The sequence below is a fragment of the Engystomops pustulosus genome, chromosome 3 (genome assembly GCF_040894005.1).
Source record: "Engystomops pustulosus chromosome 3, aEngPut4.maternal, whole genome shotgun sequence".
NCBI lineage: Eukaryota > Metazoa > Chordata > Amphibia > Anura > Leptodactylidae > Engystomops > Engystomops pustulosus.
In genome coordinates, this window is record NC_092413.1 from 193493127 (window position 1) to 193637305 (window position 144179).

Genomic DNA, 144179 nt, shown 5'->3' on the forward strand with positions numbered 1-144179 from the left:
GGGGGCCGTCCAGGCAATCCTCTTCTCCACAGGCCACCACTCCCCCAGGCACCAGTTCTTTTCATATGCACTAGATGCCGGCGATCATGGCATCCAGTGGGCAAGCGCTGCTGGCGTCATGCTCCCAGCACCTACTACGTGCGCACATCGGGACAATTGGTGCCTGGGGGAGTGGCGGCCTGTGGAGAAAAGGAGTGCCTGGACGGCCCCCTAATGAATAAGCCGGACTGCTTGTCCGTCGATCGGACATCAAGTATGTTAGGTGTCATATGCTATAGCGCCGATTACTAAAGTTTGATTAATGCCAGGACTTTGAAATGGGCAGCATTGGAAAGGGGCCAGGGAGTAGATTCAGTAGGTATGTTTGGATGGGGGTACTAATTTGGGGTGACAGGTCCTCTTTAAGCTTAAAGGAAATCTACCACCGGACCCAGGGTGAACTGACCTGAGCACACCTACCTCTGGGCTCTGTACGACCAATGGCGGGACATAGTTTGGTTAGGGAGACCAAGCCGATTCTGCTCTCCTCCGAGATGTAAATATGCTGGTTTTTCTATGGTACAACAAAAATAAAACACTCTGGGGGCATCACTATATGATGCACACCACCTTTTACGTTGAATCCCACCTTCTCCCACCACAGCCAGAGAGCTGGTGACCGCAGCAGTCTCTCTGCAGTTCTCTTGCATGCGCGGCTGTATCATCATTACATGCATGTAACACATACATGGGATACTACTGCCCCCAGGCTTATCTGCATACTTTGTAAACCACCTTTTTGGGGAAAAACCAGGCGGCAAGATGATAAAACATGAAGATATCCACAGACTTCTCTACCGGTGGAGATTCTGCTGGGAAATTTCCCAGGTCCATCTCTATCCATTCCATATAAGTGAATGGAGCAGTGGTCCTGTGTTCTCAACTCCATTCAGGGGAGTGTGGGACCTCTGCATCTTTTAAGGGTCCTGTGGGTAAGTGTCAAATGTTGTTTATTAAATAAATTTGTGCACACCTTACTTGGAGGGGGGCTACATGAAGCACTTCCACCCTTTGAACCTTTTTGATTTATTGGCGCTGTGTAGATGAGAGATTGTGGAAAGATTAGAACAAGCCGATCCCTAACTGTAAAATGAGGAGCGGCCACTTCTTTAGATTTGGTCTCATCCACCCATTCTGTGTCAGGTGTCAAAACACGCTATAAATTGTGAGGGTGATGAAAGGGATCTGCATGCAGGGGCAAAGTCCAACCCTTTCACATGTGACGAGGCTAAGTCAGGCTACGGCGTTAGATGTAACGCTCCGGTAAGGTCGTGTGTTGGTGGGACAATATTACAGGGTTGGGCAGTAAATGTTTCCAGGTCAACCACATAAACACCAATAAGTAATACCGCTACTTGTTTACAGAGTAAAGACTTCAAAAGGAAATTTCCACACATTTTTCTTAGAAAAAGAATTCACAGCAGACACTCGATGTAATAGACGACTTACCTGACTCATGCAGCAAGACTGTGACCCTGGATAATATCACGTGAAATCCTCCTCCATAGCAGAGTCGTGCTGGATGGAAACCTTGGCTTCACATAAGAGGGGATGACTTAAGATTAATTAGAGCATAAGATGGTGATTGGCTAATGAGAGAATGGGTCCTATTCCTGCTAATTCTGCCCCCCCCCCCCCCCCCCGCCCCCGCCCCCGCCTCCGCCTGACCACTCTGTTTCTATGGAGGTCCTTTAGTGCTTCATCAAAAAACTTTATTAGGGGAAGTACAAAACCCTAATTACTTACCCTGGTAAAAATTGGGTAAAGCCGCCAGGATCGTTGGGTCATTTGACCACACTAGCAGCAGGACTCAAGACTTTCTGTGACATCTCTGGTCCTGTCGGCTTCTGGTGGATGGAGAAGGCCGTTCAGTCATTACTGCCCCCTATGTCATAACTACTCCCACTTGTACAGTATTGACTGCACAGCTTCCTCCTCCACTGGAAGCCAGCAGGACATGGGATGTCACAGGAAGTCTTGAGTCCTGCTGCTGGTGGGTCACACAACCCAAAGGCTTTACCAGGGTAAGCACTATATGGGGAGCACTAGTAGACTGTGGTAAAGTTTAGCGATAGTGGTCAACCCCTTTAATTTATTGGGAAAAATTGGACAACTTTCGATTAGGGTAGGGTTTAGACTTCAGACTCCCCCCACAGATGGGGGTGACCCACAGCAAACAATAGCATTTACAAATGACAGACCAATTCTCGGTTTTGTCTAGACTGTCAGACATATTTTAAAGGGAACCCGTCACCACTATTTTCACAAATACAGGTAGTGACAGGTTCCTATAGAGCTCTAGTACGTATCTGACACCCTGCTTGTAGCTAAAAATGATTCCCCTGAGATTCCCATATATTCAACTTTATAGTTTTACCTGGTAACTAAGCATAGATACAGCGAGTCCAGGTGGGCGTGGCCTCCTCGGGCTGAATCCAGCAGCTTCTCTCCATCCCTATTGCTGTATGCTGCTATAATGTCATGTGACCAGGGTGACATCATCGCCGGTCCTATAGCTTTTGTAGCATTAGGAACTGTACACTGAGCATATATGTCATGAAATCACAGCATCCTGCATGGAGAGGAGTAGAAGTCCATGGAGGCTGCTGTCAGGGCCGGCTCCAGGTTTTAGTGGGCCCCTTTGTGGGCCGCCCTCCAGTGGCCACACTGCCCCCCCCCTCCCCTGCGGACACACTGACTACCCCCCCTTCCACCTGCGGACACACTGAACCCCCCCCCCCCCTGCTGACACACTGACCCCCTCCCTCCCCCCTCTCCCTGCAGACACACTGACCCCCTCCCTCCCCCCTCTCCCTGCAGACACACTGACCCCCTCCCTCCGGGAAAGAAAAAATGAAAAAGAATTCACCTTTCCTGCTTCCCCCGAAGCAGCGCCTGCAGCTGTCTTCGGCCTGGGCCTCCCATACGCGCCGGCTCTGAAGCCGGCACACGTGATCCGATGACATCATCATGTGCGCCGGTTTCAGAGCCGTCAAATACCCTGCGGAGCGCCGCATCGTGGGAACCGGGACAGATGAGTTTTAGATTCTGCCTCTATGCTGCGCTCCCGACCAGCGCAGCATAGAGGCAGAAACGCGATCGGTCCGATGGTGATCAATTGTACCAGTGTCTTATAGCGACACTGGTACAATTGATCCGGGGGCCCGAGTGGGCCCCTCCAGTACCCCGGCACATGCCCGGGTTGGCCGGGTGCTGGCGCCGGGCCTGGCTGCTGTGATTGTTTTATGTGGTGAGATGTGTACATGGGGTTTAGTTTGCTAATATTAAGTAGCTTAAGGACCTTTGATGATGTCACCATAGTCACATTACATTAGGCCACACCCCCTGGACTCGCTCCAAAGCTGCATAGATAACAGGCAAGATTAGAACTCTGATTTTATGGGGATCTGAGGGAAACTACTTTTAGCTACAAGAAGGGTGTCAGATAGTTACTAGAGCTCTATAGGAACCTGTCACTACCTGTATTTGTGAAAATAGTGGTGACGGGTTCCTTTCAGGAGTGTATGGGGGAGCTCAGCAGTAAGTGTTTTTCTTCCCTGCACTTTTACCATGGGTCAAAAGGTTATGTCCTCACACTGCTACATGCCCTCAGGAAATGTCGGTGTCCTTGCTGGTCTTGGAATGTAGGATGGTGGGATGCAGAGAGAGACTGCAGCGAGCAGACAGCAGAAGCTATTCATGAGAAGAATCTGCCCTGCCCGACACCGAGCCAGAAAATTTACGGTCGGATTTTGGGGCAAGTAAAATTGTGTAGATCTGGACTGATAGAGACAGGTTGGAATTATATCTGTGAAATGCTGTATTTTTGTTAATAACAGTGAATTAGAGAATGTGTTATTTTGTTATCCTGACTATATTTCAGAGTCTTGTATTCGTGTGAATAACCCTTTTAAGGCTGCTTTCACACAGCGGTATGCTCGCCTGGCCATAAAGTAAGTGTGTGCGTGTGATACTGTGGCCGGGCGTCATAGCCACCTTTGGGGACATGTACATCTCCACAATAGCTGTGTGAATGGCATTTTGCTTGCCACCGCTTCCTCCCCCACCATGTTTTTCCTACAATGCCATTTCCATTATTCCTCCATTAAGTGACTGTTGTTGAGGAAGGATTTATTACCTCTCTGGACACACACAAAAAACAAAACATTTATTTATGTGACTAGCCTGCAAGACAATAGCTCACTTCAGGCTTGAATAGGACCTTAGTCTTTGCCATATGTGATCCGCTCCGTTTCGGTCTTTTGAGCCTCAGTCGGGAGAGAGATAAAACTCCATATAAACATAACACAAAGCTTTCGAAACGCGAGTCTGTCACATACAAGACAACCCTGAGATCTTTGCACATCAACAGAATTATGCATAAATCTTTATTAAAGGAACATGACAAGTGTGATTCACAGTGATATAAATGGCGTAGAAATGGCCTGAATGCAACATTAGAAACCGTGACAGGGAGATACAGTATGAAAAGTGGAAGGTTTGGGACAAATTCACACACCGCAGATTAGTTGAATCTGATTGCAAGAGCAAAATCCACTTTAATAATGGGACTTTAGCAAAAAAATTTTGCAAAAAAATAACCTGCCGTATCCGAATTTGCCCCATATGATGACCTTCTTAAAAACAGAACATCTAAAAGGCATCTGGATCTCATGGAAAATTAAATAGACTTGTATATTCAGACATGCTCATCAATATAAATTATAATTTATTACAATGAGCAACCTCTCACATTGCTTAGGAGTAGAAGAGAAGCTAATGCCATCGATCTCATTACAAAAAAAACAAACCCTTATAAGTTAGCACGAGTCCATCTTATCGTGAGATTCTAGACGCTCACCGCTGAGAACGCTACGCACACAATTACAATCCCAAGAACATTAAGTGCTTTTACTTGCAGTTCCGACCATCACCACTAAGTGGGGCTGTGTCCTTATATAGGACTAGTCACTGACCGCTATCAGCTTATTGGAGTCTTCACAAACTAGGAACAGTGATATGTTTAATACACATTTGGCCGACCTGTTGGCCACCAGAAACATTAAATTAACAAAAAAATTTACATATATGGCAGTGCTTCCGACTTGGGTCACATGGCTTCTTTTTCGGCATTTCTTCACGTGGTAGTCAGTAGAAGTGATCATACAACTGGGAGAACCCTACACATAAGCTATGATCGAGGAGATCGACGTGAGGTGTGAACCATATACATTAGCAAGATTAACCCCAGGCCGAACGTCTTCTTAGCTTTTGATAATCCCAAGGAATCAAAGTTTTAGACTCCCTGGAACCAAATTCATGCAGATTTTAATCTATTCTGGTAAAAACGCTCAGGATTTAACACAGGTTGTAGATGACCACATAGTCCCTTTTAACAAAGATTCCCTCAGGCTTGGCTTTCTGGTATGGATAGAAGGGGCTGTGTGTAGTAAATGTTTTGAGCCAGAGGACCTCAATCATAATCCAATCAAAATACATGATGTGAACATGCCCTTTCCTATGTTAAAAGGAGAGACTTCATTTATTGGGGCGGGGGATTTCCAAAAAATTTGATTTGTAACTGGCTAAATTCATCATCCATCCAAAGTGTATAGAGGTGCCCGAATCCTCCACCAGATGTTGGGGTAGAGAATGTGCAGACTTTTTATTCAGGTCAGCGATGTTTTGTAGCTGTTCATTCCCTTCCTTTTTGAGAAACACATACATGCCTGGCTAAAGATCTAGTGTGTGTTGGTCTACTGTGGGGTGGCAGGAACACATTCCTTGGGTTTTCCAAGAATTTACTATAGATAACATCAATAGCAGATTGGTGGGTGTCCGACTCCTGGCAACCCATTGTAGGAAACGCTGACCACCTTCACACCAGTTGTGGCCATACCTAGTTACTATACTTCTCTACCTTCACTTGAATAGATCTGAAACTGTTGCACCACTGGTCAATAAGGGTCTAAAGTGTCAGACCCCCAACCAATCTGCTATCAAGGGATACATCCTCTAGTAAATTCTCTAAAAATCCCTTTTATTTAGGAGGGAATGAATGGATTCAACCAGCTATTGCATAGATTCAATCTAAGGTATAAATGGACACAGACAATGTAGAAATACTAATGAAATTGATACCATGCCGTACTAGTATTTTACAACCCTACAGCCCATATTGTAGAACACTTTACGTGGACATCTGTCTTCAGAAACTTTTACAAAAAGTCACATACAAAAGGAAATTTCCCCTCGCTGCTAATTGCTGTCTTTGGCCAACATGTGGGTTTCTTTAAGGGTTATAAAAAAAAGGAAAGAATGTGTTTTGGTCTATTAAACATACCACTGTTATTAGTTCATTAGTTGACCTTCGAGAATCTGAGAAGCTACATAGAAAAAAAAAAAAAAATTGAAAAAACACACAGTTAACAATGCTTTAATGTCTCCCTAGTGTGAATAAAACGTATAGCATTGTTGACACAGTGCGGTCACATTCTCACTACATTAAAATAAGAGGCGCTCTCCTACACGAGGAGGAAGCGTTACCGAAGCTCCGAGCCGTGTGCTACAAAAACATTAAATAAAAAGTGATTTCATTTTTATAATGTTCAGGATTTCGTACAAGACAGATTAACAAATGTGAAACCAGTTTCTCCAGTAGTATAAAAGTCCATGCCCAGCTACCACTTCTCAATTATATGGCTCATGTAGTCTTCTGTAGGCCAGCGGACTTGGTCCTCTGCCTCTTCCTTGGCGAAAGCCTCGTTGGAGCGTTGGAGAAGTCTTTCTTCCCGATTCTTCTTTCGTTGCTCCATGCGCTCTACCTGCCTCTTGAATTGATATCGCTGCTGGAAGAGGTCCTTTGCATAGTCGTACAGCTGCATGTCTAGATCGTTCAGCTCCTCGATCCTTTGGATAGTGCCATTGTCCAGGTCAACTCCACCTGCCCGAGTGTTGTTGTATTGCATGAAAGGTCTGATGAACTTCAGATTAAAAGTCCTCTCAAAGAGATATTGAGTCTTTCGCTGGAACTCCGTGAGGCCAAAGAAGGCCATGTCCTTTAAGTTCTTTTTGGCGCTTTCCAGAAGAAGTTGAGCTCGCTTCTTCTCAGTAATGAAGGACATATTATAGCATCCTACAAGGCTGAGGTCGGCCAACATTCTCACCTGGCGATTGTTAGCCAAATTATAAGGACAATCCATAAACTCCTGCAAAGTACACCCTGACCAGTCTGTGCCTTCATAGCAGGAGGGTAGTTCTTCGGGTGTTGGTGTCCTTCCATCACACATGTGAAGCGAAGTCTTCCAGGTTGCTCCACGTTGAACATGTCTCCACTCGCTAAGGTACCTCGAGACGGGATCTCTCAACAAGGTAATGTAATAAAATTTCCTGAAAAAGAGAATTCAGAATATTAATTTACAGCGGGTCAAGCTAGACTAAACCTTGTAATACTTATGTAGTAATTGTAAGATATTCCGACGTGAAACTATGGAGGACAACAACGGGTAAAAGCAGAAACAGACTACATCTTGCTAATGAGGATTTCACCCAAATTAATTTGCTCGCCGCCATTTGTTGTAAGCGGTAAACTTGTAAAAACTCCCAGGATGCTTTGTGTGAACACACGACACCCTCCATATGCTGCTCCGAGCCATTGTCTCCCTAGCTGGCACTACAATTAAATCTTGGTTTGTCTCCCAGTTTGTATGGCTGGTGTGTAGCTGTGATTAAATGAGCCATGATACTCCCTCTGCCTTTGAAGTGGAAAGGTGAGGAGGCGCATTTTACACTGGATTTTGCAGAACTAACACAGTTATACAACAATCTTAAGTAGTGGAGTGTGGTTTATTGTGCATCCACTCAGTGTGATGAATGCATGAAGGTGTGCGGAGCCCGGGCGGCTGAAACAGCTCATTTATCAGCATCCAGCAGAGGAAGTATAAGAGGAGGAGGAGGGGAGGTTTACAGAGGAGACATGGAGGAAATTAACAAGCGCTTTCAGTATTACCGATACAGGCTGATACATACAGTACGCTATAGGTGTGCAAATCCATACCACAAGCCACATGAGAAAATGATGATTTTGTACTATACAATCCATATTTTCAGCTTAAATTGTGGTTTTTTTAATGTGAAGAAGAGAAAACCTGTGATAACTACTAGGACCCCCTGGGGGTTTATGTTCCCTTGGCAAATATGCAGCAAAAGCAAAACTCAACTAAAATGTATGAATAAGTAATAGAGTGCGAGTGACCACGACTACTTGTAATGTATAGGACTAGTGGATATGGAGTACAGAGAAATGTGAATGGGAGAGTGGGGATAAAGAGGACACAGGGACCCCCGTTCTTGTGATCAAAGGGGCTCCCAGTGTTCAGAGACCCCAGTGGTTTATTAACAATCCTGTGGAGGGTTACCTATAGGGTTTGTCCATAACAGAGACTATTTTCTCCTAGAGGGTTCCCAATATGGACCAGTACCAACCCAACCTCCGCCCACCCCCAACATTGTATAAGGCTTATGTGGACTGTTTATTTCAGAATCAGCATCGCAAAGAGACCGTGGCTGCGTCTTCTTCACTTTCTACCAGACTCAACATCTCGTTTACTTGAGACACATGCATGGACCCAACCTCACAACGTCACGGTCTTTTGAAGCAGGAGCCGACGGGTTGGACACTCCCCAACTTTTCCATCTAGAATACAGTTTTATGGCCGATTGGCCATGAGCGAGCTCGGCCCAAGAAACTCTATGTACTTGTGGAATTTCTGCAAACAGAGTCTCGAATCACTGGACTGAACCCAGCAGGGCCGTTCTGTCCCATGATAAGAAGGTTCAATCTAGTAATTTCTGCAAGTGCGCAGTACAAGCGTCTCAAACTTAACTTGCTTGTGGACAACCGGCTCCTTGCAAACAAGCCTTGTGGGAACGTATATCCGGCCTCACAATTTACGGCCAGATATACGTCCCCATAGATGCCTATGGCTTCCGGCCACAGAAGGGTAAGCACAGCGCAACTCCGTACCATCAGCGGGAAAAAGACAGAGTATGCCCCATCTTTTCCCGTAAATATGGCCAGGTGCCAGGCGTCCCTATTGAGAGGGAAGGGGTGAGCAGCAATCATCTCTCCTCCTCTCCAGCCGAACGTGTGAATCCTTCAGGCAGGTTCACATTTGCATCACAGAACTTTTTGTTCAGTAAGTTTAGATAGGTACCTGACAGACCGCTGTTAGTCAATGGGGATCCGCTGGATAGGCATTTAATTAATGTATTTTCCAGAAAAAACTGTGTTTGCCAGTGTTCAGCACAGAAGCCGCTTTTCTCTCGGTCATATCTATCTGGATTACGTATTGGACTGTTGTGCTACAGATAATGCCAATCGGCCACAGGCACAATTGGATAATAAATTTGGGGCACGTTTCATAGGTCATTTCTTTGACGAATGTCTCATACAAGACTTCTATTATACTGCAATGCCTCTTTGGTAATATAATCAGTAGCAGAACAATACATACACATGGCATGTTACTATTCAGCCCTTCCACAACTCCCCATGCCTGACGCTTCTCTGGAGCCGTGGAAATTAGATTCCCAGAATAGGTCAAAAGTTGACCTTTTACATCATCAGGTTTCTAGGTATACACCCCCCCAAGTGAGCTGATGCATTTAGTTCCACCTATGGTATCTATGGCATCAAACGGGCCTGTCCACAGCATAGCGATCCGTATAATTGGTCAGGATTAGCTATACTGAGCTATTCAACAGCTGAATGGCTTCTATATATCAATGACAGCATATGCTAACAGCCAAGGCGGCAGTCAACTGCAAGGACTTCACGACAAAAATGTCACTTCTCTTGGGGGTCTGTCAATTTCATTTGTCAATCAAGTCACTTCTCTCCGCTCAGCCATAGCAAAGTGGAATTGATGCCGTGGTATATACATATTGGGACCTACTGACCTCATAAAATATACAGTGCTGACAGTGAGACGCTTATTCCAAATGGCTCACAGTGGGGAATCTCCTCATAAAAATGGAGATTTCCATCATCAGCCATTGCTCCATTAGTAGAGAAGTTGAAGGTTCCTCAAAGGGGAACATATAGTGACAATTAAGGATATTGGAAACCAAATTATAAATTTGTAGGATATTTTGAATATTATCAAAGTGCCCCAATAAGACCAGATTTGTCACTTGTTCAAAAAGAAACGAAAAAAAAAATCAATAGCATTCATGAGATCCCATTGACTAGAAGGTTGAGTCCATAAATTTGAGATCATCATAATATATGGATATGCCTGGCCTTCCAGAAAGGAAGAGAAACACTCCTTAATCCTTTAGGATGTTTCCACCAAGCAATATATACCATTACATCTTGAAGGAAGCTCTACACGACCAATAGTAAATCAACCAACCACCATAACCACGAAGCCGTGTAACGGATATGAGGTTTGGAAAGTTATAAAGCCGCTCCGTTCACTAGTTCCAGGATTCGGTCTTGTTATCAGCCTTCGTCCTCCGACCACAAGTATGTACTTGGTCTGTGTTCAGTTTCATCCAGTCACCACTCATCAGCTCATGGAGATCAGCTTAGCAGGCATTCATTATTGATGCCAGAGGCTTCGGTGGCCTGGTTTAGGAGGCCGACAGAGCTGCATCTCATCTGCTGTCTGTAACAGAGTAATCCTGAATCATATTTTAAGGGTAATATTTCGGCAGAAGCCTGCATGCCCCTATAGTACAGCATCAAAAGAGACTCTTATGTCAACGTAGTCGCTTCTCTTTTGGGAACGGAGGTAACTGAAAAACAGCTGTGGCCACAGATTTCACAAACTATCAAGATTGTCCATTCTTCCCACATCTATACAATAACCCGGAGGAAAAACATCTTATGGTGACCACTCAAGACAACTATTGGCCGAACCCAACATTTCAGTGGGATCTGCAGACCACCTAATGCTCAACAAAGAGTCTTGAATGCTTGACTTTGATTTCAAGTTGGACCCCTTGTTCTCAAAAAACAAACCACTCCTATTGGGATCTCACAGTATCCTTTCCCCCCCCTTCTTTATTACTTCTAGGTTACTTTATTTGACCTATCAAATGCAACAGGAATTTCCTCCCCTCCTTAATGGGAGTAACAGCCATTCGAGAATGGGTGCATATCCGTCTGTAGGGCAAGTCAAAATCAAAGAGTGTGAAGTCTGCTAGAACCTAAACTACACATAGATTTCTTCATTCACATGCACTGGACTGTTACAGATTTTTGTTGAGGAAGCCCAAAAAATAAAAGTTTAAGAACATAGAAGTTTTACTACTACAAAAAATGTTTTTATGCGGTAACAAGATCTTTCGTTGGGGAACTCAACACCTTCTGGCCACTAAGAAATCTTGGCTCGTCCAGCCTGATATGTGCAGTTTTCTCAAGCTCTGCCAGGGGTACGGCCAATTAAGTGGTGCCTACATTTTCCCAGGATTTCGGTGCCAGTTGGAACTACTCCTAGAGAACACCTGTCGTCCACCACCATGATAAAAAAGAAAACCGCAAATTGTTCTACACATGGCAGACAACAGCTGCAAGGTGACCCGGGAGAGATGCAAGGTCATGGTAATGACAGGGACTCCTGCAGAGATTCTGAACTTGGCAGAGACATTTGTATTTGAAACCAGCCGAACCAATCTGCTCAGCTGGAAGAGGAGTAGAGACAACTACCCCATGTCCTTTGTGTGTTTTTTTAAAAGAACAAATTATAACCAGTAGGGTGTAACTAGGCCCAAGCCTCATGGCATAGAAACAACAGCAACAATCTGTCAGCGAGATCTCACCAACCTCACACTGAAATACAGATCCCTCTACTGGCTGATGATATAATACTTTAATAAGGTTTTGTTCACTTAAACAAAAAGCGATTGTGTGAACAACAAAAGCAGAAGTTGGGTCAAAAACTACCTTAACCCAACAGGATATCTGGATCACTGATTAGAGAAAACCTTCACCCAACTTCTGCTCCTGCTGTGTCCAACCAGTAGATTGGACTATCTACTGTAAGTTGTCTAAGCTGGTCCAGGTCCATCAGGTCAGGAGGAAGATAGAACTTCTCCAAAAACAGAGGGGGTTTCCAAAAACAGGCTGGTAGCAGGTTATTATGCTGGTATTGGAACCACTAGCATGTATTGTGTGAATAAACAGGGTTAACCAATGTTCAATTTCGTTTCTTCACCATATCCGAGTAGCAAGAAGAGACAAAAAGAGTGAAAGACATCCCACGGATGCTATACTAATGTATTCAATAACATAAATATTACTATTAACCCCTTCACGCTCCGCGGCGGATATATCCGCCACGGAGCGCAGTGACTTAGCGCTCAGTGGCGGATATATCCGCCACGGCGCTTATGCCGGCTCGGCTCTGGATCAGAGCCGAACCGGCATCGGGAAACACGGGGTGCCGGCTGTAACTAATAGCCGGCACCCCAGTGTAACACCCGCGATCGGAGTTGTCTCCGATCGCGGGTGCCTAACCCTTTAGATGCCGCGGTCAGCGCGACCGCTGCATCTAACAAGTATCTGGGGGGTCTTTCCCCCACGATCGGCCCCCCCGAACCGTTTTCGGGGGGCGCCGATCGTTGCTATAGTAACTCTGGGGTCCGATCTGGACCCCAGACTTACTTGCAAGAATTGCCAGTAAGATGGCGTCTGTGACGTCATCTTACTGGCAAAGTGCCAGCCTATGCAAGTACATCAGTATTGCAGAATATTATCATGAACAAGCAATCAGATGATTGCTTGTTCATATCCCATGGTATAAAAGTGAAAAAGTAAAAAAAAAAGTTATTCAATAAAAAAATAAAGTCATAAATCACTAAAAATGCCCCAAACCCCCAAAACATATAAAGAGACATATAACTCAAAAAAAAAGTCTAAATCATAACACAAACCCCACATATATAGTATCACCGCGTCCGTAACAACCCGTAGAATAAAAGTAAATCATTATTGAACCCCCACGATAAACGCCGTAAAAAAAAACTGTTATAAACCCTCCAAAAATTATGATTTTTACCTTTTCAATCCCACAAAAAATGCTATAAAATGCGACCAAAAAACCATATGTACTGCGACATGATACTGGTGCAAAGTACAACATGTCCCGCAAAAAACAAGCCATCAACCAGCTCCGTAGCCAAAAACGTAACAAAGTTATGCCACTTGGAAGACGGCAATACAAAAATTATAGATTTTTCCCCACATTAGGGTTTTGTTTGACAAATTTAGTAAAACGTAAGAAAATATATTCATGTCTGGTATCCCCGTAATCGTATCAACCCATAGAATAAAGATAACATGACTATTAGTCTATACGGTGAACACCAAAAAAAAAAAAAAGTCAAAAATCCAGTACAGAATTGATGCTTTTCTACTCCTGCCCTCAAAAAAAGTTCCTAAATTTTCAACAATAGGTGATACCAACCCCAAAATGGTAACAATGGAAAAAGCATCTCATCCCGCAAAAAAAAATGCCGTCACATTGCCCCAATAACGAAAAAGCGAAAATTTTATAGCCTTCAAAAGGGGCCAATGAGGAAACTAAAATCCTGGCAGCTGCAGCGCCCTCCTTCCCAACTGCGCCTTGCTGTGCGCCCATAAAACAAGTCACAGCCACATGTGGGGGGTCTTTGTACTCAGGAGAAATTGCAGAACAAATTGTATGGTGGGTTTTCTCTTTTTATATTTTGGAAATGTGTAAATTTTAGTGCTAAATGAACGTATAAGGGAACAGTATGACCATTCTAAATTTCACCTCCATTTTGATTCAATTACTATGAAGATCTCAAGGGGTTAACAATCTTTGTAAAAGCTGTTTCTGATAGCTTGAGGGGTGCAGATTTGAAAATGGGTAGATTATATAGGGGGTTTTGATGCTAAATATGTAAAATTTCATTCAAAACTGTATTTATCCCCAAAATAGTCAATTCTGAAAATCCGGAAAAGCGATATTCTATTTGTAAGCCGCGTGACATCAAAATAAATTATCCAGACATTTCAGAAATTATGAAAATGTAAAGTAGACAAATGGGAAATGTTATTCAGCAACTTATTTAGGTGGTAAATCTATCTGCCTGAAAACGCAATGATTTAGAATTTCGAAAATGGCAAATTTTTCAAAAAATTTATCATATTTTCTTTTTTTTGTAAATAAACGCAAAACTTATCTGCCAAAATTTACCACTAAAATGAAGTACAACATGTGGGGAAAAAACAATCTCAGAATCGTTTTGATAAGTAACAGTGTTCAAAAGTTATAACCATATAAAGCGACGCAGGTCAGAATCCAAAAAAATCGGGCTGAGCCTTAAGCTGTAAAATGGCTGCGTCCTTAAGGGGTTAATAAATGGCTCCAAATAGTGCTGAGTAAGGGATAAAATAAAAACTCTGGGGAGATTTATCAGAATTGTCAGTACAGAACGGTTCTAGTTCTCCATGTCAACCAATCAGAGCTCTGATTGGTTGCCATGGGCATATAGAACAGTTCTACTCTCAGGACACTTAAAAAAAATATCTACCCCTCTGTTTTTGTAACGGCTCCAAAGAATCTTCTTTCAACTTCCAAACAACCTGATACAACTCCAAACTGCGCTGACAGAGATGAAGCATTTGCAAGAATCAATATATAGTTTTGGTACAATTACTAAACATTTTAGGTTGTGCTCACCCTGCATTCAAAGCAGAATTCAATTTTAGGTTGTGCTCACCCTGCATTCAAAGCACAATTCAAGCCCAGAGGGGCGGAGCTTCTACTGAGCACATTTGTGTTTAGACTTAAAATCGGAAACGAGCCGGTAAACCATACCAGACACGTGATGCTCATTCCCGATCACAAGCGATTAGGTCTAAACACATCTTTAAAATCGGAAGAGGCTTTCGAATTGCCTTAACACAATTCAAACACATGTGACCGCGGCCTGACTGATGTCGTTGCAACCATCTACACAAGTCGATCGAATCATATGAATCTCCAAAACTAAATAATTTATTTTTTTTTTAATCCAGACCATCACAACATTTTGACAATTTGTTTCTCATTCACGTGTGAGCGGTACCATGCGGCCTATGAAAAAAAATGGAACAAGTGACTAGTTCAGAAGTTGTGATCACAGTAGGTGCTAATTATCTTATTAGACTTCGCAACCTCATTCACTTCTAACTATAAGTAAGAACAGATGGAAAAGCAAAAAATATTGGAACGTACTACGTGTGTAGCCATCGTAAGAAATAACAAATGGAGGGTAAGAGGTCAGTCGTCTTAAGGTAATTACCCCTCAAGTGTGAGAATTTACAACTGATGTTGAGGATCTGGGAATACCACCAGCTCTTAACCAGTTATTTTAAGAACCTATTGTTGTTGAGGAGTAGAGATCTTCATGAGTATGACATGGAAGTTGAGGCATGTCAGATCTACTCCAACATATCTACCAGCAATGAGCATAACCACTACCAGTTCTCAAGTTCACTTCACCAGTGGAACGGGTAATGGATGGTCATTTATTAGGAGGGTGAAAAATTTCAAACTGTTCTGGTTTTAGGTAAAAAAAAAAAAAAAAAAAAAGTGTACTGATTGTATGGCCAGGGTCAACCAAAATATGGACATGATCATTAACCAGAAGATCTCTCGTTGCCAGGTTTTACAACCATCAACTTAGTTTGTGTGTATTCCATGTGTATGGCCACCACCTGCATAAGTCTCCATGTGCTACAAGGTCACAGTTAAAGAAAATCTATAAAATCAAGATCAGACATGATGAAACCAAGGACACTTACTCATAGAACCCTTACCCCTCCTGTGCTGTAGCTTCACAGGCTGTTAAAGTGTGTAGGAGCACTTCCAACTCCCTTCATCAGGTAAGGGGGGGCGGGGTTGAGGAAGCAGTGATGATTGGATGACAGCCTGTGAAGCTTTAGCACGGAGAGGCTCTGATAACGCCCCCCAGAGCCTTACAGGTTCATTAACAAGTTGATTTTAGAAGGAATGAGGCCATGGATAACAGATACAAGAAGAAGATTACCACAGTCACGGTGCCTAAAGCTATGTAAGTGTCCCTGGTTTGTCATGGTTAAATTTGATGGTAGATTTCCTTTAAGCTATGAAACAATCACATTAATTCTGTTACATTTGGGTGGGTAGGCTACAGAACTTCATATTTAGCCTTAATAATAATGTGATATGGATATCATGGATGGGACGTACTTGACTTAGACCCTATGAACCAGAATGGTGACTGTCTGTAATGGTGCTATAAAAGAGGTAATATCTGACTTTTTGCAGTCCAGCTACTGACACAACAGCCGGTTTTGACTACAGAGTGGGAAGCCAGAGCGACCGGGATGAGAGGTCGCAATGTGAAAGCTTTTCCAGTGAAACCATTCTCCCTCAAGATTGTTGGGCAAAAATATGTTTGAGTATAAACAGCCTTACACACTTGTCATTGGAGAGGATAAGAAGCTGTACACACACACATACATTGTTTTAATTAGGCGATTATATAAAAAAAACTTACAAAATTCTCACCACTTATCCCCTCTGCAATTCTTAATTTCGATGAGCTATCGGGCAGGGAGTAGCTCCGTCTTCCATAAACAGCACACAGTGAAGCTCACGTTCCTCCAGCTTAATCTCAAACATAAATATATCTAGTCTGAACACAACACACATCGCATTACGTCATCTAAACTATGCTGGTCGAAAGAATCGTGTCTATCCAAGCTTGAAAAGTAGAATATTATTTGTTTTGCTGACTCTCCGACACCTGGAGATTAAGAACCAGGCAGTAGATGTGCATTCAGGTACATACTTGAAAGGACTTTGAAATGTCATTCTCGCCCCCACCGTTGCAGAGGTATCAGCCTAGATATCTGACCATTATAATACTCTACTCCAGAGAGGAGGAGCTGGAGCAGAGGAGGGGGTGTGTTATAATAATCTTCTACTTGTCAGAGATAACACATGCCTCCTCCCAGCACCAACTAGCTAACAGTAAAGATTACAATGGTCAGATACTGGGACTGATATCTCAACTGTGGGGGCTAGAGAAAATTCTGTGTAGCAGCTCTTCATGAGTGCGAGGGGGTAAAAGGTCCTCTTCAACTTTTGGTTTGTTTGCACATAAATCCAACTGTTCATGCAGTCAATTCTTCCACAAAAATAAAAAAAAAACGTATACCCTAAATCACCGATTCGTACAGGTCAAATCGAAAATGTAAGTATTTTCCGAGACTTGGAAGAAAATTCCCAGAGAGACGTTCACACCCGTAGCCCTAATTATGGATTTAGCAAGAGCCAGATGTCAAACATAGCTGTGAGATTAGATTATTTCTGGGAAGAAATTGTGTCCAAAAAACATGGGAAGCCAGAGCCAGTTGGCTGGATGGCCTGGGATGAGACGAGCCGGGTGTGGGACATGACAATACACAGATCTGGACGGGGCTCAGTGCAGATTTGCATTTGATGACAGGGTGGAGATGGAACATAAACTATACAAATAAAGTGGTTCAGGATACGATGGAAGCTGGCGAGATACAAACAGAGTCCTCTCACTCCAAGATATTGCATAGCATAGGAGCCAGATAATCGGGATAAGACATGCAAAAGATAATACAACAGTGCAGCCAAGATTCCTCTGCAGCTGTTGATAAACACATTGGACGCTCATGTCCAATCAGAATAATGTGATTTGCAGGAAATGACAGGCCAATACATCCAGCAGGAGAGCAAAGACCTAAACAAGCCAGGACTTTGCACAGAATAGTATTTGCATATGTAATTGCGTGCATGCAAAGATGTCCCATGATATCCCCCCGATCATCGGGTGAAAGAACGTTCTTCATCAGGTTTATAGAGGGGAGTTTCCAGTTACGACAGACGGGTAAGAAACATTTCCCCAGGAACTAAATGCCAAATTTGTGTAGACAACATAATAGAGAATATTTAGCTACTACCCTGCCAGGGCCTTCCACCTTGCTGATATCATAGTATTACTGCTTGGCTGGCACTAACATTAGTGAAAAAACGTATGTAACCACACATGCTAATATATGAGAAAGTAGGCTGGAGGATCAGACCCTAGTTCCTCCATATATAATAGATGAGACACTACACTTCCCACTTTTCTATGAATAAACAATAACAGGTTAGGAAGTAAGAAAAAAATCCTGAAGAATTTTTAAAAACAAAAACCTGTGGATTCTGATACAATAGGACAAAGTTATTTTTGGATTGAGACATTTGTAGCTGCCTGATGCTTCAGTCTTTAAAAAGAACAAGTGTGAAGGACAAGGACAATTCATCCTGACCAGTTACTTACGTGTTGCGGTTTAAAACGCAACTCCTATGCAACAGGGAGGATCACGCGTTTCAGTGGAAATGCATATTAGACCGGGAATGAGTTTAGCATGTAAAACATTTTATAAACACCTTGTGCTTGTTAGTGACCTTATGAGTTCCAGTGTAAAACGCATATTCGATCAGGCGCAGTCCCTACCTATGACTTCTGAATTGCTCAAAACCCAACTGAAACGCAATGTGTGAACGCAGCCCAAGGGTGATGTCACACATGGCGTTTTTAAGCATGCGTTTTCAGTCCGTTAACAACCGCAGGTGTTTTTGACCGTTTTTCCCAATTACCTTAATAGATAATCAGGTTGTAAGCAGCCAAATGCATGGTTAACGCCCCAAAAAATGGCAATGTTTAAAAATGCATGCGTTTTAAAAACGGACTGAAAACACATGTTAAAAAACGAACCAAAAAAGCCATGTGTGGCATCACCCTAAGGATGCGGTCACATGTGCAGCTTGCGTTATGTTTACAAATGCAACCCTAGCGTATGTGCTAGAGTTGCAGAAGGTGGACTAGCACCCAGGATCCATTGGGGGCCCCTTCAGGTATCTCTTTTCTATTTTAGGAGCCTAGTAAGATAAATACCATATTATAATGGGCCCATCAGCTTCACATCTACAATACGATTAGGAAATTAGAGCGCACAATAAAACTACAATATACGAGATCTAGGACATAAAAAAAACAAAAAAAAAAAAACAAAAAAAAAAAAAAAAAAAAACACATTCTAGTACACTGTATATCCTGAGAGGGCTGCAAAAATGTTCTACAACTATATAGAAAACTAAAAATATTCTTCTAGATAGATTCGGGACGGTTGACTAGTAATAAGGCATACGCTGTATATACGAAGTAAACATGGCTCCTCCATGAGGCGAGCCGCTCATATACCAGAGAAATATTTATATCCGAGACATGGAGTCTGCACTAATGCTCACAATGTGGTTGTAGCCTTAAATATTTAAAACTCCCGTCTCCGGACAAATGGGCATCTTAAAAGACTAAACAAACATATCATGACATCTCCTCACAGAAACAGACAAAAGGGAAAGCACTCTCTGCCATAACTCCTGGCACGGGCCATGAGCGGAGGTAGCCGTCTGAATGTGTCGCAGCATGCAGACCATCAATTAGCAGTCTCAGGAATTCCAAGTATGAGCGCCTCATCCATCATAGGATCTTAGGCCCCGTAATCAGATTATATGGAAGCACCTTCCCCACGTGAGCCGCATACAGACATGGCTGAGCCCCCATCACAATACCTGCAGCACAGAGGAGGAGTGCGAGCCATCGTAGGCCTCAGATTGCTTCACTAATCTGAGGTAAATTTTGTAAGGAACATAGTCATTATCCAGAAGTAATAGGCTCATCATCCACCACAGCTATTGGCAGACCCATCTATAGAGTATTAATTATATTTTATCCGCCGTGTTCCTCATTACGCAGCTCGTCACGATTTATCACACTTATTATGAAATGCCCGTCCTATACGTATGTGCGAAAGAATAAGCTGCGCGCCTATGCATCAGTTCTGCCGATATATATGAACTCTAAACCAGCTACGCCGAGTTTGCACAATAATTTACACAAAATTCCGTTTTTATTTTTATACAATTTTCAGGCCCTTTGCCCTCCCCTAAAAATTACAAAATTTCCATTTTTTGACAGAAAGTTTTTTTCTGACACTATTTTTTTTTTGTCAAAGCTCGAGGTTTGTAAAATGTTAATAAAAAGAACACACCTCAAAGAATTTGGCGCATCTCTGGGAGAATAGGTTTGAAGAATAAGTTAAAAGGGAATCTGCCAGCAGTTTTGACCATGCACAGCTGTAGATCTGTGTAACCAGAACTCTGTATGTGCTGATGGTAGCAGCAGGACTGTGAAAAATGCAGTTATATTTCATGATTGTAGCTGGATTAGGAACACTCTGGAGCAGTGGAGTGTGAAATCTCGTAACTGTACAAATGCACAGCCCCTCCCACTGATACAGCAGCTTCTCTTTGAACACTACAGCAGTAACTCTGGAAGGGTTGTGATGTTTAGATATCTCACGCAGCAGTGCACCAGAGTGCTTCAAGTCCAGCTACAATACCGATTCATTTTTCACCATCCTGCTGCTACTAACACACAAAAGGCCACATACTTCCTATTGTCAAAACTACTGACTGGTTCCCTTTAAGCCCAATTTATGACAAATTATAATGCATTTGATGGACAGCAAACTAAATCCTAAATCGTCAAGACTAAAAAGTCACCATTTTCTTCTCTCTGTACATTACAAAACTGTATACAGTATTAAGAGGTAATCATAATGCATGAAACCCATTTATTAACTTGACAGGAGTTAACAGCTCAGCGGTATATATTTCCGTTAATACATTTCAGTGGGAATTCGAGAATTTTCCATCTGCATATCCATCAATAGAGAACAAACAGGTTAAAGAATGACCTGGGACTGTAGAGCGCGGTCTGGTTATATCATTATATAATATTACACTCAGTCATAAAAAGACTGATAAAGCCGTTTACAAGTCAAGGTGAAATATCTCAGCAGTAAGATAACAATCTATAGATCAGGCCTCTTGCATAAAGGGCAATAACTATATAATGTATATCAATCCAGCATTAACATTCCTGCCCGAAGCATTGGGGGGCACAGGAGCCGCCGCAGTCCATGGCACAGCCCACTATGCGCAGTACAACAAAGCACGCATACATTTGCCTACATAATGAGCTCCCCATTAACTAGATTTTTACATATAATAAATTTTTTTTTTTTTTTAAAACTGTGCCCTATTGCAAATGCACCCAGTGTTCCCCTGCTGGAGGATGAGGGGTTACTGATGAGCAGAGATAAAATTAGCGGCTGTAATTAGCATCCTGACACCCCCCCTGCAGCTACCTTCTACCACATACAGCTGTGTTTACAGGAAAATCCAGACTAGCCCAGCTCTGGCACCAAAAAGATTAAAGTCGTTACTACGCGATTTGCTGCTAATTAAAATAAAATATTTTGACTAATTACCAGCACTTAAGTGTTAATTTTTTTTTTTTTTTTTTTAAACCAACTAAATATAGGAATTGTGGATATGGTCGTATCCAGTAAACAAGAGTGGAAGGGGGCGATGGTGTGCGGCGCTAATTGCTGCTTCGTTACTACATTTCCTCTACATATTACATGAAATATAATTAGGACTTTGTACAAGAGGGAGTCAGGTGGTCTTGGCATACAGAAAGTGGTACTGGATCCCTAAAGTGATGTGACAGCTTAACCAGCTGGACGAGAGATGACCACTGCATGCGACTGCGCAGGACAGAGGCTGCACCTTTCCTGTGCATTGGGCGTATATTTATCTCTGTGCACCATAATAATAAATAATTCCTTTATTTATATAGTGCACACAGATTATGCAGCGCTGCACAGAGCTTGCCAAATTAGTCTTTGTCCCCAATGGGGCTCACAATCTAATCAACCTACCAATATGTTTTGGAGTGTGGGAGGAAACCAGAGGACCCAGAGAAAACCCACGCAAACACAGAGAGAACATACAAACTCTTTATGCTGCTCATGCTTTGAATGATCTGCACGGTAGTAGCTTCAGACCCACATGATCTGGTCATACCTAGCTTTTCATGCTTGTACAAAGCAATCTAGACCCAGTTCCTTTAGGCACAGCTAGGTTATGCTCTTTATAAATGGATGTAAGAGATAACATTGGGGGAACCCTGGTGCATGCGCAGTAGTGAGCAGAAGCTGGGGATGTACTGGCATAAAACCTCATGTGATCTGTAATGAAATGTTTAATTCCCCTGCAGCACCTCCGCAGGGGAAATGAGGCACAACATGGCACCCACTGAATCAATGGGTAGTCTATATAATAAATAGATGTGTCTGTCCTCCAGAGACAGAGGCACGACTGTAGCTTCTTCCAACCCAATTCGGAAAAACTTTGAACAAGTTAGGCTGTGCCAAGTGCCGTGCCACCGACTGATCGCTATGCTGTGGACTGCACTCTCTGCATAATATTGTGTTTTCCCCGATACGCAACAGAGATGACAGTACAATCAATATAATGCACCAAGTTCAGTCCCCAGCATAGGGATCAGTCCATGCCATGGCACAGCACTTCTTGTTTTATTGAGGACTGAAAATTGTAAATCCAGCCTTCCTCAAAACCAAAACGATGGAAAAGGGAGTTCCGTTACGATGGGAAGTCTAGATTTAGGTCTCATGAATTCAAAGACTTTATTGCAGTATGCAAATGACCTAAAGCAATCGTTACCGAATTGAGATATGGTTTCCAAAGTTCTGACCACATTTGGCCTTAGAATATAAACCCCATTCATTGTAACAACAAGGGTCTGGGTCCACAGTCGTATGCACTTGGTGACCTGGCAATACTACCTTCACTTGGAAGATTATGCTCTCAGCATGTTCTGGTCCACCGAAAGACTAAGACGACTAAATAATCCTTTGCCCCTGGTGGTGCCGTAGACTTCAAATGATACCATGTCCATGTTGATTCCGGTGCCGCTGAACCGATATATTGCCATTTACTATTCTCTTTAGTAAGAGGGATGTCTACATGTCACTAGAAACACCCAGTCTTAATCTATTTCCAAATTTCCATTCAATGTTCCACTGAATGATCCCAAGACTGTTTACATCATAAAACTGTGTGAACCTCATTTCATAAGACAAGAGCGTGAAGGACCAAGCGGCCGAAGGACCAAGCGGCTGATCATGCAAAAGAGTTCCAAAACTTCCGGTAAGATTTCCCTCAACTTTTTCCCCCAAGATTTCTTCCAAACTTGAATTCAAAATTTTAAAAAAGTAATGTCCGGTGAAAGAATGTCACATAATTCTCATTTAAGTATAACCTTTGTTGTTATATAGTCCGAAAAACTTCACCTTCCCCATGCCAGGGCAGCTGGGCCATTACACATACTGTATAAAAAGCCCAAATTACAGTGATTTTAATCCAAGTACCTGGGCGCCTTCACAGGATAATAAGCAATTCTATTCAGTGCGGTTCTTGCCTCTTAGATTACTAGAACACTTCATGACTCTTACAATAGAACGTTATATTGAGTGGATGTCATTTCTTTTCCCCTGTAAAGATCTCCACCACAATGCAAATAACACACATTTCTAAAGAAAGTGCAATTTTAAGTATGGAAACGCAAATGTAAAGAACGATGTTTTTTTATACAGTGCCTCATAGTGAACTCTTTCCAGTCTATTTATTGCCTCTATTATGGTCTTACAAAGACCCCCACGTGCTACAGATTTTCTATTACGTTCCAAAAACATGACCTTGTATTGTGCACGTGTTGCCCATCACTCCCGCCATGAATGAAAATGTATACCGGCAGTCGGTCAAGTTTTTCTAGATATAAAAGAAATTAAATAAAAATGTTTAAAGAAAAATGTAATTTTACACAAAAAGAGAACCGGAGGATTAAATTGTTGAATTACAGAGATTACGTAAAATTGAACCGGTCCGCTCAATTTAACCAACATCATTACCAAGGCTTCTTACAATTCTCAAGTGATGCCGCCAACATCTGAAGAAGAGCTTTCATTCTAGATGTAAATTAGGTGGCTAAAGTCAAAATGAAGTGGTCAAGCTCCCTCTACTCAGATGGACTACCCCGAGCATCTACGGAACAACCCAATGAGGAGGTCCCATACATGCACCGAGTGAACCAAGTTCTGGCGAATCCATCGGTCTTCTGCACATGCGCAATAAAAGAGGAAAAAAAAAAAAAAAAGTACTCCGGCTTATGGTGACAGACTAAATGAAGAATTATCATAAAAAGATACAAAACCAAGTGCTTTCCATTGGAGTAGAACGTCAAGTGAAAACTTGAATGAAATTTCATAGAATCATGCAATGGACCAAACGCAATTGTTTTTTTTATTGCAGCTATAGTCTCGCCCTCTTCAGCCTGACAATGAATGTGGTTTGGGTTCCTCTGGATCATCTTTCCAGTCTCTGCTGCCCACAACCCAATGTACTTTGTGACCTCATCCGACTACCTGCGCTGGGGAGATTTTGTCCTGGACCTCCTGAAAACCAAATCACTCAACTTAACACTTATGGTACTGTCAACTGGGTCAGATATGACACTATGTACAATCTGCTCAGCTCCTCCTGCTCTATAACATGACCCCTGCAGACAGGACACTATGTACAATCTGCTCAGCTCCTCCTGCTCTATAACATAACCCCTGCAGTCAGGACACTGTGTGCCTCCTACTCTAAAAATTTCTCTATGATAATGTAGGGCATCTAGGTTTCACTGGACTTTTTTTTTAGCCTGCCAAACAAATTTGGGAAATTCAGACATTTTTGGAAATCTTTCCACCACTATATTAGAACAAGGGCGTTGCACCAGATAACGTCATCATAGGTTTATGTTGCATTGACATTTCTGCATACTCTTTATCTATTGTTTTGTGACTTCTGCATTGCATGAACAGCAGGTTTGCACATTTCTACCACCGTTCCTGTACTTCCGTTTAAAAAGTAATGACAAAAAGTCCAGAAAAAAATCCCCATATGAACTTACAGAAACTTCCGCAGCCCAAACCAGTATAACCAACTTTACTTCTCGATTTTGCTTGTTTATTGGCAGACGGCCAGGCTACCTGTGAACATGTGGGGTTTTCTGCTTTGTAGGGAATAAGGTCACAGATGTGATCCAGGAGATGAAAGGGGGGGGGGGGGGGAGGTTTTATTTTTAATTCTGTAAAATTAAAATTCTACAGGATTCTCTAAGGAAATCTACCATCAAAATTAAGAATGTAAAAATCAAAAATGACAAATATTCGTAGATCCAAGCACTAGGACTGTAGTAATCTTATATTTGTTGTTCATGGCCTGACTACTTTTTAAATTATGCTAATTGACCCGGAGGAGCTACCATAGCCCCTCTGATCTCTCTTTACAGGCTGCTGTAAATTTTATGTGGTTTGTTAAAAATGAGCATAATATTTAAGGATCCAGTTTATGAATCGTTATATACAAATCAAACCTGCGAACCGCAACAGCCACCCACATGGCTAGTGCCACGTACAGTCAGTCCGGGTTACATACAAGATAGGTTCTGTAGGTTTGTTCTTAAGTTGAATTTGTATGTAAGTCAGAACTGTATATTTTATCATTGTAATCCCAGCCAGAACTTTTTTGGTCTCTGTGACAATTGGATTTTAAAAATGTTGAGTTGTCATAAGAATCAGGAATAACACTAAAGCTTCATTACAGACACCTGTGATAACTGTTATAGCTGATTATTGTAGCCTAAAGCTAAAGTACAGTACATTACCAACATCCAGTGCTCCGTTTGTAACTAGGGGTCGTATGTAAGTCGAGTGTTCTTAAGTAGGGGACCCCCTGTACAAGTAAATAATCTTTCCGGTGAATAAATATATTTCTAGCTGCAATTTGCTTTTAACCCTGGGGGAGGTGGGGGAGGGGGTAGTCTATATATTTTTGGTGCAAGTCTCAGCCTACAAGAGAAAACCTGGTCACTTTACTTGCCCATAAAAATGAATTATGGCCGAATTTTCAATGAAACATTCTCTGGACAAAGAAAAACAAGGCGTGCCGTTCAGAAATCTGCGGGGTATGCAAGGAGTTTGCTCAGACGTTTCAAGCCAACATAACTCTTCTCTAAATAACCTGCTGGATTTATTTAACAGCATTCCTGCGGGCCACTCTAATGCCCCCCGCTGACCACGCCATGTGGGAGACCCTCACTGATCACATGACCAGCCATAGACATTGTACCTCAGAATCATTGGGGCTTATGGAGGAATTGTCATCCACATACGTGCCCCCCCCCCATCTAGTGGTGGGGAACCCTTTACATAGAATCATTATATTGATACAGTATGGGTGCCATGATTTTATTTTAGCCATGGATTAAAAAAAAAAAAACCTGGTCACTCCTCACACGTCAGTATAATTCTGCATTACTAGATTGTACATGAATTCTAATTCTTACCCAACAATAAGAATTGTGGGGATTCATACATGATAACATTGCTGCAGTTTTTATTAGGAAATAAAAACAGCATATAAAATGCAGAATTTTACCATCATTCATGTTTCAGTAGGGTCATCAAACCCAACATGTCTCAGGTTTTTATGAGTCCAAAGATTTTTAAGAAATAAAAATGTTAGAATTTTTTTTTTTTTTTTATAGCAATCTGAAGCTTCTTGAAAGACAGGTCTACGATCATCACAACAAATCCTTGCTATTTCACCGGAGTGGGATAAGCCCCCATATAAATTTAGATATCTATTTTCAGACAGCCATCTCTCCCCCATACAGACTACCGATTGCCAAGGCAGAAAGTGCGTGTCTAGTGAGTGGATAGAGCCGTGGCTTCTCTGGTACAATTTAATCACGACTTGATCTTTCCTTTTCTGGACAAGCACTGGTCTCTGGTCATGTGATGTCAAACAGGTGCACGGCTCATTATATCCCTGGCCATGTGATGTCACACAGGTGCACAACTTGTTATATCCCTGGTCATGTGATGACACACAGGTGCACGGCACGTTCTATCAAACCGTAATCAGAGCTGTGTGATATAACGAGCTGTGCACCTGTGTGACATCACATGACCAGGGACCGGTTTCTATCCACTGGATATAAACATAGACGATCTCTATAAAATGACAACAAGCAGAGATCTTGAAAAACAGTGTGGAATTGATACAGAAAGTATTAAAAAAAAAAAAAAATTGTATAAAACATTTGCTGAAATGGTAACACCCCTTTCAGGACCCATTCCTCCGGCAGTTTCAGCTCCGCTACTTTCTGATGTTCTAGGGCAGTGGTGGCGAACCTATGGCACGGGTGCCAGAGGTGGCACTCAGAGCCCTTTCTGTGGGCACTCAAGCCATCACTGCAGGACAGAGTTCACCAAACAGGACCAAATCCACCAAATCTTCCTACAGTCCCAGGCAACTTAAGAGATGCTGCAGTCAGTGCTATTTTAAAGTGACACTTCATTGGCTGTTTGGAACTGCTGGACCCACCATTCTTCCTGTACTGAGAGACCCTGGAGAGAAGCTTTCTGCCCTCTATCAACTGTATTGGTAGCCTTGGCCGGCCGATACAATTGAAATATATGGAAGAACAGGAAGCAATAAGTTACTGCTTAAAATGCCACGTTGGCACTTCATGGTAAATAAGTGGATTTTGATTGTAGTTTGGGCACTCAGTCTCTAAAAGGTTCGCCATCACTGGTCTAGGGTGCGAAAAAGATCAACGTGACCATAGACATCAGGGATTGGCTACAGCGGTCATGTGATACAGCACTGCAGGCAGACTGGTGGCAGCAATAGGAAGGCAGGGGTAGTTGCCCAAGGGAATACATCTCTTATTTTTTTAGGTTTCTGATGATCTTGGTCCCCCCTCCTCTCAATTTCGAAATAATTTATCGGTGGGAATGAGGAAGGCATCCAGAACATTAAAACACATAAAAGGCTGCTGGGGGCATTAGAGGCAATATTTTTCCATAGAGGCTCCCGATTTGTACTGAAAGCAGGACATAGACAGAGGTTTCCATTGCTGGGGTACAAATACCCATTGTAAGACATCAGCCGAAAAGAGGGCCTTCCACGTACAGTGCAGGCGATTCAGGGAGCGCTCGCTTCTATAAACAATCAATTATTCTGCAATAAACAATAGGACAGTCATAAAAGAACTTCCTGAGAGGTTTTATTGTGAGTGTTAAAGCCATTATGCAGCAATATTCCATTAAGTACACAAATTGTTTTATGAGGAACACAACCCGCTCCAGGACCAGCCTGTACTAATGACACGGGCACGGCTAACAAACACTACAGCACTATTCCCAAAACTTTGATATGTAACACTTTCCTAGATAAAGGGACATTGAAAAAAAATGTTGTGTTAAGGGAGGACCATAGTCACAATTATAACGCAACTCCAACACACAAGCAAATTACACCCATTTATTATAGTCATGTGTTGACGCACATACTAGGAGCACAAGATTTGTGACTAGCGAAAGAGTCATAATCCTAGAAGAAGAAAAAACATCAGAAGATGCAAAATCAATGCAAATATTACCCAGATCAAAATTCAGAGCCACTGCTGCGCAAAACACGCCACGTCCACGCAGCTTATTACTGATCTCTACAAGGGGGCAGTCAGAGGAGTAAGCCACGACAGAGGAGTTTGACTTCATTCACACAAACCATATATAAAGGCAATATTAATAAATCATAATAATTCCTTAATATACAGCGCTACACAGTAATTTTAACAAATTTAATGTTAAGATTAACACCAAAATCCTTCATAGAGTGTAAAGACAAAATCATTGGAGACACCCCATGTTGAAGCGTCCATCTTTTGCAACTCAAAATGAAGGGGGCTGCGTAGGGGGGCTCTATAGTCTCTGAACGGGTGTTTAATAAAGCAATACTGCCGAAAGCTACCCGTAGAAAAACCTGTCCAATATCGGGTCACAGGGAAACAACATGTAGGCATACGCTGGCCCACAGAGACCTGGAAACCACTGCCATGTGTGTGATCCATTGAAATACATGAGGCCATGTGGAAACAGCCCAAATATACGTTTATGTAGCCTAACCGCAAAACCATCGGCCAGGTAGTACCCCTACTCTATGGTGACAGAGTATTAGCCTGCTATATAGGAATAGGGAGTCAAAAGGGACAAAATTGGAAGATGGGTCATCACCGCTAATCTACCACTAATAGGCCTACATCGCTATCCTAGGCCAGACACATTAGTACACACATGGCCGAGGAATCAATCGCTGTAAAAGGGTCCTTTTCTATAGCAGCAATGGGAAAATGGAACAGCTGCTGTGATTGGTTACTAAAAGGCAACAGATTTAGGCCTCATGCAGATGGTTGGGTATTAGCCTTGGGCGTAACCTGGGTGAACACAGATTCGGGATGAAGAGGGACAAGTGCTCCTCACCCTGCCCCTCTCCATAGGAAGCCGGGCAGCCGCCATATTCCATTGAGATATAGGACAGACAGCGAGACACCGAGTGTGATAGACCTCTGTGGGAGCCGCTGTATGGACACATTGGGGCAGATTTATCAAGCAGTCTGAAAGTCAGAATATTTCCAATTGCCCATGGCAACCAATCACAGATCCCCTTATATTCATGAGCACTGGTGAAATGAAAGCTGAGCTGTGATTGGTTGCCATGGGCAACTGGAAATATTCTGACTTTCAGACTGCTTGATAAATCTGCCCCATTGTGCGGCCAAATCATGGCACCCAATACGGCCATGTGCATGAGGCCTTACTGTATAATTCTGGAAACCCCAACAATGTGAGTAGGGATTTTACGAAATCACACTGGTGAAAGTCAATACAGGAGTCCTCTATTACAAGTAAGGCATGTACACACTAACATACAGTCAACTCTCTACTTGAGCGTCTTCAGAGGGTTAACCCCATTACACAGTAGGGAGGCCTCTGAAATACGCCAAGTCACAGAGAACAGACGCCATTCTCAACATTTCCACTCAAGCAGCGAAATATTCTCATTCCAATAAGCTGAATATTTTAGAAACCTCCACTAAGCCCCTAGTAGAAGCCTCGCTGAATATAATGAGGCCTAATCACTACTAAATAGGTCTCTGCCCATTTATTACAATGTATGGCATTTTATTATAAGACCCAGCGTTCCGGGTCCATTCAATCTGTACGTTGCGGTGGATAATAGCAGAGGCCGGTGATAACAGAGCGCTGCATTGTGCATTCCTCCTGGGTCTGAGGTGTGACAGGCCCGCATAATGGTTAATGGACTGGAGGCTTTTCAGAACAACTCCGTGCATTAGTAAAGGAACAAAGCAACGAGATGATCAGAGCACAGAGCGTGACGGGGAAGAGGGCCGGTCCGGGGGTCAAACTACCAACCTTTCTCCGCATTCACAAGACACAAACCACACGACGCAGCATTTCCACCCACATAGTAAAAATGTGGTGAATAATGTACAGGGTAACCTACACAAAGATCAACAAGTGTCAAAGGTCCGGCTACAATGACGTTGTCACATTTACCTTGAAAATAAATGACAATTGTTCTTTCATGGTAAGAGACAACTCTGTCATTTCACCTAATAAGGACCTCAATGTTATACTTCTCCATTACCCCTGGGAATACTCTCCACCAATGGTCCGCAGGTTTTCACTTTGGGATGTTAAACATAAAAGTATAGCAGCGCTATATTTGGGATCACTAACTGCACCCGGGACCTGTCTATGCAGGTTCTGAACTGACAACATAAAAGTTTGTGTTGTTGTTGTAGTAGTGAACTGCCGGGACATGCAGGGGCGACGCTAATGGGAGGAAACAGAGAAGGTTTCTAAAATCCATAACTCCTCCGCTCATCACCACGCATCATATCCTGGTACTCTGGAAGGGTTCAGAGGGGTCTGCTTTGTGTCAGCATATTTCCTCTGCAATTAAGCGGAGGCTAATTAATTGCAGATCATAGGCTCGATTTCCAGTCATTACCATTGCTGAACTGGTGACCTTCACAGGTGACCCCGGAGAGAAGTCATCCATTCATTTCATTACTTAGGTTAGTGCAGAGGTCACAGGGAGAATGCAGACATTCCTGCGGGTTTATCACATGCTGCACCACGGGGCGCTGCAAACCATATACTAGGAGTGTCCAATTATATACCAAAACACAAAAATTATCGAAGGTTAAATTACGGTAAATATATATATATATATATATATATATATATATATATTACAGTGGCTAATGCGGATGATAAACATGGTGCATCTTGTACTATTCAAGGACTTTGCATCAAAAATCTAAATTTTGGCCCATTTATAGAGCTGCAACCAATTTCCTGCACACTACAACCCTTTTCAAAAAATTCTTTTGACATTTTCTTTTTACAGGTAGCTCCCGATGATGTTATATCACAAGGCTTCTGGGAAGCCTGGCATTGAGCGTTATAGGGATCTTTGCAATAGGGAGCACTGGAAAAAAGTTTCTCCTTTTTACACACAGAAAAATTTGTCGGAATATCATTTCCCCAGGAATAGATTAGTCCTTTTTCATGGTTTATTTTTGTAGGATTTTACAGATTACACTACCATTGTGCTGGCATATATATGCGTAATTATAAGTGAAAACAGGAAGTGGAGGTAAAAAAAAATAAAATAAAAAAAAGAGGAAGTCTTAATTTTATACTTTGCCTTTAGGATCTTCTCCAAGACTTTGGCAAAATATAATAGAGAATATAAAATACGTGTCAGACGACACCCAACCTTCTACTGCAAACTTGCCTGCTCCTCAGGATTCGGGCAACCGTAACCCCCACCCCCCCATTCCAACTATAAACATAGAGAGAGCAATGCTTACAGAAGCGTTACATGGCAGCATAAGATGCTTTAAATTTGTGTAGAAGAGAAATAATCAAAAGGAAGCCATGTTTAGCTATATTGTAAACCAACAAGGTTGGTATAAGACAGGGGGGAAAAGAAACAATGCTACGGTGTGTGACTAAGGTCTTCCAAGTAGTGCAAACAGACATGACCACAGGCTGGTACAAGTGACTGCAGGGAGAAGGATCCCAATAGGGTAGCCATGAATCTTAAAGGTTTGTCAGGGATCAGAAAAACTTTCTTCCAGAAACAGTGCCACACCTTCCCAGAGGTGGTGCCAGATACTGGACCACTTTAGGCTCATTCTCAGACGTTTGCTAATTTCTCAAACGCTTTCTTCACTCGCCAAATTGCATATTTGGGACATCCATTTTTCACAGATCCTCTAGAACTATAGTCTAGGAGCGATCCCAGAAAAACTGTTTAGCCTAGAACAGGTCCTGCCCCTTATATTAGGGCACCGTGAATTTCGTGCCACAGGCTTTCACGGTCGTGGCTATAAGACATTAGTCAAAATAACCAAGCTATAAACACCAGACAACCTTTGGACAGGTATGGTGCCGTTTGCAGAAAATAAGTTGCCATGTTTTTGTTATCCTGAACAACCCCTTTAACTGGGCTATGCAAAACAAGAGAAGGATGCCGTATATCAGACTGCTCTTAAACTTTGAGTCCACAAAGATGCCCATTTGTATCACCACCTTAGCCACCAGTTCTTGCTCATATTGGTTTTTGACAAAATTGTGGCTTCTCTTCTTGGCTTCTGGAAGTTACGAGATGAGAAGTAGTGGTGGGGAGATGAGTTCCTAATTGATAGCCCCCTTTATTACCTCTGTATATCCCTTCCTGCAGAACACAGCAGGAAATAGACTATTTGGACGGCGTTGTGTTTACCAAACATCTGCAGATCTCGAGCGGAAAGACGAAAACTGTGGTGGGGAGATAATCTTCCATCATGGCCTCCGACAAGATAATACAGAATCTTTAATGAGACATGACTCAATTAATGACTGCTGATCGGGACTAATGACCAAACAGATGGTTTCCTCTAAACACAGCCATGGTAATTAACCTGCCGCTAATTTTCTTCTCCAAGAGCCGGAGACAAAAAAAACCCATAACAAAGAGCCGGAAAAACTAGGAGGACGTCAAGGCCATAACGTGACAAAAACCATTCAATCCAGCGATTTTCTCTTTTTGCCAACAGAATATTTTTAGTACATCACCCCCATTATTCCAAAAATATACAAGTGAACACTGCAGGAAGATAATGTAAATATCAGATCTCAAAAATAACATCACTTGATCCTATAGGTTTTGTTAGCCAAGTCCGCTCTGCACCTGTCCTAGTCGGCGCACGTGCCTCAGCAGAAGCCAGGGATTCTGGGAAATGTCAAACAGAAATCCGCACCGAGAGTGTCACTTTTCATTAGCCGAAAATTCCAGGACACACCCTCCTAAAAATAAAAAGCAGCTTAATCTGCGGCGGGGGGCGGGGGGTGGGATGGGGACAGCGCAGACGGTTCAATAAAAGCCTCAGACTCCCAGGGGTCCCGGCTTTATATGACAGCTGTATACAGGGTGTGGAATTTAGGCTTTGGGTTCAGAGGCTCACGGGGGACATATTTAGATGACCTCCCCCCCACTAGTGTAGCTGACTGATAACATGAGATCATTCAGAATAATACATCTGACAATTCTTTGTTCCTCTCTGCAGATCATATCCATCTTGGACCCGATTTAAAGGACTTATTATACATAGACTCCTTTTCAAAGAGGTTTTGCCAAAATGTAACACAGAAATGTGTTGGAATGCCAAGAAAAAAAAAATTGTACTTTTATTATAGCCAAATGAGGTCAATGCACCTACAGTGGTATAGGTCAGTGAATGAGCAAGTAGGTTTGTATATGGTGGACTTGTAGCCCCGATTCACCATCTTTGCTTCCATATCAGGGGACCGTTATCCTGAGTATTTCAAGCGTTTCGGTGGATAAAATGTTACACATGAATTTTTACCTTGCATCCTTCCTTTCGATTCTCAGTGGGTTATTTTGGTCTATACGTCACACAGACAAGACAAAAAACGGACACATCTTTTATTTTTACTTGACCCAAAAAGTCACTTTGTAGAAGACACCCCATTACGCTCACACATACATCCCCACCGGTTGTGTCTTACATAAGCGCAGAGTTAACAATATGGTCACGCAGCTGAGATTTTTTCAGTTACGGTGCACCGTCTTTTCAGCCTACCCATCAAACCATACGGGAGGGTAGAGGGAGACAATATGTCAGGAGAAAGCACTAAGCTATGGAGAAGAATGCAAGAGAAACTTACTCACGGCTGCTCCTTTCATAGCTCGGCCTCACGCTGTGAAGGGCAAACTGAAGGTCGTGTGCTATCGGTGACAAACTCTCTTTAATTCTCACATTCATTCATTGAAAAGCTCCGCTAAGCCATGCACAGAGCCGCCAGTGATCTTTATTCTCAGAGCTGGACCAATTTAATGCCGCAGTCCCAGCAGGGTATCCGAAACGGCAACTTGGAGACAGAATCACCACCACATAGTATACTAGTAACGTAATGTACATAAATAGAAAATCATGCAAATCCCGGGGCCACAAGACCTAACAATTTATGGAGAGAGATGAACTCTTCTGCCCTCCGAGGAGGCGTCTCTTCCTGCAGCTCTTAAAAACGTCAAACCAACTTCCAGAGCAGCTCCAATATATAAAAGTTATAAAAGTTCTGAAGCTGGAGGGCGCCTCTAACTGGATGAAATATTTCGACAAGGTCTCGGACTGTCAGAGAATGGAAAGGGAAAAGTTACCATAGAATGTCTACGTAGGTGGGGGGTGAGGGGGTGGACCCAACAACTTTTTCCCCAAATAAAACGGACGGTTAAAAGACATGGCACGTAGGACTAGTGTCATCAATTATTGAGTAGCAGGACATCATGTGGACATCATGTCGGCATAGGATGAAATATTAAAGCCTATTTTCTAAGTCTTGTACATGTTGTGGATTGTAAGATGCAACATTTTTGAAAAATTCCTTTTAAATTCCATCAAGTGATCCAAGTAATGTGACGATCCATCACAGCGTTTTCCAACTTATCTGCAATGTTCGGAAATAGAGGATAAGCCATGGCCGAAACAAGAAAAACCTGATACCACTTCAGTAAAGTAACTCACCTGTGCTCTTCTTCATCTTGATCCCGGCATTGTGCTCCACTAGTCCTTACACGCCGGGATCACCTAGAAAAGAGACAAGCGTGGGGACGAGATGTCCGGCGCTCCAAGCTGCTTATTGCACATCCCTGCACCACGGAGGCCAAAATCACACGAGAAGCGGTGACCGGGTTGTGCAAATTAGCAGCCCGCACCTCATCCCAGACTCCGTACGGCTAATTAGAAGTCTCTTCTCTAGGTTGATCCTGGCGTGCCAAGACTAGCGGAGGACAGCAAGATAAAGAGGAGCGCCGGTGAGCATTTCTAGGTGTTTTTTACTTTTCCAAAAGTGGTAGATTTTCTTTAAAAGGGGCTTTACCAAGTTTAACACTGGTCATTGCTAATCGGTGAAGGTCTAAACTAAATTGATCTCTTGCTTTTTTATACTGCAGTGACTGCACATGAAACCAACCACCATTTTCATGATCTCCCCAATCATCAAGTTGTTTTATATAATGTGGACAGGGGATTTCTTTCTGTGACCAGAATACACCCCCTAAATAACTCATTCACATTGCATTCTAATAATTTAGTTCTATTCTGTCCTAGAAGCTGGGCAAGGATTAGGCTCTTTTTCAGTACAGTAATGGCAAAAAGCAACTTGAGTAATATTTGAATAGTATAAAGCTAACAGCTTTCAATCGCATTGGCATCCGCAGGACACCAATACAGTGCCCAGGGTCAACATCTGCAAAGAGTTTGTATGTTCTCTCCGTGTTTGCTTGGGTTTCCTCCGCGTCCTCTATTTTCCTCTCACACTCCAAAACATACTGGTAGGTGATTAGATTGTGAGCCCCATTGGGGACAGGGACTGTTCTGGCAAACTCTGTGCAGCGCTGCGTAATCTGTGTGCGCTATATAAATAATAATAATTATTACAGTGGAAAGGAGGAGGATAAATTTCTATCATTATTGTAGCTAGGGTCCCCTGAACTAGAAGATTTACAGGACCAGGAGTGTAAATCCACCTTTGTCCACACCTTCTTGGTCCTCCTGCACTTCCAGGCTGCCAATGATGATGTGCTTTAAAAGAGGGCAGGGGGACAGCAAAAGGATCTCTTGAGTCCTGTGTGCCAACAGAGAATCCTCCAAGTGCCAACTCTGGCACCTTGACTAAGGTTTGTCACCACTGCCCTATAACATCCAATTCTATAGGATTTTTGTTTATAATTTATGCAAATTTGCTGTATTAGACATATTGTGCCCTACAATCATGGCTTCTAGAGCACTAAGTATATAACATACCTATACATCTAATCTGGATCAGCAGATTATAAGCGTTCTACCATACCGGGCCTGCAAATGTAGCAAGGCCATGTACATGAGTCCCCCCCACTACACCAAAAAAAGCTGAGATTGTAGCCTAATTTACAGTGCGATAATCAATATAATTTTAATATTGTACTATGTAGGTTACATGCATTTATCAGTATAGGTTTCAAAGTGAATATACCTTTTTTCAACCAGGTAATATGCAACTGCTCGTAAAAATAGAAATTAAAAAAAAAATTAAAATAAATTAATACCACATAAAACTGCTAGTGGCCAGGTCAGCAGATAAAGGATAATTTTGTAGGCAAAATATAATTTGATGCCTCAGGACGGCACGTTCCAGCACTATAGCGTTGCGCTGACCATGCTGGCAGCAATTCTGCACCTGTCCATCCCCAGCGTGACCGGTCAGCTCCTCCGCTATTACTGGGCTACACGTTATTAAAAAATAATAACCTTGCAGATTTCTTCCTCCTCTTTCCATAAAGTCACGGTCAGGTGATAAAACACTCAGGATTTCATGGAGTCAGGAGAAAATCCCAGGCAGCTGCTCCGATCATCCCACGTAATGCAAAGATTGTTTTTTATAAAAGCTTTATCGCCGCAAATCATTTACAAAAACAGACAAAAAAATAAAAGAATGAGACGTCGGAAATATTAATAGATTTCTTTATTTTTTTTTACCAAAGCCCCTTTAAGAGTTTTTTTTTTTTTAAATTTTGCTATTCAACAGAATGTCGTTTGTCTCATTCCTGGAGCCGGCAGCGTTTTATACCTGTCTGGCTCCAAGCAGTTCACATTTGCAGTCAGTCCGGCTATAAACAAATACAATCAGCATCTGCAAGGATCCCCCTGGGGACTTGGCTCAGTGGAAAAGACCACTGGTTCCTTCTCAAAGAGCTGCCCGAGACTCTGGACAAGTCAATATACTCTACTCCTAGTAGGTTCAAAATAGCTAAAAGAAACACCGTAAATAAGGTTCTAGAAACGGCCAACTCATAAATGTTTATAGGATGTTTTATGTGCGATCCTAGTCTTCAACGCGATTCATAGTGGAAGTGATACCTACGCGGCATGGAAGTCATTATTCTGCCTCTAGTTGGTCACATACAGAACTTCATATTACTTTTACCCCAGTAATCTAGCAGCAACCTCAGTAAATGTAGAATTCTCTTTTATGATAATGAAGCATGAGAAGAGTCACTTTTAGAGGCTGGAGGAGGAGTGCCACAACAGGCACCCTAAAGTGTACTCTATTTTATATAAAACCACAATTTTGTTATCATATTAAAGAAAAGAATCTCATCTTTCTGACTACACCAGGGTTGTTGTTCTGTTCCTGATAGAGAACCAGAGACAAAGGTAGTTGGATACATTAGGGGGAATTTATTGTGCGCCTGTGTACAATGAAGGCCACAGCACAACCCCGTCCCCTTTTGATGGTATAGATGTGGTTTAATTGCAAAATAATCGCAATTTCTGACAAATGCTCCCCAATATTTGAGAAGGCAGAAAAAGAACTCATTCCCATCCTTTTGTTAATTGCTTATATCACCTGTTCTATAGCTCAAGGTACCACAATCATCATGTATGTTGAAATATCCTCCTCCTAAATGACACCAAAACTAGGTGCTATAGAGCCCAAGATATGGGTTGTCTCAAGTAATGTTCCATCTCTGGCAAAAAAAAAAGTGACTCTTCTCAGCTAATTTGTTTATGACTTTAGAGGGGAATTTTAACATAAAAGGGAGAATGCAAAAAACAAAAAAAAAAAAAAAACAACCTCATACCCTACCTAAGGTTAATGGTATAAAAGCTGGCCCATTAAGGCCTAGTGATCATTAAAAGATGTCAGTGGTCTTCCTTCTAAGAAAAAAAAAGGAGGAATAGTCAAGGAGTCATCCCAGACTCCCATCCGGACTAGTAATAATGTATGTAATATGTGACTAAACTGTTGACTGCTCATAAATATGCAAAAATTCAACCTAAATTTAGCTTCTTCAAGCCCCTGTACATTTCTATAGGCTGTACACCTGCTATTCTTGACCCCATTGCTCTTCATGCTTCTATAAAGCCCATACTTCATATAAACCCATCAACTGATCAATACCAGGATTCAGCCGCCATGTGCAGGAGACAGATATGTTTTAGGTTGAATTTTTTTTCCTATCGATCTTTTGATTTCCAAGCCGCCTCTTCAGGTCCTTATTTTTTTTTTTTTTTTTTTTTTACAACAAAGGCGCGTTGTAAAAGACATTTCAACCCAGATCCTCCACTCCCTATTTATAAACCACTATATTAGTCAAAAGGGACAACATACATTTTTCAGAAGACCTCCTTATTATGGATCTGGTTCTTCGACCATTGTCAAGGGAAGGATGGGGATGCCTGCTGTGCATTGTGGGTTAATTCTACGCTCTATTATACTGTTACTCTTAGCATCCTCTGTTTAGTTCACGTTCTAGCCATGGGAAAGTGACCAAGATGCTTTAACCAAAAAAAGAAAAAAGTGATGCTACAAAGAAGACCACCCGTATGTAAAAGGAAGAAGAAAATGAATAGTCTTCAAAACCAGAAGGTCCATGTTTGCTCCATAGAGCGGAGTGAATCATTGCAGTGTTGGCGAGGGGTTTCATGTCCTCTAGTTGCACCCTGTTATTCGATATCAACGTGCGTTAAACAAGAATGCGGCCTGATTAACGTTACATTGCTCCGACGCGATCCTTGTTTTGGAAATACGATTAGTGCTTCCTATCAACTAAAAGAGTAAAGAGAAGGTTCTGGAATTAGACGGATCCAAATATAGAAAGTTCATTTAGTAGCCGCTATGAATGCACCTGTCTCCACCAAGTTCAAAGTCCATGGATAGACTGCAGCATTAGACAAAAAAAAAAAATCCAACACACAAAACCCTGGGATAGAGAAGCTTGGATTCCTAAAATATTTTCCACATGTGTAGAAGAAACGTGAGGGTTTCCCAGAAATACTTTGGCACAAATACTATATAATCTGTGTTTTATCGCTTTGTGGTACCAGAAGAATATCACGGGGGAGTTCCCACTAAGAACCATTAATCCGAAAAAGAAGAATGGAACAGATAGACTGGAGATATCCAAGAAACAAAAGGAGACAACAGAAGTAAACAGTTGCTGCCGGGGCTTAACTTTTTGGGGGTTACTAAAGTGCAGTCAGAAACCCAAACCATCCAAAGTCATTGACTTCTAGGTGCTGAAAACTTTATAGTCATAACAATTCAGAGACCATCCACGAATGACCCACAGTGGAAGAAGCAAAACTCTTGGAATAGTTTCTTCACGTTTCGAAATAAGATTTTAACAAATAAACGAACGCAGGGGTTTCAACAAATGTTATAATTTTCTAGGTTATAAGGTTCTGTAGGACATCATGACAGGCACCATTATCTAGCTATACCATGAAGTAGCTCATTCACCTTTCCAAGAACAATAACTCTTCAACACAGCCACCCCCTCCCCAACCAAAAGAAAAATATTTTGAGAATAACTTTTGCTCATCTTTTTCTGTAAATCCTAAAACTTCTTTACAGACTTCCATGGTAGACATTGGCCAACTATGGTGGCTTTGAATGCTCAGATGGGTGGTTCTCATGGTAGTTAATGGTTTACGAGTTGGACCAAGCTCTGTTGTGATCAAAGTGCAAGTTCCAAGACACTCTTTCCATGCGCTTTGCAAGACTTACCACAAAGCATGTGTGTTTGGGGGGTAGTTTCAAGCAGGGTGGAATTTGGAGAGGAGAGCGCTCCTAACCCATCTCATCACCATTGGGAGCCAGGATGCCAGCCCATAATATTGGCAGGAAAAAGGACCTCTCATTTTTGGCGGGTGTCTGTCTGTCTGTCACGATGTGGTCACCGTACCGTGACCTTGTATCATGCAAGTCCTTAAGGCCACCAATATATTATCCTTAGGTACCCGAGTCAATTCTACAACAATCAGCAGACTGTAGGAACCAAAGTGCAACATGGGGTCGTGTCCCCTCAAATATTTATCCAGCTACAGTGGATAAAACGGTCCAACTTGATTTTGCCCAGATAATCTTGCTAACTGGACTATAATTTGGAAAGGTGATCTTGTGGTCAGTTTGGGGGCGTGTCCAGGGAGAATCTACCACCAGGACCCACAATAAAAGGCATTTATGAAATCCTGTGGATGTCAAATACTTTAGATTTAAAAGTTTTCTCCTGCACAACCACTATACGAGGAACAGTCTCATCTGCTCCTGGTCCTGACCCATTCATAGCTTCTGGAATAGTTGAGTCAGTTTGAGGTCTGGATGCTGGAACCCCACCCACTGCCTGGTCATCAACATGGGAACGCTCCCCACAATAAACCATCCAAAGGATAGGCTAATGTGTGGTCACAAAAAACAAATTCAATGGAAGGTGCACTTTTGTATTGAAACAAAGGGGGAGAGGAGGGGGGGGGGACACACACAAACACAAGAGATACTTTAGTAACACAAAGTTATTTTGGAGGACAGCTCACTTACCTATTGGTGTAGAAATTCATCAAATCACCAGAAAACGACCCAAGTGAAGGATATAAAAAGGAAGAGAGAGAAAAAAAAAATACATGAGATAAATCTGATGTAAAAACATTCATACACTAATGAAGTCATTAAAAAAATCAATGTACTAATTGAGCAGATAGATTGCATGGTTATGGCAATGAAATGGAGATCATGTAAAAGTTGAGCGCCTTTCACAATACTGGGGGGGAGGAAGACATGCCCGGCCCTTATTATACCAGGAGAATGACTTATCACCGTTTCAGGCTTTCCTGTCGGACATGGATCAATGGTTTCCATCAATAAACACGAGATGGAGATGTGAAACACAAGAGACGGCAGCACACAGGGTTAAAAGAGAGAGAGAGACAGGTTGTCTGCAGGATGTTGTAATTAAAATGATCATGGATCATTTGACCTTGACGTAGCCTCCTCCAGGGAAGCCAAGGTCAATGTGGCACCGGGAGCAGGAATAATTATTTAAAATTTATTTGGGCACTGATCAACAAGCTTCTCAACATAATAAGGAACATAAGGGTAACATCTTAAAAAAATAAAATAACCAAACATTTTTCAAAATCTTTCATGGATCTTTAATAAGATTCAGCCCTGGGTGGCCAAAGGTCTACTCACTTAGTGCCACACGATGGAGGCAAGAATGAGAACTACCTGTAGGATCACTGTGCCACTGGGTGGACTGGTCTATGGCCAAGCTCGATTGCAGGACTCTCTGGACGCAGATATAGGCCACCCATGGTCCGCCATTCGCAACGCACACGTCATCATCAAAATGGGACTCAGACGCTCATCACATTAGAAAAGGACTGCCCAAGCCGCAAACATAGGAAGGAAGGGAAAGGCCTCGCTTCAAAATTTGCAGCTCGTGTAGTGGACTAAAATACTCAAATTTTAGGCAAATCTTAGTTTTAGGCAACTTTGCGTATACATACGGCATCTCACTGGAGAGGAGGGGTGAGCGCCGCTACCTCTACCCTCTCCATAGCGATGCACATTTGGGCATAGTTAGAATACGTTCTATCTGTACCCCGTGCAAGGTATGGTGCCATAATACCGCCATGGCACCATAGCCATCTATGGGGACGTATATCCGGCCAGTGTGAAAGAGGACTTTCATATAGTAGAAGATGGAGAGAAAAAAAAAAACTGGGAAAATTTTGAAAGACCCGAGTTTTGCTGTACCCATCACACCCCGCGGTGACAGGAAGAACACAAAACATCTGAGAGGAGGACGATAAGATGCTTTCCGAGATAAAGTCCTTTACCATTTGCATAAACCACAGCCTGACAGCTATTCACACTAGACAAGAACAAACGTGGATTTACATGAACATTCAATTACACCGCTTAACCCTTCAGCGGAACAAGGCGACAAAAGAACAGACAAATGCCGGCCTGGCCAGGTCCTCCGGCACATACATTGTATATACTTCCCATATATTACAGATTACTACCATTATACAAGTTTACAACTTTTAGAAGTCATTTATTCCACTTTTTACTACGTTTGTAGGCGACAGTAAAGTAATAGACCAATGGAAACGCAAAACGCTTGTATGTGTATCCAATAGTTTACATCAAGGTTTTTATTTGAAAATCACTTTACTGTCAACTTGTCATCTAAATATTTTTTTGGTATGTTCCTCGAATACAAGTGCCACCGACATCACACTAGAAGTATCTATGCACCTTCGGGGCTCCCATAGTTACCTGGTCCCAGGTTCGGGAAGTCCATTATTATGCTTGTTAGGTCCAGTTCACACCCAATTCTGGGTTTTCTATTACAATCTCCATTGAAGGAAACCTACTATCACCCAATAAGGTAGGTCTGATGGCAGGTTCCTGTACTCTGCCCCAGCCCTATGATTTTTATGATTAAGGTTTTACTACAGCAGAACCTTGTAAAAATGGTTCTTTAATATATGCTAATTATTTCTATAGGCTATTAGGGCGTGGAATAGCTGCAACATGGAGCGGGAGCTACGGCTTCTCCACACCCCAGTAGCCTCTTCCAAAATCCCTTCTACCAGCTTCTATTCCACAAGAAGCTAGCTCCCCTTTGGTGTTTGGGCAAGACCTTCAGTAAGGTCCAGAAATTCCAAATGCCCCATCCCAAGCCTGGTGGTATTGCATTGCTACTCCCTATTAAGAACTCAGACCTGGCTGAGCATGCAGGTGTATGAGGATGTCAAAGATTGTTGTCAGCTAACTGCTAATGGAAGAAAACCTCCGTAAAGAAAGAAACATCTTGCACCACCACCACGCAAGTTTTTTTGGAAAAGCAGAGCAGACAACACAACGTCATCTGCGGTGGAGTACAGAGCGCTGCTGCTTCTACACATCTTGACGCTGGCCTGTGGTTCACTCCACTAATTACTCCCAGGACGGTATCACGCCTCTACGCTAAGTGGGTCATGACCAAGATATGAACCCATCTTGTTTTAATTCTGACCACTTTCCGGCATAACACTGACTTGTATAATAGGAGAAGAGGCGGAGATGTATCACAGCTACTCATCACCGCTACGTCCATTTATATTTTAGCTCACTGCACCTTTCCCTTACATACTTGATGCGTTACCAGTGTTCTTCCACCACAACCCCCTCCCTACACATACATTATATACATGAGAAAGTGGAAGTAGTATAGATCGGGGTTAAAAACTCCAAAACACATGAGAATTTTAGAATTGGCTTTGTGGATTTTTTGGTCTTTAAAGCAGTTCAAGGTAGGAAGAGATGTTGGTCGGCAGAACAATTAGTCATCAACTAACTTCTAGCCAGAGCTGTTAATGGCCGAATAAGGTCGACTGCAGATGAAAAAGTGTTACAAGGGGTTGTCCGAGAGTTCCTGCAAATTAGTAGATGTACTAAGGGGGGGGGGGGGGGGGAGAACCCTATATTATATATTAAAAAACCAAAACACACACATGTACTCTCCTCCTCCGTTCCGCGCCGCAGTCCGTCTGATCTGTGCCCCAGTTTGTTTACAAGGGCACAGAAGCTCGGCCACGCCCAACCGTCCCCATCTCTCAGCAAACAAGGTGTCCTTGCATCATAAATCTGTAGGATTCATGGACTCCCCATCCTGTGCACCATCTTCAATCCATGGGTTTGGAAGAGCAAATGGAGCCCTTTCCCTAGGCTGAACACAGACTGGTGCCACGCGCAACGCTTTGTCTGCATTTGAAAACGCAAACAAAGCCGCACCCAATGGGGTGCACCGCGGCCCGATCGCAGGCGGTTCAATAGAAACGCTGATGCGATCGGGCCGCGGCGTTTTGCGTTGATTTAATGCGAAACACTGGTGGCTCTTTCCTGATCGCAGGCGTTTCCATAGAAACGCCAATGTGATCGGGCCGCCCCGGTGGGTGCGGCTTTGTCTGCGTTTGCAAACGCAGACAAAGCATTACGTGTGGTACCAGCCTCAGTCTGCAGCCAGCCTAATGTAGCCATTCAGAGGAGCCAAGAAAAGGAGAGAGTAAGGGGCAACAAAGTGAAATAAGAGCATAGAGAGCTTTAAGGGGCAACAGAGAAATGGGAGTTTACAGAGAAACTGGGCTATGTAAAGTTAAATGGGTAGGAGCCCATTGTAGGATATACTGATGAAAAATAACCCAAATTTTTCACTGCTGAGAAACGTCTCATTCATGTGCATCCATCCTCCTACTCCTATCCTCCTCCCCAGCATCTTCCATTTGGAGACATGGGCATAACAATGACATTGAAGATTCCGGCATCCGAAGGGTTGAAAATAGAAAAATCTCTTTTTTTGTGTTTGAAACATTAATGTAGAAGGCGAATCCAAACCCAACAACAAATTGCTTTCTTTTATGTATGATTAATGCTCGGCTGGACAATGCCCCAGAGCGAAAAACAATTAAGGAAAGAATTTCTAATAATTTCTATAAATAATTAACATCAATGGATATACAGTAGCTTTCTTTCCTCTGTATTTAAAAGTTAATGGGCAGTGACCGCCTGACTCTTAAAAAATCCACCATAGTTCACATAACGGAGGGGGGGGGGGGGGGGGTTATAAGACGACTTCTGTATTCACAGGATACTTTTTGCTTCTAGTCTCTAGACTTATTATAAAAGCCTCTGTAGGTTTTCTAGATAGATCAATCGATCTGGATTTTGCTTTGCTTTCTAGAACCCTCCCAGTCCTCACCTAAACCAGGACAATTTGGCCAAAGGACCATTCAAAATAGACATCTGGTTTCCAGAGTCTATGCTTTTAATTTTATTGAAACGCGTTCTCCAGGACTTTATTTTTGCTTATCCCAAGGACAGGTCATTGGTGGAAAACATTTTGTGGGTGTTCAAGACAAGGGCTTAGGCTTTCCTTGGTCAGTTGGGCGGGGCACTTCAAACATTGTCGGCCTATCTTGAGGATTGGTCATATCTTCTACACCTGGAAGATACCTTTGAAAGGTAAAGAAAAAAAAAAAACAAACAAAAACACACAATTCATGCAACGTCCCTTTAATTACTGCAATATTACTATAATATATGTTTGGTCAACATTTGAAGCTTTGGAAGTCATGTCTTGGACTGAGACACAACTTGGCCCGGGGAGGGGAATTCCAGCTAATTAGTACAGCTCCAGAGAAGTGAAGTTTACCGTAGGTAATATAAATTATTAAATTATATACAGACTGTTCCCTACTTAAGATCACCCGACTTACAGACGGACCCTAGTTATAGACGGACCCCTCTGCCCACTGTGACCTCTGGTGAAGTCTCTGGATGTTACTATAGTCCCAGGCTGCAATGATCAGCTGTAAGGTGTCTGTAATGAAGCTTTATTGATCCTTTGTCCCATTACAGCTAAATTTTTTGAAACTTTAAATTGTCACTGGGGTAAAAAAAATAAAAATAAAATTGTCTGGAACTACAGTGATAAAATATACCGCCTGTATATATATTCGAACTATTAAAACTTAATTTCCTCATATAGATTACACACACACACACACACACACACACACACACACACACACACACACACTTGTCCAATGTGACCCACTGTATGAAGTGTGACCCCTACATACCAGAAAAACAAACACACTTGTGCTACAGGATACCCAGCAGCAGAACACCAGTGATCGCAGCAGCACAAATTGAATTAAAGGGCTCTCAGGGGTACATGGAAATGATGCCCCCCGGGTCATAACCTTACTAGCAGATATGTTCTAGCCATTAAAGTGATTCGATTTAGGGCCATTGTTCATCATAGGCAATCTACATTAATAAACTGCATGTGCTGACTGCGCTGAATAGAGCCAGATGGTCCTGTTGAATTAATAATCCCGGATCACACAAGCCACAAACAGAAAGGCCCCCGGGCAATGCAACACCTTCTCCAGCTCAGGTAACTCATTGTATATGGCACAGCTCCGCAAGACAAATCAGGTTAAGTTACCCGACTAATGGCCATCCATTAGCGAGCGCCAGGTCATTTCTTCTGCATAGACATATATTGTGCCATTGTTTATAAATTGTAGGTAGAGTCGGCAGTGACCACCCATGTGCTGCTCTATACACGGACCCCCGCTGAATTACGGTAACATCTTCTCTCAATATGTAGGGGAATTCGGACTTAGAGACCTCCTACTAGTTGACAAGCCCCAATAATGGGCCATACCATTACTTAATTTTATAGACAGGTGCATCCCCAGAACTCAGTTTGTAGCCTCCCGCTTTAAGTTAGGAATGGACCAAAATATAAAAAACTGACAGAATTGTTACTTTACTTAATCCTTATCCAAGAGGTACGGTTTATGTAGACCTTGCCTGGTTAACAGGTTTTGACAATGTAAAACTGTTCCGAGTCCCAACTTCAAACCATTAAAAAAAAAAAAAAAAAAAAAAAAAAAAAAAAATTATGGCCGATACCCATTGCCTACAAATGAGTTTGGGTCCAAACTCACTCCATGTACTTTCAATATTTCCTGAACCAAATCCCAAACCGCTGAACTGAATGCACCCATGTTCACTGGAGGTCCAGCCACTCCAAATACATCAAGAGGCTCGGGCCTTATGAAGTACCTGGTGGCCACGTTGTGCTGTCTAGTGTAGATGAACTGTTGCTAGGTAATATAGAACATCTCCTTTGCAACGGACCCCCGTTCTCGTGTTCTGTGGGGGTCCAATCACTGAGACCCCCCCTGATCTTGTGTATAGGGCCCAACCTATACCATTTTAAGAGACCTACACCTTTGGTCATCGGTGCTACTCTCGTCTCCAACTATATACACCAAGAGAATTCAGAACACAACTCCATGCTATGGGCAAAAAATTCCTTAGTTTTTTGTTTTGTTTTACATTCAGCATAATATATTTTCTGGAAATTTTATTTACTACATGTAAAAGTACTGCTTTCTAGGTTTTCCCCAATATAAACAGGACATATATTATTTACCTACAGATAATACAGTAATTCATTAACTATTAACCAGTTCTAAAATGGGCATAAAAATAGATAAAAACATTTTAAAACAAAACCGCTGAGCACTCACAAAAAAAAGATGATCTGTGGAAAACTTTGACATCTTTCTGCCTTATCAAAATTCATCAGATACTGTACTTTGCTAAAGTTCGCAGAAATGCCAATAATATAATCAATAGGATATAGAGAAATGCGGATTGGCCAATTTGGTGCAGTACATGGGGGTTTTTTTTCTTTAATTTTGTCCCCTCTCAACCCTCTCTTTCAGAGTGTGATGTGTAATGAGGTATCTCGAAAGAGGCCATCAGGGAAAGTGACATGTGTGGCACCCTGCATTATTCAGAGCCGGCTCATCTACATTGTAAAGAAGTGGAGCCGCTCGGCTGGTGAATGGAGGAGGCCGGGCCTATTCTCTTCCCACTGCCGAGCCTCTTCTCAGCGCCGATTCCCCTACAGAGGTTCCTAATCTGCATTTACAAGCCCCGGAGGCCGAGAGCTGAGACGGGTGATTCATTATATCACTTAACCCGCTGGCTGTGAATTTTGGATGTAGAAAGGAATATATTTATGGTTCACCAAACAGCAAGCAGAGAGGAATAATCCTGAAATTTAGGACAGGATTCTACACCTCCAAAAAAAGAGCCCAGGGTCTTATTTTGAGCTCTTGTGGGAAGGGTCTTTGATGTCTATGAAAATCAGCAAGTGATAATGTAGTATAAATCCTTATATCCGGCATCCAATAGCCTGAAAGTTCTGACGGCTCAGAATTTTTTTTTAATAGCAAAGAACTTTTTGTTCATTAAGAATCTCTAAGGTTTAAAATTAAAAAAATGAATTTTTTGGAGGGTTCTTTAACCATATAATTCCCCCAACAAGATGGGATTTGGTAACTCTTCATTTCCCACCTCATATGGAAAAATTTTCCCATTACAACAGAGCTGTGTGAAACTGGGCCATAAAATCAGGTCTAGCCACTACAAAACTGTGGCTGAGGGGGTAGCACTTCTGCCTTGCAGCACTGGAGTCCTGGGTTTGTGTCCCACCCAGGTCAACATCTGCAAAGAGTTTGTATGTTCTCTCCGTGTTTGCATGGGTTTCCTCCGGTTTCCTCCCACACTCCAAAACATACTGGTAGGTTGATTAGATTGTGAGCCCCATGGGGAGAGGGACCAATTTGCCATGCTTTGGGCAGCGCTGCATAATCTGTAGGCACTATAAAAGAATTATTATTGGTACAACTTTGTTCCTGTTAAATTAGAAAACAATACAGCACCAGCAAGAGCTTCACAATCACTTCAAATCAAGTGATCAGAAGAGATCCTAGGGGCGACAGATATATGTTGGAAATCCCTAATAAAGTATGGGTTTCCTAAATTTGGGCCAGGGCTCAAATAAAAATACTTTAGGCAACCATGGCATTAGCACTCGCTGTCCAGACAATAATGTGTTGAGGCATCATGGGACTGATAGCAGAAATTAATGATACAAATCTAAAAATCAACGTGGACTCATAACACCACATGAGCAATATGGGCTCATAATCCACTGGGGAACCTCTGTAAATAAAAACATCCCCCCCCAAAAAAAAAATCATCATCAAGAACATCAGCTCATGGTCCAGCCAGCAACACGTCAGATTAAAGGAGAATTCAGAGGCCACTATACATAGGTTTGCCTGTTCTACCGACATTAATGACAGATTTTGGGAAAGATAAGGATTGGGCTGTGAGAGTAACATTCCCAAACGTTTCATTTCCAGAAGAAATATCTGCTGTCGGGAGTTCAATATGCAGTCAGCTGACAGCTTTATAACAAGCTTTACATTGGATTTTTGCAGAAACTGCAGTATAACTCAAGGTCCTAAAACTAAAATAATTTGGAGAAGTTGTGGTCACCTACTTTCGTTTTTTACAGTCCTGTAGAAATAATATCTAGTGAAAATCAGCAAAAACTATTTTTTTTCCATCATTTCTGTAAACACTTCCGATGTCAGTGTCTTCTGTTTAGTTATTGCTTTCTTGTATAAAAAAAAACAAAAAAAACACACGGACTTAGTAACATATTAGCAAAATCGTACACAAAAATGTTTATGCACAACAAATATTAATATCACAAGCAGAAAGTATAAAACAAGCAAAAAGGTTTTTGAGAATTCATTAGGAATAAAACACGCACCAAAAAAAAAAAAAAAAAAATCACAAGGGTAAAAAGTTCAGCAGCACTTGGGAGTGTGAAACCTACATCTCCACTGTCTGTCACATATGAAAAAGAAATACTGTACGTACAGGTCCTTTGTGTAAAATCACAGTAATGAATGCAGACTGCAAAAGTACTGATCAAACACCTATATAAAGGAGGTTACTAAGGGATCATTAACCCTGTAGTGGTCTCAGAGATGGCAAAGAGATGCTTTTTTTAAGTGGTAAATATGAACTAGAATTATTGAGTCCAACAAGAGAAGGAAGAGACCCTACTGAGGAGTCTGAGGATCTACCACCAGGATGAAGGCTTGTAAACCAAGCGCTGACATACTGGTATGTGACCCTTGTGGCAAGATCTGCTCTTTTAGCTTCTTATGTCCTGGTTTTAACACACAAAGGCTTTTAAAATTATGCAAATGAGCCGCCCATAGTTAATGGAGCCTAGAGCCCCTCATGCTAATTTGCATAATTTCTAAAGCCTTTTTTCTCTCTTAAAAACAAGGGTATAAGAAGCTTAAAGAAGAGAAGATGCTGCCAGAGGGGGCACGCACCAGTATGTCAGTGCTTGGTTTACAATCCTTCATCCTGGTGGTTGATGCCCTGTAAGGCCGATTGCCATTGAGCGAGCTTGGTCCGGGATTCCCTATTACTGGACATGCAGAGTTAAGTCCACTGATATAAGGGTTGACCTGTGAGCACACAGCGCGTTTCTGTTGGTTCTGACTCATTTGTGGGCAAAACATGTGGAGCAACTGGACAGTAATGTGGGACACAGAACCTAGCAGTTTAACCAGTATAAGACACAGACCATTAGTAGTACAGGCTTAGGACACTGAACTCATTACAAATTATTGTAGCAAAAGTCGACTTGAAACTTGAATTGTCAATAACAGAAATCAGCGTCTCAAGTGGTTTTCCTTTACCTGTCTAATCTTATCTTAAAGGGAAATCGCACCTGTACACCACCGCGCACCCTCCTTGCCAAATCCTTACTTTTCACAGCACAGTGCATATTTATGCCAAGTGACTGCACCTCCCAGCCTGGGCTCATCCTCTTATCGGTGTGAGAGCACTTCACAGATTACTTGGTGAGGAGCGTTCAGCTCTCAGCCCCGACCCATGTGCTTAAGTGGAAACTCATTTCTAGAGATAAGAGCCTGGTGCTTATCCCACAGCCGGCCCATTGAATAATCACACGGGAACGAATACATTTATTTGCTGGGAAGGAGGGGGGTTGGTGGAGTACACAGCACTTTATTAAAAGTCAAATAATATTAATGACTACGATGGAAAATTAAGGAGCTGGCCATGAAGAATAAATTGGGTTAACCCGATTTCCTTGGTACGAGTAAGCTGCAGCAATAATCTCGGTTAGCAAACGGGTTCTAGAATAGATGCAAGCTCCAAGGAGGTTCTAGAATAGATGCAAGCTCCAAGGAGGTTCTAGAATAGATGCAAGCTCCAAGGAGGTTCTAGAATAAATGCAAGCTCCAAGGAGGTTCTAGAATAAATGCAAGCTCCAAGGAGGTTCTAGAATAGATGCACGCCCCAAGGAGGTTCTAGAATAAATGCACGCCCCAAGGAGGTTCTAGAATAGATGCACGCCCCAAGGAGGTTCTAGAATAGATGCACGCCCCAAGGAGGTTCTAGAATAGATGCACGCTCCAAGGAGGTTCTAGAATAGATGCACGCTCCAAGGAGGTTCTAGAATAGATGCACGCCCCAAGGAGGTTCTAGAATAGATGCACGCTCCAAGGAGGTTCTAGAATAGATGCAAGCTCCAAGAGGTTCTAGAATAGATGCAAGCTCCAAGAGGTTCTAGAATAGATGCAAGATCCAGGAGGTTCTAAAATAGATATAAGATGGGGCGATACTTGTCACTACGATGTATTCTCTGCAACTAGACTATAGAGGGAGCCACTCAGAAGAGGGGTGCACATACATGATGAGCAGACGATGGCCGAAACCTAAGATGACGATGAGCAAGTGCACAGGGTTACTCAAAGATTCTGAAATCATCCAATTGGAAAAGGGAACATTTTACAAAAATTCTACCAATATGGACAATGTGTATTTAAAAATTAGATCATTTGATGACTGACAGGACAAGGGTTTGTAAAAACAAATTTCCAGCAGATCCGGGTTAGTTTTTGGCTGAGGATCAATGGACTTGATATATGGTCAAAGGACCCAAACGCTTTACTGGGATTCGGTTTCAAAAAGGAGAAAATTAAAAATGTTGGTTTCCCAAGAGCATATTCTTTAAAGGGGTTGGCCACATTACCTCATGTTTTCTGTAATGTGTGTGTAATAGTGGGGGGCAGGATATTAGGTAAATTACCAATACCCATCTATTAAAAGTTCTGCTCCACTTGATAAGTAAAATCTTAATTTTACCTCATCGGCCAGACATTCCTGACCATAAAATGGCAGCAGATGGAGGGTCAAGGTCATCCTATCTATCCATAAATAATTGCCCTGCCAGGACCCTTTTTTATAGACCCATTATCAATATATAGAACGTGACTTGATTTCTGGCAAATGTTCAAAGAAGTTTCACCTTGAGGTCACTATTCATACACCAGAGGTCCAAATTATGCACCCTGAAGCCTGATTGTACTACTCCAGCAGCTTCAGGGAAGATCTGCTCAGGATCCAGGTAAGTAAGACAATTCTAGGGTTTTTACATTTAAACACTGTTCAAAAACTATAGTATAGGCGGTCCCCTACTTAAGGACACAACCGACTTACAGACAAACCTTAGTTAAAGACGGATTGCTCTGCCCACTGTGACCTCTGGTGAAGCTCTCTGGATGTTACTATAGTCTCAGACTGCAATGATCAGCTGTAAGGTGTCTGTAATGAAGCTTTATTGATAATCCTTAGTCTAATTACAGAAAAAACATTTTGAAACTCCAATTGTCACTGGGGGAAAAAATAATTTGTCTGGAACTACAATTATAAAATATACAGTTTTGACTTGCATACAAATTCAATTTAAGAACAAACCTGTATATGGCTATTCGGGACACTAAAGTACCAACAGATCATAACCTGGGGGGGTTAACATCTCAATAACCACAGCAAGGTTCCCTTATCCGATTTAGTGACCAGTGTCCTAAAGAAGGGACATGGACATCTGTGAATCCATGAGGATGATCTAATCTGATCTGTACAGAGAGATTTCTCTGCATCTCAGGAATCCATTAGGTCCCATATTTTCTTCTCAGATCCACCACCATCCCTCAAGTCTGAAACCTTACGACTTTTCAGACACACGAAGGGCTCTGGAGCTCTATTTCTTGGAAGAAAACAATAGATCCCCCCACTCCCCTGTGGAGACTTCACGGCATATAAAACCTAGGTTATAAATAACATGTGACAATGCCCTTTGTCCACTGTAGGAACAATACTCTTCCAGGTCTCCATGCTGAATCTTGTTATAATACGAGAAGAATGAAGGGCCAGTTCATTTCAATGAATCTCAAAAGCATTCCTGATTTTATCCACATGAAATGCCAGCTGATTTTATACGAACTGACACCCAAGGACAAAGCCATCACCATAAAAGCTTAAAGTAAAGTAAATGCATAAAGCTTAAAAAAAATGATAAATAGCAAACGGTGACAAAATAAATCAAAGTGAAAAGCTGTATTACAAATAAAACGGAATTCTAAAAAAACTCTAAGACTGACTAGTGCTTTCCTCTAGATCCATCAATTGTATCGATAACAGAGGTTATGGTAATGGTCTTCTAAAAATAGAGTGTTATACAAAGGTGACATTAACGCCTGTACAATGGTCATAGACGCTTGTACTGGCAGTTTTACTCATTTAGAAAAAGCCTCATGTATCTAAAAACGCATAGACTTTTCCCTGTACCTGTGCAGCAATGAGGGCAGCACCGTTGTGTAGGACTGCTCATGGCTCATAAAAAAAATAATCTTGTCTTCCTTGACAAGAAAATAACTTGTGTGACAATTACCAAGAAAATTGATTGAAAATGTAATAGAGAATGGTGTACTCTATAGAAGAATGGTGGGAATGCGACTCCAAGTACACCCCATCATCACTACAACCTTGGCCGATACTAAAGCTCAATCACACAACAGTTTTCCCTTCTATATACAATCTGCTTTATCTGGATAGCATACAGACCCTTTATGGTTAATGTGCCAAATTTGCTGGTCTTGTAGTGTAGTCTGCTGGGTAAAACTGGCCCATGAACCAATTATTTTTCTTATTTTGAGACCTCTATATGCAGTCTATTTCTTTCTCAGATGAAGTTGGGTAATAAGTAGGTAACAGCAGCGGGGTGATCCGTGCCGTTTCCATCACACATGGAATTGTGTTTGGAAGGTGAGCTCTACCCTTTCCTCAAATAACAAGTAGGTTTGCCCATTAATTTTTGAAACCCATCTTTGTTCCCCCCCCCCCCCAGACGTGCAATGGACAGGTCCAAGCTGCAGCACCATGTCTGACCACCACACAATGTAGGACGCTGTTCCCGCTCCAGACACTTGAGTCTTGGGAGTTAGAGCTCCATTGATCCGATATATAGACATCCTATAAAGATCAATGTTTAATTCTTTGAAAAATAGAATAGAACAAATTTAATATTCAGTAAAACATCTGCAGGAGGGCGACTTTCCCATCGACAAGGGAACCCAGGAATTTCTATTTATGAAACTGTATAATGAGGTCAAAAAATTATTTCATAATTCTATACTAAATTGTGTCATTATAAATGGCTAGAATTGGGAATGTGATATTCATTAGAACTGCTGGACTTGTATTCTTGCTGTATTACTTTTTAGGTCCTGTGTAGGTTACTGAGCAAAGCAATCAGTTGATCATTTCTTAATCACGCATAGATTTATGATATAATATAATATAAGGTTACCGTACATTTCAGCTCCATGTAAAAAAAAACAAAAAAAAAATCTGCAGAACCCGGCCATGACTAGACACAAGACTATTTTTAGGTCCATCACCTGATCACCTGACGCAGGATTAGGCACACCGCTAGTCTGTGATGATAGACTCGTCCCTGTCTGTGTGATTCACCACAACAGATGCCGCTGTATAATATGCTGGATCGCTGCAAGACGGGAGACAGGTTCAATGTGGCGTATATCAAACTGTTAACACAAGTGCGATGGGTACAGGGTACCGAGCCAATACATACTACGCAAAATGGTAATAAACTTTGAATAAAGGATAATCCTACAAGCTACATTTTGGTAACTTGGACTACAAAGTAAGCGCATCAAATACATGCTCCTCCACGTTACAAATCGCAATATAGATTGGTGGTCACTATACAGGTTGGTATCAGTCAGTCTTGGGTTCAGATGGCCACGTCCAGTCCATTAAATACGTCAGACAAGTTTCCTAAAAAAGGGTGTGAAAGGAGCGAGGCCGTCCAAGTGAGGCCCCTTACAGAGGGGCTCCGTTACACTAATGCAAAGAAAAGTAAGTAATTTTAAGAATCTAACATGGATTTCTAAGAATCAGGCTGCAGGATGAAACATTCTCCATCACTACTTTCCTATAGGCCGTAAAGTGGCCAACAAAAAAAAGCTACTGTATATTCTTTTATCAAAAGAAAAAAAAAATTAAAATCAAAAAGTTCCTCAATCACTTTAAGCAAGTCATGAAGGACAGGCAATCAGCAACATTTAGGTAATGAGGGAATTGGCAAGAGACGGCCGCCCATGAGGCATCTTAAGGGCATACAGGTGTCAACACGTCTCAGATGTTCCCAAGACAGTCGCTGCCACCTCGGGGGTCTTATTAATGCAGAAGCAACTGGAAAAAAAAAAAATCTGATGCACGGATGAGTGAGCAAGTACCACAGGGACCTCATCTCTGGGATGTGTACGGGAGAAAACGATTCTGACAACAGATAAAAAGCATTTGATCCAGTGAATGTGCCGGCTGCTACCTGCAAAAAAACATCAAACTCTCTTTGATATGCTGCTTCCTTTAGCCGGATACAAAGCCTCCCGGGGTACGTGGGGTCATATACATTTAATAGTTGGCAAATTAAATTTACAAAATAAAATCTTCTAGGAAACCAAAACGTCCCAAATGTCTATGAACGTGTAAGCGACCGAGGCGCTCCACCGAGACGTCTTCACCTACACAAGATGTTACAAAAGTAATTAAATCTAAAGCCGTGATCACATGGGTGACTTAACCAAAAGTGACAGATGCTTAATCCTAATCTTAGTCTCCTGCAGAAGATAAAAAAAAAGTAACAGAAATTGAGTAATTGCACACATCAGCAAAAAAATAAGTGGCCAAGATTTGTGCGCAGATCATGATAAATGTTTTGGCGCACATGTAGCGAAATCTCTCCATCTATTATAAGTTTCTGCAGGTTGGTTCACCTTCTTAAAAAGGGACCCTTTAACCACTTCCCATCTTTTCACCTCCTTTATTAGGCAATTCTGACAGTTTCTCTTGTCACCACTGTTCCAAAAAAAGTCCTCCATTTCCGATCTCCAATGTCAAAGAGGCGTAGAAAGGCTGAATAATCCCAACACAGAACCACCCATTTGTCAGCAGAAATCTTAATTAGCATATAAAGGAAAAATGTTAATTGGGGTATCTGGTGCCAGAATTTGAATATAGGTGTATTTGAGTGTACATCGCTAATAATAGTCCTAGAAACTAAAACCCAAAGATTTCCATAACCCTCAAAAAAGGTGAATGAGTAGATCCCCCTAAATAAGCAGCCACCAATTCAGTTACTCTTGACCTGAACATCCAAGCCAGTGGTCACATCTGGTGGGACAGGAGGTGGGAGGACCTCCAGTCTGAAGAGTTAGTCCTCACAATACCATACATATTTATCAGATATGTATGGCTTGTCCTTGCCTTTGTTTATGGAAAGATACTACCAAGCCATATTCTCCAAATCGGAGGGTCAAAGAGGGCAGCACGGTGGCTTAGTGCATAGAATTACAGCCTTGCAGTGCTGGGGACCTGTGTTCAAGTGCTTCCTTGACCTAGCACAATGTACGTTTGTATGGCTGGTCTGGATACATGGCCCCCAGTAAGTTTAGTTTTGTAGGAACCCCTGCTATGAGGGGACATTTTGAACTTCCCACAATCAATTAAATCTATCAGAATGTGAATGGTTAAGACATTGCTACTGTCCCCTCCATCATGAAGCCAACATGCAATTTAGAGGAGCCGTTTTTAGATTATTTTGCTCATTATTGGAAAAGACACAAAAACACATACAATGAGGAAAAAAACTAAAAGAAAATGACAAAATCAATTACTAAGGGGATCGGAGAGCTGAGCCTATTAGCGATTGACAGATTAGGAAGCCGGTCTAGATTCTCTTTCCAATAAACTGTGTAAAGTCAGAGTTACAGAGAGAGAAAATTCAATTCAGGGCAACAAGGGATGGAAAAAAAAATGTAAATGACTAATTAATTCTCTGCCTTAACAGCTCTATTGATCTTCCTGCCATTCAGGGAACTGAGAGGTTTGGTCATTTGTAGAATTACGCTGGGTAAACAAGATTTATATTCGGGACTTCAAATTAATCAGCGAACACGTTATGCTTCCTTACTGATGTAATGTGGCATTGACATCCATCAAGATAATCAACGGCAAATACATTTATAGCGCTATTCAGCTTCGTATTTATAGTGCTATATTTACGCTCGGTGGGATAGTCAATATATTTCAGGGAAAGGCCCTTTAAAATTAAATACATCCTTATAGAGATTTACAAAGTTTTCTATACACTACATGTCAGACCCGTCCACCAATCACGACAACGGAAACCCAGGGATCCGGAAACCGGGGGTCCTAAACTCAATGGGTGGAGCGGCAGAAAAACAGGGATTCAAGGGTATGAGTGAATAGCAGATTGGAGAGGTCTCAGGTATCTCCAGCACTCGGCTTAGACACTGCCGGAGATGGCGGAGCAAATTTCCAACACGTCCATAGTATTGAATGGAGTGACGGGACACATACTCCTCCCATGCTCCACCCATAAGGACAGGAAGAGTAGAGTTGCAAGACCCCAGCTCGGATATATATTGTACGGCTGCTTCTCCAATGCTGATTTCAACCAGCCAAAACTCCCATCACACTCCTTAACCCTTATAGCCGACTGGCTGTACTCCAGTCTCCATCCACCATCCCTCCTACAAGTGCCATCTTAGCCAAACACATAGCGGCAGAAAGAGAAGCAGACACTCACTCGAGAGAATGAGACCCCCATTCCCTGGGATCACTGCGGTCCCATTCTTGTGATTGGTGGGGATCTGACTGCTGGGACTCCCAGAATCAGCTTCTTATCACCTACACTGTGGATAAGGGTCGACTTGCAAATTTGGTGCAGCCCCTTTAAAAGTGGTAACGAAATGCTGAATAACCTACATTTGATAGTTCAGATTGCCGTCCTAGCCCGGTAATCCTCAACAACACAAAGGGGCTTGTTACCATAGTACAGCAATGTCATCTGTAATACATGGGGATATCACATTGTACATCTTGCTGGTCCTTCCATTGAAGTCCTGAATACAATCTGCGGCATCAGTAATAATGCAGACAATCATAATGGAGTAACTGCAGCGCTGTCCTAACAGTATCCACCACGCCCATAGATACTAGGCGGGGGATTCTTCTAAGTGCTTGGAGAAATTAAATCTAGCTATGCAATTATCAGAGCCAATACACATGGGGGGTGCATAGATATTGGTCAATGCATTTAGATGATCTTTCTTTCCTCTGCCTTAATGTTTCGCTGCCGCACATCAATCAATAGACTTGAGCGGTCGGATGATTTCCAGATTGGAATCTACATTTTTTACTTTGTTCTACATCAACGTTCAGTAAATCTCCATCCACCCCGAAAAATGAACTTATCTTCAGTTGTGTTTGGAATTAAAGAATTCTTCCGATCCAAAAATAGGACCACACCTATCCAGACACTGGATGTGGTACTGCAGTGCACATCCGAAACTTATACCCCAAAAAAGCTTTGAAGGCTGGCAAATGATGTTCATAGCTCCACTTAACCCCCTTGAAAGATCCTACAATTATGTTGCCTATAAATCACTCCACAAATACAGAGTGTCACATTACCAGGGGCAGTAATAGGACCTGCTCTGCTACCAAACATATTCATGTGTATGTGAATGCAGGTTTTTATGTAGATTTTGATTTCAAAACAACAAGACGTCATCTGTAATACCATAGCAATGGCTAGTTGCTATGGGCATCAATTGGCCCGGATTGCCGTACAGGTGCCAACCCGGCAATATGTTCAGGTCATATGACCAAACCTGAACGGCCAACCTAACCATGGGGTCCCCTTCTCTCTAGTAAGGAGTAGTAGAAATCCTCTCATCCTTCACTCACTACTGGTCTGAGATTCAAAAAAAAAAAAAAAAAAAAAAATTGTAGCAAAATGTGCAAAAAAAAAAAAACTCCACGCATCTTGAGCCTAAATTAGCAAACCGACTCCAGTTACAAATCCCACATATGCAGATATCCAGCTTTCCCGTCTTCCCAGTTCGGAGCAGCCATTATTCACTTTATAGGTTACCAGATTTTTCTAGCCATTGCCGGTTTGGCTCGATTTTAGAAAAGCGTGCCAATGTGTAAATTCTAAAACCTGTACATAAAAAGTTTGTTTTTTTAAAGAAGTTTTTGATAAGTTAACATGTATTAAAATTAAATATAAAAAACAAAAAAAAAAAGTCAGTTTTCATATGAACCGAAACAAAAACTTCTTCCCTGCTGTCAGAGTATGCGTCCTCCCTCACCCGAGCTGTCGAGGGAACATACTTACCCATCCTCCCTCCATGACCTGTAGCAATAGGAGACAAAAGAAGATTATCTGAAAGGGAAAGTAACCATCTCAAGGACTCACAAGTGGTGACAATGAGACAATGGGGAGATTGACAAGTGTACGCAGCACATTATTACCACTTAGAGAGTCAGCTCAATGAGCAATTAAGCAGTAATTTACGATGGTGTTTTCTGTGTCATACCAAACGCCAATTTCTAAGTACGATGTGCTGGAAATTACGTTATACGGAGATTCTGGAAAGCTTCGAGCGCGGCCAACGGGGGAACTGCCAAGGAACGCAGGATTCTGGGAGCGAGGCGGAAACATCTCGTCTCTAGGTGATGTTACACACTAAAGGCACCTTGGGAGAGTTCCAGGAGAATAGTGATCAGATAAACCCATCTCCAAATAAGGCCAAAGCACAGAAAACAAATCCACGTATGGACCTAAAAAATACAAATGAAACAAAAACGAGAGCGAGCTGCAGGGAATCAGCAAAAGTGCAGGGAGTCAGCAAAAGTGCAGACAGTGTTAGGTAGTAGTGTTAGTTTTGTGTGTGGTTAGTAGTGACGGGAATGTAAAAAGTAAAGTTATAATTCAGCTCTGTAGCCCTTGCAAGGGCTCTGGGCGGGTCTTTCTGCTCCGCTCTACAGACCCGCCCCAATGCCAAGACTATACGCTGTATCAGGATTTTGGTTGGATACTTACAGCAGTCGCTCAGCAGATGGAAGGGGCTGTGGTACAGTTCACTGCAGAGAGTAGAAAGCTCTTCAGGATTAAAAGACCCACCCAGAGCACTTGGAGGAGTTGGAAACTTGGATTGAAGTTTACTTTTCACAGTCCTGCTGCTACTTACTACAAAAGTAGGATTTTACAGCTTTCCAGGGCCTATAACTAGCACTGTCGGGAGTTTATTATGGACAAAATGGATGATATTATCCCTTTAAGTGTGGTTTTGCAGTTAGACAAAGAGGGGCAAACATACATTACAGTTGTCATGGTGACAATTCATTTAACTGAATAAGTAAAAGAATATGGTGCCAAAAAACATAACACGGGTCCAAGTAGAAGGCCATAGGCTTTCAGGGACACAGTTTTTTTTTTTTTAAAATCAGGTTTTACTTTATTTACTTCAAAATCTGTAGCGCGTCTCTCGGTTTCTCGATTTGGCAAGTATCACCGCCTATGAAACAGCAATACACATTATCTCATTTTTGGCAGCACTCAAGGTTGCTTTTCATATGCACAGAACGGAGTAGAAGCATATTCTGTCCCTTTGTCATAGTTTGATAACCACAGAAACAACATCGATGCCTCGGACGTCGCCAGGCTGGAGTTCTTCGGCCCATTGTCTCAACCCGACACAATATCAGAACATTTAGGAACATAAAATGGCCTTGAGATAAGTGACAGCACAAGTGCTCTGTATAGCACCATCTTCTCCCGACGCAGATTTACTCTGATACACGTTCCTCTGCAGTTTACACTTGGATAAAAGAAGTGGACCTTATGGTCAAGAAAGCAGATGCATGAAGATGTCCGACACTACCAACCAGTATTAACCCCATTTTTCTTAGAGGACCTAGCCAAAGGGGAAACAAAATCCTGGGGATGCAGATCAAACTCATGGTTTACACTGGGGCAGAAGCTCCAGCAGTGAAGTAACCGTTCTCCTTCCCATCACCATCAATGGTTGAAGCCCCTCCAAAAAAAAAAAAAAAAACGTTGTTTGAAGCTCCCTTCAGGTTCTGGGTCCATGGATGATATCATATCATGCAAGAAGACAATGTATTGTAACATGAACTCCGTCTATTCGGACTCTCTCCATCAAGGATGTCTTATGCGTTTCCCAGGATGTGAGCCACTTCACCAGATTTTTTGACGACACTTACAAGTACTGTTTAGAAAACCATGACAAATGGTAAAAACAAGTTTCTCTTGTTTGACACTCAAAAATATCTGGGAAAAAAAAAAAAATTGTTGGCATGAATTTCGACATTGGCTCCCGACTGACGGCTGATTTATAACAGAGTGCATCCTCATCATCATACGGCCATTGACAGCTGCAGCTATTTGTTATCAAGGTGTCAAACAGAGAACATTTTCCATACATTCGTAGCGGTAACAGCTGGGTCAGTACTATCGGCATCTGTTCACAACCAGCGCGCCGATTCAAGCCTTTCACCGTCAACTTTTGTTTTTTTCCCCCAGCTGCTTTTCATCCTAAACCAGAGGTCTCTTATAACCCAAAACCACCAGCTGGCGAATGTCTTCTTCTCACAATCAAAAGGAACTGAAAGTATGATAAAGATGGAGGCCACTCAATTGTAGTCGTCATAATAGGACGAGGAACCTGATGATAAAGGCCTTCACAGGCCGATCTATAAAGCTGCTCCTACACAGGGTGTGTGAAAAGTACCTTTTATTACAGAAATGAAAGGGAAAATGAGGCATCTGACCACCCTGGCTAATAATGGGGGAGGGGACTAGGTCCAGAACATGGACTCCATATTGAAACAAAGGTATGTTTTTCTAAAGGAAATGTCATGTAGTATAAGAAAACACAAGCAGAATTGTCTCAGAATATCTCTGGTTATTCAAAACTATCAATACACACTCATCGGATATCATCACTTGGATCCAGCACCTTCAGTTCTCTATTCAGCTTTATGGACAACATGTCAAATAACTGTGCATCACAGGGAACGCTCTACGTCAGTGGTGGCGAACCTATGGCACGGGTGCCAGAGGTGGCACTCAGAGCCCTGTCTGTGGGCACCCACGCCATCACCAAAGAGAACACAAGGGATCTTCATGGATTCCCAGACAGCCCAGGACTTTCTCCGCTCAGTGCTATCTTAAAGCAATAGTGCTGCCTGTGACTACAGGAGGAATGGGAAGGTGTGGATAGATCTGAATTATCATTGTAGCTTCAGTTCCAAGCCCGAAAATTCTTCCTATTCAGGGGAACCTGAATTTGTCACCCTTTCTTTCTACTGTATTGGTGTTCTTAAGATACTGATACAATTTTAAGCTAACAGAGAAGGGAGCAAGCAGTTACTGCTTAAATTGCACTTAAATGTTGACACTATGGCAGTGGTGGCGAACCTATGGCACGGGTGCCTGAGGCGGCACTCAGAGCCCTTTTTGTGGGCACCCAGGCCATCGCCCCAGCACACAAGACAAGACTCAAAGAATCTTCCTGCAGTTCCAAGCAACTTAAAAGATGCTGCTTTCAGTCATATTTTGATACTTACTTTGCTGCTTGGGACTGTAGGAAGAGGGAGAATTAGACAGGGACAAATTATTTTTGGAGGACCTCCTGCTGGCCCCATGATTCTCTGTCTACAGAGGGAAGTTGGAAAGAAGCTAAAATGATGAAAATTTTCCATCTTTCTACTGTGTTACTGTCCTCAGGAGCCCAATATGATTCAAAGTTGTTGAACAGGTAGCAATAAGTTACTGCTTTAATTTTTGGTTGGCACCTTGCGATAAATAAGGGGGGTTTTGGGTTGCACTTTGGGCACTCAGCCTCTAAAAGGTTCGCCATCACTGCACTATGGGATAAATAGGTGGGTTTTGGTTGTAGTCCGTGAACTCCATGTCTAAAAGGTTCGCCATCACTGCTCTACGTTATGGTTACAATTTTTTTTGTGTTCAGAACCACATGAGATATTACAAATCTTTTGGAGGCAACTGATCTCTGAGACAATTCTGTCCTTCTTTCACAGGACACAAACACTTTCCCCATTGGAAAAAAACTTGTCCATGCTGGTCTTTGCTCCAACGTGGCGGCTATCAAGATGGTGGGCGTGTTCCAGACACAACCTACAAGATAGGTGCCTCCAGCATTACTTGTTGGGGTATTCAGATATGTAATTTTCCACTGCATTTCTAAAATAAAAGGTGCTTTTCAAATTCTCCTGTACCAATCGGTTAAGGGTGGCCAAACCCATTGTTACCAGGGAGGTCAGTCACTGTGTTATTGTAAATAGCGCCAAACTTTGAGTAGATGCTGGGGGAAAAGAATAAGCAGATATCTTAAAATTTCAAGATGCTATCCTGTGGTTCTTTGTAACAATGTTTTAAGGTCCAACTAACAATGTAAGGTATACAAAGGATGACCCATTCTGGACAGTAGATTATAAAGGGGGGGGGGGGGTTAAGAACCAGAAATGTGGGACAGTTCCCAGTTCCTATTCTCACATCAGAGATTATATACCAACTAAAGTCTAGGGATTCCCTTCTATAAATATATATGTGAAACCTGCCAATTCACAGGGAAGACAAGAGACTAAAGATTTAGCAATGCAGTACCACCGCTCCAACCATCCGGATTCCTTAAAAAAATAATAGCCCCGACCTCCAGCCTTACGGCAATTACAATAGTTTTTGTTGAGGCTGCTGTATAGGAGCAGCTCGAGGACAGACAGACAATGTCCCGCTGACTTTCTTCAAGTTACTTAATACACAGCAAATATTGGTCGAGTTGCATATCTCCTTTAATGTATCTGAAAGGATTTTTGGCAGGTCAATGGCTCCTAGGCAGACATACTTGTTTGTGTAACCCATTATTACAGGCAGCTTATCTAAAACATAAGGGTCATAGAGGCAAAATGCTCCGGGCTCACAGAAATACAAGATTTCAAAGCTCTACCATATCAAGTCCCCAAGATAATGTTAACATTACCAAAAGAGGGAAAACAATGAGGAAGGAACACAAAGAGTTCAAAAGATTTCCACCAACCTTCCGTACAGTTTTCTGATCAATGGTCCTTATAGTATATCAAAGGAGAGTTGTACAATATGGGATAAGCAATATACATACACACACGACGTGGAGATAATCAAAAGTAGATTATTCAGCAAAAATCTTGGGGGAGCATAGTAAATACATGTACCCTCAACTCCACCAATTCAGTCCCATACTCTACTTGCCCAAGCTGTTGGCGAATAACTGGCCCAACATCGAAAGCCACTAATAGACTGTGAGAAGAGCAGATAAGTGGATGTTTAAGTTCACCCTTCCACCCCCAAGGTGAGAGTTTGCCTACCGTAATACTCGTAAGCCTCCAAGTCACGTTTGCTTTTACGAGAACGGGCAACTGGACAGGATTAGGTGAAAGTAGAGTTAAAATGTAATAGAGCTCACTCGTTCAGCTTCTAGGTCAGGTCAGCCAGTGTTTGCATATCAGTGGGACTACAGATAAAATACTATGGAAATGAGTGGCTTATCACAAACCTAGAACACAAAAACCTCCACTAACAAAAACACACACTGACCTGCCAAAACACACAAAAAAACTTCACCAGCCCAAGTTAAAAAAAAACGAGAAGGCAGTAGAGGGGTATTTACCAACAACGTGTCAACTCTTAATAGCCATTGTCATCAATGTATCCACTGCGAGGCAAGTCATAAAAGCCAATAGATAACGCTGTAAACGCTTTGGTACATTCAAGCCCCCCCAATGAGTAAACACACTCATCAGTGCTGTTACCTTAACCAAGCACACTGACATAAAAGGTGTGTACCCCCTCAGGCAGCTTCTTTTGCCCTGATTGTAACAAAAAAAGGATTTTAAAAAAATATATATATATATTGTATACAGGCAGTCCCCGGGTTACATACAAGATAGGGTCTGTAGGTTTGTTCTTAAGTTGAGTTTGTATGTAAGTCGGAACTGTATATTTTATCATTGTAATCCTAGCCAGAACTTTTTTGGTCTCTGTGACAATTGGATTTTAAAAATGTTGGGTTGTCATAATAATTAATATTAACACTAAAGCTTCATTACAGACGCCTGTGATAACTGTTATAGCTGTTTATTGTAGCCTAGGTCTAAAGTACAAGAAATTACCAATATCCAGAGGTCCGTTTGTAACTGGGTCGTATGCAAGTCGAGTGTTCTTAAGTAGGGGACCGCCTGTATTATATATTCAGGCAAAAAGCTTGAGGCTCATTTGCATAATTTTTAAATCCCTTTTCTCAAAAACCAGGGCATAAGAAGCGGAAAGAAGAACAGATCCTGCCAGAGGGGGCACACACCCATATGTCAGTGCTTGGTTTACCATCCTTCATAGTGGTGGAAGGTGTCCTTTAATAAATAAGAAGCCTCCATGTAACACATTTCAGATTTCTACCCATCAAACTAGTGTATAAAAAGATAAAAGTGAAAGGAAGGCCTGAGGATATCAAATTAAATATATCCGACCCATCTGATGAATAGCTTCTAATGTGGAAGAGTCAGTACATCCCCATGCCAGGTAGCCATCTAACTACTGCATCACTGCGTGGCCAAGCCAACGCCCTTAGGGCGCCTTCACATTGGCGTTATTTTTCACATCCAATGTTCAGCGATTTCCACAGATGCCTCACAAACATAACGCAGCGGATGCACAACAGAAGCGCAGCGCACACGCCAATGTGAAACCGCCCGTAGGCTACCAGCAACAGTATATCTGTTTCTTGCGGTCCGCTAACCTGTGACCACAGAAAAAGCCTTTCCGCAAATTATCGAGCAGGTCCTGTTCCAGCACGTATCTACAGCTTGGGCAGTCGGCTCATTCACAAACCATAGGCAGAGTGTATGAGCTCAATGAAATACATGGGGGCTGCTTACTACACGTTGAAACGGATCACGTATGAACAAGAAAAAAGAAAAAAAAGTTAGAATGAAGTTTAAGTGTATGGCCTGGTTTACCTGATGAAGGTCTAGTAGAAGGGTGGCACAATTGTCATAATGAGGGTCCTATATCAATGGCTATCCTTAGAAAATGCCCGACTTACATAGTTGTTGTTTCACTACACAACACTGTTGCTGGCGTACAATGAAGAGTCCATAGTTCTAACTCAAGCACCATGGGCTCTTACAAGCAGCTGATGAGAGGGAATGGCCGGTATCGAACAACCCAACATTCCGATACTGATGGCCTATTCCAAGGCTACACCATTTCTATCACAAGTCTTGGAATATGATGTAACCTACTTCAAGATTGGACCAAGACTGAAATTTAATGTGTTAAATTGCAAAAAAAAATAAAGTCAACTCCCACATTTACGATATAATGTTTTTTTTTTAGCTGATACCAATGAAGGAGAATTATCCAGCCACATGGACGGGACACATCTGTTCCATTACAATATACAAGACCCAGTGTTCCCATTACGGCGGCCAGAACAAATATTTAATATGTGGAACCTGAGCAGTGCTCACTACAATAAAACCTTGCAGGCAGGTTCCTGGACCCCGATGGATGAAATGTGAACAGGTTCCTTTGTTGTGACTACGACTCTTTCTCCTGAAGAGCGATCATACTGGAGCCGAGCGCTCAACGAGAACTAGGTAAGGCGGCTTTGTCTTCGGACAAGTTAGGTCCTGTGCATTAAATTCCCCTTAAGGAAGGAGAAATGTAATGTTCAGGGAGTTGAAATCTTAGCAGCTCTTCCTGAGCTGTCCCTATAGACCGGGAGCCATCTGGTAAGCACGGTGATAAACCAGTTTCCATGGCATAGAGATCCATGAACACCCCGTAACAAGATGATACTAATTGACGTTTCCTTGCACAGCTGGTAGAGCTGCATCTGCCCAACCTCAAGAGCCTCCACCGAGCGAAGGAAATTGTATAGCAAAAATGGAATTAACCATGCTGCTGGTTACACGTTGCAAATTATTAAGTCGAACAATGGAACGTTAAGAGGAACCCCCTGAACTCCGAAACAAAGATAATAATTACCGTTCAGAGACAGTCACGAGGAACCGACTGCTTCATCTCTACAGAGCCAATTACCAGGGAAGCGAATAAGGACAATAAAAGTAGCAATGGAGTTAAAAGTAGAAATCATCTCTCGGAAAATTTGCCGTTATGAGTGGAGAAACTTTTTGAAATTCAAATAAAAATTTACGCAAATTTTTTTGACCCAAGCTCAAAATACTAGACACCAAGAGTCAACAAAAGGTTAGATCCCGGGACCTTCCCATAACTAATCCGAGATCCTCAGATGACAAGATGACAATCTCCTGCAATGAACGGTGACAGGGGGCACTGTGAATAATTCATAGGCAATTATATAAAGATGAGGAGATAAACCATATGTCTTATACAAAGGGATCATAGAGCGCAGATGAATTATTGAGAGACCTATACGTACACAACCGGTGTCACATATCAGACGAGGTTAATGTGCAAGAACAGAAGAGGAAAAATGAATTAAAATTCTACTCAATTGTTAACAGAAAGACCTATAGGGACCCCCTGCAGACCCCAAGAGATTGTTCTCAGACCACCTGCAGGAGATTACTGAAGACAGGTTTCGTCCCATTATAAAACAATTTCAAAATTTTTTTTTTTACAGCAATTATTTGAGAAAACACAGAATTCTGAAGATACGTTATTTTGACAAGTCTTCATACCCAAAAATACAACCGGCTATAACCTGGTGATTGCTGGGAGGGTCAATATATTTAGGGTCTGTCAATGTAACTCTTTGTGGATTAAAAATTTTGAGGTGGTTACAGGATGTCAAAATCCAGTCCAAAAAAGGCTCCCCGTTTTTTCTGTTTTGGCCATGGTTACGCACATAAGCAAGCCTGGTATAAAGGGGAAGGGGTGGGGGGGAGGAAATCAGTCATGCATACCTACCCATCATATAATCAATTCCACCAGCAAGATTGTCCAATAGAAAATCCATATCAAAGTAATCATTGTAAAAAAAAAAAAAAAAAAAAAAAAAAAAAAAGCTGTTATGGTGCATCTACCACAAGTATGAAGGAGTATATGCAAATGAGTACAAGGGGCTCCAGATGCCATAGGTGTTAATGGAGCCTGGAGCCCCTCAGACTCATTTGCATACAGTCTTTCATCCTGGTGGTAGATGTCCTTAAAGAATTTCTAATTGGCTTGAGTTTTTCGTTATTTCCTTTCCCATCCACGTTTCCGTCTCAAGTGAATTAAACTAAAAAATGTGAAGCTCCACCATTCTGTAAGATCATACCACATCTGCATATTTTAGCAAAATTTGAAGCCTCTTTTCACAAAAAGAAGACAACTCCTAAGTATGCCCAAAAGAGCATAAGGATGGGGGTGGTCCAATAACTTTGCATTATTTAAAGCGCTTTAACATGGACTTGCACAATACATTAGGGCCATAAATCCTCATAAGTTCCAACCCGCAGGCGTAACCTGCAACCCTATCCACTGCATTCCATGTCGGATTCATATTAACTAATCTGATAACCTTGATGGAACAAACAAGGACAAGTTACAGTTTAGGAAACCCACACGCCATCAAGGAGCTAATAAAACGCCAAAGCGATACACCATTACGAAATAGGATAATCCAGTCTGGCTCGTACAAGATTAATAGAGACGCTGATAATCTATTGCATGTCAAACAATACATGGTAATAGCCAGGCATGAAATTAAATCAGATATCCTTGAAAGTGGTGATCGCTGGAGCCCGTGTTAGGGGAATAGTGCAGACACCAAGAAAGATGAAGAACATTAGACCTCAGGAGTTTACTAAATATTCTGCTAAAATTACAATTACGAGGGGGTCGAAACATCAATAGAAATTAAAAAAAATTTCAAAACAAGTAAAATCAAGTGGTTGAAGAATACTAAAAGGCGGCAATAAAAATGCACTAATAAAATTACTAAATTAAGATTTAAAAAATTAAAATGTAGTTAGGCTAGGCTTTATGATCCAGTTTATCTGTCTAAAGTAAAGGCTAGTCTTATACTATACCAGATTTATAGGGGGAGATTTATCAAGTTTCTGAGGTTAAACTGTTCTAGTTGGCCATGGAAACCAATCAGAGCTGAGCTTTAATTTTGTAATCAACTGTGGGGAAATGAAAGCTAAGCTCTGATTGGTTACCATGGGCAACTAGAACAGTTCTGCTCTAAGAAACTTATGATAAATCTCCCCCATAATGTCTATTTACGGTATCCGATGCTGATAAATTTGATGTAGTAGAAGATTTCATGCTTATGCCCAAAATGGGGTGCAAAACAAGCAAACCAGAGAGAGTTTACAACCCATTTTGTCAGTGCAGATGGGAATGGGAGGCCCTCCTAAACCCCCTCCCCCACCAGCTACATAGGGCAGGAATACGACCTATTTTATAATTTGTGGCCGCCCACTCCCTCACGGTGCGGAGACACACTGGGGCTCATTTACCAAGGGTCGCACTGCTCATTTTCGAAGGGGGATTTCATGGCTTGCACAGGTATTTAACTAGTGTCTGCAGTGGGATTTTGGCGCATGCGTCCGTGCGACACAAAACAGGGTGCATGCAGGATATCGGGTGCAGGATCTTAGTGAATCGCACACACCGTGCATCATCGTCGGACAATGCACTTTCTGGGAACTCCAGCTGATGGCTAAGTAAATGAGGCCCACTGTGTGCTACTTGCACAGATTTCTATGGGGGCCATGAGCTAGCCACAGTTTTTGCTGCTATCCCGCAGCCCACATATGTGCGTGTGCATTAGGCCCAAGACCGTCTAGTAGTACTTTGACCTCTTCTATAAGTTGGTTTAGCTTATAGCAAACTATGCCAAAATTTTGGCTCATCCGCTTCTTCCAGACGAGGCACGTTGCCTGTAAGAGACCATACGCTTTGATTGTACTAACATTTGCAAAAAAAGAAAAATTCGCCAGCACTGCCTCCTCAACTCCGGCGCTGTCAGCGAATAATCAAATAGTCAAATCGATAAGCCCAATGGGCCCTGAAAGATGAGATCTGTATCTTTAAATATGACACAAATGGCATGTCTAGATACTATAGAACAGAAGATAGGGGGCTTCTGAAGTGGCACTTCCCCTTCAACAAACTTGACTCATGTGAAAATGGGTTGAGACGAGTCGTATTTCAGATTGTTTTATAGGATAACAGATGAGCTTTTCACACAAACTTCACATAAAATTATTTTTCATGGGGGGGGGGGAATTAATGGATAATTTAGGGGTAAAAACTGACGAAAGCTTATTTTCAATTAGAACCTCAAAAAAATATTGCCCTATTATTCACCATAAGAATCAACAATATGGCAGTTTCAAGTTGACAAGAGTCACATCGACAATAACGATTGTCTAAGAGAAATCTAACAAATCTGCACACATGAAAGAGGAGATTTCTAGAAGCCTCGTCAGCCCCCCTGGACCATATAGTTGCTGGTAACAGGGACCTTGCTATATTTGGCGTCAGTTTCTATAGGCCATGTAGTAGTGATTAGGAGTTATGGGAACAATTTGGGGAATTTTGGACAGAAGTGACCAAGGATCATGGCTACAACCAGCAATAAACATCGCACAGCGACATAACACGGCAGCGGAGTACTTATTTACATGTACAGCGCACAATCCTGCCGCTGGCTTCATAGATGGAATCATCTCCCAAGGTTCCGTCTAGTAACAATGATCATCGCTGCTCGGCAATCAGCTATTTCGGGAACATATAGTACGAAGAACAGACTGACCTGTTACAGAGGATGAGGCTGTGAAATGAATGGGGACTAGAAGATTTGCTGAATCCGGATCAATTCAACCTTTGTTTTTGTAAAATCCGTGCACCTGAGCAAAAGATATTGCCCCCAAAACGTTTATACAGGAATAAGCTCTAGCTAGTCAAAGGGGCGGTAACTTAACTATGGGGGAGTTTGTGTGCTGCATGAAAATTTGGCTAGAATCTGCTTTTTCATGGGGAGTCACGCAAGTTTGGGTAATAGTACAGGATCTTGGTAGCAGATCCTCTGTATGCTTCATACTTTTTAAAGCCACGTCACTCATAATCATCTTGTCACCCCGATCCAGGATCCGTCCTTGGAATCTGTTTTTATGGAATCCTTTTCATGAAACGTAAGCTTTCAAAATATGTCATCAAGCTCCAAGTGCTTCAGTGGGGGTCAGCAGAGCCCCTACGGGTTCCTGTCGCACTGACAGTTACACGCCCCTCCCACAACCAGCCGCAACATCCTACTTGCCTCCTACTGCCTGCATATGTCATCAGCAGTCATCGGTATCCAATTCCCAAGCCCCCCCCCCCCGCAGCTTCAGGGGTGATCTGCGCAGGCACACTGGGTTTCTATGAACAGAATTTGTGAAGGCGCCAGAGAAACTGATCTACTGCGCAGGCACAGGATTCAGATTCAGACTGTCGGTGTTGTAGGCAGAGAGGATGCTTTGGAGAAGGGGGGTGGGTTTGTGTAGTTAGGGGCTCTATTGATGCCACATGGAGCACTTTGAGATAAGTAGCATATTTATAGAGCGGAACATACAGAAAGACTATAAAAAACGGGTCCCATGGACCGATCTTCATTAAAGGAAACCTACCATCAGGATGAAGGATTGTAAACCAAGCACACTGACATACTGGTGTGTGCCCCCTCTGCCCTTGTTTTTAAAGAAATAAAGGTTTTAAAATTATGCAAATGAGCTCCAAACTCCATTGACATCTATGGAGCTGGAGCCCCTCGGGTTCATTTGCATATTTTTTTTTTCTTTTGTAAAAACAAGGTCCTAAGAAGCTATAAAAAAAAAAAAAAAACCCACATAGGGGGCACACACCAGTATATCAGTGTGCTTGGTTTACAATCCTTCATCCTGGTGATAGATTTTCTTTAAGGTGACCTTTATTAGGTAGGAGACTAGGTGCAGAATACAAGTGACACATATAGTAAGTATAATTTATATACCTGTTCCCTATATGAGCGAGCGTCAGACAAAAGCAGCAAAAAAAAAAAAAGTTGACAAGTCAGAAGAAAATGTAAAATTTATCTACTAAATATCTTGTTCAAAAACAGCTGTAGCCCAAATTATCCACAAATTGAGCCTGTGGATTGTTCTGGGCACACTGTGCGCTCCCCATGGCACGTTATGGCGTGATTAAGCACCCTCCAGTGGAGTAGGAGTCATTATGAAGCGTGATCATCTCAATTACTATTATTTGGTGTCCTCAGGTGTTGCCGTCTGAAGGAAAACATTTGTTTTTCCTGCTTTTTCACACGCAAAAGGGATCCCCGGAGAAGCTGCTCTGCTGTAGGTAGTGATCACGGACCTCAACTGCTGCCTCACGGGAAGAACCCAGTAAAATCCGGCCCTGCGGCGCCACATAAGGATTTGACTTGCAAAGATCACCATATTCAAAATATATGGACGCTCCAAAGAAATTACAAAACGGCTGGGGTGTCCATTGTGAGACACCTGGAAAATTTACATTACAACCCTTTCTGAGGTTGTGATCCAAAAACTTGGCGAATTGAGTTCTGCAGTAGTCTGAAGTACTGAGAGGCTCTGGGAACACCCACAGGTGCCCGTTAAGCTAATACGCATAACTGTAAAAATGCATTTAGAAGGAAGGAGTAATGACCTAGAGCCCTTCTGAATCATTAGCATAATTAGCATAAGGTACATTTTAGAAGGAAGGAGGCCATGGATAACAAATATAAGATTATTACCGCAGTCCCACTGCCTGGATCTATGAGTAAGTGTCCCTGGTTTATCATGATGAATTCTGATGCTAGATTTTCTTTGAGGGAACCCATAGGGCAGTGGTGGTGAACCTGTGGCCGGGATGCCAGAGGTGGCGTTCATATCTCTATCTCCCAGGTCATCATCCAAGAGTTTGCCGGACAGGTTGAGTCAGTCAAGGCCTCCTCCTGGGTAGCCAAGGAGGTCCTGTGTTCGGCAGCATTTTAAAAGCAACACTTTCAGGACCTCCTAGGACTGCATGAGGAACAAGGTGGTGTGAACAGGTCTGGATTATCATAGGACAGTGGTGGCGAACCTATGGCACGAGTGCCAGAGGTGGCACTCGGAGCACTCTGTGGGCAACCGGGCCATCGCCCCAGCACAGAGTTTCCAGACAGGACTCAAAGCCTCCTCCTGCAGTCCCTGGCCACCCAGGATGTGCTATGATCAGGGCTATTTTAAAGCTACACATCCTTCCTTAGCTGTCTGGGACTACAGGAGGAGCCAGGAGGTGCAGACAAGGCTGCATTATTATTGGAGCTCCTGCTCTGGGCCCCACAGTTCTTTCGGTTCAGGGGACCATGGAGGGAAGCTACAATGATCATCTGAATTTCTCCTCTTTCTTTCCACTGTATTGGTGTCCTCAGGAGGCCAATACAATTAAAAACCGTGACAAAACTGGTAGCAACATGTTACTGCTTAAATTGCTATGTTGGCACTTTGCATTTAAATAAGTGGGGTTTGGTTGTAGTTTGGGCACTCAGTCTCTAAAGGGTTCGCCATCACTGTCATAGGAGGTCCTGCTCCGCAATTCTAACTGTTCGAGGGGACCCTGGAGAGAGGCTACAAATGAATTTCTCCTCTGTCTTTCAACTGTATTGGTTTCCTCAAAACGCCAATACGATTGCAAGCTGTGTACGAGCAGGAAGCAATACGCTGGCGATTAAATAGCATTGTCGGCACTTTGCGATAAATAAGTGGGTATTTGGCTGTAGTTTGGGCACTCGCCCATCACTGCCCTAGGACATCACGCCCATGGGAGTCATTTGTTTGGCACCTCCACCAATTTGATGAAGCAGAAGTGTCTGCATACCAGCAAAATACATGAATAGGTTTTGTTTTTTTTTGTTTTTCCTTTTTGGAAGCTGTGGGAGTAATTCTATAAAATGTTTTTCTAAAATAACTTTCGTATTGTCATTTTTATTTGTTCCGAAATGAAAAAAAAAATGTAGTAAATCAATCATAATAAGGAATAATAAAAGAGGCTTGAAAAAGGAGAGTGGAAAAATCGCACGCGGTGGGCGTAGCCTGACATTAAAGTGTCAACGACTGAATGGAGATTAAACAATTCTTACGAGTCTTGACATTTACATGACGCGCATATAGGCAGGAGGCTCGACAAGTGGAAACAAAATAAAATGGAATTATATCGCAACGGCGTACCGGGCGAAGAAGAATAAGAGCTCGAGCGCCGTCTCAGAGAAATCGATGCACGCGCTAGGTGGCTCTTGTATGTAAATGTATACAAACCATTAGGAATTTACAATAGATGAGCTCTGAACGACTCGCACCCTGTGAGGTAGCATCATGGTAATCACAGACAAAAGAACAATTCTCCACATAATGAATGCGGCTCTATAGGGAGGCTCAAATCAACAGACCGGGATAAAACGCACAAATCGTAATCCCGGAAAAAAAAAAACACAGGCAGTGGCAAATTATGATGACATCACTTAATGAGACGTAATGCAGCTTTTACCCGCTAAAGGAAATAAACAGCAAGTGTCTAGTCGTAAAAACCTTCCAGTACTTTATCAGCCGTCTTCACCAGACCAGAATAATCACCAGACTCCGCTCTCGAAAGTTTTGTAATTCTGGATTTTCTCTTTGAAATGGTAATTTCGAAGACCGCGCACATTGTCGCTTTATTAACAGGATTGTAACGGGTCTGCTCCAGCTGTCAACGGGTGTCATCAGACACAGACGTTTGATCTAAAGTGGGCAATTTTATTTCTACCCCAACGAAAAAAAAAAAAAAATAGAAATTATAATATTAATGAAAAGTAATGTTTTTTAAAATTGGTTCCATTCCTGTAAAACTTTACAAATGGTTAACGTTACAGGTCCCAATGGAACCCTCCACTACTAACGATATGTTGACCAAAATGGCAGCTGTATCGTTAGGCACCAGTCCAAACAAACTTTTGAAGAAATAAGATTTTATAATTTCCATTAGGAAACTGGCACCCCCCTTGTTAAAAAATATAAAATAAATAAATATAGCTCTAGATGGGTCTTTTATGTATAAGCTAATTTTATAGGCTACAGAAGCTTACAACATAAGTAGCCCAACAATATTTGTTTTCATCAGATCTTGGTCTAATGGTAGACCGTTACTGAAAAGGGGGAAGGACCCTAACAAAAATATAAATGAGAGATCTATATAGTCCTTGAGGTGTTGCTCAGTAGTCGATACCACATCTTGTAACTATCCATACAATCTATCTACTCCAACACCTTCTGTCAAGGGACAAGGGGGAGACCTACCATAAGCTTTAGATGGTTGGCCAAACCCCTCAAAAACATATAGCCTCAATATAGCCAAGCCATGAGCACAACTGAATTGAAAGCCAACACCATGTCTATAGATGAGACAGAAAACATCCAAGTACATCCTGGACATAAATTTGCAAAATACCTCCACAAACCGAAACCCCTAAAAAGGTCCCACAAGAATCAGAAGAACGTTGGCAAAAAAAAAAAAAAAAAAAAAAGGGATATGAAGTGAGGGTATTCACCGTTACAATAAATTTTGATAGAGATATAACTTAACATGAGCAAGATCCTCAAAGTATTATCCAACGCCTAAAGGAACCTACAGATGGCCAACCATCCTAATGATCGGTAGAAGAGATAGCCAATGCTTGGAATCAGAGATGAAGACCACTTGTGGACATTGAAGGGCAAAAGTCTTGCTCACACGTCATTGGCTTAAGAAGGCTACACCATTTGAAAATTTCCCAAAAAAACTTTCACATTTCTCACGTCAAAAATGATGTCTTCCAGCCCCTTAATTCCGGTCACAGTAAGCCCCAGTATATAGCGCTCAATGATGTTGGAAAGTCATAGACATCTCTACAAAGCTGGCAGTTTATAGTAGTGGAATTTACGTGGTCCTCAGATAGTAGCACCGGGCCCAGTGCCAGCAATCTACAGATGATGGATGAACTGAAAACAATACTGTAACCCCCCCCTTCTTCTAGACACGTCTAGATGTATGGTCCCGGGTATACTGTAATCTTGAAGTAGGGGAGGAGAAAGCTACGGAAGTATCCAGCAAAGTTCTCAATATTACTGGAAATTCTTAACATTTAATTAAAACTGAGGAAATGCTTTGGCAACGGCATGCGACCGAACACTGTGCCAAGAAGGACAGTACAAGTCTGAAGCTCGTAACTTAGGGACCAAGCTACATATACATGGTTATACCTGGAGCTCTGGTGTACTCCATCTGTGCGGTGAATCCGGGGTGTACTACGCCAGATTCACCGCACGTGTGCGGTAGGTCCGGTACCACGCCAGCTTCACCGCACGTGTGCGGTAGGTCCGGTACCACGCCAGCTTCACCGCACGTGTGCAGTAGGTCCTGGGCTTCCCTGAACCAAGCTATAGGTGCTGGTAGCACCAAAAACGAGAGATGCACCTTAATCTCAAGGCAAGTACAAGTGTTTTTTTATATTTTTTATAGCAGTCATGGAACAAAAAGTTATATAGAGCAAATTGAGACAAAACCATAAAGTATCCCAAATAGCCCTCACATATTCCCATTAAAGAGAGTGCAAGCTTCAGTTCCCAAATTTCTTCCAAATCCACTAATAATACAAGGTAGAGGTCCATCGTAAGAGTAGAAACAGACATTTACAGCCACAAATCGATGAAGTCCTACAAAAATAATCATTTTATGCATATCAAATTGGTACATGCACTGGAGAGATTTCCCTCCAAACAGCTGCCACAGAGACGACCCTTTTCCATGGTTGGAGTTGGTCAGAGAAAAGCCCTTGGTCATTTGAAGGCCAATCAGACCCGTCTCCAGGGCACTTGCAGGCAGATCTCCATAGTCATAAAAAATATAATTAGAACATAGCAACATATCTTTACATGTAGTAACTAATTTTTTACATAAAACACGAGGGTAAATAACCAGGTACAAAACACGACTGCCAATTTGTGATAGTCAATAAAGACGTCTTACTAAGCGGCCCGATAATGGTCCCGGGCCCTACAGAATATAAACGACATCCTTATCTCATTCCCAAGGCTCGATTACCATAACCAACGCTCGTTATCGTTAGCACCGGACCAATAATCACTGGGGATAAATGGGCCTTTTGTCAGACATATTAGTGGTAGATGGGGACTTATCTGCCTCTCGCAGATACCTCGCTGATCTCTCGCTAGAATATATTTAGCCTTCGCTCGCTCTGGAGAAAGCGCCTATTTCATGCTTGCAGTTTTGTGCTGCGTCCTCCAGGGAGAGGCGCTTATTCTGTTATTACAGCCCGGCTAATGAATCAGCACTGGGGGCGGCCTGACCAAGGGCTCGCAGCAGATTTCCCCTGCACCCGAGCTCTGCTGCGAGTGCTCTACACACAATAATACACAGACATGACCCCTCTGTACACAATACAATTACCAAATTCCTTAAATATTTCACAATCCAGACCTTATAATTCAGATTTACAGCAGACATCGGACACAGGCCCGCTGAGACTTTAGAGAAGTATAACATCACATCATCAAAATATTGTCCGGCTTATCATAGGAGTGATCAGTCCAAGCACGGCCACCATGAAACAAATGGCGCTGTGATCGCTAAGAAAACAAGAATATCATCCCGCGATGATGCAGAGCTCTCTTCCAGCATCTGATCAGTGGCGGCGCTGGGTACCAACTGATCCGATATCGATGATTGGTCATCAATTATTTTGAAAAATCCCTTTAAAATGAGATACACGTCAATACATGAAACCGTATTGGAATGAAATCATTCAGGATGATCAAATCATTAGGAATTGTAAGGGCCGTTTTTTACTTTTTGGGATCAAAATCTGGCAACAAAAGGCACAATCACATATTCCTAAAATTTAAAAAAAAAATAAAGAACGCGTGCAGAGGATGCATAAAATTAAATAAATCATGCGTGCACGCTCAGGAGAGATGGCGGCCAGTCGAATAGATGCTCATCCTACACATCTACCATGTATGTCCGGCCTTACCGCCCTGTACAGGGGGGGGGGGGGGGGGGTCTCTACAACCGGCAGGTCTCTAGACACGCAGCCGCTCGCTGTATCGCCGATTACCTTCAGCAGATGCAGAGTTTGTTTATTGTTAGATGTTTAATTAGGTAAAGTTTACACATTTAAAATTAATTAAAATTTACAATTGAATCAGAGGCGGCTCACGCCTCACAGCCCCAGCACAAAGCTCCAGGGTGCTGTAACAATAGGGGGACGACACAACAATCAAATAATAGGAGATGCAGCGTTATGCAGAACATAGTCATCAGTGCCCATGCAGACTATGTCCTTGGCTTAGGGGCCTGTTCAGACAATAGCTCTCAGTCCCATCTTCCCCAGGGGTTTTCCTACGAAACAAGTTAGGCCCTATCCCCAGAGGCCCCTTGCTGATCAATGGGGTCCCCACATATCAAGAAAATGGGGGGAAGTTGATGTACCTCTGTCGGACCCCGAGAGGAGCAGAGAGGAACGGGGCAGGCCGGACATGCGCCACTGGCTTATGCGCTCCTCTCGGGGAGCAAAGAGGGGTCCGATGGATGAGCATTGGACCACCCGTTCTTGTGATCTGTGGGGGTCTCATCACAGAGACCCCCACTGATCAGCAAGTTAGGACCCAACTTGTTTCGTGGGAAAACCCCTTTAACATCACTAGGTTTGCTAACAAACAACCCTATACTGTAGTACTATACTTTCACCAGAAGCTTTTACTCAGAGCAGGGGTGGGTGGGTGGGTGGCTAATTGGAGCAATTTGAAGCAAAGAGCAAAGCAGTGTGAGGAGAAGCTATAATCTAAAACTATAGATCAATAAGTCAGTAATAATAATAAAAAAATAAATAATGATATATACTTCTACAAAAGTGAATTCACCTAATGGGTCTGTCACATGACACAGGAAAGATTCGGTTTATGCCCCACCTATACGTTACATAACCATCAAAGAAGAAAACTGTATACAAATGTATCCTATAACATTTCACAGGCTTTTATGAGGGGAGTGTAGGATGAAGGGTGTCCTTTTTCACGTATTTGACAGGTTTATGCCCCTTTTATGCGCTAAATAATAGCATTGCCTTCAGCACAGAGAGGAAGTAGAGAACAGGTATAGATTTACATGGATATCTCTGCAGAATGAAAGATGTATATCCAGCTATATATCAAGTAAAAAGCGCAGAAGTACCTCAACCCCCTGCAGCATAGCCCGTCTCTAGATCACAGGATCGATGGGGGTCCCAGATCAGAAAAAAAGCCAAGGACGACAGGTTGTTGTACTCCATATATGCCCCAGATTTAGGAGAGATTAGTCCTAAAAGGACTGACACGCTATAAACTAAGGAATGAAAATCTGCAGCATTTTACTGTAGCTGAAAGTTTTCTGCCCATCACATCAGACATAACTAGCTGACACCATCACAGACATAACTAGCCGTCCGCAGCTCAATGAGGTGGCCTATACACAACACGGAGCTAAATTGGGGGTACTGTGAGACAGGGCAATTGCTACTAGTAATTGGTGGATGAGTGATTTGTATGCCCATTATACCAATGGCAAAGCTTCTCCCAGTTACAGAACGGACCTGGGAAAGTTCTTTGAAATGGCCCCTACCCAGATATGAGGATTCCCAACGCCAAATCCAGCACAGACTGTCACCCCCCTCATCCTCATAGACTGTAAGCTCCTGTGTCACCCCCCTCATCCTCATAGACTGTAAGCTCCTGTGTCACCCCCCTCATCCTCATAGACTGTAAGCTCCTGTGTCACCCCCCTCATCCTCATAGACTGTAAGCTCCTGTGTCACCCCCCTCATCCTCATAGACTGTTAGGACCTAACAGTCTATGAGGATGAGGGGGGTGACACAGGACCTAACAGTCTATGAGGATGAGGGGGGTGACACAGGACCTTAGTCTATGAGGATGAGGGGGGTGACACAGGACCTGTGTCACCCCCCTCATCCTCATAGACTGTAAGGTCCTGTGTCACCCCCCTCATCTTCATAGACTGTAAGGTCCTGTGTCACCCCCCTCATCTTCATAGACTGTAAGGTCCTGTGTCACCCCCCTCATCCTCATAGACTCTAAGGTCCTGTGTCACCCCCCTCATCCTCATAGACTCTAAGGTCCTGTGTCACCCCCCTCATCCTCATAGACTCTAAGGTCCTGTGTCACCCCCCTCATCCTCATAGACTCTAAGGTCCTGTGTCACCCCCCTCATCCTCATAGACTCTAAGGTCCTGTGTCACCCCCCTCATCCTCATAGACTCTAAGGTCCTGTGTCACCCCCCTCATCCTCATAGACTGTAAGCTCTTGTGTCACCCCTCATCCTCATAGACTGTAAGCTCTTGTGTCACCCCTCATCCTCATAGACTGTAAGCTCTTGTGTCACCCCCCTCATCCTCATAGACTGTAAGCTCTTGTGTCACCCCTCATCCTCATAGACTGTAAGCTCTTGTGTCACCCCCCTCATCCTCATAGACTGTAAGCTCTTGTGTCACCCCCCTCATCCTCATAGACTGTAAGCTCTTGTGTCACCCCTCATCCTCATAGACTGTAAGCTCTTGTGTCACCCCCCTCATCCTCATAGACTGTAAGGTCCTGTGTCACCCCCCTCATCCTCATAGACTCTAAGGTCCTGTGTCACCCCCCTCATCCTCATAGACTGTAAGCTCTTGTGTCACCCCTCATCCTCATAGACTGTAAGCTCTTGTGTCACCCCCCTCATCCTCATAGACTGTAAGCTCTTGTGTCACCCCTCATCCTCATAGACTGTAAGCTCTTGTGTCACCCCCCTCATCCTCATAGACTGTAAGCTCTTGTGTCACCCCCCTCATCCTCATAGACTGTAAGCTCTTGTGTCACCCCTCATCCTCATAGACTGTAAGCTCTTGTGTCACCCCTCATCCTCATAGACTGTATGCTCTTGTGTCACCCCCCTCATTCTCATAGACTGTAAGCTCTTGTGTCACCCCCCTCATCCTCATAGACTGTATGCTCTTGTGTCACCCCCCTCATTCTCATAGACTGTAAGATCTTGTGTCACCCCCTCATCCTCATAGACTGTAAGCTCCTGTATGTTGTCCTGTATGTTGTCAAGCAGCTGAGCAGCTTCTAGATGATGTTCTTCATGACCCAGTGTGGTGACATCACCCAGAAAAACAACATTGAAGTGAGATGCAAATTGATTTTATGAAGTCAAAGAGGCGGAGAGTTTAACAGTGAAGTCAAGCTCTCCCTGCCTACTCCCATGTGACTGACATCACTCAACAAACTTCAGGAGATCTACTTGCTCTAGAGGTGTACATGGGACGCAGCAGGAGGCACCTACTATCGAGGTATACGTGGGGTGCAGCGCGAGATGCCTACTAGAGGTATACATGGGGCGCAGCACGAGGCGCCTACTATACAGGTATACATGGGGCGCAGCAGGAGGCACCTACTATACAGGTATACATGGGGCGCAGCAGGAGGCACCTACGATAGAGGTATACATGGGGCGCAGCAGGAGGCACCTACTATACAGGTATACATGGGGCGCAGCAGGAGGCACCTACTATACAGGTATACATGCGGCGCAGCGCAAGGCGCCTACTATAGGGGTATACATGGGGCGCAGCGCGAGATGCCTACTAGAGGTATACATGGGGCGCAGCAGGAGGCGCCTACTATAGAGGTGTACATGGGGCGCAGCGCGAGATGCCTACTATACAGGTATACATGGGGCGCAGCAGGAGGCACCTACTATACAGGTATACATGGGACGCAGCAGGAGGCACCTACTATACAGGTATACATGGGACGCACCTACTATAGAGGTGTACATGGGGCGCAGCGCGAGATGCCTACTATACGGGTATACATGGGGCGCAGAAGGAGGCACCTACTATACAGGTATACATGGGGCGCAGCAGGAGGCACCTACTATAGAGGTGTACATGGGGCGCAGCGCGAGATGCCTACTATACAGGTATACATGGGGCGCAGCAGGAGGCACCTACTATACAGGTATACATGGGGCGCAGCGCAAGGCGCCTACTATAGAGGTATACATGGGGCGCAGCAGGAGGCACCTACTATAGAGGTGTACATGGGGCGCAGCGCGAGATGCCTACTATACAGGTATACATGGGGCGCAGCACGAAGCACCTACCATACAGGTATACATGGGGCGCAGCAGGAGGCACCTACTATAGAGGTATACATGGGGCGCAGTACAAGGCTCCCACTATAGAGGGATATGTAGGACACCTAGTGTAGATGGATACACAGGACGCCGAATGAGACACCATAGATAAACATATAGGACGCAGTTCACACTGCCGAGTGCATCAGGATTTTTCCCTTCCTCAAATTTCTTATGAAGCCTCGCACAACATTTTAAAGCATTGAAAAATTTGAGTAGGAGTCCACGGCCGCCCCTCCCCCGCCCCCTTCTCATTAGCAGCACTACAATCATTATTTATGGGCTTCTACTTTAAAAGCTTTTCCTTTAATAAGATTTTTTTTTTTTACCTTTCATCAGCAAAAGAAAACGTTCCATAGAAAATCAATGAATGTTCCATATCAGGAAGAAGCTTTGTCCCAGTTATGGCGGAATGAATCACCTCTCTAAAAAACACTTATCCAATTATCTGCGGCTGCATTAAAAAAAACGTTAAGGATAGTTTAACCCTATACGGTTCCAGGCTTCAGGGGTAAAGTGTGACCATGCTTTATGGCTCTCGGCACATATAGGCTCCACTATACTAAGCCTGGAACATGCGAGGAGGAAAGGGTCATTTTGTGGTGACCTCTAGGAGGCCGGAGGAATACCTCCTCACAGAAACTGAGCTGAAGTCTGGAGTTTTTCCCGACGCACATTACAGAAATATTTCAAGGTATGGAATGTGCACATTGGGACGAAGTTCAACAACTAGAAAACATCAGCCGAGACCTTGAGGGTCATGTGTTGTGTTATGTGACCGTACAATGGTCAGGATCTCGGTTGTAATAAACTGGAGTAATTCATTATAACCAGAGATCTCGTATGTTGTGGCCTAGGGCGATCACAGATCAGGAGAGGAGATGATTGCATATAAGAGGAGGAGATGACTCAACAACGCCTGTGGAGGCTCTTGTGTAACCTTATCTTTCTCAGGTATCGCTGCCCCACCAAAAGTTTCCCCAAAACAGTTCTCGTTAGAATACGTCATGGAGTGTTTGACAAGTGGACCAGGAATGGTCACCATAAACCTATTAATTAGGAGTGGGAACTCAAGAGTAACTACCTGAACCTCTATATAAAGTCATCAAACTACAAGTCTCAGCCTACTCATGCAACTAACCAAGGATTATGTGGATAGGTATCAACCAAACAAGATATTGTCTCCTTGATCTTAGGTAGGAAATGTTCTACACTACCAGAAAGTGACCATCTACAAACATCTGAAGTGTCATATGTGTCCATTAGATGTGGGCCCTACCTATCAGAAGAAGACTGGGAGGAGAAGAAGAAGAAGAAGAAAGGTAGGGGTCAGATCATCATCACCAAGACCTGTCCCACAGCCATTAAAGATCAGCAGAAAGGATGATCATGTACAAGGAGAGGACTCCACAAGCCTCTGGAGGCTCTTGTATAATCTTAGTGGTTCCTGGTACCTCTTCCCCACTGAAAGTTTCTAAAACAATACTCATCAGATGTCTGACATGTGGACCAAGTATGGTCACCATAAATCTACTAACAGGCATTTCCTTAGGAGGGTGACATGGTAAGAACCTACCTGAACCTCTAAAAAAAGTAGATGTAAAACCACAAGTCTAAGCTTGGACATACGACTCGCCCAAGATTATCATCATAGGCATCAACCTGCCAACATCTCAGCGACTTTATGTAGGACATGTTCTACAGGAACAAAAAGAGACCATCTATGACACCTGAAGTCTACAGGTCGGCATGTGGACATGCCATAGGCGTCCCACCATTCATAAGCGAGAGGACCACGACCGGTGTTAAAAAGCAGAAGCGTAATCGAAATAGGGGTCCGATTATAATTTCAAGAGATATTAATCTCCATTTAGTTCTCCTATAGGAATATGAAGTAAATCATTTTGAGAAAACCACCCAAACTAGGGTAGAAACATGGCCAATATAGATCATCTATGAGGACATTGAAGTTCTCATCTAGATAGTGGGTTGGTCTTCACAACGTCATTGTATTTTGATGCTAACGATGTCTTCTCAGGTGACGGTTGACTTGCTGGAACTTATGGTCCCACCAAAGTCTGAGAACCCAGAACCTGTGTATGCCCACTGACGCTACCCACCTTGAGTTCTTCATTGAGGTGTCCTTTTTGTCCAGTACCCCTGGCACGCAGTTGGTGAGCTCGGTCCAGTCGGCGTGCAGCCCACAGCTCCAGCCAGTGGAGAAACGAGAAAATAACCAGGTCTCCTTCCTGTTGGGTCTGTAGCAGGTACACTTTTTCTGGCCAGGTCTACAGTCGCAGGGCACCTCCAACCTCACATTCTGTACCAAGTGTCGCCCAAAAGTCGTACCCCCAGTTTTCTGGATGTGCAGAAACACAATCACGTCGTCCCCTTTCATTTCAAAGGTCAAGGAGCGATCGAGATCCCTGACTGGGAAAAAGTACTTTTTGATATAGTGAGGATCTGGGGTGGGGAATAGGTCCATGTCCTCATGGTAGTATCTGCTTGGAGGTCCCAAATTGATCCCTGGCCCCACATACTGGTACAAGATCAGCATGAAGCACACGGAGACAGCCAAGATCAGCAAGAATTTGCTGGTCCTCTCAACCATGGTCCTTCCAGCACACTTCATATGTCACCATCTCCCAGGGCGTCCAGGTCACAGCCTTCTCCTGCGTGGTGGTGGTGGCTTCTCCAGGAGACCTGTGAGATCTTCACCTAAACTGATCACAAAGTGGTGACTGCAGCAGCGGGCGGGAGGCTGACAACAGGCAGCGGCGGCTGCGCTTTATATGTGGCGTCTCCTCCCAGGTGACCCCGTCCTCACCGCCGCCGAGCAGCCATCCCCGGTGCCGTCCCCCCGGCAGATCTAGCCTGATGTGCGGCTCCCGGCTGCCTCCCTGCCTCCTTCCTGTCCGTGCACCACCATGATCAGTGCCCAGCATGCACCGCGCCTGCTCCTACTACACTCCTCATTTACATACACTCTCAGCGCGCACTCAGCTCTCTGCTTGTCGTCAGCCGCCCGCGCCGTTTTCTCTGCGCTGATTCATTTTAACCCTATAAATGCTGCGGCTCACTCTATGATTACATGGAGACTCCTAGACCTCTCAGGTATAACATCTACTGACTGCATCTTTTAATTATTGTATAAAGTCTTACTAGTTTAACATAGAAAACTTGTTTTCTTAATGTTCTGGCTACAGAATATGTTGGCGCTATAATAGTCGTCATTATATTCAATTATGATGAATCTATAAAATACTATAATTATATAATTGTTATGATTATGTAATCTTTTATTATAGTAATGTTTACAGTTTTTCTATCATATGAGTATTATTTTATCAATATTTTGTTATTATTCAATAATATTATTATTTTTCTTTTATTATTCGATAATTATTATTATTATTAATAATTTCTCCCTGCAGTCTCATACCCATGATGCTGCCCCCCCCCCCCCATTTTGCTGCAGGTTTTGCTCAACTTGCCTCATGGCTGGTGCACCCCTGATTATCAGTATTATTATTATTACTATTATTATTCTGCTATTAGTAGTCATGTATCATGAATGTGCCGCTTCCCCGCTCAGGTCCGACGGAGTTCACCATCTTTTTTCTGGTGCACCTTTAACATAAGGCGTGCAACACAATTTGAAAGTTAAATACAGCGTTCTGTCCGAATCAGCCGGACTGACCGCCAGCCTTGATGGCAGATGCACACAGTAGTGAAAATCAGCCATGTGCAGTGCATTTTATGAATGGAAGGCACACGGCTGCACTAAATATTATACTTGTTAATGGATCAGCACCAGTGGCTTTTATTTTAATAGACTAAGCGACCGATCTGCTAAGAACATATCCTAGTCACAACCATTTTTGATGGATCAATTCTAGACTGTAGTGTACGAGAAATCTCTGAAGAACAGATGCCAGGCTGCTGTAAATCGATTTTCTCAGCCAGTTTTGGTTGCAGGACTTCCCCCAGTGCAGTTAGTGTGGAAGGATCAGAAAGCAGCCCCAATCGGCTCGATCCTGCTGCAGACGCTGTCACAATTCTGCATTGCAGGTAGAGATGAGTGGTCCAGACGTTCGGTTCGGGTTTGGCCACGTACCCTAGACAAGTGGTCCCCAATGGAAAATATATCTAACCCCAACCCATAAAATGTGTCATTTCCTGCAGCCCCTGATCTAAAATTCCCCCTTTTCTGTAGCCTCGCCGTTTATGGTGCTCTCTTTTATGTAACCTCATCTCGTCACTGTAGCTCCCTTTATAGTGCCCCTTTCTTTATAGCCCCCTCCCTTTTCTATATCCCGCTTTATAGTTCCCCCTTTTATGCAGCCGATACTCATTAATTAAATGTCCAATGCAGAGCCCCCTCAAAAAAGCTTAGCCCCCAATACACATCTATTGGTGCTGCCAGTGCAAATACATTGGGGCAGATTTACTTACCCGGTCGCGATCCCGTGGTGCCACGTCCTCCGATTTCTGCCGCTTGCAAGCCAACGGCGATGCGCCACAATCTGACCGCGTGCGCCAAATTTGTGGGCAATTCGTCGCAAAACGTAAATATTTCGGAAACCCGACGAAAGTGCGCCGTTCGGACCCTTAGTAAATGTGCCCCAATATGACCAAAACCAAACCAAAAAACGCAAAGGTCAGGTCTGCCCATCTCCAGTGATCAATAAATTGCTGCGGACAAGATCTGGAAGAGAAATTTCTTCTGCATTGTGTGTATGAGATTGCCATGAATCCCATATGCTACTTTATAATTCTGTATGGTAAATCCACAGGTAACCCATAATGTGTGCAGATCACATGTTGTGTAATATGTGTGGATTGGCAGTGCAGCATAATACAATAGCATTGTAGTGTATGCGATTAATGACAATCTGTTACAAACACTGCAAGGGGAGAAAAAAATCACTTTTTTAGGAAATAATAGTTGCATAAAATGGAAATCAATACAGCTGCCATTACTTCTCATTACATAAAGGAGAAGCGTTATGCCTGGCAGTGCCTGTTTTCCTCATCCTCGGGGTGTGACGTGTTGTATAACTCCTCCATGCCAGGTGTGTGCCTGTTATTATGTATAATTCTGTGTACTGCATGAGTCCAGGGTACACGCCGTACCACCATGTCGCTATCAGCAGAAATCTAGTGTTCTTACTTAAATGTCACTCCTGCTAGGAAATCAGGTAAATACCAGCTCTGTGTGATTTGCAGAAGTTGTGGTTATGCTGATGATTTTCTTCCTTCAATACACAATCTAAAACCCTATATAAAGGGCAATAGCTGCATTGTGTCTGCTATTGTGTAATGGTGCAATAGTATGAATATCATTTACTCTTAAATGTTTAGATTGTGGCCATCACACAGTTTCCTTTATGGCTAATATAATGTCCAGCAGAGCCGGCGTCAGCACCCGGCTGACCTGGGCAAGTGCCAGGGCCCCAGAGCTCCACAGGGGCCCACCACGACGATCCATGAGAAACAACAGCTCTATTACGTGCCCCCGTGCCGTTCCACTACCTACTACTGATTGCTTAGGAGGTGAGCGCGGAGGTAGAGGGACGGTCCCGGGGGCAAAGTATGATCCCATCCACTCCCGGCCTGTTCCTTGACTGCTCCTGAAGGATCTTGACCGGTCTGCCCTGCCCACTTCACATGTGACATGGCGCATCCCGTGCCTCTATTCCGACCCGGCCAGCTGCCTCTCGTCCGGCTTGGCCTGCGCGCTTCTCCTCCTGTTTGCTGTATATGTGTTTATGCGTATTTCTGCTGTATATGTGTTTGTGTGTGTATCTGCTGTATATCTGTGCGTATGTGCTGTGTATACTGGATGTGTGTATATCTGTGTGTATGTGTTGTGTATACTAGATGTGTGTGTATATATGCTGTATATCTGTGTGTATATGTTGTGTATACTGGATGCGTGTGTATATATGCTGTATATCTGTGCATATGTGCTCTATATACTGGAAGGATGTGTTTATATGCTGTATATCTGTGTGTATGTGTTGTATATACTGGATGTGTGTGTATATATGCTGTATAGCTGTGCGTATATGTTGTGTATACTGGATGCGTGTGTATCCAGTAAGCACAGCCCCCCAGTAAGCACAGCCCCCAGTATACACAGCCTCCCCCAGTATACTTGAAGAAATAAAAATAATAAATCACATACTTACCTCCAGCCAGGCCTGCGCCGCTCTGTATCTTAATTGCGTCTGTGTTCTTAAAGTACCAGACGCAATTAAATTCAGGGTGGGTCATTCGGACAGCAATGGGCACCCGAATCACCCACATTACACAGATCCAGGGTGTTGTCCCCACTAGGGCTCGTGCATCTGCCGCCAGAGGCGATGCAGATGGTCTCAGTGATGGGATGCAGGGGTGTAACTAAGAGAGGCAGGGCCCCATAGCAGACTTAAGAATGGGGCCCCCTACCCCCTCAGAAAATATACATCTACTGACCACATGGGGGAAGTGGATGGCAGGAATTGAAATGCTGGAGATGAGAGATTCCAGTCCTGTTGTTCTGCTGTCCCCTCCCACTCCTACCACATTTGTTATCGGAGCTGACGATTCTTGCTGTGATCTGCTGTGTTATAGACATATTATGCTGTAAATGTGCAGCATAATATGTATGTAATGGTACACATCCTCCATTGTTTAGTATGGCAGGTCATATGCCGGGCCCCCCTGACACTGCGGACCCCATAGCAGCTACTATGGCTGCTACCGCTGATGGGACAGGAAAACGGGTCAGTTTCACATCTCCTGGCTGCTCTTTTCAGTACACTGCTTGTCTGTCTCCATCAGCACCAGAGAGATGAATAGGGCAGCCACTGCATGTACGACTGGCTATTCAGATAATCATGCGTACAATATGGGTGCAACAGAGCCCATTTCCCCTGATCCGTGGCGATCCCATCACTGAGACCCTCACCGATCAGCAGGTTAGCCCCTATCCATGTCAAAATTGTAAAATAAAGGAACAAAATTTCCAGAAACGCCTGATAGGGAAAGAGTTAACCCATCAAGGTTCATGTATACCTCGAAGTGCCACCACCCATTTCTAGTACAGGGGTCTCCTAACTTCACCAGCAGAATTAGCTAGATTTATGGAAACAGAAAAGTTTGCTTTGCGGTTTTAGTAAACAATTAAATTTTATTCTCAAGTGACAATAGAACATTGGTAGTAACATTTGCATATTTTTGTATCATCATATTTTCATTAGGGTACACAATGGGGCAGATTTATCAAGCAGTCTGAAAGTCAGAATATTTCCAATTGCCCATGGCAACCAATCACAGCTCCCCTTTAAAATATTCATGAGTACTGGTGAAATGAAAGCTGAGCTGTGATTGGTTGCCATGGGCAACTGGAAATATTCTGACTTTCAGACTGCTTGATAAATCTGCCCCAATGTGTGCCAATGCTTCACTGAAATATCTTAGGATACAAATCCACACACACACAAAAAGTAAACTATTTTCTAGAAAGACGTCTGTGTCTTGTTAACATGTGTCAAATTTCCAAAAATCTGTTTTTTAATTTCAGAACCAAAATTTCAGAACCAAAATAAAAAGTTAACACTTCTCCAAACTAGTGTACAATGCAATTACGGATGAGGGGTCATGTGCGTACATACGACGTCAGGAACCCAGACCTCATCCAGGATCTGCTCTCGTTGACTGAGTTACTGCTAGAGGATTCGCTCATCGCGTGTTTATTCCAATAAAAGAATTTTTATGCTGTATTCACATTTCTACGATGATGACAGGCAATGTGGGTCAGCCAAGTTGTTCTCCAGCTTTTTTACAGTACCGAAAAAATAGTAAAGTCAGGACATCCCCTGGGACCAGAAATGTTGGTGGCACCTACCCACATCCAGATGTGTCACTCACTTACTAGAAACAGCTGCCAACACATATTAAAGGGGTTGGCCACTTTACCTCATGTTTTTTTTTGTACTGTGTGTGTAAGTGTGGTGTCAGAATATGAGGTAATTTACCAATATACATCAATTAATAGTTCTGCTCCACTTTCTTGATATGTGAAGTAAATCCTCCTGTCTTTTACCTCATCAGGCAGACATTCGTGGACATAAAATGGCTGCAGATTGAGGGTCATGTGATCTCTAACTGTCCATGAACAATCACCCTGCCAGGATCTTATGATATAGGGCAGGGTGATTGTTCATGGACAGTTAGAGATCACATGATCCTCCATCAGTGGCCATTTTGTGGTCAGGAATCTCTGGCTGATGAGGTAAATGACAGGAGGCTTCACTTTATGTATTAATGAGGAGACACAGAACTTGTAATAGATGTATATTGATTTTGTATATTGAAATGACCTTATATACCAGCCCCCCACACTTACACACACACATTACAAATAACATGAAGTAAAGTGGCCAACGCCTTTGAGTCTATTATCAGGTGGTCTGAATTTGTCAAGAAACTTGATACAGAAATGTTATATAATAGAAATCTTAATATTCTAGTGGTTTTTTTTTTAATATCTTGAAACTAAGAGTTGCACCAATCTGGTGGCTGGGCCTGCGGAAAATCAGTCTGAAGCCCCACAGACCCTGACAGTGTAAAGAAATCCAATTTAATGCACAGAAGCACACAGCGGAGAGAGTGAAGTTTCCTTCAGTTCATTTGGCGATACTAATCCCCTTTACAACCCTTGATCTGTAAGGGCCTTTAAATGCCGGAGAACAAAGCGCGGCTTCTTCATAGCAGTCAGTGCTCATATCAGCGCTGAGTGATGACCCATGTGTTTACAAAGGAAATATGTCAACCTGCATTCACCCGTCTGTCATAATAGTCAGGCCATTGTTTTATCTGCTTTGTGTATGTCCTAGGTGGGTCAATTAATTGGGATAAAAGTAGAAATTTGTGGAAAAAAAATCAAGGTACGTGTCATCTACAGTTATTCTACCATTTAGTCTCTAAAATATGAGTTCTCTTATATCAGGTTTTAGTCTATAATCTTTGAATGGACACGTTTTGGGTACTAGGCCCAGTTTATTACATGGTTATCCTCATCGCAAATAAGGGAAAAGCAGCCCAGTCTCAATTGTATAATAGGGATATAGAACGGGTTAGCCAAAATGGATCCCCCTATAGAAGACCTGAGGCCTATGACTTTGAATACGGTACATCTGTTACACTTTCCTTTCAAGTCCCTTTTTTGTTGCCCCATCTAAATGCTTGCTTGTCTGTTGGCCACGTCTTGCTTATAATGCCCCACTCTAGCCACCTGTTCTGTAGCTTCCTGACAGGGGCGTAACTGGGAGAGGCAGGGCCCCATAGCAAGGTGTAGGCAATCTAAAGGACTTTTTTGCCATCCATGTCCATCCCTTTTAATCATGTATGTTTGTCAAGACGACTTCAATAAAAAGCTTTTGGAATTTTTTCCTGAATTGGGAGTCAAGTTTACTCTTGAGCCGGACTTCTGCATTTGAATGCTATGTCTCCTTGGAAGCTGGTGTAATCCGAGTCGAGCAAACTTTCTCATTAGTCCACTGCATCCCAGGTGAGCTGACAACGATTTTCTTTTTTTTGTCAATTTATTGTGTCTACATTTATTGGGGCTCATTTACTAAGGACCCTGCGGACCGTACTTTCGTCGGACATCCCGAAGATTTCCATTTTGCGCGCTGGGGCGCTTTTTGCCGCACGCAATCGGATTTTGGCGCAATTCCTGTGTCACAAATCGGGGGGCGGGCCCTCGGACGATGGATTCGGACAAACTGAGGGATTTAATTTCAAAATTGTGTTGCAAGCAATACACTTACATAAAACGGGAAGAAGAAGGTGAACTCCGGCGGACATGGGGATCGTGCAGGGACCGGGTAAGTAAATGTGTCCCAATGTGCCCCAATTTTGCATGGGGGGTGGACACTGGAAGAAGAGGGAAGTGATTTAGGTAGAAATAGCAGTCCTATAAGTGCTGTGGACACGCCCCAAGATGCACCAACTGCCTCATTAACATACAGATTAGACTGGGAATATCTTGGAAATGGCATAATCAATACAAATAATAACAGTATCTTGGAAATCACATTACCTTTCTCTACAGATGGTGCCAGTCGATAGTTAGGGTGGTATACTCCCTTTAAGGATTTGCAGTAACATAGGAACTTTAATTAAAAATAATCTATATATTTTAAGTATTGATTGGACAGTAGTTACCCTGCACTGTCTAGTTACCCATCACTTTATACCATTAGCAATGTTGTGCTCATGTCTACCCAGTGGCTAGAAAGTGCAATAACTCAGAGAGTCTAGACTCCCAGCTGCCGGTGGTTATTGACAGAACACTAAACTGGAACTATAAAACACATATAAGGAAAACCATCGCAGCGTTCTGTAAAGTGAATCTCCAGGCATGGAGCACAAATACTTGTAATGTCTCCGAGTCATTGGTTAGGAATGTCTGATGGACTGAGCTCAGAACCAGCATAACGTTACGCTACAATAAGACCAGCAAAAACAGGACAGCAAGAATATCAGTATCAAGGGACAGGATGCAGGCGAATCCAACTGAATGCCAAAAATACATATCAAAAACAAGACAGTGTTTGCCTCGGGCTAATAAATCTGCTGCCATTATAGGAGTCTGTGCATGCGCTATGGAAATGTGGAATCAGATAAGGACTTTGGAATGCAAACATAGGCATGGTACCATGCAGTGTGCTATCTTATCATATTCCCAGCAAAATCAAGCATCCAAATTGTATAACTGCAAACGTGGCACAGAGACATAAGCAGCAGATCCTTTTGGTCCAGTAAATTGTTACATGCGGCCTCCAAAGATTGGACTTGGTTTCCCTGTAGGTTTTACACATGCACTAAATGCGGTGCGGGCAGCGTTTCATGATGTTTCCACCTGCACCAGGGGCTGTGAAGCCTCTGGCCTTAGGGTGATGCCACACATGGCGTTTTTGTTCCGTTTTTAGGCATGCGTTTTTAAAATGCATCCATTTTTGACTGTTTACCATGCGTTTGGCTGCGTAGAACCTGTTTATATTAATACAAACAAACGCATGGTAAACAGTAAAAAAACAATGCGTTTTAAAAACGTATACATTTTTAATCGGACTGAAAACACATGCTTAAAAAACGGACCAAAAACACCACATGTGGCATCACACTTAGCTGTCCCTGCAGAGGCGGATGATCACCTACAATGCAGCTCATGATGCTCCCGAGAGAGACCCTGCCAAAAGAAAGAAGAGGCTATTGACAATTTGTGTGGCCACTGTGACTATTGGCTACTGTGGGGTGCACTGTGACTATATTAGATACTATATGGCAGTGATGGCGAACCTTTTAGAGATCGAGTGCCCAAAAGAAGACCCAAAACACACTAGCTTTTCCCAAAGTGCCAACACAGCAATTTAGGCAGTAACAAACTTATTGCTACCAGAATCTTTGAGCTCCAATTCGACCCTGTCCACATCTTCTCACTCTTCGGACAGGACCAAGCAGCACAGGGTGGGTCACTTTAAAATAGCAGGGCACTACTTGGACTGACTGAGACTGCAGGAAGGTGCCATGTCTGGCAAACTCTGTGTCTGGGAGATTGCCAGCGTGCCCAAAGAAAGGTCTCTGAGTGCCATCTCTGGCACCAGTGCCATAGGTTCGCCACCACTGCTATATGGTGTCTGTGACTGTATTGGATACTGTGGGTCCCCTGTGACTATATTGGCTACTGTGGGTACACTGTGATTATGTTTGCTATATTGGAATATCATGAGTATGTTCGCTACTTTGGGCAGGACTGTTGCAGTATTGCCTACTGTGGGAATACCGTTATTAAATTGGTTACTGTTGGAACACTGTTAATACAATGGGGCTTATTTACTTTTGTCGGTTTGTTCGCTGTTTTGGGGATTTGCGCAGCCTTGACATGTATTTAACAGGGGTTTGCACTCGGATTGTGTCGCACACAATCGGTATACACTAATGGGGGGCGCACTATGTGGCAGCCTTAAATATGTTTCCTCCAAAAACAGCGCCCCTCCTGACCATGGGAAGCGGGTGATATTGTAGTTCCGTTCTTTCTATATACTTAAGATGTAGAATCACACGCTACCCATGGTCAGAGGGGTTCAAGAGATTGTCCAGCTGAAAAATAAAATCACATACGTGGCAGGATCCATAGGTGACTATTGACTCATTTATAGCCCATATTCAGCTCCTATTTTTATACAGTAATTTGGAAACCCCCTTTAGGTTATATCTACAATTGGGGGATTGTGTTACAGATTTTCCCCAGCAGATTTAGAAAACAACAGCAAATTGACGGCAATTTTATTATATATAACTGATGCAGATATTTTATGTAGTGGAAGTGACATATTCTATTGTTCTGCAGTGTAGACGCTTCTATCCGTGAGGAACGGGCGATACAGATGTTCATGGAGACACCGCATGGACACATAAGGAATTACAACTAAAATCCCTGAGAAGACCTAAGAAAATGCAAGAATCTACAAGTAATATGATGGATTAGTCATAGATTTCTTTTTTTTTTACGTTTTAATGTTAATTCTGCGAATCTTGTCATGGTAGGGCAGAGATGAGTAATCAGATTTCCATATCATTGTAGATATATTGGCTCCATTGATAAGAAGGTAGTACTGTAGGCAACCAAAGTATTAGTCATTATGACAGGTTTGACTCATTGCATATATGAAGTCTTATATACAAATTTAGCTCTACTATACTATATATATATGTGTGTGTGTGTGCGTATTTGCTAAGGTCAGTATTTTCATCACAGCATCAGTCATTATTCACATTACAAATCTGTATTTGTAAGTAAAAACCAGGAGTGTAGATTACACAAGGTAGAATGGGAAGATTTGGACCTGTTGTGAGCTATTTCTGATTTTGGTTTACAAACCGTGAAGAAAAATTCTTACTACAACACGAACACTGAGGCTGCTACCACACGTCTTGGTCATTTTTTTGGACCGTTATTAACCCCTTAACGCTGAAGCCACTTTTCACCTTCCTGACACGGCCCATTTTTTAAAATCTGACATGTGTCTATTTAAGTGGTTATAACTTTGGAACGCTTTAACATATCCAGTTGATTTTGAGATTGTTTTTTCGTGACACATTGTACTTCATGTTGGTCGAGAAATTTAATCAATATGTTTAGTATTTATTTATGAAATAAATGGAAATTTGCCAAAAATTTTGAAAAAAACAATGTTTTCAAAATTCAAAATTTTCTACTTTTTGGAAAGTTAGTCATATCACTAAAATAACTTGATAACTAACATTTTCCATATGTCTGCTTTAACTTGGCAACATTTTTCAAACATCTTTTCCTTTTTTTAGGATGCTAGGAGGCTTATAACTTTAGGTGCAATTTTTCAGATTTTCACAAAAATCATCAAAACCTACTTTTGGAGGGTCAATTTAGTTAGAAGTGACTTTATAAGGCCTACATGATAGAAAACCCCCACAAATGACACCATTTTAGAAACTACACCCCTCAAAATATTCATAACAACCTTTGGGAATTTTGTTAACCCTTTGAGCGTTTCATGAGGGTGAAAGATAAATGAAAGTGAAATTACAGAAATGTAATTTTATCTTACAATAGATTCATTGAACACTAAAATTTGCACCTTCACAATGGGTTAAAAAGGAAAATGCATTTTACCATGTTTAGGGCAATTCCTCCTGAGCGTGCCAATGCCCATTTTGTCACTGTACCCTGCTGTACGGGCACAGGGGGGCACTTAGAATGCAAAAGAGCGCTGTTTCGTTTTTGCAGGGCAAATATGGCTGAAAAAGTTTTCATGTGTCAGGATGCATTTGGAGAGCCATAATGGTACCAAAACAGAGGAAAGCCCCAACAAGAGACACCATTCTGGAAAGTACACCCCTTGGAGAGTTTAGCAACGTGTAATTTGTGTATTTGCCCAAACAGGTGTTTGATTCAATTAGGCCCCAAAAGGGAAAAAAGGTGAAAATGTTCTCAAAAAAGTCACTTTTACCCCAAATTTTTGTAAGCCACAAGGGATAAAAGATGAAACAACTCCCATAAATGTGTAAAACTATTTCTCCTAAGCACAGAACTGCACCACTTTTGCATATAAAGTGTTGTATGGGTACACAGTAGGGTTCAGAAGGGAAGGAGGGGCTTTGGCCTTTTAGAAGCCTGATTTGACAATCATCCATTACATGTGTCAGGATGCATTTGGAGAGCCCTGGTGGTACCAAAACAGAGGGGAACCCCAACAAGTGTCACCATTTTGGAAAGTGCACCCTTTGGAGAATTCAGCAAGGTGCAATATGTGTATTTTCCCCTACAGGTGTTTGCTTCAATTAGGTCCCTAAAAGGAAAAAGATGAACATTTTCCCAAAAAAGTCACTTTTACGGCTAATTTTTGTATCCCATAAGGCATTAAAGATGAAACAACCCCAAAAAATGTGTACTAGCATTTCTCCCGAGCATAAAATTGCCCCACACATGCAAATAAAATGTTGTATGGGTACGCAGTGAAGCTCAGAAGGGAAAGAGGGGCGTTGGCCTTTTAGAAGCCAAATTTGACAAACATCCTTTACATGTGTCAGGATGCATTTAGAGAGCCGTAGTGGTACCAAAACAGAGCGGAACCCCAACAAGTATCACCATTTTGGAAAGCACACCCCTTAGAGAATTTAGTAAGGTGTAATATGAGTATTTGTCCATATAGGTGTTTGATTTAATTAGGGCTTAAATAGGACAAAGGTGAACATTTTCCTTATAAAGGTCATTGTACCCCTAATTTTTTATAGCCACAAGGGATAAAAAAAATGTAATAACCCCCCAAAATGTGTAAACCTATTTCTCTCGAGTGTAGAAGTACCTCACATGTGTATATAAAATGTTGTATGGGCGCACAGTAAAAGGGAAGGGGGATGTTTGCCTTTTAGAAGCCAAATTTGACAGAAATGTTTGACATGCATTTGGAGAACCCTAGTGGTATAAAACAGATAAGAATCCGAAAAGTGACCCTAATTTTTGAACACACACCCCTTAGAGAATTTTGCAATGTGTAATATATGTATTTGACCCTACAGGTGAATGATCCAATTAGGCCCTAAACATTAAAAAGGTGAAAATTGTCCTATAAATGTCACTTTACTCCTAATTTTTGTAAGCCACAAGGGATAATATATTAAATAACCCCGAAAAAGGTGTAAAACTATTTCTCCCGAGTGTAGAAGTACCCCACATGTGCATATAAAATGCTTTATGGGCGCACAGTAGAGGAAAAGAGGGGTGTTTGTCTTTTAGAGGCCAAATTTGCAAGAAATCCTTCACATGTGTCAGGATACATTTGGAGAGCCGTAGTGGTACCAAAGCGGAGGAAAACCCGAAAAGTGACCCTAATTGTTGAATGTACACCCCTTGGGGAATATAGCAAGGTGTAATATGTGGTGTAGTGTAATACACGTCGTGAAATGAGCATTTGAACATACAGGTGGTTTCCAAATACGATGTGCGATGGAGTCCAAGATGGAAATTGCAATTATTTCTGGAACGTTCAGTGCCCATTATGTGGCGCCCCTTATGAAATAATGGAGGGGTATAGGGAGCAACGTGACCTACCAGTTGTTAAATTATTCATTTTACTGAATTCACAACAGGTTGGGCGTGAATTGTGAATGTGTTGCGTATAAGGAGGTAGAATAGACCAGGGGACCATCTAAACTTTTGTCACACTTGGAGTTGTCGCAGGTCTCTTAGTAGTATGTAGTGTCCATCCTTAGTATATAGTGTCCATCCTTAGTATATAGTGTCCATCCTAACTCCTCTTTTGGAACAAACTCTTTTCTGAGTCCTTCCTTTAGAAGCAGCAGAATTTACCGTGAAAATGCTGCCCTGACAAAATACAGGAACATCTAAACCAGAGGTACAGGGGCCCCGTCCTTCTTGTCCCAATATTAGTTTCCTAATATCTTCCTCTTGAAAACGGAGAAATGATACGGCAGGACCTGCACATTGGAACAGCTCGTAAGAGTTGTACAGCGTAATCTGTACAATGTACACAGCCAGCGCTTTTGTACCATATCTTCGTTTTTCGTAGGGAAATTATCGCCAAGTGTTGCTCTTATTCACCCTAGCGATGCCAATTGTGACGAATATTGCTGCTTTTAGCTGGACCAAATCGACCTGCCAATAGCGGCAAACATGGACAGAGAGTTCAACAAAACCCCTCTGAACCACAAGGCAAAATTGGTGGCTGTCAGGAACAGCCGCCACCCTGCCCCGATCACCGTGTCTACAGACATGGTGATCGGTATTACTGACGTCATAAGTAAATTCGCTGCTATTGGCTCGTCTGAATTGATGAGCCAATAGCAGCGATAATAAACTGGGGGTGTGTGGGGGGGACGTAACCCTTCTGGTCCATGGGGCAGGATGGATGGCTGTCAGGAACAGCCGCCGTCTTACCCCGATCCCTGTGTCTGACCGGTGTTGGCAAGTCACTACCCGCCGCACCGTTCTATTACAACGCGCGTTGGGAATAGGCTATACAATCTTTATTTTTTAAGCAATTTAGACAAATAAGGGCTTATTTTTTGCGAGACGCGATGCACTGTAAAAAAAACTTTATTTTAGAGGGTGTTTAGCTTATCGAAGCAATTTTATTAACTTTTTTCGTGTGGAGGAAAATAAAATCATCAATTCTTGTTTTGGATTTTTAGCATTTTTTTGGGGGGTGTTCACTGTAGCATAACAATAAATATATTATCTTTATTCTACGGATCACTACGATTACGGTGATACCTCATTTATATAGTTTTATTTTTATTTGTCCAATTTTATTGAAGGAAAACTAGAATAGAAAAAATTGCATTTGTTTTAGTATTGCCATCTTTATAGCGGCATAACTATAGTATTTTTTGGTTGACGGAGCTAGTTTTGAGCTTATATTTTGCGTGACAAGTTGTTCTTTTCAGTGGTATCATTTTGGCGCTTATAACTTTTTCGGATCACTTTTTAGAACATTTTTTGTAAAGCAATTTGATAAAAAGTTTTAATTTTTGGCAAGTTTTTGGGGTTTTTTTTTTACCACGTTCACCGAGCGAGTCCAATTATGATTAGGATTTATTGTACAGATTGTTACGGACGCGGCGATACCAAATAAGTGGGGTTTTTTTGTGATTTAGTGTATTTTATACTTTATTACTTGTGTAAAGGGAAATGTGGTGTTTGGGGGGACTTTCACTTTCTATTATTATTTATTTTTATTTTAAAAAACTTTTATTTATTGTTTTAACTTTTTTTTACAGTTAATGACATCTAAGCTTGAACAAGTGATCTTCTGATCACTTGTTCAAGCTATTTTACAGGTTACACAGTGCAATACAGATGTATTGCACTGTGTAATGTAAGACACTGAGCATGCTGCGCATGCCCAGTGTCTTACAGCCGGGTCCTGCCAGAAGGCAGGACCCGGCTTCCGGACGAAGATCTCGCAGCCCCGGGCACCGGCAGTCCCGGGGCTGCGATCGGAGCAGCGGACCCCCCCGGTAAGCGCCGCGGGGGGGTCCGATTCCCCTCAGATTACATTTAAATGCCTCTGACACGCCGCGGTCAGCGCGACCGCGGCGTGTTAGGGGTTAACACCCGCGATCGGAGAAATCTCCGATCGCGGGTGTTAGAGGCAGGTGTTGGCTATAATATATAGCCGACACCCGCAGCTTCTGGCGCCGGCTCCGCTCAGGAGCCGGCGCCAGAAGCTTGACGTAATAATACTGCATTTTGCGGGAACGCACCTCCCGCCATGCAGTACTATTACGTCAAATGTCGGGAAGGGGTTAAACGGACTGAAAACGCATGTGTTTTAAACAGATGCGTTTTTGTATGCTCACCATGTGTTTAGCTGGTTTTATTTAGTTTCACAGCTGCCTACACTTCTAGAAATGAAGATAAACAGGTTCAAAGCAGCCAAACGCATGGTAAACATTCAAAAACGGTCCAAAAACGTGACCTGTAGCATCACCCTAATGTCTAAGCTATATGTTATATCGTCATTAGTGATAAGCGGACCCGAACCCCAAAGTTCTGAACTAAATTAAAAGCATGTGGCCGGATGCAGTTTTGGCTCGACCACCAACCCCCTCCCCTACATTAACGCCTGTGATCAATGCTGGTACCGATTGTGGGCATTAACTCTTTAAATGCCACTGGAAAAGTCACCAACAGCGTTTAAATGGCTTAACCTCAAGCGCTCGCTCTAGCATGTCGGTGTTGCAGGATGCCGCCATTATGAGGAGGATCGCCACTCCCCAATGATGTCATTGGGAGCGTTGATCCTCCCCAAAATTGAAGGGCTCACAACCGGTGCTGGCATTGATAGCAGGTGTCATTGGTATAGGGTTACCTTATGAGCGCTGAAGAGTAAAAATCTATTACCTCTTAATGACACCCATCAAACATACAGGGGCTCATTTATTAAAGGGAACCTGTCACCAGGAGAGCCATTTTTAGCACTCCCCCAGTCCCCACAGAGCATAGTACATACGCTGCCAAAGTGTTTTTGTATAAAAAATTGGTTTTACAGAAAAAAAAGATATGTTATATTGTACCTTTCATTAGCATGTGCTGTGTGACTAGGCAGTTGCCAATTGGGAGGGGCTGTAAAGGAGCAGTCCCCCCCCACCCTTGGGGAACAGCTTCTCCATGTGACCTTTTCAAATATATGAAAACACCCATCACTGGGCTTAGCGACGGCTCCTCTACAGCCAATCCCGAGTGTGGGGAGTTATTCATATATTTGAAAAGGTCACATGTTTCCCAAGGGTAGGGGGGGATTCTCCTTTCCAGCCCCTCCCTTTTGGCAACTGCCTAGTCACACAGCAGATGCTAATGAAAGGTACAATATAACATATCTTTTTTTCTGTAAAACCAATTTTTTAGACAAAAACACTTTGGCAGCATATGTACTATTCTCTGTGGGGACTAGGGGAGTGCTAAAAATGGGTCTCCTGGTGACCGGTTCCCTTTAAGGGTCCTGCGGCCGCACTTTGGTCAGATATTCCAAAGATTTCTGATCGCACGCGATCGGGTCGTCCGGATCGGGGATCACAACAGGACCGGGTAAGTAAATTTGCCCTACAGTATTTGTGTGCTGAGAAGCCTGGGAAACTCGAAGTGGGAATAAAGAAACAACAGAACCTCAGACCAAAAAGGGGACACCGTTGGACAATCCCGCATGCAATGGAGAAATGTTTTTGCTGGAGCCTGACATCTGAAACAAAGATTGAATGCTGTACTGTTCAAACATCAGCCAGATAAAGCAGTGACTCATAGCATGGGGAGGGGATGTGCTGTGTTCAGTGAAGAGCTCACACACCAGTGCACTACTCATAACTTTTTTGGGTTTTTTTTCAGTTTCTACCACATGAGATACATTTTTTTTAAAAATATTTTTGCAAGTGCGGATACTTTTATTTTTATAGTTGGGAAGGAGGTTGATTTATTTAAAAAAAAATTTAAAATCATTTTTATATAATATTAAGTTTTGTACTTCAGTATATAGTTATAGTTATATTTATACTGCCTTTCTATTATACTCTGCCTGTGACGCCAAGCCAACATTATGATATGATTACCACATAGGTCAAAAAATAAAGTACTTACCTGCCTGATTCTGATTCTCTCAGCTAACTCCCTCCTTGACCCCCTACAATCTGGTTTTTGTACTATGTACTGCACTGAAACTGCTCTTTCTAAAGTCTCCAATCAGAGCCGGCACCAGCACTGGGCATACCCGGGCAATGGCCCAGAGTTGCTGGGGGACCCACATAAGGCTATAAATAAGGAATACAGGGGGGTGAAGGTGGCTGTATCTAATGAATCCATATGGGATGAGGGAGGCGTTATATAAAATAACCATGACTGGGCTGATTGATGATAAACTAGGGAATATTTTAGGGAACAGGAGAATTTAGTTTCCAAATTTTTAATGCTGCCACTTGAATTCACTGCAAAGGGGCCCACTGAGATTCTGTCACCCAGGGGCCTACTGAAACCTGGAGCCGACCCTTTCTCCAATGATCACTGCTCACTGCTAAATCCAAATGTGACTATTCTCTCCTCGTTGTTCTGGATTTCTGGGCACCATTTGATACTGTGGACCACCAGCTCCTCTTCAGGATGCTTCGCTCAATTGGCCTAAAGGACGCTGCACTCTCTTGGTTTTCTTCCTATCTCTCTGACCGCACTTTCAGTGTCTCCTTCTCTGGATCTTTCTCTTCTCATCTTTATCTCACTGCCAGAGTTCCTCTGGGCTCAGTCCTAGGTCCTCTTCTCTTTTCCCTCTATACTGCTCCACATCACCCCTGCCTTACTCCAAAACATTGGTAACTGTCTCTCTGCTGTCTCTAACATCATGTCCTCTCTCTTCTTGAAACTTAATCTTTCTGAGACTAAATTTCCTATCTTTCCTTCGTCTACTAAGTCTCCATCTCGGTCTGTGGGATCACTATAGCACTGAGGCAGCAGGCCGCTGTCTTGGGGTTGTGCTGGTCTCCGACCTATCCTTTGCACCATATATTGAATCTCTTGCTCTCTCTCATGCATCTCAGAAACATCTCCAGAATCCGACCATTTCTTAGAATTAAAACATCTAAAACGCTAATTGTTGCTCTGATTCGCTCTCGACTAGACAACTGTAACTCCTTACTAATCGCTCTTCCACTTACTAAAATCTCTCCTCTTCAATCTATTCTTAAGGCCACAGCCAGACTTGGTTTAAGCAGCAGAATTTTTATTTATTAGATCATTATATACTGTTCTCTTATAAAGAATGGCTGGACCATTATACAAGCTCTTATACCTCTTGTGTCACCCCCTCATCCTCATAGACTGTAAGCTCTTGTGTCACCCCCTCATCCTCATAGACTGTAAGCTCTTGTGTCACCCCTCATCCTCATAGACTGTAAGCTCTTGTGTAACCCCTCATCCTCATAGATTGTAAGCTCTTGTGTCACCCCCTCATCCTCATAGACTGTAAGCTCTTGTGTCTCCCCCTCATCCTCATAGACTGTAAGCTCTTGTGTCACCCCTCATCCTCATAGACTGTAAGCTCTTGTGTCACCCCTCATCCTCATAGACTGTAAGCTCTTGTGTCACCCTCTCATCCCCACAGACTGTAACCTCTTGTGTCACCCCCTCATCCTCATAGACTGTAAGCTCTTGTGTCACCCCCTCATCCTCATAGACTGTAAGCTCTTGTGTCACCCCCTCATCCTCATAGACTGTAAGCTCTTGTGTCACCCCCTCAACCTCATAGACTGTAAGCTCTTGTGCCCCCCTCATCCTCATAGACTGTAAGCTCTTGTGTCACCCCCTCATCCTCATAGACTGTAAGCTCTTGTGTCACCCCCTCATCCCCATAGACTGTAAGCTCTTGTGTCACCCCCTCATCCCCATAGACTGTAAGCTCTTGTGTCACTCCCTCATCCTCATAGACTGTAAGCTCTTGTGTCACCCCCTCATCCTCATAGACTGTAAGCTCTTGTGTCATCCCCTCATCCTAATAGACTGTAAGCTCTTGTGTCACCCCCTCATCCCCATAGACTGTAAGCTCTTGTGTCTCCCCCTCATCCTCATAGAATAGACTGTAAGCTCTTGTGTCACCCCCTCATCCCCATAGACTGTAAGCTCTTGTGTCACCCCCTCATCCTCATAGACTGTTAGCTCTTGTGTCACTCCCTCATCCTCATAGACCGTAAGCTCTTGTGTCACCCCCTCATCCTCATAGACTGTAAGCTCTTGTGTCACCCCCTCATCCTCATAGACTGTAAGCTCTTGTGTCACCCCCCTCATCCTCATAGACTGTAAGCTCTTGTGTCACCCCCTCATCCTCATAGACTGTAAGCTCTTGTGTTACCCCCTCATCCTCATAGACTGTAAGCTCTTGTGTCACCCCCTCATCCTCATAGACGGTAAGCTCTTGTGTCACCCCCTCATCCTCATAGACTGTAAGCTCTTGTGTCACCCCTCATCCTCATAGACTGTAAGCTCTTGTGTCAGCCCCTCATCCCCATAGACTGTAAGCTCTTGTGTCAGCCCCTCATCCCCATAGACTGTAAGCTCTTGTGTCACCCCTCATCCTCATAGACTGTAAGCTCTTGTGTCACCCCTCATCCTCATAGACTGTAAGCTCTTGTGTCACCCCCTCATCCTCATAGACTGTAAGCTCTTGTGTCACCCCCTCATCCTCATAGACTGTAAGCTCTTGTGTCACCTCCTCATCCTCATAGACTGTAAGCTCTTGTGTCACCCCCTCATCCTCATAGACTGTAAGCTCTTGTGTCCCCCCCTCATCCTCATAGACTGTAAGCTCTTGTGATCAGGGCCCTCACTCCTATTGTTCCATATGACTGTTTGTTCTCTGTAATGTAATATTATATTTGTATATGTCCCGTAGGATTTGTAAAGCGCTACAGAATTTGATGACGCCATATAAAGATTATTATTATTATTATGGCCACTACTCGCTGCTGTCTACTTCCCGGGTGATGCTTCAAGAAGCAGGGAATGACCAGCAGCCAATACCTGATACGGGACTACGGTTCAAATGTTACATTATATTTAAAGATCAGAAACTTCAATCACCAATGTAATAATTGGGAACATATAATATTTCACCCCACTGTATATGCAGGTGCTATATGTTATCAGACAGAAGTAAGACGTCATGTTATCAGGCTAAGGGCCAGAGCTCACTTGCCATCTGGAAATCCAGTATTTTTAGTTTACTGAACACAATGTGTGAAATAGAAAATATCAATGGCGGGATTTCCTTTTATATTGCCAAGAGCGGTCCAGAGGATGGAGTTCAGACAGGCAGAATCCTGATATGTGGGGCAGGCCATTTATCAGGATGTCCTCACTGGCTTCTACAGTCTGCTCGAAAGCAATGAAGTTTCCTGCACATAATAGATGTTGTTGTTCTTGCACTATATTTAGTCGGGTGATGTGGCTGTAACTGTTTTCTTATAACATATGGACCGGGGAAGGATATCATTTTCCCCAGGAAATGTCGAGAGTTATTTCCCTTCCATATGCAAACTTTTGTCCAAACTTTTGCCCATAGTAATCTTACAATGATGAAGTTTACTATTTAAGTGGGTTGGACCAACAAAGCAAGTGATCACATCTCCACTAGACAGGTGATGACTTCAAGGTCCAACCACTGGGAACCTGACCAACCTGGAGAATAGGATCTCCTAATGAAGAGACATGTTGATGCCTGTTCATCTCTATGCTGGAGTAAGCCAGGTATATCACTCTAGTAACCTACTGCTCCATTCATATAGAAATAGTGAGATACCGTCGTTGGCGTAGGTAGGAATCCAATGGCCAGATAGGAGGTAGGTGGTTGATAACCACCTAAGATGGATGTTTCAGCCAGGCTGCTCAGTAGATACTATAACACTCCCCTCATCCCTAGACAGTGGAGGACGGGGAGTGCAGAGAAAGATAAGAAAGTAGCTGCTGACATGCAGGAGGACGTAAGAGACACAGTAAACATTAGGAAGTGAATAGTTCAGCCTGTGTATCACATTGCTGTGCTGAACCTCACTGACCTGACTGTAGCCTTGAGAGAATGGGGTTGGTGCAGAACCAGCTTGTGGATGATTCTAGGTACTTTTTTAAATATAGAATCTCCAAGTGGAGGATGTACACTGTGTGTGGGAACATGAGGGCAGACTGTAGACAGGACAGAGGACAGGACAGGCACATTGCATAGCTCCTCCCCCTCTGCTCACCCCAGAGAACATCCTGTTATCTTCTGTTTTCTCCTGTACAGATTCTTCTTGCAACAAGAATGCAGGGCTGAAGGGCTGGTACAGGCTTATAGCAGAGCGTTATCAGACAAAAGACTCCAATATGGTTATGAATATACTGCATATAGGAAAAATACCCATTCTATTGTGGTTTTACCATCACCATAGACAAGGGAGATCCTCTACACCTATAGGAGAGGAGGTTCTACTATCACCATAGACAGGGGGCATCCTCTACACCTAGAGGAGACACTGTTCTACCATCACCATAGACAGGGGACATCCTCTACACCTAGAGGGGAGGCAGTTCTACTATCACCATAGACAGGGTCATCCTCTACACCTAGAGGAGAGGAGGTTCTACCATCACCATAGACAGGGGAGATCCTCTACACCTAGAGGAGAGGAGGTTCAACCATCACCATAGACAGGGGACATCCTCTACACCTAGAGGAGAGGAGGTTCTATCATCACCATAGACAGGGTGCATCCTCTACACCTAGAGCAGAGACGGTTCTACTATCACCATAGACAGGGGGCATCCTCTACACCTAGAGGAGAAGAGGTTCTACCATCACCATAGACAGGGGAGATCCTCTACACCTAGAGGAGAGGAGGTTCTACTATCACCATAGACAGGGGACATCCTCTACACCTAGAGCAGAGGTGGTTCTACCATCACCATAGACAGGGGGCATCCTCTACACCTAGAGGAGAGGTGGTTCTACCATCACCATAGACGGGGGACATCCTCTACACCTACAAGAGAAGCAGTTCTACTATCACCATAGACAGGGGACATCCTCTACACCTAGAGGAGAGGTGGTTCTACCATCACCATAGACGGGGGACATCCTCTACACCTACAGGAGAAGCAGTTCTACTATCACCATAGACAGGGGACATCCTCTACACCTAGAGGAGAGGTGGTTCTACCATCACCATAGACGGGGGACATCCTCTACACCTACAGGAGAAGCAGTTCTACTATCACCATAGACAGGGGAGATCCTCTACACCTAGAGGAGAGGGGGTTCTACCATCACCATAGACAGGGGGCCTCCTCTACACCTAGAGGGGAGGCATTTCTACCATTGCCACAGACATGGGGCATCCTCTATGCCTAGAGGAAAGAAGGGTTGTTGTTATAGCGGATGCTTTGTATATGTTTAAAGGGAACCCGTCACCACTATTTTCACAAATACAGGTAGTGGCAGGCTCCTATAGAGCTCTAGTAACTATCTGACACCCTGCTTTTAGCTAAAAATTGTTCCCCTCAGATCCCCATAAAATCAGAGTTATAATCTTGCCTAGTATCTATGCAGCTTTGGAGCGAGTCCACGGGGGCGTGGCCTAATGTCATGTGACCAGGGTGACATCATCAAAGGTCCTTGAGCTACTTAATATGAAAACTATACCCCATGTACATATCTGACCACATAAAACCATCACAGCAGCCTCCATGGACTTCTACTCCTCTCCATGCAGGCTGCTGTGATTTCATGTGATAAAATATGCTGTGATTTCATGACATATATGCTTAGTGTACAGTTCCTAATGCTACAAAAGCTATAGGACCTGCGATGATGTCACCCTGGTCACATGACATTATAGCAGCATACAGAGATAGGGATGGGGAGGAGCTGCTGGATTCAGCCCGAGGAGGCCACGCCCACCTGGACTACATGTAGCCATGCTTAGTTACCAGATAAAACTATAAAGTTGAATATATGGGAATCTCAGGGGCATAATTTTTAGCTACAAGCAGGGTGTCAGATAGTTATTAGAGCTCTATAGGAACCTGCCACTACCTGTATTTGTGAAAATAGTGGTGACGGGTTCCCTTTAAGAGGGGCCTTGATACCATTACTGAGTATAAAAATATCATGTAATGGGAACTATATAATTCGGGTGGGACTTTAATACAGGGATTTAATCTGACCCATTTTTTAAGGAGGAAGTGGTTAAATATACAGGTTGTTGCTGTACTCACATCCTTGGGAGTAGACGGTCTTCAGGATGTAAGTTTATTTTATTTTGTTATATGGGACAAATTTTATGTATAGATGCTCCTGACCTCTGGAGACAATGGGGCACATTTACTAAGGGTCCGCAGCCGCGAATCCGTCGGGTTTTTCCCGAATATTTCCTCTTTGCGCTGTATTTCACGAAATTGTGGCGCACGCGAGCGATTTTTGGCGCAATCGCGCCGACTTTCGCGCGACAGAAATCGGGGGGCGTGGCCACCGGACAACCCGAAGGATTCGGAAAAACCGCAGAATTTAAAACGCCATTTGTGTCGCAAGATTAAGCACTCACATACACCAGAAAAAAGCAGGTGAACTCCAGCGGACCTCGGCGCAGCAGCGACACCTGGTGAATATCGGCGCACGGACCTTAGTGAATCCCAGCAGAACCCGAATCAGCGCCGGAGAACCCGCCACTGGATTGCGACTGGACCGGGTAAGTAAATGTGCCCCAATACCTCCATCGACAACCTGCGCTTTTTACCTCTCCTCATAACGCGTATTTGACCCAGGTGATCTATGACCATCAGGGTCCAATGGAAACATAGCAGCCGACCCCTAAGCGAAAAATAGTTGTGCCCATCACTTGGGCTGTAGGATTATATGATGCACCTTTCATTGACCTGATCTACCATGATAATAAGTTCTATCACTTGGTCTGGGATATGTATCCATCTAACAGCACTACCTAAAATTTGCAATGATAAAACATTTTTGAGCACTTCATATTTCATTTTTTCATGTCTTTTTTTTTTTCTTGCACTAGAAATAATGCTTTTTATGTTTTGCCTCAGAACACAATTTCACACTTTCTCTTCATACAGAAAGTGGATCAAACATTTTTAGATGTCTGACTGTAGATCCAGCTCCTCCGCTATTTCAAAGTGATGGTTTCTAAACACGACCCGCTATACATGAGACAGGTACAAATGCTGCATGAAATTACCAGATTTTCAGCTTTTCAAAATAAAAAGAATATAAAGACTTTAATATTGTAAAGCTTTATCTATTTATTCATAGCTGTATCCTGGGCCATGTCCGTATCCCCGACATTCTTCTAACTGAAGGTAAAGATGGCAAGGTAGGAATGCCACAAATATAGAGCTAATCCCTACAGATTACAGCCATGGATGCAACATTCCTTACTGATGATAACCATATGCTTTACTTAGAACAGCTGGCAATACTCCCAAATAGAACACCAGTACAACAGTGAAGACTGACACATGAACAGAACAGATCAACAGGAGAAGAGGTGATATAATAATATACTATAACACATTATCCGTTCAGTATCTAAGAAAATCTGGGTGACAATATGTGATATCGGCTGGTTATCCCCAAGCTTCATGTACCAGAGATATATATTACTGAGAAACAACTGATCACAATAAGGAGCAATTCGGCATCCCATTAGGTGTCATTTTATGTCAAATTGCTGCAGTTTCCAATGCATTATTAGTTACACTGCTTAACTAAGCTAAACCTGCAAAAAACAAATGGTTAATACTGTTAAGATGCTGCATTTCTGTATTTTCAGGGCCTAAATTTGAGGTGGTGCTAATGGTCCAATGGCACACAAGCTTGGGAGCTTACGGTGGTTTTCGAGGAATAGGTCCCCATGTGTTAGGCACGGGGCCTGAAACCGGAAGTGCTAGAGAAATACGAAGACTTCTTTAAAGAGGTTTTCTCATGAATCTCATCTCAGTGATGAGATCCCCACAAATCACAAAAACAGGAGGTCCGATGGGCGGACGGATGGGCGATCACACATGGCCGTGCTGTCCTGTTCATCTTTATGGAGTTGACGGAGATTGCCCCGTTATGCCTCAAGATGAGATGAGCAGCTGGTGGCGCATGGCTGGGCTGTCCTGTTTATCTCCATGGAGCTGATGAAGATTGCCGAGCGCCATATTCGGCAATCTCCTTCAGCTTCATTGAGATGAATGGGACAGCCCAGCCACGTGCCACCAGCTGCTCATCTCATCTCGGGGAGTGACAAGGGGTCCAATGGAGGTTCAACAGAACCCATCGGACCCCCTGTTCTCATGATCTGAGACCTGCCGATCAGCAAGTTAGGCCTTATCTGGTGGATAAGGCCTAACTTGTTTTGTGGAAAAAAAAAATCGGGACTAGAGAAGGTAACTGTGGCTTATACTCTATTAGGGATAATGGATAAGATCATGTTGGACAACTGTGTCTGACCCTCAATAGAGGAGCTCGTAGGGGGAGGAGGCCTGGCTATAACAGATGTAAAACCAAAAAACGAGGTAGACGTGGCACATCCAATAAAAGATAGCGTTTATTCTTCTCACATTAAAAAATCTGTGCAGTGAACATGTAGGCGAGCCACCTACGCGTTTCGGCTTGTACCTAAGCCTTACTTTTTCACCATGAGTAAGGCTTAGGTACAAGCCGAAACGCGTAGGTGGCTCGCCTACATGTTCACTGCACAGATTTTTTAATGTGAGAAGAATAAACGCTATCTTTTATTGGATGTGCCACGTCTACCTCGTTTTTTGGTTTCGTTTGGATATAAAGCCAGCAAGACGCCGAGCACTCCGACACAGCCTCCCACTGCCTCAAATCGGCCTCCACATGGGTATGTGAAACCAACTTTTCTACAGTTTTTTCTCTTTGCCATTATAACAGATGTAATTTCTGCTATTGGATACAGGTAAGGAATATTCAAATAAGTTTTCCAGGGTGGGAATACTATGCCTCCAGTGCTATTTCACATAAGAAAGCTCCCTGACATGTGACATGAAGTGGGACAAGCCAGCTTTCTCAAAAGGAAAAATATCCCAACTGTAGACAGCGCTGGTCTGATGTTATTGGACCTCCTCAGTACAGTATAGGAAACTGGTTTGGCAAGGTGAGAGGCCATCGACATGGGTAAGGAAGCGATTCATTCTCTTTATGGAGATTATGACACTTCTTCACTTTGGTATCCATTCGACACCCCCAAACTGGTCTTAGTATAACAAATTATTCACAATCTGCATACAAATACTTTACATCCGCCCCTTGTATCCAGATGTGACGTCACATTCCCTGTGGGTTGCAGTAATTGTTATATTTATTTTGATGTCTATGTAATATTTGACGCCTGATGTCATATATAAATATAGATGTGAAAGTGATGGAATATATTTAAGCACAATTACATAGCAGCTCAAGTAAAGGTCTGTGCTACAATGTATTACTCATCCACCGTACGTATCTGTATTGTTATTTGGTTTATACTGTACAAAAGACAGGAACAAAAACAATGGAAAAAAAAAAGAAAATTCTCCATGAACTACAGTAGAAAGCCTGAGCGGTGACTTGTAGTGCGGCCCCGTCTTCGCTGTCTAATTCATCAACTACAATTAAGTCACAATCTAAGAAAGAGACAAACTGCGGCTCAATAATTAATGGCAACGCTGCCTCTGCTTAGCACATTACAGCCCAAATCTTTTGTTCCAGAGAACACACATTTACATACAGCTGCCGACATTAGACAGAGCAATTTTAATCTTATAAGGATGAGCCATGAGATAGTAGATGGGTTTACAGTCTCCTCTGCTGTTTAATATAGGACACAACTTCATATTTTCATCATATTTTATACTAGCATTAAAGGGAACCTATAATCTGTAAGTTAATTTTTACATGATGGCAGATTCCAATAGCTTATGGTCTGTTGATTGCCTTTGTTTTGCATGTGAATAATTCCACTGCTTTTGTAATTGTTTCTTTAACATTACCTGGCTCCCTGCCAGCAGTGTGAGGTGAGCAGCGGTGTAACTAGGAGAGGCAGGGCCCCATACCAGACTTCTGAATGGGGCCCCCCTTTCCCCTTAGAAAATGTATATATTTGTAGGTTTATACAATCACACACATTTATACACTCATATACACACACGCTTATTTACTTATATACATACACATATAGTTCTTCACTCAAACATACACAAGTATGCACAATTACACACATTTAAACACTCATGCCCACATACTTATGCACTTATACATACAATATATACATATCGTAAACACTTACAAAGTAAAGTATATACACACACATACATCATATACACATCACATATGCACAAAGACACATAGAACATGTAACCATCACATGTACATACATATATACAAACAAACATACATACAGCAAATACACACATACTTCTTATACCAAATACATACATACAGAATATGAACACACATATGGGATCTACGTGAATTGCGGCAGATGTGTATTCCGGCGGACATTCTGGATCGGGGATCGTGACTCGGACGGGTAAGTAAATGTGCCCCATCGGTTTTGAAATGCATCCAAACCAAAGCCTAACCCCTGGGAATACACAGAGGATCCTGTCAGGGTACAAGGTAAGTTATAACTCCCAATTATATTGTAATGCAAATGCTTAGAGAAGGCAGAAATACATAATTGCAATGCGGGTGTGATGGGCTTCTGTAACCCGTCTTTAGTGACAATGAGGTCCCTGCTGACAGGTTCCCTTTAAGTTGTTTGACTAAAGTGTGTGACTAAAACACTTGATTTGAACTATAACCTGTGTGTGTCCCTGCTTCCTGCACTACTACCTAGCGGCTGCCACAATATTTTGTAAAGCGCTGCAAAATATGATGGTGCTATATAAATAAAGATTTATTATTGTTATCACTAGGACCCAGAGACAAAGCAAACAAACATAAAGAATCATAAAGAAAACTCCTGGAATAAAATATAAAATGTACCGTGGACCTTTACAAGACTGCAACAAAACCAAAAGTTGGTGAGTTGTGGATGCCATCAATGATCATGGCATCTAAAGATGTTATCTACCTACTACTGCAACAATGATTCACTGAAGGGAGCTTACTGCATACATTGGGGCAGATTTACTTACCCGGTCCGTTCGCGATCCAGCGGCGCGTTCTCTGCGCTGGATTCGGGTCCGGCTGGGATTCATCAAGGTAGTTCCTCTGCCGTCCACCAGGTGGCGCTGCTGCGCTGAAAAGCATCTGAACGCGCTGGAGTTCACCGGGCTGGACCAAGTGAAGGTGAGCGCGCCCCAAGCAACACATTTCTTTTTTTAAATGCGGCAGTTTTTCCGAATCTGTCGGGTTTTCGCTCGGTCACGCCCCCCGATTTCCGTCGCGTGCATGCGGCACAATCCGATCACGTGCGCCAAAATCCCGGGGCAATACAGGGGAAAACGGCGCAAATCGGAAATATTTGGGTAACACGTCGGGAAAACGGGAATCGGGCCCTTAGTAAATGACCCCCAATGTTATGATTCAGTTCAAATCTTAATAGGATACTGCAGACTCCTAAGCTCCCTCTAGTGGCTGGTGTTAACTGGCATGTTTTTAAAATGTATGAGCGTTGGAGCTCAAGACACGATACAAAATAATTATAGACATTAATTTTCACAAATTTCTGAACCAAAATATTTTACAATTATAAAAAGTTGACATTCACTGGATTACAGGAGTGATGTTGGCTCTTTAAAGACAATAATATCATTGGTTTTCCTGGGCTTTTTTTGGCTTAAAAGAGTCTCAAAGAAGTTGCATTGTTTGGGGACTTTTAACTGCTAAAAAGTCACACGGGACAATTTCCACCTCTTCATTTATCTGTCTTAAACATAGAACTACTGCTAGTATGACACCGTGCAAAGTCACATTCATGATTTGGGATTTTTGCAAAAAGTCCCATAACAGGTCTTACAGTTTCTCCAGTCCCCTGCTGGTGTATGTGCTGGGACTTTTGAGACTTTTTGAAAAAATCCCAGACAGAAAGTAGACCATAAGAACATTTATTTAAGGGCCAAAGCCACTTTAATGAAATTGATGGGTAGTGAAGACATAGAACTGTCCCAAGGAGCCGCCTAATGATAAATAACCCCCATTATTTGTATGTTCCGCTGCAGGTCAAGAGCAGATTAATTCAATGAATTGGGGGACATTTACACTGTTTTTTCACCTTGCACGTCAGTTTGGGTGTGACGGGGTGGGCAGTAGCTGGCGGGCACCTACCATATTTACTATAGTCTCTACTGGAAAGCCGGCAAATGCCATAGATTAAATCTCCGCCAGGTCAGACCCAGTCTAAAATGCCTTGATCTACTAAAGGCAATTGAAATGCCAGTTTTAATAAATTCCCCCTGTTGCTATTTAGGCCTAATATTGGTTTATGAAGTCCTTGCAATGCAGAGCCAGATATGTGATGGCTTTAGAGTGCAGAGTAAGACCCTTAATTTTTCTGCGTGGACCGTCTTATATTTTATATTAGCAGTATTAATAATTATCCTACTGTCATTCAGTGTTTGTCTTCTTCCTGGAATTACAAGACCTGGTGTTTCTCACACTATATCCAGAGATTAGTATATTTTTAGATTGATGTTGGGATGGAGGCTTGAAAGCTGCAGGTTCAGTGTAATAAGTGGGCAGTCATCCAGATGAAGTTCTCATCCTACTGAAATCTCACCGATCATGTACTGCAAAGCAGAATGTTAATCTTACATGTCAGGCTCCAGTCTGCAGATGTGTGTTTTCTCCATGAGTACATACCTAGCACATGATCTCACGCCACAGAAACACATTGCAACATCAGCTAATGAGACTTGTTTGCATGGGATTAACCACCAGAGAAACAGCTGCTCAGGAAGTCTATCTACTACATGGTGCACATTGTGATGACCATAGATGATGCCAAATTCCAAGTTTTGTGACTATCCCTGCTGTAAACACTGTCACTTCTATGCACTGTTTCTATTGAATTGTATTTTGCCCTTTCTTTATACTTTGTACATTTATTGTAATATTATAACACATATTGGGGCACATTTACTAAAAACTTGGCAAACTGCACTATGTGCAGTGTGCCTGTGTAGTGTGCAGGGGGTGCCAGAGTCAGGATTTCTGCCGCACGTTCTGCATGAATCTGGTGCCCCCCTGCACTGTCCCGACAGAGTGCACCAACTTTCTTTGGTGCACCTTTAACATGAGGCGTGTGACACACTTCTGTTGGACTCTGCATTATAAATCTGGTGCACAATCCAACTGAGCACCCAAACAGAATAGGGGCTGGGAAGCTATATACTGGGGGGCAGGGGCTGGCTGGCTATATACTTGGGGGATCGGCTGGCTATATACTGGGGGGGCTGGCAGGCCATATACTGGGGGGTGGGCAGAAGCTGCTGGCTATATACTGAGGGCAGGGGCTGGCAGGCTATATACTGTGGGGACAGGGGCTGGCTGTATACTGGGGACAGGGGCTGGCAGGCTGTATACTGGGGGGCAGGGGATGGCTGTATGCTGAGGGACAGGGTCTGGCAGGCTGTATACTGGGGGGGCAGGGGCTGGCTAGCTGTATACTGGGGACAGGGGGCTGGTTGGCTATATACTGGGGGACAGGGGCTGGTTGTATACTGGGGGGCAGGGGCTAGCTAGCTGTATACTGGGGACAGGGGGCTGGTTGGCTATATACTGAGGGGACTGGCAGGCTATATACTGGGGGGAAGGTGCTGGCTGTATACTGGGGGGGGCAGGGGCTGGCTACATACTGGGGGGGCATGGGCTGACTCGCTATATACTGGGGGACTGGCTAGCTATGTATACTGGCTGGAGACTGTGACCAATGCATTTCCCACCCTAGGGTTATACTTGAGTCAATAGGTTTTTCCAGGTTTTTGTGTTAAAATTAGGGGCCTCAGCTTATTCTTGGGTCGGCCTGTACTCGAGTTAAGAATTTTGCCTTTGTGGGAATACCCCTTTAAGTCAGGAATTACTTCTGTGCACTCGATCCCCGTCTGCGGCTGTCTTCTTTCTTCTTTTGCCGGCGGAGTTGCGTCCATGCGATCTTACTATGATGCAGCGGTGTGACGTGAGCGCCGCCATGGAGATCGCATGGACTCGCCTCCGCCGGCAAGAGAAGACGGAAGACGCTGCCGGGAATCAAGAGCCACCGCTGAGGATCGGGGGTTAGTATCGCCGGAAGGTGAGAATTAAGTTTATTTTTTAAAATGTGCTCAATATACATGGGGGCAGGCTGGCTGTATACATGAGGGGGCAGGCTGTATACATGAGGGGGCAGGCTGTATACATGAGGGGGTAGGCTGGCTGTATACATGAGGAGCAGGCTGGCTGTATACATGAGGGGGCAAGCTGGCTGTATACATGAGGGGGCAGGCTGACTGTATACATGAGGGGGCAGGCTGGCTGTATACATGAGGGGGCAGGCTGGCTGTATACATGAGGGGGTAGGCTGGCTGTATACATGAGGAGCAGGCTGGCTGTATACATGAGGGGGCAAGCTGGCTGTATACATGAGGTGGCAGGCTGGCTGTATACATGAGGGGGCAGGCTGGCTGTATACATGAGGGGGCAGGCTGGCTGTATACATGAGGGGGCAGGCTGGCTGTATACATGAGGGGGTAGGCTGGCTGTATACATGAGGAGCAGGCTGGCTGTATACATGAGGGGGCAAGCTGGCTGTATACATGAGGTGGCAGGCTGGCTGTATACATGAGGGGGCAGGCTGGCTGTATACATGAGGGGGCAGGCTGGCTGTATACATGAGGGGCAGGCTGGCTGTATACATGGGGGGCAGGCTGGCTGTATACATTAGGGGGCAGGCTGTATACCACTTGGGGCTGGCTGTATACTACACCCTCGGCTTATACTCGAGTCAATAGGTTTTCCCAGTTTTTGGTGGTAAAATTAGGGGTCTCGGCTTATACTCGGGTCAGCTTATATACGAGTATATACGGTGATGCCTTGAACTATTTGCCTTGTTCCTTAAAACATTCCTAAACAATATTTTTGTACCATTATCTTGCTAAAAAAGATTACCTCCTGATGAGGATACATTATTGGCATGAAAAGGTATAACTGGTCTGTACAATGTTCAGTTGATTCATGTCAAGGAAACATCTAAGGTGCAGGGTTTTGTAGCAGAAGAGTGACCTGACCATCACACTACCTCCACCATCATGTCTACTTCCTATAGTGTGAATTCTGTTTTTGCTCCGGCTAGATGCCCATTCTAGGACAAAGGACAATTCACTGTGACCCTATAGGCGACACATTATGACATGTACATTGTGACCTTATACTACTAGTGTATTCTTGTAGGCTTTCTATTGGATCAGACAAGGTAGGCCACTCTTCACTCCCATCTGTGTGCCCCAGAACCTAATTTTTGCTGGACCAAATTTTTTTGGGTAGGAATGAACCACTGAATACCATGAACTCTCCAGAAGAGCTGCAGTTTTAGACCCGGCCATGTACAATAACATCCCCAGACAGGTGCCATTGTCACAGGATAATAACATCCACTTCACTAGTTTCAGTGTAATCGCAGATCTTTTCTCTTTGTATCTTGCTTTATTTTTAGATTTAGCCAATAGAGAAATATTTTGGAGCTACGGGTAATGGAAAGTGAAGGCCCTCTGTAGCATACCTGTGAGCAGAAATAGGCTATGACATGAACCCCCTATAACCGTGAATCTCTCATTTCTAATGTGAAGACCAGAGAAACCGTCTCTGTAATAGCCACAGGTGACATCACCCTTGTGTTCCATTTCTATATCTTGTTGTTCTTTAATAAAATCACAGAGGTCTGTTGTCAGGATCCGGCCTGTCAAATGAAAGGTCATGATATATTGCAAAATTATCTATGATATCACGGAGAAGTGACAGCAGGAACTGCAAATGTCAGCCTCCTGTAGCCCTTTGTCACTGGGGTCATCAATAATTTATTAAGTTGGCAGCATGAGGCCTCAGTGTATGTCGTCCTTGTTCCTCTCAGATAACCGGAGCGCTCAGCTATGTGATTATTGCTTGAGCGAAACGTGCATGAGGCAACTGTTAACAGAATGACACAGTCTATTAATCAGCGCTCTATGGTCTGCACATCACGGCTGGCGGCAATCTCCGAGAACAATGCGCAAATCTGTGCAGGATGTGCATGTAATTGAATTAAGATACACAATGTGACAAGAAGGCCTGAAATATTGCACAAACATCATTTCATTGTATTCAGATTTGTGCTTATGTATAAAGAGGCCTGGCTGCAGCACTGGCGCACACACCCAATGCAGAGAATTGTCACAATGGGGCTCATTAAGGGTTAGCACCGAATCGGTGAGTGCCGCTGTTTTTCTACTTATACTTTATGAATTATCTTTTGTTCCGGCTGAGCACCACCACACTGTTGAGAGTTGTGCAAGAAGGCTAAAACCGCCCTGCCAAGACCGACGCCAGGTTAGATGGAAGAATTTTGTTTGTGATTGGATGGTGCCGGGCCACTGCCTTTCTCTGTGGACTGCTTCATTACTATCCTGTATATATACACGGTCTCTGAGCACATCCACCTGATCCGCATTGGGTATTTGAACAACAATTTTTTTCATTCACGGCAACCATGGAAAGTGTGGCAGGTGTGGAACCGCCAGAGGTGTTATTAAGTACAGGCAGAGAAGATGCGGGTGCCTTTTTCAAGCAATGCAACAATAAGGACAATTTGCCGATGATGAGCACTAAAGCTCTAGAACACCGTGTGTTGTCACTAGCTGACAAGGAGGTCAGACTTTTTTGGACCAATCACTCCCTTAGGTCCTACAGTGAAAGTAACCGTGTACCAAGAGGCCTCAGAACCTATAAAACCCCGGCTCAGTATCTAGATGACCAAGCTTTTATAAAAAGATGGAAAGATCTGTATCTGGAGCATTCCCTGAACTTGATGCGGCTGGTCCTGAGCAGGAATGAGACAGAATACACAACAATCACCGATGAGCTCTGTAAAGCAAGGACAGAACTTAGAACCAGAATGGGGGAGGATGCCTTCTCAACCTTCTCTAAGAAATTGGAGAAAAAACTTGTGGTCACGCAAATGGATATTAAAGAAAAGAAAAGGGATAAGTTTGTACGCGACAAGATCGACTTTGAACAAGGTGCGATTTTTGAGGAGTTCTTCCAGGAGACAGAATTCAAAAGGCATAAGTAATCAGAGAAAAAGAAAAACCAAAAACTCTGAATTCTGGACCACGGAGTCCGACTCAAGCCTGTCTGATGAGAGATCAAGGGACCAAGACACGGCTACAGTGATCCCTGCCACGAGCGTAGAAAATATGATGGAAGTAACAACGCCGGTAGTCCCTTTAGGAGGCGCATCCGGAGGGGGAGATGGAGGAAAAAGAAATCGACACCCCTATCGGAAAAGGAAACAGGTCTCGTGGCGATGAAGCCTACAGGTGATATCTCTAGAAATCAAGATACTCTTACTAACCCACCTAACATCATAATAGATGATTCGATGAGTCAGGGGACTACTTTGTTATCCCGCCTGGACTGCCCAGAACACCTGACTAACTTTACAGTATCTAAAAAGTCTACAACCGATGATCAGGGAACTGACACCTCCCCTAGGATTGAGGACATTAAGGACAATAACATTATTAATCTTACTAACCTTATTTTGTCTGACGAGTGTGTGTCACTCTTAAAGAAAGGTCTAAATTTTGCTATCACCAACTCGTTTGACCCAATTCAGTTTGAGGTGGACTTGTTTAAAAGTATACGTAAACTTAATTTACACAAAATGTTTCAGGGTGGAGAGGGTGGTGGTACAGTTACTAGGAGCCGTAGAGAAGGTGAGATTCCAGCAACTGTTGGACCTCTAGGCTTTTCCCCTCCCGACGCCACTACAAACCTTGACCTTCCTGTTATTGAATGTCTCTTAAGTCTTGAGAATACCATGCCACTGGACGAACCAGTGGAGTATGGTAACTCCGATATAGAAGAAGGGTGTTAAATCTTCCTTTTGTCCCCCCTTGTCTGCTGGCTCTCCCATTGACATTTTCTGCCAACGTGTTAAGGATGATGTTAAGGCCCTGGTGTACCCCGCTGCTGTTAACAATCTTTCAGCGGGTGAAAAACAGGCCCTACGTTGGCTTCAAACCCTTGATAATGTCGTGGTGAAACCAGCGGACAAGGGGGGCAACGTGGTCATTATGTCCAAGGAGTATTACAAGAGAGAAGCTGATAGACAATTAGGGGACAGTGTCACCTACACCCCTCTCGAAAGGAATCCTACTTTCAGGTACCAGGCCCTCCTGCGCTCTTTTCTTAGGAGGAATGTCGAGATGGGGATGATATCCGAGCATACTGCTACCAAACTGTTCCCCGAAAGTCCGAGATACCCTGTGTGGTACTTTTTACCAAAAGTGCACAAATGGCTTAACAACCCCCCGGGCCGTCCGATTGTGGCGGGGATCGGATCACTCACCGAACCCCTGTCACAATATCTTGATTGGCTGTTACGTCCTACATTATGCGAGATACCATCGTACTTGAAGGACACCAATTTGTTCCTCAGAGTGGTTAGAGATATATGTTGGAAGGAGAGCTATACTTTAGCCTCCGTTAACGTTGAGAGCTTGTATACTCGCATCCCCCAGGATCTAGGGGTACAATGTATTCGCCATCTTTTGGTCAATGCCAAAAAGAGTCCCCAATTTGTTGATTTTGTTTGCGAAGGCCTTCAGTTCGTGTTGTCCCACAATGCCTTTATGTTTGATGGCTGTTGGTTTGTCCAGAGAGTGGGCACAGCTATGGGCACCCCTGTTGCCTGCACTTTTGCCAACTTGTTTCTCGCCTTTTTTGAGAACCGCTGTGTCTACTCTATGGACAATCCTTTCGCCTCAAACGTCAGGGCTTTCCACAGATATGTGGATGATATTTTCATCGTATGGGAAGGCACACGTACTGAATTCTTCAATTTTGTCGAATATCTTAACACCAGTAACCAAATGAATATGAGATTTACGGCAGTGTATGGGGAAAAAACTCTTGAGTTTTTAGACGTTAAGGTGTTTGAGACCCAGGGTGAACTACGTACCTCCGCTTTCAGAAAGGATACGGCCACCAATTCGCTTCTCCACTTCGATAGTTTCCACCCGTTTCACACTAAGAAGGGCCTCCCATATGCACAATTTTTACGACTCAGACGCCTCAATAGCAGTGATACTTTATTTTGCCAGCAAGCGAGGGAATTGGGTGAGCGATTATTACCTAGGGGCTACCCCAACGACATTATCCTAGAGGCCTATAAGAAGGTCACTATGTTGTCCCAAAAGGATTTGTTACGCCCTGATTCTAGACTAAAGACTAAGCATTACGCGAAAGGTCATAAACCCAGAGATGAGAGTAGAAGATTCACCTTCTCGTTCGAATTCAGCCCTTGCGAATCTGCCATACGCCAAGCCATCTCTAAGAATTGGGGTATCCTCAACCGGGACCCCCAACTTGAGGGGATCACTAACGAACACCCATGTGTAGCCTTTAGACGGTGTCCCACAATACGTAAAATGTTGGTACATAGCCAATTTTCTACACATAATCGGTCCTGGTTAGAAAAGAGTGTCCCTTTGGGTAACTTTAGATGCGGCTCATGCAAATTCTGTGATCAAAATAGTCAGCTTAAAACTATCTATTTAGGTGGAGTTACACATAAAGTCAAATCTTTTATTTCATGCAAATCTTCATATATGGTTTATATAATTTTTTGCCCTTGCATTGGCAAAACTATCCGGAAACTGTATGTCAGGTTCAGAGAACATTGCAATTCAGTTAGTACGGGTGATGGTTGCCCTCGATTGATCGATCATGTTAAAAAACAACATGGAGGAGACCCACGGGTACTTAAATTTGCGGGTTTGGAGCAGGTGAAGATAGATCCACTTGGGGGAGATAGAAACAAATACCTGCTAAGACAGGAGAGTAAATACATCATTCAATTTGATGCCACGGGCCCCCTGGGGATGAATGATAGGAATGACTTTAGTGTCTTTCTGTAAGTACTGTCACCTTTAGATAATCCACCGGTATATTACTTACCCAAGTTAAGGATCCCATCCTGGTCTAACCTTTTTCTTCCTGTCTAGGTACGCACCACCTGTTATATAAATATTTTTCGGAATATTGTTCGGTGTATTGTCATCAGATCTCGCAGCATGTCCTATGATGGGCGTTACACGCCTATGAGTGTTTTTAATTTTGTTATGGACGATTCCTATTTTAACTCTCACATGCACATCTATTGTTTTATTATTGTTGTGTTGTTGTAACCATGACGCCCTCCGCCGGCTCCAACGCATATAACATGCGCGGCGCCGTGGGATGACGTCATTTGGCTTGATAATGCGCTAGACTAGCGCGAAACGGCCCGTCGCCAGGCCCCGCACTGCCTATGTACACACCTCGAATAAAGATATCTTCGCACCGAATCGGTGAGTGCCGCTGTTTTTCTACTTATACTTACTAAGGGTTAGCGCACACACTTTTGTCGGACTGTGCACCGTTGTCGGGGCTAAAATGGCTTGCACATGTACACTCACCGGCCACTTTATTAGATACACCTGTCCAACTGCTCGTTAACACTTAATTTCTAATCAGCCAATCACATGGCGGCAACTCAGTGCATTTAGGCATGTAGACATGGTCAAGACAATCTCCTGCAGTTCAAACCGAGCATCAGTATGGGGAAGAAAGGTGATTTGAGTGCCTTTGAACGTGGCATGGTTGTTGGTGCCAGAAGGGCTGGTCTGAGTATTTCAGAAACTGCTGATCTACTGGGATTTTCACGCACAACCATCTCTAGGGTTTACAGAGAATGGTCCGAAAAAGAAAAAACATCCAGTGAGCGGAAGTTCTGTGGGCGAAAAGCCTTGTTGATGCCAGAGGTCAGAGGAGAATGGGCAGACTGTTCGAGCTGATATAAAGGCAACAGTGACTCAAATCGCCACCCGTTACAACCAAGATAGGCAGAAGAGCATCTCTGAACGCATAGCACGTCGAACTTTGAGGCAGATGGGCTACAGCAGCAGAAGACCACACCGGGTGCCACTCCTTTCAGCAAAGAACAGGAAACTGAGGCTACAATTTGCACAAGCTTATCGAAATTGGACAGTAGAAGATTGGAAAAACGTTGCCTGGTCTGATGAGTCTCGATTTCTGCTGCGACATTCGGATGGTAGGGTCAGAATTTGGCGTCAACAACATGAAAGCATGGATCCATCCTGCCTTGTATCAACGGTTCAGGCTGGTGGTGGTGGTGTCATGGTGTGGGGAATATTTTCTTGGCACTCTTTGGGCCCCTTGAGCATCGTTGCAACGCCACAGCCTACCTGAGTATTGTTGCTGACCATGTCCATCCCTTTATGACCACAATGTACCCAACATCTGATGGCTACTTTCAGCAGGATAATGCGCCATGTCATAAAGCTGGAATCATCTCAGACTGGTTTCTTGAACATGACAATGAGTTCACTGTACTCAAATGGCCTCCACAGTCACCAGATCTCAATCCAATAGAGCATCTTTGGGATGTGGTGGAACGGGAGATTCGCATCATGGATGTGCAGCCGACAAATCTGCGACAACTGTGTGATGCCATCATGTCAATATGGACCAAAATCTCTGAGGAATGCTTCCAGCACCTTGTTGAATCTATGCCACAAAGAATTGAGGCAGTTCTGAAGGCAAAAGGGGGTCCAACCCGTTACTAGCATGGTGTACCTAATAAAATGGCCGGTGAGTGTATATAAGAAGTATGTGCGCTGGGATTGTTTTGTATGCAATCCTTCTTGTGGCGCAGCTGCGCTGGCCTCCATGCGACTCAAATCGGGGGCCAGGCAGTTGGACGGTTCGACTTATTCGGACTGAGCACTTAGATGCACCACTAAAAGATGGTGAACTCGGAACTGGGTGGGGAAGCGACAAATGCATGATATCGGTGCACAATCTTAGTGAATTGCCGCACGGTGCGTTATAGTCAGACAATACACTTTCTGTGAACTCCGGTGACCCTGTAAGTAAATGTGCCCCATAGTGACAATAGAAAGGCACTGTACATACTACTGGAGCAGGAGGTTGCATCCAGGAAGAGATTTCATCTTTAGTCTTCATGTACCACCCCAGATATAATAAATTATACAACCTGCAGTTGACTTTTAGCCTTCTCGGTATTGTTATAATGTGGATTCTCTTGTCTCAACCTCTCTTTATGTCATTGTCACTCTACACACATGAACACATCTTGAAATCCACTTTAGATGAAGGAGGTTGCTCCCCACAGAGGTTCCTTGTCCAGTCTTCAGGGACCACCTTTTACAAACACCCTGGTCCTTTCCTGTGAACTTTTTTTCGGATTAGTTATTAGGATTCCCTGGTCTCAACCTCTCTTCATGTCACTGTCACTCTACACACATGAAGACATCTTAACAAACCTCTTTGGATGAAGGAGGTTGTTCCCCTAAGGAGGTTTCTTGTCTAGTCTTCAAGTACCAACCTATACACAACGTGTTCTTTGCCCATGAACATTTCATTTCATTCATTACTATAATTTTCTTCTCACTAACTCTCTTCATTTCACTGTCTCTCTGCACACATTAAGACACCTTTAAATCCCCTTTGGAAAAAGTAGGTTGCTCCCCAATGAGGTTTCTTATCTCATATTCAGGGACCACCCTATACACATCTTGGTTTTTCCCTGTAAACTTTTCTTCATAGTAGTTATTAGGATTCTCTTGTTTCAACTTCTTCTCATGTCACTGTCTCTGTACACATATGAATAAAACTCCCTGTAGATGCAGGGGATTGCTCACCAAAGGAGGTTTCTTGTCCTGTCTTTAGTTACCAATTTATAAGCAATGGGGGTCATTTACTAAGGGCCCGACTCACGTTTTCTCGACCTGTTACCCAAATATTTCCGATTTGCGCCGATTTTCCTTGAATTGCCCCAGGGGCCGTGGGGCGAACGAAAAGCGGATGGATTCGGAGAAAGCGCCGCATTTAAAAAAAAAAAAGTGTTGCTGGACACGCTCTTACCTTCACCAGGAATAGGATCGTGAACTCCGGCGGACCTCGGCAGACTTCAGCACAGCAGCGACACCTGGTGGACGTCGGAGGAACTGCCTTAGTGAATCGCCGGAAGACCCGAATCCACCGCAGAGAACGCGCCGCTGGATCGTGAATGGACCGGGTAAGTAAATCTGCCCCAATCTGTTCTTTGCCCACAAACTTTTATTTAATAAGTTATTAGGATTCTCTGCAGTCTACCTCTCTTCATGTCACTGTCACTCTACACATATGAACACATCCTAAAACTCACTTTAGATGTTCGAGAATGTTCCCCAAAGAAGGTTTCTTGTCTAGTCTTCAGTTACCAACCTACAATCCACCCATCCTTTGCCTGTGAACTTTTCTTTTCATGAGTTAGGCCTCATTCACAGGGCCGTATGGGGGTGTATATACGCGATGTATATAAGTCAGACATACATCCCCCATGGGCCGGCAATGGGTGCACACGTGTGGCACCATACCGTTCCGTAGCCATGAAAAGATAGGATGTGTCCTAGCCTTAATGGAATTTTCTGCTCTCTACCTCTAGTCTCTTTAGAGGCAGGATATTGCTTCCTGTCTAGTCTTGATAACACCAAATACCCTATACCAGTGGGGGCGAACCTATGGCACGGGTGCCAGAGGCGGCACGCCTAGCCCTTTCAGTGGGCACCTGGGCCATCGGCCCAGCACAGCAGACAGGACTCAAAGAATTTTCCTGCAGTTTCAAGCAACTTGGAAGCAAAGATGCTGCTTTCAGTGATATTTTAAAGTGACTTACTTGGCTACTTGGGACTGTAGGAAAAGGGAGAATGTGTAGACAGGACCTAATTATCTTTGGAGGACCTCCTGCTGGCCCCATGATTCTCTTTGTACAGAGGGACACTGGAAAGAAGCTACAATGATGCAGATTTTCCCTCCTTTCTACTGTGTTGGTGTCCTCAGGAGGCCAGTATGATTGAACATTGTTGAAGAACAGGCAGCAATAAGTTACTGCTTTAATTTTTGGTTGACACCTTGCGATAAATGAGGGTTTGGGGTTGCAGTTTGGGCACTCGGTCACTAAAAGGTTCGCCATTGCTGCCCTATACACTATACACCCTATACACCTATAAGAAGAAGGATTTATTGTGGCTTGTGTTGCACATCCAGGTATTGCAACTTTTTCCACGTCAAGTGGGTGTAAAGGGGCACAGCTTGGTCCATCCAGGTCCATGGAATGGGCCTGACCACGTCGGGGATATACTGGGCCGGTGCTCTAGTTACAGCCTGCACCCATCCCTGATGCAAATAATCCCGCAATTCTATGCTAGGCAAGGACTAGTTACTAGAACTTGGAAATAGCATGTACTGTACTTGTACTTAATTCAATACAGGGTTTCAATACAGGTTGGGCAGGGGGAAAATGGCTACAGCTGCTTGTGTCACGGGTCGCAAACAATGACAGGATAAAAAACTGCCTGAACCATTGACATGCACAGGAATAGGAGTAGGACCTGCTCTGGGTTTTAAAGCTTGGGCAGTCGGCTCATACACGGGGCCCTGACAATCACTGCCGTGTGTGTGAGCATATAGAAGTACATGGGGTTGTGCGCTAGCTATATGTGCAGGGGTCCTTAATCTATGGACAGGTTTACAGTTAGGTCAGGCTTGATAAAGTATATACACATGTAATGTGTTACATAAATCCTAGGTCATATGTCCTAAAACTCAGAGACATTTCAATTAATCAACATAAAACACGTTTGCAGTCAGTCAAAGATTAGAATTTTGACAAGACTAGGCCCAGAATCTGAGAGATTGAATGTTATCTTCTAACGGATTTCTCTCTTATCTTTCTCCTGTGTTCGCTGTGGTTTATCAGATGAGTTCCGCTGAGTTAAAAAAAAAAAAATCAAAAGAAATCTTGTGCGTACATCTCTAGTCACCGCCTGCAATCCGTTTTCATGTTTCCGCCAGTGCTGGCATCTGACAGGATCTGGCAGCAAAATGCAAGGACTTTTAAAGTTCTGGGAATAAATTAATTTTACTACAGATTGTGACTTCTAATTTTACATATTTTTCAAAAACGCCAACATAGTCCACAGCGCTGCCCACACATCTATCTATCTATCTATCTATCTATCTATCTATCTATCTATCTATCTATCTCATATCTATCTATCTACACATTAGATTCTGCTGTCTATAGGATTATAATACAGGATAAGTATAATATAACCATAAGTAACTAGTCGCATAACATATATAATCCAATATATAAACTGTAAAGCAATGTACAAGGATGAAAACATCCAACTAGAATTATGGCTTCCTATCAAGGCTGGCTATTATGTGTATGTGTGTTCTTGAGTGTGAGCCTCAAGGACAAATTCATTGTATAGCGCTGCATAACATGCTGGTGCCGTGTCATTAACATGAATGAATAAATAATGGTCTCAGTTCACATTGCTGCTAATTTCTATTCAGTTTTGTGTGATGGGTTTGTCACTTTTTAACCTTCAAAATTATCACAAATTAAAGGGATTTTCTAGGAATTAGTGATTTTATATACACTCACCGGCCACTTTATTAGGTACACCTGTCCAACTGCTCATTAACACTTAATTTCTAATCAGCCAATCACATGGCGGCAACTCAGTGCATTTAGGCATGTAGACATGGTCAAGACAATCTCCTGCAGTTCAAACCGAGCATCAGTATGGGGAAGAAAGGTGATTTGAGTGTCTTTGAACGTGGCATGGTTGTTGGTGCCAGAAGGGCTGGTCTGAGTATTTCAGAAACTGCTGATCTACTGAGATTTTCACGCACAACCATCTCTAGGGTTTACAGAGAATGGTCCGAAAAAGAAAAAACATCCAGTGAGCGGAAGTTCTGTGGGCGGAAATACCTTGTTGATGCCAGAGGTCAGAGGAGAAGGGGCAGACTGGTCCGAGCTGATAGAAAGGCAACAGTGACTCAAATCACCACCCGTTACAACCAAGGTAGGCAGAAGAGCATCTCTGAACGCACAGTACATCGAACTTTGAGGCAGATGGGCTACAGCAGCAGAAGACCACACCGGGTGCCACTCCTTTCAGCTAAGAACAGGAAACTGAGGCTACAATTTGCACAAGCTCATTGAAATTGGTCAGTAGAAGATTGGAAAAACGTTGCCTGGTCTGATGAGTCTCGATTTCTGCTGTAACATTTGGATGGTAGGGTCAGAATTTGGCGTCAACAACATGAAAGCATGGATCCATCCTGCCTTGTATCAACGGTTCAGGCTGGTGGTGGTGGTGTCATGGTGTGGGGAATATTTTCTTGGCACTCTTTGGGCCCCTTGGTACCAATTGAGCATCGTTGCAACGCCACAGCCTACCTGAGTATTGTTGCTGACCATGTCCATCCCTTTATGACCACAATGTACCCAACATCTGATGGCTACTTTCAGCAGGATAATGCGCCATGTCATAAAGCTGGAATCATCTCAGACTGGTTTCTTGAACATGACAATGAGATCACTGTACTCAAATGGCCTCCACAGTCACCAGATCTCAATCCAATAGAGCATCTTTGGGATGTGGTGGAACGGGAGATTCGCATCATGGATGTGCAGCCGACAAATCTGTGGCAACTGTGTGATGCCATCATGTCAATATGGACCAAAATCTCTGAGAAATGCTTCCAGCACCTTGTTGAATCTATGCCACGAAGAATTGAGGCAGTTCTGAAGGCAAAAGGGGGTCCAACCTGTTACTAGCATGGTGTACCTAATAAAGTGGCCGGTGAGTGTATATAGTGGTGGGGGGTGTAAATAAAGAAATACTTACCTCGCACCCGCTGCTGTTCGCCTGCGCCACTTCCTGTGTTGAAGCACACCTACTGCTGCACTCCTGCTACTTAACTGAAGCTCATGCAGTACCTGGCAGGGAGGGAAACGGAGAACGGGAGCAGGTAGGTACAAGTACTTTTTTCTATTTTTTAAGCTTCTCCAGCCATATTTAAAATAATTAATATTCCTGGGAACCCCTTCAAAGACATTGGAGTGTGTCTGGATTTGTTGTAGATCTTTAATAAATATAGGCCATACTCCTATTTAAAGATATAATAATGACAACTTTAAGACGTACTTTTAACCTGTGACATCCGCTACCACACCAGCTTTTACTTCCGGGGTGTCCCCAGATATCACAGGCAATGCTAGAAGACGTAGATCATCCAATCACTAGGCAGAATGGTTTCCTGTCAAGTGGGGGGCATCCAGGAAGTTAAATTGGAAGCAACAGTAATGAAGAGACAATGTAGCGGGCATTGTATAAAACATATTATTTCAACCAGCCATGTGTACAGCCACGGGCCCTGCGTAGTGTATAGATAATTGCCCCATCCAACGTTGAGGTTTTTTTAAAAAAATTCTTTACTTCCTACATACACCACTTGAACCGAGCTACTTGTAAAAATGGGGGATTCCTTTCTGTAGTCATTCAGTTCTGCAGTTTGAAGACCTTCAAATGTCGAGAACCGGCACCTATGAGAATTTCAGTGCTGGATTCAACTTGGCTGGTAGTCTGAGCCAGCGCCAGAACCGGGCATACCCAGGAAAGTGCTGGGGGGGGGGACCCCATTAGGCTGTACGTAAGGAATCCATGAGGGTCAGAGGGGATGTTTCTAATGAATCCATAGCGGTGAAGGGGGCTTATATGAAATAACCATGAGGAGGCTGTTTAGTATAATAAACTATGGAATAATTTAGGGAACAGGAGACTGTTTTAGTTTCTGAATTTTTAATTCAGCCACATGAGTCCACTACAAGGGGTCTGCTGGGGTTCTGTCGCCCAGGGGCCTACTGAAACCTGGAGCCGGCCCTGCAGAGGTCCCATGCTGCTGCCCAAACCACCCACATTAGACTCCACTACTGGACCCAACAACAACAAAATAGTTTTATGTGTTGCATATGTTTTATGTGTTTTGTAGCACTATGTAGATAAAACATAAAGTGGGTAAAATAATTCTAGTTTATTATGAAGCTTAGGTGCATTATGTAAATTAATCTAATATACCATAGTAACAGATCTGTAAGTAAAACCAAACAACGTATCCTATAGGTGTTATATGTGCATGCAGGGGCAGGTAGAGGAATGTAGTATAATATGTTTCTCATTAACTCATTTAATAAGAACACAATTAAAATGTTCCTCAAACATATTTATGTATCTGCAACCAAGGATGGAAGGTAAGAGTCTCTGAACAATGAAAATCTCAGTAACAGAACGAAATTGCCATCATGCTGCAGAATGTGTGTGGAAGAGCCGATGTCCTGGGAAATTGTGCATGGAAATGGTAATCTTCTGAGGAGTAGAAATGATTCTATCACTATGGAGGCATCTGCTAGGAAATACTGAGCAGAATATAAGATGTAGAAAAGATTGGAAATCTGCCTGGAGAATGATATCAAGAAAAGCATCAGCCAAAAGATGTGTGAAAACTGCGCCGTGTACCCTGTGATCTGCACTAACGGCTGCGTATTACATTCTCTAATACTATCTGCTGATGGCTGATATTACTATAGTGATGCCAGTGACAGGAGATGGGATTGTGACATCCTTACAATCGTGTTTACATTATAAAAATGAGAGTATATACTGTAGGTGTCACTTTTTGAGGCTGGAGCCTATGGTTCCTTGTCCACTGCAGATAAAATTATTCTTGGGGACCATTGTCCATCAACTCCTTATAAATCTCCAATCTCCAAATTATTTTATCTTCAACGGGTTGTCAGGACCTTATTATTGGCTTCACGAATCCCCTGGTCCAACGAGTCCGAAACTGGAACCAAGTTCAGTTCTGTAGCTCAGAACGCCAATAAAACAGCAGAGCAGAGAGCTATAGACTACCTCCACTGCCATTTGGAAAGGAGCTGCACGTTGGGAGCCCCAATTTTGTTCTTCTGCTGTGACTGGCAACATAATGAACTTGGATATTTGATTCATGGCGATAGTAACCATATGTCTACACACTGTAGAAAATAACAAGAAACATATTACCCTTACAATGTAAAGCTATAGGCAGAGGTTGCATTAACGCCTGTACAAACCTCAAAGACGCTTCAAGAAAGTGTCATGCGTATTAATTTGCAATAAACTATTCTCTTCTCTCCCTCTGTCCTGGCCATGAGCTGCAGCCTCTTCCAGTTCCTTCACTGTGCAGCTTCTGGCCTAGATGAAGTTACTTAGTACAGGCTTCAGTCTTTTGACCTTCTATAGCTGCGGAGAGTGAGGAGCTCTGCCATTTACATAGCACTGTGCACTCCTCACACTGAGCCTGCAAGGGGAGTCCTGTGTTTAATTAATGATAACGTCATAGGGATTCCTAGAGCAGAGAGTGGTAACAGGCATGTCTGTATATACATGTACACATCTCTAACAGACAGCAAATAGGCTCCTACCACTACATCATTGTTATATGATCTGTATATAGGGACAACAGTGGACCTAACATTGTGCTACCGTTTAATTGGTGGACAAAGTAAAAATGAAAAGGAAATAATAGGAAATAAAAGAAGTTAAAAAAAATAAAATCTCAAAATACAGTCCCCCCGTTCAAAAAAACTAAACCAACAAAAATAGTGGGTGGAGCTTAGCAGAAAAGGGTGGGACTCGTCATGGCCAAATTATTTTATCCTAGATAGTGGCGTAAAATGTATTCGGGGTGTGCGTTAATATAAATCCTTTTTTTATTTCCACAATATACAGGCGGTCCCCTACTTAAGGACACCCGACTTACAGACAACCCATAGTTACAGACGGACCCCTCTGCCCACTGTGACCTCTGGTGAAGCTCTCTAAATGCTTTACTATAGTCCCAGACTGCAATGATCAGCTGTAAAGTGTCTGTAATGAAGCTTTATTGATAATTCTTGGTCCAATTACAGCAAAAATTTTGAAACTCCAATTGTCACTGGGGCAAAAGAAAAAAATTTGTCTAGAACTTCAATTATAAAATATACAGTTTCGACTTACATACAAATTCAACTTAAGAACAAACCTCCAGACCCTATCTTGTATGTAACCCGGGGACTGCCTGTATTTCAGTGCATAGGACTGTTTTATGGACTTAGTCCATTGCAGACTGGAGAGTCCTGGATCCTTTCTAATGGTGTGCAGCCCACTTTTACTCTGACAGGGGTGGCCGCCATGGTCTGGGGGCATCTCCATAGGCAGGTCCCCCCAAAGCCCATACACATACTAGAATTATCTGGTAAGCCGCCTTTCTTACCCCCCATTTGTTACATTGTTACCCTATGAGTGCTCCCCCTTTATGCCTTTAGTAAGAGTCCTACACCTATTACCTTGTGATTGGTGGGGGCCTCAGACAAGTCCTCCATGGATTGAGATATCTCAGAAGGTTTCAGACATGACAGAGACCCTTTACGACCTGTGAACAGCTGACAATACCACTACATGGGCACAATCCAGAGGCAGCCGTGCGCGGGAACGCATTGTGTGAACCACAAACATGTCTGTTTTAATAAATACTTGAATTCTTTTTTGAAATTAATGTCCTAGAGCGTCTTTTCTTAGATTTCTACCATTATGCAATCCCTACTTTATTCCTACTAAGAAAAACTGGGTGCTAGCAGTCCGAGGTGTCACAGCCAGATGATAAGCAATAGGACTGTATAGTGACTCATTTATTTCTAAATTGCCAGGAGGAATTACAGAGGAGTCATGCAACAAGTTCAATGCCTTCATTCTTTTACCCACCCCCCAAACTGTATAACGCCCCCATTATGTATAATGCCTTCTGTATTTAATACTCTATAATATTGTAGTCCACTGACTTAAATGCCCCCGGCAACATATGTCACAGTACAGGAATAATACACACAGTGATGTCACAGTACAGGAATAATACACACAGTGATGTCACAGTACAGGGATAATACACACAGTGATGTCACAGTGCAGAGATAATACACACAGTGATGTCACAGTACAGAGATAATACACACAGTGATGTCACAGTACAGGGATAATTCACACAGTGATGTCACAGTACAGAGATAATACACACAGTGATGTCACAGTACAGGGATAATACACACAGTGATGTCACAGTACAGAGATAATACACACAGTGATGTCACAGTACAGGGATAATACACACAGTTATGTCACAGTACAGAGATAATACACACAGTGATGTCACAGTACAGGGATAATACACACAGTGATGTCACAGTACAGGGATAATACACACAGTGATGTCACAGTACAGAGATAATACACACCGTGATGTCACAGTACAGGAATAATAGACACAGTGATGTCACAGTACAGAGATAATACACACAGTGATGTCACAGTACAGGGATAAAACACACAGTGATGTTACAGTACAGGGATAATACACACAGTGATGTCACAGTACAGGGATAATACACACAGCGATGTCACAGTACAGGGATAATACACACAGTGATGTCACATTACAGGGATAAAACACACAGTGATGTCACAGTACAGGGATAATACACACAGTGATGTCACAGTGCAGGGATAATACACACAGTAATGTCACAGTACTGGGATAATACACACAGTGATGTCACAGTACAGAGATAATACACACAGCGATGTCACAGTACAGGGATAGTACACACAGTGATGTCACAGTACAGGGATAATACACACAGTTATGTCACAGTACAGGGATAATACACACCGTGATGTCACAGTACAGGAATAATAGACACAGTGATGTCACAGTACAGAGATAATACACACAGTGATGTCACAGTACAGGGATAAAACACACAGTGATGTTACAGTACAGGGATAATACACACAGTGATGTCACAGTACAGGGATAATACACACAGCGATGTCACAGTACAGGGATAATACACACAGTGATGTCACATTACAGGGATAAAACACACAGTGATGTCACAGTACAGGGATAATACACACAGTGATGTCACAGTGCAGGGATAATACACACAGTAATGTCACAGTACTGGGATAATACACACAGTGATGTCACAGTACAGAGATAATACACACAGCGATGTCACAGTACAGGGATAGTACACACAGTGATGTCACAGTACAGGGATAATACACACAGTTATGTCACAGTACAGGGATAATACACACCGTGATGTCACAGTACAGGAATAATAGACACAGTGATGTCACAGTACAGAGATAATACACACAGTGATGTCACAGTACAGGGATAAAACACACAGTGATGTTACAGTACAGGGATAATACACACAGTGATGTCACAGTACAGGGATAATACACACAGCGATGTCACAGTACAGGGATAATACACACAGTGATGTCACATTACAGGGATAAAACACACAGTGATGTCACAGTACAGGGATAATACACACAGTGATGTCACAGTGCAGGGATAATACACACAGTAATGTCACAGTACTGGGATAATACACACAGTGATGTCACAGTACAGAGATAATACACACAGCGATGTCACAGTACAGGGATATTACACACAGTGATGTCACAGTACAGGGATAATACACACAGCGATGTCACAGTACAGGGATAGTACACACAGTGATGTCACAGTACAGAGATAATACACACAGTGATGTCACATTACAGGGATAAAACACACAGTGATGTTACAGTACAGGAATAATAGACATAGTGATGTCACAGTACAGGAATAATAGACACAGTGATGTAACAGTGGAGGGATAATACACACAGTGATGTCACAGTACTGGGATAATACACACAGTGATGTCACAGAACAGAGATAATACACACAGTGATGTCACAGTACATGGGTAATACACGCAGTGATGTCACAGTACAGGGATAATACACACAGTGATGTCACAGTACGGGGATAATACACACAGTGATGTCACAGTACAGGGATAATACACACAGTGATGTCACAGTGCAGGGATAATACACACAGTAATGTCACAGTACTGGGATAATACACACAGTGATGTCACAGTACAGAGATAATACACACAGCGATGTCACAGTACAGAGATAATACACACAGTGATGTCACATTACAGGGATAAAACACACAGTGATGTTACAGTACAGGAATAATAGACATAGTGATGTCACAGTACAGGAATAATAGACACAGTGATGTAACAGTGGAGGGATAATACACACAGTAATGTCACAGTACTGGGATAATTCACACAGTGATGTCACAGTACAGAGATAATACACGCAGTGATGTCACAGTACAGGGATAATACACACAGTGATGTCACAGTACAGGGATAATACACACAGTGATGTTACAGTACAGGGATAATACACACAGTGATGTCACAGTACAGAGATAATACACACAGTGATGTCACAGTACAGAGATAATATACACAGTGATGTCCCAGTACAGGAATAATACACACAGTGATGTCACAGTACTGGGATAATACACACAGTGATGTCACAGAACAGAGATAATACACACAGTGATGTCACAGTACATGGGTAATACACGCAGTGATGTCACAGTACAGGGATAATACACACAGTGATGTCACAGTACGGGGATTATACACACAGTGATGTCACAGTACGGGGATAATACACACAGTAATGTCACAGTACTGGGATAATACACACAGTGATGTCACAGAACAGAGATAATACACACAGTGATGTCACAGTACAGGGATAATACACACAGCGATGTCACAGTACAGAGATAATACACACAGTGATGTCACATTACAGGGATAAAACACACAGTGATGTTACAGTACAGGAATAATAGACATAGTGATGTCACAGTACAGGAATAATAGACACAGTGATGTAACAGTGGAGGGATAATACACACAGTAATGTCACAGTACTGGGATAATACACACAGTGATGTCACAGTACAGAGATAATACACGCAGTGATGTCACAGTACAGGGATAATACACACAGTGATGTCACAGTACAGGGATAATACACACAGTGATGTTACAGTACAGGAATAATAGACATAGTGATGTCACAGTACAGGAATAATAGACACAGTGATGTAACAGTGGAGGGATAAAACACACAGTGATGTTACAGTACAGGAATAATAGACATAGTGATGTCACAGTACAGGAATAATAGACACAGTGATGTAACAGTGGAGGGATAATACACACAGTAATGTCACAGTACTGGGATAATACACACAGTGATGTCACAGTACAGGGATAATACACACAGTGATGTTACAGTACAGGGATAATACACACAGTGATGTTACAGTACAGGGATAATACACACAGTGATGTCACAGTACAGAGATAATACACACAGTGATGTCACAGTACAGAGATAATACACACAGTGATGTCACATTACAGGGATAAAACACACAGTGATGTTACAGTACAGGAATAATAGACATAGTGATGTCACAGTACAGGAATAATAGACACAGTGATGTAACAGTGGAGGGATAATACACACAGTAATGTCACAGTACTGGGATAATACACACAGTGATGTCACAGTACAGAGATAATACACGCAGTGATGTCACAGTACAGGGATAATACACACAGTGATGTCACAGTACAGGGATAATACACACAGTGATGTTACAGTACAGGGATAATACACACAGTGATGTCACAGTACAAAGATAATACACACAGTGATGTCACAGTACAGAGATAATATACACAGTGATGTCCCAGTACAGGAATAATACACACAGTGATGTCACAGTACTGGGATAATACACACAGTGATGTCACAGAACAGAGATAATACACACAGTGATGTCACAGTACATGGGTAATACACGCAGTGATGTCACAGTACAGGGATAATACACACAGTGATGTCACAGTACGGGGATAATACACACAGTGATGTCACAGTACAGGGATAATACACAGTGATGTCACAGTGCAGGGATAATACACACAGTAATGTCACAGTACTGGGATAATACACACAGTGATGTCACAGAACAGAGATAATACACACAGTGATGTCACAGTACAGGGATAATACACACAGCGATGTCACAGTACAGAGATAATACACACAGTGATGTCACATTACAGGGATAAAACACACAGTGATGTTACAGTACAGGAATAATAGACATAGTTATGTCACAGTACAGGAATAATAGACACAGTGATGTAACAGTGGAGGGATAATACACACAGTAATGTCACAGTACTGGGATAATACACACAGTGATGTCACAGTACAGAGATAATACACGCAGTGATGTCACAGTACAGGGATAATACACACAGTGATGTCACAGTACAGGGATAATACACACAGTGATGTTACAGTACAGGGATAATACACACAGTGATGTCACAGTACAGAGATAATACACACAGTGATGTCACAGTACAGGGATAATACACACAGTGATGTTACAGTACAGGGATAATACACACAGTGATGTCACAGTACAGGGATAATACACACAGTGATGTCACAGTACAGGGGATAATACACACAGTGATGTCACAGTACAGAGATAATACACACAGTGATGTCACAGTACAGAGATAATACACACAGTGATGTCACAGTACAGGGATAATACACACAGTGATGTTACAGTACAGGGATAATACACACAGTGATGTCACAGTACAGAGATAATATACACAGTGATGTCACAGCACAGAGATTGTTCTATTTCCAAAGAGCCAAAGATACTCAGTGAATTTAGCTGCTTATCCTCCATGTGTATAAGGGTCTTCATGACATTTATTTCAGTCCTTCACGTGAAATCCTTTAGGTTGTTTTAATTTAATAATTCATCCCATATTTCAACATAATTCAACAATTTAACCCCTTCCAAAATGGACATAAATATGTGTCTGTGTCTGACACATCGGAGTCCTGGCTATTAAACCCCTGTAATTGTATAAATTGAAAGGGTCTTGGTGATTTGTGGAGCCCATTAGCTTTGTGTGTGGTCCTTTCTACTCCCTTTAACCTGAGCCCGGTAATTGGCCTCTTATTGACCTGAGCCACAACCATTCGATTCTTTGCACCTTCTCCATTCAGTTGATGTAAACCACAAGGGAAGTCACTGGTGGGTCTGTAATCATGGAGGATAACAATCTTTTGACATCTGCAACGTTTTCTAGTCGTTTGGCGTTGGGACGTGACCATCTTATCTAGCGATAAGCGCGACGCCTCATATCCTGACGTTATGACCGATGTTCTTACAGGAAACTTTCCATCAGAAGAGACGACACTTAACTTTCATTGCCTGAGCGCTCATAACCGCAAACTGCCTTTTATTAGTTCAATGGGTCTTTAAGACACACGGTCCTTGTTCTCCGCGGCTTTAATCAGCCTTCATCCTGGTATTTTCTAATCGCTTCCAGCGCATGTGAAAATAAGGCCTCCATACAGCAGCAGATGGAGCGCACACAACAGATGTTTAGTTACTATTATTCCCCAACATAAAAATAAAAGGACTTTTGATCTGTTTGTTTCTGGCTTTTCCTTTCTTCCCTCTGTACTCGGACCTCCCCCGCCCTCTCGTTGTGAATTTCGTGGAATGTCTGAAATAGCTACATTTGGATATCCCCCACCATTATTAATGTGTGGCTTATGCCGGCTAAGGGAAACAACATTCCTCCGCAGAACATAAATAAGTATAATTGGTCGTCCACCACTTCCCTCCTTCTCTACAAGTTAAAGGGCCTATTATTTCGCCACCGCCGATTCTAGAATAGACGTCTACAGATCGCCATCACTAATGATTGTGGCCTATATGAGTCGGCACATACCCCTTGTCTCTCAGTCTTATGTATTGTGTAGGGTATCAATGAGGCCACTATGTCGTTGGTCTTTGACACGCCGCAAGAGATATCTCAGCCCCATATCAAAGGGAGATAATATTGTCTATAGAGGAAATGAGAAATAGAATCGCTTCCATTTATAAGGAATTAGATATGAGAGGGATCAGTGTTGTTTGGGATTTATTGGACCCACCAGAAGAAACCACAACCAAATCTATACAGAATGGGGCACATTTACCTACCCGTCCGGAGGAATTCACCGAAAGTGCATTGTCCAATGATAATGCACTGTGCCGCGATTCACTAAGATTGTGTGGCTCATTTACTAGGGGTCTGAACGCCACACATATTTCCGATTTGCGCCGAATTGCCCCAGGATTTTGGTGCACTGGAGCGTATTGTGGCGCATCGGCGCCGGCTTGCATGTGACAAAAATTGGGGGCGTGGCCGTCGGACAGCCCAACGGATTCAGATAACCGCGGAATTTAAAAAACAATTTGTGTCGCAAGAACAAGCACTTACATGCACCAGGGAGTAGAAGGTGAACTCCGGCGGACCTCGGCGCAGCAGCGACACCTGCTGGATATCGGGCGCACAATCTTAGTGAATGCTGGCAGACCCGAATCCTCGTCAGACAACACGCCGCGGGATCGTGACTGGACAGGTAAGTAAATGTGCCCCCGTGTGCCCGATATCCTGCATGTGTCGTTTCCCTGCTCAGGTCCGGCAGAGTTCACCTTCTTCTTCCTGGTGCATTGCGACACAATTTGAAAGTTAAATCCCACGCTCAGTCCGATGGCACGTCCCCCAATTTGTGTTGCATGAAAGCCAGCGCAACAGCGCCAAAATCTGATTGCGCGCAGCACAATCCCAGCACAGACACCTGTTAAATACATGTGCAATCCTCGAAAAAGGCGCACAGTCTGACAAAAGTGAGCAGTGCAACCCTTAGTAAATGAGCCCCAATATGGGCACAGCTAGTTTTGACTCCCTTGTAACCTTTATTGATATCATTATTATACGCAGAACACTTTTCAAGTCATTTAATTTAGGTTTTTCTCTTTTTTTCTCTTATATTTGCATCTTTTTTGATAATTTGCATATTTGTGTCAAATGCAAAGTTAGAAACTTCAAGAATTTTTCAGTGTGGCACCTGATATATCTGGTTGACGTATGGAAATGGCGCAATAATGTGTAGGAAAAACTTTAGAAGGGATTTACAAGAGTTTGCGACTTTTTATTAAACAAAAAAACACACAGATTCAGCCGCCTGATATATCAACCTCTAACATAAATCAAACAGGTCCAAAACTCAGAATAACCAAAAGAAAGACACGCACAAATGTCCCGACTAAAGATAAATGACCTCCTTTGTCTATCAACTCACATGCCAGTTATTGTATAAGACTACCCATGCACTTAAAGGGGTTGTCCAGCAGTAGAAAAACATGGCTGCTTTCTTCGAGGAACAGCTCTGTAAAGCGCTGGACAATCCCTTTATGTAAACCACTGGACAACCCCTTTATGTAAACCACTGGACAATCCCTTTATGTAAAGCGCTGGACAATCCCTTTATGTAAACCACTGGACAACCCCTTTATGTAAACCACTGAACAACCCCTTTATGTAAAGTGCTGGACAATCCCTTTATGTAAACCACTGGACAACCCCTTTATGTAAACCACTGGACAACCCCTTTATGTAAACCACTGGACAACCCCTTTATGTAAACCACTGGACAACCCCTTTATGTAAACCACTGGACAACCCCTTTATGTAAACCACTGGACAACCCCTTTATGTAAACCACTGGACAACCCCTTTATGTAAACCACTGGACAACCCCTTTATGTAAACCACTGGACAACCCCTTTATGTAAACCACTGGACAACCCCTTTATGTAAACCACTGGACAATGCTTGTTAGGTTCACAGCTATTTCTACAAATTCTCTTACATACATGCGCACTTGACCACTTAGCAACAGCTTATTGCCTGCAAAAACACAGAATCCTTTGCATGAATGAGATATACAGCACCAGAGCTATAGATAATTATGGAGCTAAGTGCAAATAAATTTCTTTCCGCATTAATCCACGCTAAATTTGTGGTTACCAAAAAAATAACAGGCGCTTAATATAAAAACCCAGAATGTATATTTGTGAAAAGATGGAGCACAACATGAACCATACACAATGGGGCAGATTTACTTACCCGGTCCTGTCGCGATCCCGCGGTGCGTTGTCCGACGAGGATTCGGGTCTGCCACAATTTAATTAGGTTGTGTGTCCAATTTCCTGCTTCTGCGCTGAGGTCCGCTGGAGTTCACCTGCTTCTTCCTGGTGCATGTAAGTGCTTGATCTTGCTACATGATTTCGTTTTTAAATTCCGCGGTTTGTCCGAATCCGTCGGGTTGTCTGACGGCCCTCCCCCCGATTTCTGTCGCATGCAAGCTGGCGCTGATGCACCACAATCCGATTGCGTGTGACAAAAACCCGGGGCAATTCAGGGCGAAATGGAAATATTCTGGAAACCCTTCGGAATCGCGGTCCGCAGACCCTTAGTAAATGAGCCCCAATGAGAAGAACAAAAAAAGGGAAATCACTTGAGGTAAAAAGCAATTTTACTGCATGTAGTGCAGAAACTAAAATGATGCAAGCACCACGTGTAGCACACAGAAACAGTGCCATATCCCATCTTTCTACATAAATTCTGTATCAAACCAAGCTTACTGGATAGATATAGAGCCAGAACCAAGCTTTATAGATCTATACAGCACCAGAAATAAACGTATTACATAGAGACAGTACCATAATGTAGCTTACAGGGGTGTTCCCATGAAGACAAGATTCTTAAATATACTCAGGATAACAAAATAACACCTTCTCTAATTTACTGTTACTAACAAAAATTTATTTCACACATATAATTCCATCCTGTCTCTATCAGTCCTGGTGTATACAATTCCGGTTGTCCCTAGATCCGACCATAAATCTTCTGACTATGGCTGGATTCTTCTCATGAATAGCTTCTCTTGTCTGCACGCTGCAGTGCTCTCTGCCTCCTGCACTCCCCCCCCCCCCCTGTATTACATGACCACCTCAGAAGCAACGTGCAGAGACTCACTCTACAGGTTACAGACAAAATAAGGTCTTTATAGCAGAGCTAATTGTATGTGTTATAGAGAAGATAGAGCTGGAGTGTGTCATTGTGTGTTATATTCATCTCACGGATATCATTTTCTCTCATCTTTGATTTGTCTCATCTCTTTTTTCCTATGTGTAGGTACTAGTAAAATGTGCAAAAGCTAAATAAAAGTGTAGATAAACCCTGTACCCTGATAATCTAAGCACAATGTCATCTCACAACACTACAGGGATCATGAAGTGTCTGCTTAGAGAGTCCTCGCTCACACGGGGTGAGTGATAGGAGCTAAAACAGCAATAAATTGAGTAAAATTCTAAAGTAAGGGGTTAAAAATGATCTTTATTGTGTTAACATCACTAAGGAAATAACATTTGAGGACTTTCTTCTATGGGCAAACTTTCTTTAAGGTATGGATCCAGTAGCAGAACCATGCTTCATGCATGAGTATGGTACAAGAACCAAGCTTACTGTATGGTGTACCAGGACCAAACATTAATGGCCTATCCTATGGATGACAAGAAATGACAGCATAGAGTGTGGTCCCAAAATTTACCAAGAAATCACAACAAACATTGTTGTCCCAAAAGAAGACTCTCATTTGTATACCGCTACTTGCGAACCGACAGGTCAGGGGTCATAGGAATTGGACTGGAGTGATAACAATACCACACAAAGTAGTCTTATTTTCTTGGCCCAATATCTTGTAAACAACAAAATAGACAACCCTAAAAATAATCAGAACAGGTGTGGGATGTATTAAAGTTAGGTGGGATTCATAAGGATATCCTTAGAGGGAACCCACTAGATAATAGCAGAGGATATCCTTTATAAAGTTACATCAGTAACCTAATTGTTGCCGGTAAGATTTTGTGGAAGAATGGTATATTATAATATAAAAATCAGGAAAAAATATCTATCTGGCTCATTTCCACAGAACATTGAGGGGTGAGGAGGTTTCACTTGTCTTAGGTCTGAGGGTGGGAAATGCATTGGTCACAGCCTCCAGTATATAGCCAGCCCCCTGTAGTATATAGCCAGCCAGCTCCCAGTAGTATATAGCCAGCCAGTCCCCAGTAGTATACAGCCTGCCCAAAGTAATAGACAGCCAGCCAGCCCCATGTAATATACAGCCAGCCCCCATGTAGTATGCAGCCAGTTAGCCCCCCAGTAGTATACAGCCAGCCAACCCCCAGTAGTATACAGCCAACCCCCATGTAGTAAATAGCCAGCCGTCCCCCATGTAGTATATATCAGCTAGCCCCCATGTAGTATACAGCAAGCCCCCATGTATTATACAGCCAGCCAGCCGCCAGGTAGTATACAGCCTGCCAGCCCCTAATAGTATACAGCCTGCCAGCCCCCCTGTAGTATACAGAAAGTCCCCATGTAGTATATAGGCAGCCCCTAGTAGTATACAGCCAGCCAGCCCCCAGTAGCATACAGCCAGCCCCCAGTAGTATACAGCCTGCCAGCCCCCAGTAGTATACAGCCTGTCAGCCCCCAGTAGTATACAGCCAGCCCAGCCCCCAGTAGTAAACAGCCAGCCATCCCCCTAGTAGTATATAGACAGCCAGCCCCCAGTAGTATACAGCCAGCCCCCCAGTAGTATACAGCCTGCCCCATATAGTATACAGCCAGCCCAGCACATAAAAAAAAACAAACTTACATACTCACCATCCAGCTCCCGATGCTCCACGCGGCTCCCCATCCTTGTCACAGCTCCTGGCGGCTCCTCTTCTATCTTATTCTAATTCTCTATGCTGTAGTATCTGACAGTGACGTGTCCACGCGATCTGACAGCCGGCGCACACTCTGATGTCATCAGCGGCAACATAGTATGCGCCGTTGGCAGATCGAATGGATGCATCTGTGCCGGCTACTACAGCATAGAGAAGATAGAAGAGGAGCTACGCTTTTTTTGTTTAATTGTCTCGGAAAAGCCGAGGTGAGATTTTTCAGCACATTTTTTTGTGCTGAAAAACTCTGCTTATACACAAGTATATACTCTTACTACATGTAAGAGTTCGAATTGGGCGTTCTGATAATGTATAGTGAAGGGGAGTGAAGGGGGCTGCCGAGTTATAAAGGAAACCCGGAAGTG

The 144179-nt window shown here is 43.0% G+C and overlaps 1 protein-coding gene and 1 long non-coding RNA gene across 2 annotated transcripts; one reads left to right on the forward strand and one right to left on the reverse strand.

Annotated features, from left to right (window-relative positions):
- Positions 1 to 4249: 4249 nt before the first annotated feature.
- HS6ST1 (heparan sulfate 6-O-sulfotransferase 1) lies at positions 4250 to 85358 on the reverse strand. The gene is made up of 2 exons (XM_072143484.1): positions 84493 to 85358; positions 4250 to 7428 (listed from the first exon to the last, which is right to left on the reverse strand). The coding sequence occupies exons 1-2, from the start codon at positions 85002 to 85004 to the stop codon at positions 6720 to 6722; spliced, it is 1221 nt and encodes a 406-aa protein (XP_071999585.1). The 5' UTR covers positions 85005 to 85358; the 3' UTR covers positions 4250 to 6719.
- A 9429-nt stretch (positions 85359 to 94787) lies between these two features.
- LOC140122527 (uncharacterized) lies at positions 94788 to 109498 on the forward strand. Its single transcript, XR_011854337.1, has 4 exons — positions 94788 to 94899; positions 109068 to 109166; positions 109264 to 109324; positions 109416 to 109498. It is a non-coding gene; the product is annotated as an uncharacterized lncRNA (long non-coding RNA).
- The last annotated feature ends 34681 nt before the right edge of the window (positions 109499 to 144179 follow it).

Coding starts and splice junctions, on each gene's coding strand:
- HS6ST1 (XM_072143484.1), bottom strand. CDS start 85,004: ATGAAGTGTGCTGGAAGGACCATGGTTGAGAGGACCAGCAAATTCTTG. Junction 7,429..84,492: donor ACCTCAATGAAGAACTCAAG/GTGGGTAGCGTC, acceptor TCTCTTTTTCAG/GAAATTTTATTACATTACCT.